The sequence below is a fragment of the Onychostoma macrolepis genome, chromosome 15 (genome assembly GCF_012432095.1).
Source record: "Onychostoma macrolepis isolate SWU-2019 chromosome 15, ASM1243209v1, whole genome shotgun sequence".
In the NCBI taxonomy this organism is placed as follows: domain Eukaryota; kingdom Metazoa; phylum Chordata; class Actinopteri; order Cypriniformes; family Cyprinidae; genus Onychostoma; species Onychostoma macrolepis.
The window spans coordinates 16,086,336-16,230,514 of record NC_081169.1 but is presented as its reverse complement, the minus strand read 5'-3'; the positions used below and the strand labels follow the sequence as shown (position 1 = coordinate 16,230,514).

The window sequence follows — 144,179 nt, the reverse complement described above, 5'->3', positions numbered from 1 at the left end:
GCACGTCGAATGGATTTTTATGGTGTTTTATAATATTCTGGAGCTTGACAGCCCTAGTCTCCATTCAGAATTATTATATGGTAAAACAATATTATTAAAATAATCCTAAAGAAATCCTATAATAATAATAATAATAACAAACTGTTGTTGTTACACAGAAGAAAGCTTTGCAAGTTTATAAAACACACCAGGGCAAGTAAATGAATTTTCATTTTTTTGGAGTGTTAAAAGATTCAGTTAGAGTGAATCCTAAAGTACATTGGATTAAGCTTTATTAACAATGCCAGTTATTGTTCTTATATTCTTTGTATGTGCATTTATCAAAGTACGATATATGAAGTACTTCATATGAAGCATATAAAGACCTTTCTTCCTTAAATCAACAGGAAACAGCAGTGCACAGCCGAGTTCAGACTGTTCTACACTGTCCATGGTCTTAGCCAGGAATCACTGCCAAAATCAATCATTTCCTCTATGGAGAGAGTAGGGGAAGTGCCTTTTCATGGCTGTACCACCATTGGCTGCCACTAGGTGGAGAACCTTCCTGTTTTAATCCTCCATGTACGGACATTCACTTTTACAAGCACAAGAGGGCGCTGTAGCCCTTCTTAAAAGTGGCCTAAAGCCATCGGTGGTCAACACACCCTGTCAAGGGAGGCTGATTGTTTTCATCTCTTTCACTTGTGTACTTTTCACTCCCACTATCATTTTTCAGGTAGTGCAGATAATAGCCTGGGGATTCGGTGTTGTGTCTCGCATACAGAAATGGCCCCGCATGAGGTGGAGGTGGTGATAGTACAGGCTCTGCAGATGGTGCTGGTACAGGCCTGTGGCGGCTCGGGGTGTGGTGCGAGGAGTCTATGCTACAGCACGTCCTGAAGAGGACACAGCGCACCCACACGTGTCGATGTGGATTAAAAGCCCACTATGGCTGCGTGCAGGGCTGTGTGGGAGAACATGATGAGGGGGAGGGAGAAACAGACAGGGGGTGGCAGGCAGACTGAAGCTGAGCTGACACTGCAGTCGGATCTGAGAGAGAAACGGCATTCGGATTGGTCAGGAATGTGAGCTATGAGGCTGTCAGCTGGGGATAATGAGTAGAGTATCCAACACAGAAGAGCCAAGAACAAACGAGAACACTCTCACCTCTGCCCAACACATCACACACTCTGTCAGCAAGCGCAGGACAGTGACATGTCAGCTTGCACTCTGATCCCCGTACGACTCTTAACCCTTGACTCCACAGCCTGTCCAAACCTGAGATTATCTTTGTAATGCTGGACCACAACTACTGAGATTTTTTAAATGTAAAATGATATAGAGTGCTGAAATGCATTTTTATGTATAATCAAGGTCTATATTGCCTATTCCATGTATGATATATTAAATATGACAAAACAAATAACCCACAAAATAAGCACAACTGTTTTCAACATTGATAATAATAAGAAATGTTTATTGCGCACCAAATGAGTATATTAGATTTCTGAAAGATCATGTGACATTGAAGAGTGGAGTAATGGCTGCTGAAAATTCAGCTTTGCCTTCACAGGAATAAATTACATAAATTAGCCTAATATTTTACAATATTACTGTTTTTACTGTAATTTTAATATAGTCTCCAGGAGCATAAAAGAAAAACACCTGAAACTTTAAACAGTAGCAAAAATATAGTAGTTATTAATCTTAATCATTTACATTGAAACACAGGGAGATCATCAGGCCCGTTTCTGATAACACTGAAAACAACCTTGATTAGAATGCAACATTTTGATTCCTGCAATGCAAAAAATGTAGTATTAAAAAAAATAAATAAATAAATAAAAAATCTGACATGTGGAATTTAAATGCTCTGATTACAGTTTATTCATCATTTCCAGAAGAAAGGAAAAATGGTATAAACATTACTGATTAAAACTGATTATTACAGATCACGTAAAACAATAACCAATATTTTGAATTGATATGTCTGGTGTAAAAATTAAGAATAACAAGGGCTCTGACAAAAACTCTCTTTAAATGCTTTTAAATAATTTTATCGGCAAATCTGTTTTCAAAATGTCCGATACTGATAACCATAAAAATTCTTAATATCGGCGCCGATAAATGGCCAGGCCGATAATCAGTCGCCCCTAGCTTAGATTTGTATTAACATAACTGATTCATGTTTTTTAGGCAAAGCATAACACAATGTATGAGTAGCACAAAAAATATCTGAGAAACGTACTAACAAGGTAAATCATTTTCATTATTGAAAAAGTTCACATGTAAAAGATAGACATATTAGTCATATTACTCTTGAGGTTAAGGGCTTGGTTCAAGTCTTTAGGGGCACAAACTTGCTCTGATTTTCTCTGAAGTGCCAATCATTCCACACTGGTCATTCCCAGGGCCCTGGAAAACCAGAGTGAATCCAGACACAAGATCAAAGCCAGGATGGACTCTGGGGCCTATACAAGGTCTCAGTCCACCCAACAAGCTGGCAAGACTGATTAAAACTCACTCACATTTTTATAGCTTTTTATCATTCATAGGTCATGCTTTATGGTAAATGCTTATGGTACATTATTTGCTATACAGCGCAAAAAAAAAAAAAAAAAAAATCCAATAGAGCCCTGATAGATTCACATGGCCAATAATTAATTTAAGGGAAACTTAATTTAAAAAGCTTCAGTACAGAGTGACGTCTACTAGTCATGAGGAGCAATTTTACTGTATAATCTCACATAATGCCCAGTGCAATCATAGTGCCACTTGTAAAAACCACAAAAGCGGTTTATGCTCACCACATACAGCTGCACACAAAATCTCCACCACACCCAGACAAATTCTGTATATCATAATGCAAATCGTCTTCCTGTCTCCAGAAACCGAGATAAATACATTAAATACATAATCACAGGCCAGACTATACACAATCCCCTCGACGCATCAAAAAACACGTCCACATACAAAAACAAATCTTGATCATGGACAAGGCGAGACCCTAAATTAATGACGTGATGGTCAGTCCAGTGGGTGTGACATTGTTTACAGAGCTCAGCAGAGCTTGTCACAGGCCGCTGACATCAACCTGAGTCATCTATGAGCCGATTATAGCCAAAAATATCTCTCTAAAGCAAGATCAGCAGAACCCCTGCGTGGGCACACTGCAGTGATAGGTAACTCAGTGGGCGAAAAAAGGAAGAATAAGAGGGAAAAATTTAGCTAAAAATTATGAATAACGTATGAGAAAGTACCTGCCACAGCATCGGCCCATGAAGAGAGAAGACAGACTGCATGTACAGAAGATGAGAGCATCTGAGAGCACAGTCTAGAGATGGAAAACATACTGAAAGAAGCAATGCCAACATTGGCCTTATTTTCCCCAATCATTACTGCGAGACATACTCGTTACCAAAAGAATCCGAGAGGAAGTGACCTCAAGACCGGGTGACAAGGTCTTCTCTTCAGTGGTTCCAGCAAATGCAAACTGAAATTTGACCGCAGATAGGAGAAAAACAATAGAGCTGGTATTTACAAGGCACAGATATGTTGTCTAATCCTTCTGATCTTATCCTTAGTTGTTGTTTGACAACTGACCAATGTGAACCATTTGTCATCTAAACACAGACATCTTTTCCTGTAAACGTCATTTAAAGATATTGAGTATAAGTATATACTTATATCGCTATGAACAGAGTAGAATGAATAGTTGTACATGACACAGATGCTGTAAAAAGCTACATGACAATTTCCCAGAATACGGTTTCCTGGTACATTAAGCCAACCCCCATGGCACGCAGATGGGAGCACAATATAATTGGTGACCTGATCAGTCACAAGGCTACACAACCATCTTTAACAGCTATGACCTACTGTTTAGAAAATGTGGTTAAAATAAAATAAAATAAAATGTGGTTAATTAAAATAAAATAAAAACATCAGAAACAAAATCATCAAAACAAAACAAAAAAATAAGTCAAACCTCACCAAAATAACAAAAAAACTGAATTTAAAAAAATCAAACAAAACAAAAAACAAACAAAATAAAGTTCCCCCCTGCACCCCTCCTATTAAAGCAGCAAAGCACTCCAAGATTACCTTGGCCTTAACCCAAGCAAACAGTAAATGGAGTGGAAGCTGAGTGTGAGTGACAATGAAGAGGAAAACATGAGCAGCATTATTGTACCGCTCCTCTTGACTTCCTCCTTCTGCCACTCCCTTCTTAAACATGGAAAATGGGCATTCCATGTTTCCAATACGCATCCATGAGAAATTTATAAGGAAACTGTTGGATGAGCACTAACAGGTTAACCACACCTCATTGAGCCAGTCATGTCTTAGCTCTGCTCAAGGGTACTGGCTGGCACATCTGGGTCACTGTTACAGACAGACAGACCCTCCTCCATCACAGGACGTGATTCAACATCTTGGATGCCTTAAGAGATACACACACAAACGGATGAATTGCCATCCATTTATAAAAAACCTGTCATCAGCTGCTAAAAACAGCAGTTAATCATTTCCGTTCATCTGATGTTGCTATCATTTTGGCATGAAACAAGACAGATAAGAGGAAATGATTATATATAGAACAAACTTTAGACGTTAAAATATGTTCCCAAATTCGTAAATCTCACAAAACAAAAAAACTGCATGGATACTTTAAACTGATGAAAAAGTGACAGTAAAGACTTTTTTAACTTTATTTTTAAAAGATTCCTTAAAAAAAAAAAAAAGTAAGGTTACCACAAAAATATTAAGCAGCATAAATATGAAGTGTTAACAACAACAACAACAGCAAACAGCGATTACCGGGGTTCAAGCACTTAAGGTGGTCTTGGCCAACCTGGATGTATTGCTGACAGTTAAACACATCCAAAATGGAGAATAGGCTCACAGACACACAACACACATACACACACTGAAATTAAATGATTAAACTAGTATATTAATACTCTATAAGCATATTTACACACACACACAGACATACATGCACACACATTTTGTCGCAGATATAGATATTTGAAATAAGTGATAGGGGACACAAAACGTATTGCAAGTTTGTTTTTTTTTTTTTTTTTTTTTTTAAAAGAGTTTAAATGTCATTTTCAGGTTTCACTGTAATCATAATCTGGCAAAATTGTAAAAACTGATATGTCTGTATAAACAAGATGGTAAACTTTGACTCAATGAGATTTTAAATTTTATAACAGCAATTTCATAATGTTTAAGCATGAATCCATAAGGAACCCTATGAACAGTACTGTTTCGGAGTTTAATAAGCCCATTAGTGGTCTTCCGCTGCCATCTAGTGGTTATAAATTGCAATTTCTCATTCAATTCTGTATTTTTAACCTTCATAACTAACTATTATAGTGTTATTTTTTTCCCAATCTCTCTTCAATTTTACATGCTTGTTTAGAACGAAATTATGCATAATTTTACACAGTTTTGAGAATTTGTGGGCTTTCTTTTAGTATTAATAGGCCTTTGGGTACACTATGTAAAGAACATATTATAAACTGACCGGTCTATAGTTGTCCAAATGCACGTTCAACATTTTTTAATAATTATTGACCTAGAGAGTCTAGACAATAGCACTGCACTGATTTTATTGATTTTGAGTTAAAAACTTTTTTTTAATCTCAAATACTTAAAGAACAATTTGATTGACAGCAGTGATCCTAGATCACCAAGTTCTTCAGAATGAGAAGATCTATCGTATGATATGAAGATATAGTGTATAGGTGAATATTATGAACATTTTATTGCAATTTGAGGTCATTTACTAGAAATTATGTGTTTTAATTCCATGTTGAAATTCTAGTTTTGAGTTTTCGTTTAGGTTTTATAGGCATTTGGGTACATGTAGCCACACCCCTTTTCTAAATGACCCAGTTATAGCGAACCAAAGGACAAAATTCAACATTGATCTAGGGAGTCCAGAGAATTGTTCTGTTGTGGTTTGATCGAGAAAAACCTAGGACTAGTTGAAGATCTAGTGTTTGTGTGAATATATATACAATTTGAGGTCATTTTCTATAGAAATTGTGTTTTTGAGGCCTTTTTAACTGTTATAGCGCCACCTATGGTTCAATCTCCATTAAACTTTGCATTCTTGATAAGAGTTCTCTGACACATGTTTTCACCAAGTTCCGTAAAGTTTTGAGTTTTCGTTTAGGTTTTATAGGCTTTTGGGTACATTTGGCCACGCCCTTTTGCTAAATGACCCCGTTATTGACCCCGACAAAATTCAACATTTTTTTGATAATTATTGATCTACAGAGTCCAGAGAATATTACTGCAGTGGTTTGATCGAGACTGAGCGAAAAACCTAGGGCTAGCTCGCAAAAGTAGGTTTTTTACATATTTGTGAATAATTAATTAATGATTTGACTTATAGCAATGGTTCTTGAGGCAAAGTTGTGCAAAATCAAGAGATCTATCAAATGATATTGTGTGAATGTGTGAAACACCACGTAATTACACAGCCAATAAATATAGTTAGCGCCAACTAGTGGCCGATTTCTTCCAGAATTCTTACAGACCTTTAGGTTCATGAGTCGAACATGCCCATCGAATTTCGTTCCGATCGACCTCAGTTAACCTTGTCTAATAGATGCTCAAACTTCAGTGGCTGATGGCGGCTATGTTTTTTGAGATATGCGAATGTCTTCATAGACCCTATGGCACATTGGACAAAGACACTGCATACCAATTGTCAAGTTGATCGGAACCAACGGTTATAGCCATTTTCATGTCATCTTATAGCGCAACACCAAGCGGCAGATCTGAACAATTTTTTTTTTGACCAAAGATTGAGCTCGTACATGTGTACCGAGTTTGGTGAAGATATCTCATTCCGTTCAGGAGTTATAACGATTTTAGTAAAAATGGACACTTTCTGAAGGATCATGTGACACTAAAGACTGGAGTAATGATGCTGAAAATTCAGCTTTGCCTTCAGGAATAATGACATTTTAAAATATATTAACTGTTCTAATGTTACTCAAAGGCCTAGGACCTAAATACATTGCAGATATGCTCACTGAATATAAACCTAACAAACCACTCAAATCATCAGGATTGAGTCAGTTAGAAATACCAAGGGTTCACACAAAACAAGGGGAGTCCGCTTTTAGCTATTATGCCGCTCGCAATTGGAACCAGCTTCCAGGAGAGATCAGATGTGCTAAAACATTAGCCACATTTAAATCCAGACTCAAAACTCATCTGTTTAGCTGTGCATTTGTTAAATGAGCACTGTGCTACGTCCGAACTGATTGCACTATGTATAATCATTCTCTATTCTTAACTGTTTTAAATTCTTTTAAAATCAATTTTTTATATAATTTTGTTTATTGTTGTGATTATTATTTTTAATGACTATTTCACATCCTTTTATGGAAAAGCACTTTGAATTACCACAGTGTATGAAATGTGCTATATAAATAAACTTGCCTTGCCTAATGTAATGTTTTTACACTAATTATGATCAAATAAAAGCAATCTTGGCAAGACTTTTAAAGCATAAACAAAATTGCACAGTAGTGTATGACAATGCATCAGATTTTTTGCTTAAAATGTATAAAAGGTAAAGGCAGTTATGTATATTACGCACAAATTTATTCATAGAGGAAACAATTTATTTAAAAAAATATGCCAAATGAAATAACCGACTTTTATATCGTAACTGTAGTTAGTCAAAATAAATTATTAAAATAATATCTGGAAAGTCTTCACTTTTTATCAAGTGTAACAACTATTAGAATCATGTTATATGACATTTTCAATTCTATTCAATTTTATTTGTATAGGCCTAGTGCTTTTTGTTCTAAATAGTTCTAACTAAATATAGTTGTCCTGTGTTATGGGTGCATCAAGGGCAGTGTGACTACAATATAACTAACTTCTAATATAGTTACAATACAACTAATTGTCTGTCTGTCTATGTCTATGATGAGTGCCAGACTCCTTTCCTGTGCACCACATTAAACACAGGCTGTGTGAAGTGTGGACTTGTTGATAAAGAGCAGATCCGTGTAGGGTTGCTTGACAGCAGCCATTAGAGCTGACAAGTATAAGACATTTAGAAACCACCATAAAGGTCAAGAAAACTCAGCCAAAACTCAGCTAGGACAATTCATCTTGACCCATTTTACCATTCCGGTTCAACCAATTTAAACATAACTGAGACGCGTTTAGATTTTTCTAACGTAGAGCATGGTTACCAAACCAGCACCAGAAGCGTTTAGGCCTGCACGACAAGTCTCTTTCTAGCCACAATCAGCATTTGTTTAGCAGCCAGGCTAATTCTGTGCGTCTGTGCTAATCTTCAAGGAATGCAGGGGAAATACGGCTGCATTTACACAACTTAAGGAATTTAGCTGGTCCTTCACCCCGGCGCCGGGTCGAAGGTCAGGAATGATTTTAATGGCCATGAGCGCATCAGGGACCAATCAAAGGTTACGCAAAGAGTGGGTGGGTTCTGCCTGTAATGGGTTCACTCGAGTACCAAACACTGTATCAAACTGACAGCCCATCGCCTGGAAACATATTGAACTTGTGATATTACATAAACGCCACTGAACCAGCGGTTCCCCATGAAGCATGCCAGCACATGTGAATTCCAGTTCAAGAGAGCTTGTTGGACTCAGGAAACGTCCGCTTGGAAAGAGTTCTTCTGTTCTAGGAAAGAATCTTCCCAATGTTTGAATAACAAAGAATAATTGTATCACAGTGTTTATATGGATCATTGTCGAAAGAGCATATCCACTAGTCTGATTGTTTGTGGAGGAGCTTTTGCTCTGAATGTGCCCTCAGATGAATAAAGAGTATTAGAACTGTTTTGGCTCGACTTAAAATGTCAGGCTGCTGAGCTGGCACTGGGTCCAAAATGACAACACTGTTTTTTTTTGAAGCCAGGGACAGTTCCGCTCTGAAGCTAAAACCACACCACAGTGCCCTGTGCCTGGAGCCCATTGCATTCTGGGACAGCTCAGCTACACATAGCTGTGGTTACAGTAATAGAGTGAGACATAGCAGAGATCTACACTTGAGGTCTCCCAGTTACAAACACACATATAAACCTATGATGTTTAATAATAATAATAATAATAATAATAATAAATTATTATTATTATTTATTTTAATTTCTAAATAAATAATTTTATATGCCATTTTATATTTGTATTAATATAGCATATATTATAAATATTTTATATAATAATTATATTATTATAGTCTATATTTAAAAAAATAATAAAGCATTTAAATTTAATTTCAATTTCTAAATAAATAAATGTTATATGCCATTTTATGTATATAAATATAATATGTATTATAAATATTATATTTTATATAATAATTCTTATTATTGTCTATATAATAATAATAATAATAATAATAATAATAATAATATTTCCCAATTCAGATTGAGAATACAATAATTAAGCAACAAGTTTTTCAGTCTATTTGGATCAAGCGTATAAATGGAAATGTAAACTCATTGCATATTATATTATTATTATTATTATTATTATTAGTATACAAATTTCATAAATCCATCATTTAATTTGTTTCTATAGCATCTGGTAAGTCACATTACAGGTTTATTTTCTTAAGGTCTTTTTCTCCATTGTGTTGTGTTTTCTAATCAGAGAGTCTGGCACTTTCAGCTGAATGTTGGTATTTCATGTGTAATATTGTGCTGGAAGCTTGAGAGGAAATTACACAGAATGTGACGGCACACAAACAACCAGTGGCTTACCGAAATGTATGGCTCATCTCAATTTCCCTTAACCCAAGAACAAGCATCCTCTGCACTGATCTGCGAGGACCTTTGGTAAACACACCCATCGAACCTCATTCATACCGAACAAAGCCACAATTACCATCATAATTGCATTTCACCACCACGCGGCCACCAACCGTCTACTTATTTCTGTGAATAGGCTCTGATGAAAAGGATGCCTTTATCAGACGACTGCCACATTATCATGCAGAGAACACAAGACTCTATTAAAGAGAAGAAGCCTTGCGTCATCCCTTTTCCACAGCATCTCCAAGCTCTGTGCTTTAATCCATCAGTAAGATGACACACGGTCTCCATTCTCACTCAATGACAGCCTTTTGTCCACATGTAACCGACTCATATAGCCACCATCTGGCATTCAGGATGGTTTCATGCCAGCGTCTACTTAGTCCAAGACATTGGCACTGAATCTAGGCATAACCGACCACTTCAGGCTTAAGATTTCCTCAAGGAAAAGCTGAAAGGCACCACAAGGCAGTTCTCATCAGTATTTAATCAGCAGCCATCAGAACAGAATTGCAAAAATGTAATGGAGCGTGTTTACATGCACAACTATAATATTTACTTAATAACCCGTGTAAGATCATGTAAACACTTTAAATTGTGTTCTTTTATCGGGTCAAACAACACTTAAAGTTGTCAGTATATTGAACTAGCACAGAATACACAACGCAAAAACATAACAAAAGGACAGAAAATAAAACAAACAGAAAACAAGAAAAAAATAAAATAAAATGCAGAACACAATACCCATAAAACAAAACAAAAACAAATCTTAAATAAAGGTAAGCTATAGCAGTGAAATTAAAGAATGTAAACACTTACAATTGTGTTCTATTATCAGGTCAAACAACAGTTAAAGTTGTCTCTGTATATTAAACTATCAAAGAATACAATAAGTAAAAACATTACAGAAATGAAAAGAAAAACTAATAAAAAAATCAGAAAAAACAAAAACCTTTAACAAAAGGTAAGCTATAGCCGTAAACTGAGATCGCAGTGATCAATGAAATCTAACTTAAAAAACAACACGCTATTTTTGTTCCTAATTGATCGCAGTGGCAGCAGATCGGTCATGGAAGAAATGTTTGCTGCTGTGCAGTGCCGTCAGGCATTAATTGATTGGCCTGGCTCGGTATGCCAACCACTGTGGTAACCGCAATATCCAGCTATTGAGTAAACATCAAATACCAGCACGATCCCTGAACCCTCGATGCAAGCTACTGTTGCCAAACAAACACTAAGAGACTTTATTTGTTTTTCATAAAAGAGAAAATGAATCAGTGTACTCAGTTCCTCCATTTGAAGTTACCCTCAAGTGACCTTTGGGGGCTATTAAGGGTTTTGCTTTGTAATCATTCCAGGTTGCGTTACAGTGGCATGCCTGCGTCATAAACAGGAAGAACACCTGCTGGTTTCTCAATCCTAGATGACAAGCATCCCTGCCAGAACAGGAACTTCCTGCCCAGGCTGAGGTATAACAGTGCCGGTCACAGCATGCTGAACTTCCTACTTGCGCCATTAGCGTAAATGCTCTCAGCTCCCACATTATTGTGAAAATGTAATAAAAACTAATAAATTAAAAAATAATTTAATTTAAATAAGTGGATTGGTGTTACAGGAGTTGTGTCAACTGTGGTTTTAAACTTTAAATTTGAAAAATAAATAAAAAATATTAAGTTTTAGGAGCTCATTTTATTTGATCTCTGCAAGACAGACTTTTCAGGATAGGAGATGGAATAAAAATGAGCTCCCAAAACTTACTGCCAGATTCTGGAAGATAAATTCTTCAAACAGTGGTACAAGAGGATGCGATGCTGGTCCTTTAAGAGTCACTCTCAACTTATCTGTCCATAAAGCCTATACAAAATCAGCCTTCATGTATTTCACAACACTTCAGCAAGTTATTCTTATTAAGCGAGGGTCATTTTTTTGCATTTTTTACCCAAGCAAGGTCTCTGAGAGCCTGACACCTTGTAATTCTGGAGACTCCAGGAAGGTTGCAGTTCTGTAAAATGATGGTGCTGGAGACTAAATGATTCCTGATGGTTTCACACCTAATTCTTCACCTTAATTCTTATTCAGTTAACGTGTCTTTTCCTCTCCACCTGTTTTTTCTGACCCTGCTGACCCAACGAACATTTTGCTGCCCAATGGTCATGCCTTAACTTTGCTAATTCTATTATTGCATTAGTATTGCATCCTTCTCATGGGCGTTTTTTTAACTTTTAGTCTGAGTTCAATCTCTTTTTTGGCTCATTTTATCTGTAAAAGAAAACCTGCCTAATAATTCTGCACACCTGAAATAAGGAGTTTTTAACTTTCAGCCTTCATGGACAATTATATATCACTTAGAAGTGATTAAATACAAAATCAATAGTAGTTAAGATTGATGTGGTTTAAAATTGGTAAAATGTTCTTGGAAAATAAATATGACCAGAATATCAACTTGCCTAATAATTCTGCACGCAGTGCGTGTATTTATTTTAAAATAAAATAAATAACCCATTTTAACCTAAAAAGCTTACATTTGAAACAAATAAAAAATATAGTTTTATATACAATAAGGTATTTAAATATTGTAAAATACTGCATTATTGTTAGCTCTTATCTTTCAAACGGTTAAAAAATAGTTCAGCATGATTTGTTATTCTAATTTTTATATCCAAAAAAAAAAAAATCTAATATTATATAGATAGTATAACAGTGTGTATCTGTCCAAAAAAGGGATTCTTGTTCTGAAAAGGGCTGAAGACTCTTGGTCTAAATGATAATTCAATTTTAAGATTACATCAAAAATGGCACAAACAACTGTCTGAATGCCACACAACAAAAACATCATGAGTAAAGTAAAAGCATTAGCCTGAGCAGGTAACAAACAGCACAAGGACAAATGTTTGCGTTTTGGCAGGCCCTTTCATTACTGTGCCGTGTCATGTATCAGCCGGCGGAGAGCTGCTCTCAGCACACAAAAGCCCTTCATTAAAGATGACCGCCCCATACTCAAAACATGGCCGCAGTGTTGTTGGGCGTCAACAAAGGCTGAAGTGCTCCCACCGGACAGACCATTTAGAAAAAGTGCTTAATTACACACACAATCCTAAAACTCATGTCCCTAATTTCCCTAAGTCCCATTCTTTTCCACCTCGTTCCTCGTAATGCCGCATGTGTGCTCTGACTAGCTCTTTCATTATTCAGTCTGCCTGTAGCAGGTCTCTTTAAATAATTGAAATTGGCAAAGACGAAAGCAGTATGTCAGGGACCGAACGAGATCCTGAAGGACCCTGCAGTGCACCCTGAAACCTCGTAACCCACTTCAACCAGACCACCAAGCCTTGCCCCCGCCCAAAAACGAAGCCACAAGAGCTTCAAATGCACTGCCAGACAACCTCGCCATAATGACACAACCCAGCCCCTGACACTCGTATGGAGCACAGCAGGCAAATGGAGCAGATCTGACACTGGGCGATCAGTGGGGATGTCTGGGTTTGTGCTGGTAACCCAGTCCGCCTTGCGGAGGCTGGCGACTCACATTGTGGGTAATGGCTAGTGTGTGTGAGGGTGGTTTTTCCTGTACCCAGAGTGCACTCATTCACCTCCTCCAAACCTCAGGTCTCATCACTCCAACATAGCATCTTAATTTTTCCAACTGAATTTAAGGAATTCAGGTGTGTGTGTGGTTGTGCGTTTAATACAGTTATTATATAAACTTAAAAAAAAAGAAAAAAAGTATTTTTTATATATGTGTGTGTGTGTGTGTGTGTGTGTGTGTGTGTGTGTGTGTATATATATATATATATATAATTTTACATTTGTAATAGTGCATATATTTATCAAAATGGTCCTTTCTAGAGTTATTTTTAGGCTAACTATCAAGTTTACGGACAATGCATGGTTTCTCTGAGGTAAATAACGTCATATGACATGTTGTTTACAAGCCATTTTATTGATGTTTCTCCATGGTAGAAACACTGATTGAGAGATTACATGAGTCATGATAAAGTTATGTCTATTCATGTTAAAGGGATAGTTCACCCAAAAATGTACATTTCATCATCATCTACTCACCCTCATGTCATTCCAAACCTGTATGAGTTACTTTCTTATGTTGAACATGAAAGAAGATGTAATTTGGTGTTATATCTAGGTTATCCATGTTGTATGCACCAAATAGACACTGAAAAGTCAAAACACACCAGAAACCCTAATTAAATGTCACTGTTTTGGTCACCTATTTCAGTCCTCCAAAACCGTTTTGGCTGACGATTTATTTTTGGTCGAATATAACAACTATAAACCACGATAGTACATAAATCAAAAATGATATTATGTACTAAATACATAAATAAAGAAAAATAAAATATTAAATAGGCTTATCAGAATAAAATACAATTTAATAAATTAATTAAAAAATAAAATAAAATGTGGTTCAGGCATGTCTCACAGTAAACTGGGTGTGTTGGGCCTGTACTGTCATAAACGCTTACTCAGCAGTACCCGTGGTCTGTAAATGCTAAAATTAGGATTTCCCGACTCGCAATCACTCTCACGGTCAATGGAACATCTGGAAGATAATCCAAAATAAAGCTCATTTCCGTATTACACTGCTTTATGCTGGCTTATCTCTGTGGGGAGGGCCTTCCTCGATTACAGATTGTGGCATTTTCCAACTGTGATGATAAAGACCTCCGTTACTGGGGTAGACTGGTGGAGAATGGTGTTCGAGAGATGCCAAGACTCACATCGCTCCCTCCCTCAGCTGGACGCTCTGATAAAAGGCCTTTTTGAGGCCTCTCTGCAGTCCCATGATCAATGGTAAGGGAGTGATGTAGTGAGCAGCATCCATAATAAGCCACTGGAGTCAGCACAGGATATCACTGACACGCAGCGCGTTTAATTTTAACCAACATGGCCAAGCGTATGAGTCTTGGAACAACATCCAGAGAGAAACAATAAACCATGAGCCATCAGGAATCATTGGTATTTCAGTCCAGACCGCAACCACTCTGGACTGCATGGAAAAGAATAAGCCTGGGGCAATGAGCATTCCTTTCCCTACGCTCTCTTCAAATTGCTTCTATTTCCAGGGGGTTATAAATTACAATTTATAGGACAGAGCGTCGGTTAACAATTCGTGAGGCTTTTTACAACAAATTAAGTCATGATTGAACGGGGTTTGATTCGGGTCCTGTGTATAGGATTGCTAAATAAACATTCTGTCATTAATACTCCATTCGTGGCCAAATGAAAATGCATGTATGGCGTGCTGCTGGATAAACCCCACGAGAGTCTTTACAGATATATATTGCTGTGAGAAACCACAGCTTTAGATGCTGAGAACGGTATGATCCGGCTGCCTCAACTAAATCCAGCCTGCAGTAAAAACAGCTGAGCTGATACATGAGAGGCTGTGGGATGTTGAGTGGAAGGAAAAAGAGGGGAATTCTCCTTGTAGAGCCGTACAGAGAGGCCTTTCTCCGGGCTGGGGTCACAGCCAATCACAACCAAGGCCCTGTGCTGAGTGGGCCTGACCATGCAGCACATGCAAAATGTTAATGTGTATAAAGTGGGCTTTCAATGGAGCTCTCTGTTGCTTTTTATCTTGGGCATTACGAGCAGAGAGACCAAGCCGAACGTAGAAGTAGGAAGTTTTATCCACATACACTACCATTTGGGGTCAACAGGATTTTTTTTTTTAAAGATATTCAGCAAGGATGCATTAAACTGATTAAAGGTGACATTTACATTAACATTTACAATTGAATGTTACAAAATACTTTTCTTTTTTTTTAAATAATAGATGTTTTCAGTTCATCATCAAGAGACAATGGAGACTGGAGTAATTCAGCTTTAACGTCACAGGAACATTACTTTTTAAATATATTAAAATATAATTTTTTTTTTAAATTGAAACAAAAACAAAAAAAACAATTAACAGACCCCAAACTTTGAACAGCAGTGTATGATAAGAAATCTGAATTATTCTGACTCAACACACAAAACATTTTAGAATAATGATATCCCAAAAAATGTCTAATCTGTCTGTAAAACGAATAAATGTGGCTTATGGAAAACGTAGTAGATTTTTTACTTGTTTGTTTGGTTGGTTTTTTGCCTGAGAGAGACATTTTGCATTTTCATTAATGAAACTGAAAATTAATTGTCTATTAGCAAAACATATTTCTGAGGACAATTTAAGAAAATTATCTAAATGCTATGAAATTATTATTTTGCATCAAACAAATCCTAATGCACTCCACAACCCTGCAGAAGATAAAAGCGGTAAACCGGTGGATGGATGGAAATCTTAATGCATCATGTTGCTTTTGCTCACTTTCTGTTTTACAGTGTGGAGAATGAGGGTAGACAGCATGGGAGGGGTCTTACTCAGTGGTGCCAACTAATTTTCAGAAAAAGTTGCTAAAGGAAGGTGGATTTGTTGCTAAAAGTTTCTAAATGACGTGATGTCATTGCGCGAAGACGTCATTGCGTAATCACGACGCAAAATTGTCACATCAAAAAATATATTTTATATATGTTAATTTCAATTTGTTTGTAAAATAATATGCATAATTTTAAAACATAAATAACTATTTTAAAAACACTGAATTATTGAACACTTACACAATTATGAATTATTACAATTTAAGTTTTTTTAATAGCCAGTAAACTAGTAATACTACAAGTATCGCAACTCCAATGAGCTCCGAGCCTGGGTCAAACTGATCGTCTCGTCTGCCCCATTCTGCTCAATCCCCTTCCTCTGGAGGCTTCCTGTCTGATTGTGACTATGGTGAGTGAAAAACCAGGTGGTGCGAACATTGAAAGTGCTACTTCACATGCATTAACGAGAAAAAAAAAAAAAAAAAAACAACCTAGGGAGGAAGTGCATTCTTTTAAGTATGCATTTAGAGGAAATTCACTGTAATTTCTGACATGTTACTGGTGTAAAGTAGCTACAGGCTCTAATCAAAAGGGTCCCTACATCCGCCATGGCAGGGCTGTACTGAATCAATGCTGGACTAATATATTCGATTGAAAAAAAAACTTGATGTTATGTAATCTGTAGCTGTTAAAACTAAATTCCACAGAATTGAACATTTCCATTGAGGGGACTCAAGCGTAAAGATGAAATATGCTGTTTTGGCCCCACCTCTTTCAATCTGTCTCTGCTTTCTCCAGAGACTCAGTCGGGAAGTGTCATGTTTGTTCCAAAGCAAATTCCAAAAATACCAAGAATGGAACTTTAGGGAGGAGGAAACATTTCCAAGTCTATCATAGAAACAAGTAATGAATGCAGTTCACGTCACGATCCCCTTAAAGAGACAGCTCACCCAAAAATGAATTCATTGACTCACCCTCATGTCTACTTCCTTCTGTAAAATAAAACAAAATAACACTGGTAAACAAACAAATTTGGACACCATTGAGTCCAATTATATGGCGGGGGGGGTCTCAAAATATCCTTTGCGTTTCACAGGAGGAGAAAAATCAAACAGGTTTGGAAAGACATGATAACAAAATCTATGATAATGACTGTTTTTTTAAAAATCACATCTAATCAGTGTTTTATGTCCATTTCTTACAAATAAACACAAAATATGATGGTAATCAAGGTCTTTAACCCTCTGAACAGACTTTTCCAAAAAAAAGGTATGAGGAAAAACAAGATGTGATTCAAAAATACCCACTACTGAGAAAAGCCATTGTAAAACAATGCTGAAGGACTACTGTAACACATCATCTTACTCACATGGGAAGAATGGCCATTTAAAATCACTTAAAAGCTTATCTCAAATGACGTGACAGGCACAGTACGTAAAAAATGGCTCTTTATCCCAGTTCCTGTGCTAGGACTTCCTGAACACGTTCAATTACTTCCCTCACATCACACTCCTGCCTGGCACACCCAGCATTATGACACATGGCACTCTGCCCTAAAGGTTAGCAGTCAAATTAGAGCAGTATTACTGTTGGGGAGTAACTAACTGTAGAGTGACAAAATACTACATCGCCCTTTTCTGCCACAATGTATTATGCACACAACTTTACAATAGAGCGCCCCGAATGCAAATACACTCCTCTTAAAACATACATAGCTTTGGAATATCTGATGCACTTCTGTAAATCAGTTCATGCAAAAATTCCAGTTAAAAAAAAAAAAAAGATTTGGTTAAATGCTACAGTTTAGCTTCATATTTTGAACCCATTTATGAACCGGTTAATAATTTTATTAATTAAATTGCATTACATATTTTTCAGTTGACACGTTAGGTATCATGAACTAACAATGAATAACAATTGGTTTATAGCACTTATTAATCTAGGTTAATTAATAAATATAATAGTACTATTATTGTTAAAGCATGCTAGTACATGTTTAGAACATGCAACATTGCTTAATAAAAGTTTTTAGTTTATGATACCACATGCATGGTTTTGGAGAGGAGAAAATAAAATGCTGCTGAGGTCCAAAGAAAACATTTAAGAAAATGAAAATGTTTAACTTCAGAGATCAGAAATGTTGAAAAGATTGAGATAAAATGAGAGCCAATCAAATCAGGATAGCTTCCTGAACAGAGCTCATGGTCTTGTGGAGTAAAATAATAAGGTAAGGGCCAAGAGCTACAGCGCCTGTACACTCTGAGAAGGGGTCTCGATCATGCCTCTTAATATCAGCAGAAAATTACAAAACCGTCGGTTATGTCTCTAAAATCTGATATCGTGTGGACACATTCAAAGCCATAAACATGCACCTGTGACTGCATGCTGAATTCTACTTGGAACTACTTGGAAATTGCAGACATTGTCCTTACAGAAAAACCAATTGTGATTAGAAGCAAAAATTTTAATTAGTAGTTTACAAAAGCCTCTCATGGCTTATTGTTTTGGCAGAACTTTCAACACTGAGTGCATCCACAGAGAGGCCAAAGTCCTATGGAACTAGTAATGACAGTGATTGATTTTTTTCCCACAGCACATCCATTATAAAACAGAACCCAGGGCAAATACATGTAGGTCCTGAATGGTTTGTTCTCTTAAAGCAGTATTCATCAAACATAAATGTTTCCCCAAAACACATGCCAAAATCAAACAAAGATGAGCCTTTAAATCTTGTTTAAGTATCTGAATCGAGTTCACACAATAAAAAATAAAAAAAGTCATATTATCCACAGAGTGGTAACCATCATCTTTGGTCAGGGGCCTGTAAGATTTCCAGCTTCTAGGATTTCTGCGGTTGTTTTTTTTTACATATACTTGCATATGAAAAACCTAGCATGGTAAAAGTGCTCCCAAATCTCTCAGAAGCAATGCCAAGGCAACAGAAGTACCAGAACCCACAGGCAGCAAGAGAGAAAGAGATGGAGGTCATAGAGAGAAGAGAGTGGGAGCGTTTCAGCTGAGGAGCAACTTTGAGTTAAAATGGTTACTAAATAACAGAGGGAAAAAGTAGCCAAATTCACTTAATTTATCACAGATGCCTCCATTTAGGCACACACTCCAAATTCAAATAATCCTTCTCTTAAGGTGTCCATTTTTAGCACCTTGAAAGTGATGAAGAGGTGTTTGCCAGGGTTATGAGCACCTTTTAAATGGGACATCGGACGCCCATTTTCAACAAGTTTGTATGATTCATTGCGTCTTCATTAAACGTCTGCAAAATACTTTGGTTAAAATTTCTCAATGGTCATATAAAACAACACCCTTTTACCTTGTCAAAAACAACTCTGTTCCCAGCGAGCCGTTTCAATGCATGTCTCTTTAAATGATAATGAGTATTCGGAGGTACATTACCATCAAAATCAAAACTAATCCACCGTGTCCTCAGCAGCTCTGATATCCGGAGAAAATGAAGACTCCTATGTTTACTTTTACATTTAACTACAAAACACCTTGGGGGTGTTCCAGAAAGCAGGTTATGTGACATACCCAGGTATGTTTAAGGGTAAGTAAGCAGATAAATTCAACTTTCGTTTCCAAAAACAGAGGTAACTTTCAGGGTATGTAAGTAACCATAGCAAGTTGCTCTCTGAAGATAACCTGCTCTGGAGTAGGTTCTGTTTCAGGGTTAGCTTACTTCAGAGCTATCAGCGCATGTGTGCGTGACTTAATCAAACAAACAAAACAATTCTTATTTTCAAGGATTACAGATCAAACATAAAAAAATGATTGCACAACCACCCATTAGGTGGCGATATGCACCAAGTGTGCAAATGGCCTTTGAACAGAAGAAGAAGAAAGAAGCAGTATGGCGCACTTTTTGTTAGCGTCCATTTCCATAGTGACTCGTCGATTCATTGCTCTGTTGAAAATGTCTTGCGTGTTAACCAGGAACATACTCTGGGTTGAATGAAGTTACTCCTGGACTCGTTTTTCGAACCAACATACCTCGAGTAAGCAAGGTTTGGGTTGATCAACTGAGAGTTCAGGGTTTAGCAGATGGTAAGTTAACCCTGCTTTCTGGAACACCCCCCTGCATTACATTTGAGACATTGTTGTCGCTGCTTGAGCTTGGAGAAAATGCCGGACAGCGTAAAACTGGCTGAAGGCGGAAATATGCAAATCAGTCCGTCAGCAGTCGTGGGCAGGGCCTGAACAGTATTTGTAATTATTATATTAGCAGTAATTATTCATTGGTTGTGTCCACACCCTGATAAGACACATTTATATGCAAACATGTAAAGTGAATTTTGAATCTGATGTACCCTTTAAATTCCAATTCAATCTGAAACAAATTTGAATGGAAGCAGCAAACAGGTTTGCAGTACTGCATTTAAAATTTGAATGTAAGGAAAACATAAATTGCAATGAACCGAAATTAAAATAACATTGTCATTGTTAATTAGAAAAGTTTTTCAAGAACAACAGAATGCTCAATAGAACGAATGCTACAGCAAGTGATGGAGCCATCAATAAATAAAATGGTTGAACAATACAGATAGAATGGTAGAACGGCAGAAAATAACAATAGAATAGTGGACTGATGGATAGATGGAATGAACAGTAAAACGATATTCATAATGATAGAACAATATAGAATGATAAGATGGTAGAATGAACGATAGAATGACAAAGGCTGAACAAACAATAGAACAGTAGAACAAATGCTAGATAGAACAAACAATAGAACAGTAGAACAAATGATAAACCGAATGATCGGTAGAACAAACAATCAATAGAGCAGAACAACGAAAGGTAGAGCAGTAGAAGAACATAATGAACGATAGAGCAAAAGAATTAGAGCGCGAACAATAAAACAACATTTGTATGCAGGCAGATAGATTACAGTTAAGTAAATACATTTCTCTTCATGCCATTCCAATTTGGTGGTAGGAATTAAAATTTACTCTCTGAACTGGAAAAAAAAAAAAACAGCACAGGAGTCTACAGCAGCAGAAACTGGATTGTGGACAGTTATGCTCTAAACTACAGCATTCAAAAGTGCCACAATCATTCAACGAAACGTTTTCGTGTAGAAAACAATTATTCACTGACATCTCTTCCACTTAAGTCTACTCTAAGTGGAGAAGAAGAGAAGTACAGCAGTGTGGTGCAGAATGTCCCTGGGGTGCTGTGGGCCAGTCCTGCGGCAGAGACAGGACCATACTGGCTCCATCTATCGAGACAAGAACACTACAGTACAATCCTGATGTGCTAGGCTTTGCAGCCAGTGATTACGAAACCATACCGCAAAACTGACATTTAGGATTATTTATTAATTGTGATGAGAAGTACTGTGATTATCAAAATACAACTTATTTCGACATTGTTAGAAGTGTATGCAGGAAAGACTCTCATGAAAGACTGGTATGCTAATGAAAGCATATTTGCGGTCTTGATGCAGCCTCCATGGAGTAGAGTACTAGTAATGATGGACCTCTGAGGTTTGTTAACTGCAAAGTCATGCTTTCACATTGCCTGTAAAACAGCATGATGGCACATTGAGGCTGGGTGTCAGAGTGTCTGCATCAATCTGTGTGTGTATAAGGGTCTGGGGGCATCTGGTGCACAGCTGGAACTCTTCTGCAGACAGTGTCGTGGAGTGCAACCTAGCTGGAGGTCAGTCACGCCACCCATGATGATACTCTCACATTCACTTCACTGCGGCAGAGTCAGCAAGAGCTTTTAGTGCTGAAGACGCTGAAATAGCTGTACTAATGGCAGACTATCTACCTCAAAGACACTGAAAATGAAAAATGCATTGAGTCTTTACAAGATATCCTCAGCAAATAGCATTTGTAGCATAATGTTGATTACCACAAAAAATTATTTTAACTCCTCCCTTATCTTGAAAAAAAAATGAATGTTACTGTGAGGCACTTGCAATGGAAGTAAACAGGGTTCATTTTTAAAGGACTGAAAAAGCAGAAATATGAAGCTTACAATGTTATTTTGTTAAAGCTATGTATTATGAGTTGTAAAGCAGATTAAATCATTATTTTTAAAGTCGCTTTAAGGTTTGTTCATTTTTCATGGAAACAAAGTTGTGAATATAAAGTTTCACAGAAAAGGTAAGCATGCGATTTTTTTCACACTAAAATTTCACATTTACATACACGCATTATACTCCCTAGATTTGTTGCTAACAGTGGGACAGCCCTAAAAAATGTCAGGCTCCTTAGGAAGTGCACTGACTACTCAACTACGGAGCTGACTAACACACACCCCAAGTGTTGCACCTCGATGTCCAGGGGAAAATAATGTGCTTCCAGGCCTAGTTCTGTCTTGACAGAGACCATCTGACTAGACTGAGAGCTGAAAATAGACAGTTTTTACCTGTTTGTTTCAGCGGGGTCTGTACTGTTCCTATTCTGGCTTCCTCACACTCATCTCAGGACATCCTGGCTATACTGGTCAATGCCTAGAAGAATAGAAGACTTCCTGTATGTTCGCTGTTTTCTTCTAAGGAATGGGGAACAGTGGGAATAACATACCATTCTTCAGCCACTCCAAAGACATTCCTAGTTGCATTCTTCGCCAAACTCAATTACAAAAGAACATCAAAAATATTTCCAACAATCAAAATAGTGTGTGTATTATTAGTAATCAAATTACCAAGCAAAGACAAAGAACAGTCCTTTGGTCTTTTGACTCAAAAACAGCAACACTGAGCCATGAAGATGTAGAAAGTAAAAGGTCAATCAAGAAGTTATGCCCAGCCCAGCTGTGCCTGTTGGATGAGACCGTCGTGAACTCCATCCGCTTGGCTTTTGTTTGCACTGGGACATGATCGTTTTACGGCTCGTCTTTATTTGGATTAATGATAAAGCTGTTGCTATTTGTTTTCTGAGACAATAGGGCCGAGAATGGCTCCCGCTGCTCAGTGAGGCCCACCAATCAGTGCAGCACTCCTCACATCACACAGACAAACACAGATCCTCCACAGACACGTGCTAAAAACACGACTACCCGAGACCACACCACAGAACAAAGGTCCAGCTCTTCACTTCCTGTTTGTCAAATATTCCGTTCCAAACTCACATTTCTAATAGGGATGTGCATTCAAAAATAGTTCAACTTTAGGAAACATGTCTCAAGACACCCATACTTTAGTGCTTTTTTTAAATTTTTCGCAAGTACACGCCCTAATCGCTGCCTAAACATTGATGCCAATGGTAGGGCCCTATGATTTCTGCAATGCAGAAAATGCGGACAGAATCGTGGAATCCAGTCACAAAAAAAGGAATTTACTGTATAACGCAGAATGTCACAGAATTTGCCAAATTTTGGATGAATACTTAAAAACAACAACAAAAAAAGGTTAACTTAAAAACGTACAGGTCTTCACAGCAACCCCGTCAAAATTAAAGTTTGCTTTAACTTGAAGAAACTGTGACTGAAATATATTACTTAATGTAATGATAGTACTAATAAAATTATTTTAAAAACAGAATATTTACCAGAAAAATTATTTAGCAGAATTTATTTAGCAGAAAAATGTAAATACACAACACATTTCTGAAAAAAAAAAGAAAATAATAAATTATGTTTTTATAAAAATCTATTAATTAGATATGCTTTTGATTATTAAAAATTTAATGAAACCATTAAAATGCAATCCAGAACATTTATGGAAAATACAGAATTTTTACAAATAAAACTGAATTTGAAAAAAAAAAAAAAAAAAAACATATCATAGGGCCTTAATGTAATTGTTACACTTTTCATGAATTGCTGTTAAATTGTGTAAGTTTCACAATTTCAATTAACTAGACATACTTTTTGATTAATAAAGTTCAATTTAACCATTAAAACAGAGTCTAGAAAAATTGTAATTAGAAAAAAAAAAAAAAAAAAAAAAAAAAAACTGAAAAATGAATTTAATTTGGGGGAAAAATAAAGCAGATTTCATACAGCCCTACAATGGCCGTCTGACAAACTGGGCTGAATAGGCATTTCGAAAAATGACAACTTAATCTCAAACTTTATGAAATGAAAAGGAGCCTTGCTATTTTAAAGATATTTAACAGTTAATGGAGAATTTTAATGAAAAAGAGATTGCTATCCCTCTATTAAAAGTCCATTCCAAAGGTCCAAATAAAGAGATTGTCTCTCTTCAAAAGATTAAAATGCTTGATTCATTTGGATTTCCTTTTACAATCTCTCTATGAAATTTTGGTGTAATGGACTTTCAACGGAGGGACAGAGATATATTTAAGCATCATTAAAAAAAATCATTTGCGTTTCAAAGATGAACAAAAGTCTTAAGTCTTTGATGAAAATTACAAGTTTTAGTAGAATTTGGAAGTGATAGTCAAGAGAAGAACACTTTCTTCCAAGAGAACATGGTTAAAATAGCCAGATATCACCTGAAAAATCTTATCGCCCAATATATCTGTCTATCACTAACACAATGCGTTTTAATAAACAATCATTGTTGTTGTCACTTCCACATACTAGAGTACATCCCTCCAATCCTTATTTTAAAACAGCTCCACAACAAAAGCAGCTCAAAATGAATGCTCTCAGAGGACATATTAGATGTTCCAGACAATGCCAGTAGCACAGCTTGCCAAAAGACGAGAGAGGGATAGACAGTGGGGCTAGAGTCAGGGTGACTGGCACAGAATACTCCCACTGACCTGAGGCCATGTAATGAACCATAATGACTACAGCGGGGAGGCTGACTAAGAACTATGCAGCAAAGCAAGTCCCTCTTGTTTGTTGGTAAAACCCAAAATAGCACAGCAGACCCACTCTGGTATGAGATGGAGGTGCTCGCCAGCAACCAATTTGCAGAAGCACATGATGAATCGGTTGGTTCTAATTGTTACGAGACGGTCTGTTACCAAATGGGCAAGAATCACTCAAAACTAAGCTAAACAAATCTTGAGTTTCCTGGAAGTGCTGCCACAAATCTGGCCTATCAATGAGAGTTAAGACTATTCCACAGGAAAAACCATTAGGAAGCCCTTCACAAACATGTGGTTCCATAAACAGGCAGGGCTGATGATCACTTTATTTTTCTAAGCCCATTACAGCAGTATAGTACCATTAGCCAGACGTTAGTGCTTGAGTTAAGATTTATCACAGACACAAATGCTGAACCTGAGAAGCAGGTCCATCCTTACTGTAGGCTACACAGCTAAACTTTCAATCATGTAAATGCAGTAATGATGATGACGATGATGATGATGATAAATTCATCCATGCGCTCTGCCTTTGTGCTGGCAGGCACCTGTAGGTCAGTTCAGCCTGCAGACGTACAGCTGCTCTTCACCTGCTCTTGGCCATGACTGACTACAAAAAATCCGGGGTCTGTTTCAACAAGTACAAAAACACTTAGGACTCCTTTTAACACTCTTTATTCCTCAACCCAAATGATCATGTGGCCAACATTTTACAAAAGTAACTGTCAAAGCCAGGGATTCATCATTTTTCTCAACCAAACCACTGACAAATACAAATTTTTCTGTAAATGCAACAGATGTTTTCGATTTAGAGGCGACTTAATTTAACTGTAATTCGTAAGCTGTAAGAATAGCTGTTTGAGCATGTATGTGTTAAAGCGCTCTGACATAAGTCTGCTGTCAAAGAGTTTCTAAGGAGCTGACGCAATTATTCAACACAGTTTAGTTGTATATTAAATACTGAATATACAAGTAAATTAAATTGCAGTGTAGAAAGAAATGTCGCCAAATTGGACAGACGCAAAAACAAAATTTACTTCACACAGTGTTAACAGCATTTTGTGTTGACAACAGAATTGTAGCAATACGGATAAAAGGAGGAAAGCTGTTCCATGTGTAAATAGCAGATCTGTTTACTCTAAAACGGGTTTAATGAGTTTCACATCACAAAATGTCTAATCACCTAGATTATTTACATTACGTACCCTCTAAAATTGAAACACAAACCTTTTAATAAATATGAATTTAGTAATTTAATTATTTAATAATTAGTTTTAGTGGTCGACCGATTATTGCGAAGGCTAATATATCGGCCAATATTTGGCATTTTTCAATAAGCTTTTCTTTTTTGGCCGATAAGCTTTTCTGTTTGACTGATGTGTTTGAGGCGGGACTTTTATTTGGACAGCGCTGAGAAATATATCAGCTTTATATTGGTGACTGGCCATTCCGCTCTCTGAAATATCGGCATTGACGGTCAAAAAGCAATATCGGTCGACCACTAATTAGTTTATTTAAATTTATTTAATAATTTCATGTTATTTTATTAAATCATTATTCAATAAGCTAAATGTTATTTAATAGTTACATTTATTTGCCAATTTAACTGGTCATTGCATTTCTATCACAATCTTGTAAACCAACAGCAATGTTCTCATGAACCCTTAGAGGACTGTGAACCCCCCGAAGAAAAATACAGTAGCTGCAAAGGGACCATTTAAATTAATAATTGTCAGCAAACAGAAAACTGAAGGGAATAATTATTAAACAGCCAACACCTTTCTACCCCACACAAACACATTGAATGATTCAGATGCACTCTGATTCACAGATTCAAAGCTCATTTGTGTGTCACACCTCTATGTTGTGTGCTCTAATGTTTCACAGACAGCAACCAAACCTTTTAACAAATTATCGAGGTCACCTAACTGCATGTTACTCAGCAAAAGAGTATGTTAATTGAATGTACTGTTTTCCAAGCAAGCAAACAACATTGCTAAATGCTGGGAATCCAATGAGTATAGTTATCAAAGAGTCTTACATAATGCCCTCAGCGGTTACTGTAGGAGGAAGCTTTGTGAGTCGTCTCAGCATCAACATGTGCAACTTGCACGACAGCAGCCCAGATTGGTTCCAGCCAAGTAGTGGCACACATGTTAGTTAGTAAAGACACAACCTCCACCCATCCTAGAGAAAATAAAACATTGACGCCAAAGTGCCGTTCTTATCTGTTCTCCAACAAGGAAGCAGCGCATAACACGACAGATAAGTTTCAATGGTTTCCCTCTGTCAAGGAATACCGAAAGAGCTGTGCCGCCCATTCATCACACTCTTCTCACACAAGAAAATGCGCCTGAGCAGCATCAACAGCAAGTGCAATTTATAGTTACATACCAAAACTAAATTGTGACCTGTGTGCTGTTACATGTGAAATTTCCATGGGGAAAATTCTGAATTTACTGCCGCACTGTGTCCAACTATTACACAACAAACTGCAAAGAAAAACACAAACAAAACTGTTTCAAAGCCTGTCATTAAAGTCATCACTTGTGGAAAGCTGGAGGAAGAAAAGATTCTGTTAGACACATCTTGACAGATGTTCATCCTGGAAAGGAATCCGCTTCCTGTTGCACAAGAACATGTTCATCTTAAATTATGTTCTTGTACTCTCGAGAAGAGCCAGTTGGCTCCAAATGTGTAAGAGCTGGGCAGGCTTGTGGGGAGTTGCCTGGAAAGACTGCGATCATGAACGAGAGAAGAGAGAGAAAGTGTGGACTTACGTCAAATGCTTCCCGCCGCAGCCCTTCGGTGTTCCTCAGCCAGCATCGGCTCAGCTCGCTTAGCTCCAGAATGGGCTGAACCTTCAGCCGAACCGTGTCACCTGATTGCCGAATCATCTCCACGATCTCATCCCTGTTCTTGTTCTCCACATTTCTCCCGTTGATCTCCACCAGCCGGTCTCCAGGAACCAAACCAAGAGCCAGGTCCTTGGTACCAGCACCTGGTTCGGCAAAGTGGACCACTCGGCGATATACCCCTCCATCAGTGCCACGGTCCAACATGGTGGTGCGCCGCAAGGAGAACCCAAAATCCCCAGTGTTCCGCCTCTGAAGAACCAGCTCCCGAACTTCAGGCGTCTGCGGTGGCACGACAGCAGGCAAACGGAGATCTGCTGGAAACGTCTTATCCACAATCTCAGGAATCTGCACCTTTTTTCCAGTAGGAGGCTGTTGCTGATGATGTTGAAGACTTGGCTTACGTTGGGGGTCAAAGATCTTGGTTTCTACCTGTGGAGACGGGGCAGCCGAGTTCTGCCCAGAAGGTGTGGAACCTTCGGATGGACTTTCTTCTTTATTCCTCTGAGAAAAGGAGAAACGCTTCATGATGGAACCCATTTGCGAGTTCTGCATGGCGAGAGAGCCGAACCTAGCCGCCCGCTCCTTGACAGAGCTCCGGTGGCCATCTTGGCCGTAATCGGCCTTCAGATCATCGCTGGAACTGGCCGCGCTGAGCTGATCTGCATCCAGGACCATGCTGCTGCGGTTACTAAGGCCATCCGACTCTATGTCGGTCAGGTTGAGCTCAGTGCTGCTGGCGACTTTAATAGGTATCGGGTTTGAGATCTCCAACTTGTTCTTGGAGTCCCGTTTGGAGCTCCGATTGAGGTTGAAGAAACCCCGTCTCATGCTCATTTCATCCAGGCTTCGGAGCTCAGCTGCTGACATCCGTTCCCTCCGGTCTCTCTTGTCTTTTTTCTCCTTCCTGACGCCATCCTTCTCCTTGTCTTTTTTCATCAAGTTGAACATACTGTCCCCAAAAGTAGTCTACGTTCCACTACAGAAGCACCAATGTTTTCACAAGTAAGCGATTTTTCCATACAGAGACAGAGTGGCTTCTGTACATCCAGAGTGGATTAATTATGGCTACCTGGAAAAAGAAAAATAACATAACATCAATAATTGTATCATTTTTCATTTTTCTCTGCACAATTAGACTCTTTTAGATGCCAGTCAAGTCATAATTTCCTACTGAGCTACAAATGCCTTCCAATATGAAATCATTTTGTGAAAAAGTACAGACAAATTATGTAGAAATCATTGACTGGCCTTCACAGAAGAAACAAACTTCTGTATCATAATGTGGCATGACAGCATTTACCAGGGGTGCGTTTGGCAAAAGCCACTTATGGTTGCAAGTTCCATCATTACCATTTGAGTTCAATGGAACTTGTAACCATAGTTAGCCAACAATGCTTTTGGGAAGTGCACCCCAGAACAGCAAAATTGACTGGTTTTAGAGTAATGAAGATACAGTATCATTATTTCACTATAAGGATGTGAATCAAACAGGGTTTAAGGCATTAGGGAGGTGCTATGTAAGCCACGGGGCTCTAACATTCCTATTTTCCCACCAGCGGGAGACTTCATCATCCAAACAAGTTCCATTAACAAGGGGCCAAATTCTTCCCCATAATACAGGAAGGCAAATCAGGCAATTCTTCCCCATAAAAGGCTTTATGCAACGCACGCTTAATGCAACGTGATACTACCTAATACTACCTACTCTACTAGTTCTAGTACTATTCATAATTTGAGTTCACCATTAAAATACAAATGCAAAAAAATACTACTGAACCCTAGCTTGTATAAACAATTAAGGCATCAACATTAATTATGATAATAATGCTACTAACGCTCAGTGCATTAGTTATTCTCATTTTCTTTTTCATCAGCATCAGTCTCTTACAGATTATTAGCTTCATTTTTGTCCCCTGACGTGGGGTTTTGAACATGCTCAGCATGTTTGAACTAGCTTAAAAAAAGATAAAGTCTCCTATAAAAAAGTACTACGGTAAAATTCAACAGCATTTCTTTAAAATACAACACTTCTTATTGACTCGATAGATAGATAGATGGACAGATGGATGATTAGACATCCGTATGATAACTGGTTTTTACATCCCATGATAGATAGATAGATAGATGGATAGATAGATAGATAGATAGATAGATGAAATCCATCATTAGACTGTCTCATGTAAACTTCTCTACTATAGTTTTAGCTGATACAACAATAATTTTGGTAACATTATATTAAATTATACAGTTATGACAATGGCTGAAAGATTGCTGAAAGCTTATTTTAACAGAGGTACAGCAATCGATCGTTGTATTAACTATGTAATTTTGGAGACTGTTGTTACCGTTGTCAATTTCTGTAAGAATGAATTTAATGATACATTGCAATACTGTCTTTTTATAAACAGATGGACTTGCACTTGACCGTTGACATGAAAGGAAAGCGAGGGCGACTATGTTACAATTAAATAAAGAATTATGTTACAATGCCTGCGGTTTGCTTACAATGTATCATTGACGCATTAAAGGCCAGACAGATAAAAGCCAGGCGAGAGTCACTTTGAAGAGAAGCACGTTAGGACAAGAAACCTTCTTATATAAATTTGTCCGGTCAGTCAACCGGAGCAGCGAGAGACTCGTCAATCATCTGCGGCAGGAAAGCCAAACGCTAACGCTCAAGATCAGCCGCTAAGCCTTTAAATTAGCTGGACACGGACTGAGACTGCAAACACAGACCACCAGAGTATACAGATTTTAGCGAGAAACTACCGAACCTAATAAACCCGTAAGGTCGCTAATGAACAGTGAATGTAACAATCCTCCGGCTACAGTTAGCAGGTCAGTTAGCATGAGTAAGTGGCTGATAAGGGTCCTTTCTTCGCCTCTATATCCAGCAGCGGACTGCTGTTGATCCCAGGCTCACATCCCTGACATGAGATTTTACCTCCTGGAAATAACTGGATATTATCTCGTTTACGGAATTTAAACATAAATGTATATATACATAAAAGTCGGCTGCACTCACCGTTGTGAAATATCCAGTTGTTTGGCTGGGAACGGTATTGTTTCTGTTCGCTCTATCCTCTAGATGGGCGCAGCTGAACGTGAGCAGGCGCGCGCTGTTGTAAATATATAGTGATAAAGGCGGTAGGTTGGCCTCATGCTGCTTATTGTTTAGTGAGAAGAAACGGCGACACCTGCTGCCTGCGTTAGGAACTACAGCTGCGGAAGTCGATGCCATAGGAATTGATTGGGATAATAATAGAATAATATCAACAACCCATTGTGTCGTTTTGCTTTTGGTGGTCATCAGCTGTAAAATCATCTCAGAATAGATCTAGGATGTATAAAAAGGTCTCGATTAGATAGGTATGGGTCATGGGTTATTATCATTAACTAAAACTACTATTGCTAATTGAAATAAATCTGAAATTTAATCTGAAGCATTTATGGTAATCAATTGGTAATAAATAAAAAAGCTAAAACTGCAACTGAAATAAAAATAGATGAAACCTAAATAGTCATAAAAAAAAACACCTAATAAAAAGACAAAAGCACAAAATACAAATACACAATAATTAAAACAAAATAAAATGAAAACTAAAATAAAGTAAAAGTTTATTTTCAATATCAGTAAAATCTGTTTCATTTGAAGCACCAAAATTACTAACTGGCAATAAATAACCCTAACTAAATCTTAACTATAACTAAATAAGAATAAATGAAAACTAAATACTGTAGTAATATTAGAAAACTAATAAAAATGGCAAAAGCACGTAACAAAATTACACAATAATTAAATTAAAATTTCAATAAAAACTTAAAATAAAATAAAAATTCATGTGAATAAAATGTTAATTTGTATTAATAAAAAATTAAATATTATATAAATAATACTAAAATAACACAGGTCTTTTAGTAGATCTTGGGGTTATGGTCTTCTTAATTAGATCACTATCTAATGCCCTGACCCTCTGCCAGCTTTTTTTGTTTAGTTTCTAAATGCCATCATATATAGCACTGTATATGCGTTGGTACACAAGTTTGACAACATCTTTATAAAATGACCTTATAATTATAGTGACACATTTGAAAAATAAGTTTGCAATTTGAAGTGATCATTGACATTTAAAATGCTCACAAATCAGCCAAATTATATTTTGTTTTGTACTTGTAATTGCTTTTGGGCTTATTATGTTATTAATCATAATCATGTCATTTTGTGTATTTTATTTATAGTGCATATGGTCTAACACAATTATTCAGGGATGGGGTAATTTGTGATTTTTGCTTAACTGGTTAACCATTTTAACATTTCATATTGTAAAATGTAAGCAATTGTTTTTAAGTAGTTCATTAAAAATAATGAGAAATAATGGTTACAATTATACTAATGAGATATAAGATAGGATCCTGCATGATACTATCAGCGGCACAAATGAATACTTAATCCACATTATATGAGGAGACAGAGCGAAATAACATTCAGACTAATGGCATCCATTCATTTAATTTCACTAGGCTAAAATGCTAATTTCTCGCCTACAAAAGTGTTACATAAAACAAGAACTGAGATTTTAAAGAATTTTCTTATGGTGCTGCAAAATGGATTTTACTAATAGTGGCCATTAGGTGATGCCCACGAGCAAATTTCAAGTCTCTCACAAGGGAAGGAACATCTCTTTGCATCTCTGTTGTATTCTGAAATATATTTGTATCAGTGCAAAATAATAATATTTTGCCATTTTCTATTGAGTTCATATGTTCTCTAAACTGCAGAATGATGTAGGCTACTTAAAACAACCGCAAAAACATGTTAAACAAGAAAGCCTACAATTTATCAGAAAACTGTTTTTGTTGGCTTGCTTTTTGTATACTAAATAGTAGAGAATGTTTTGTATTTTTGGGAAGGGGTTTTCAAACTTTTTTTGTCAGCCGAACAACTTTGACCTAAAATATTTGCTTGAAGTAGCCTAAGATCCCCTGAGATTGTAAGTTAATATTTTAAGGATTTAACAACACATTCAGTGGTCACTGTTTTTCCGAACGAGTACAATATTTTATTATTTAAATTAAGTGTGTCATTTTGATTGTTGAATGTTTTAAAATGATTTATGCATTTTAATTGTACCTTGAAACTCTGTGACTGTTATGGCACCTGGTATGTGAACACACAAAAAAATTGAGAGCATGATTCGAAAAAGTTAAGTGGTCGTAAAAAAAAGTGTCACACTCATGGTCTTCGGTCAAAAATGACCGACCATAGGAAATGAATGGGAAACGTGAAAAAATTAAAAAGTACAGACATTTTTTGTGTACACAATCTACAAATCCCCAACAATGCAGAAAAACATTGCACAGCAATGAAGGGGTGAAACTCTAAAACATCTAGAGTGCAAAATCAACACATCCACTCATACACACGCGCACACACACACACTTGTACACACACACACCCCAATGAACTGGTGTGCCTGTAACACAGCAACTATGTAAAATAAAATCAATAATTCAACTACATTGCAGTTAAAAAGTGGACAACAAGGAATGGGTTATACTCAAAACATCAAGAGTGTAAAACAGATACATCCACTCACACACACACACACACATACACACTCAAATGACTTGGTATGGCTATAACCATATAGCCAAAATGAGTTAGAGTGAAATAAGAGGTTGAAATCAGATCAGACCCTGAAGGATTAGGCTCTGATAAAGCATTCTTCTTCATTTTTGTTACATTTTTATAGTTTTTAATGTTGTGTGTAACAAAATGCTTTGTGTTCAGGGTTGACTAGTAATAATAATGCAAAAATCTATATAATACCCTATATAATAATAATAATAATAATAATAATAAATATGCAAAAAAAAAAAAAAAAAACCTTGACACAAAAGTAGTCTTTGAGAATGCCTAAATATAAATTTATATCGACAACTTAATAAAAAGTAAAAAATTATGTCTAAAAACAACTAGGGAATTCACAAGACTCTCTATAGAGTCCTATACAGGCAACTAGTGGTTACACCATGAAATTACATGTTTTTCTTTCTTTGCTCCGCCAGGAGGCTCTAATCTGCATTCAAAAAATTGGATTTTAAAGGCCTAGTGGGTCCGTGTACGTTGCGTTCATTCGTTTTTTGATTAAATATTGAAAACCAAAACATGAGAAAACGGCATTTTCATTTTTCGTTTTTTCAAAAAAATGAAAAAACAAGAAATCGGCTTGTTTTTCCGTTTTTACATTCAGGGTTAGAAAATGGATAAACAGCTTGAATGTTCGATTTCCACGTGTGGGAGGGAATTAAACGCCCCTTTTCACTGATTGGTCAAGCCAAAAATAAAACGGTGCCGTCATGATGTCGTCTTCAGTAGCCTACTGTGTAACAGATAAGAGTCCTCCGCTGTTAAAGCGTTTATTGCAACTCCTGCATCTCTCTCTCATCAAACAACCAGACTAACAAATGAACGGGGTTTACTTCTGTGTAGTCATAGATTCTCTATGGCAATTATTAGGTGCTTATTGCAGAAATATGTATGTACCTTGGATCTGCAGCCACATTACCCTTTTAGTCTATTTCTTTGGCGCACCGCACATTTTATTTAGCTGTCCAGTTATCAAAATCTGTGTAGCAATGCTGCGTGACGCACTGGACAACACTGGGCGAATGCATTTACTTTATAGTGAAGCGCAGAGCAGTATTGATAGTATATCCAGCAGTCATAACTTTTAATTTAGACAGTACAGTTTCATTAATAATGAGTATAAATTGATTTCATTTTAGACACAAAACAGTCACAAAACACAGGCGTTTCATTCTTGAATGAATCGTTTGAGCGAGTGGTTCAATGACCCATTTGCTTTTTGAACGAATCGGTTGAATTGATGACTCTATGACTCATTCATCAACACAATGACTTGCCGCCACCTACTGGCGATGTAACCTTCATAATTCAAGTATCCAATTGTTTCATTTTGTCACTCATTCCATATTTCTGTAGGCTATTCAAAATGTTTTTGTTTAAAACATTAACCTAATTCCATAATGAAATTGCTGTGTTAATGCATTTATATGACAGTATCGTATAAACTTCTCTATGAAAAATAAATAAATAAATCAAAATAATAATCAAAACGATAAGATACACTAAAATCGATTCACACTAAAATCGATACTGGTCTGCACTTCACTATAATGTAAATGTCACGCAGCTTTGCCACACAGATTTTGAAAACTGGACAGCTAAATAAAATGGGCTGTGAGCCAAAGAAATAGACTAAAAGGGTAACGTGGCTGTAGATCTGAGATACATACATATTTCTGCAATAAGCACCTAATATTTGCCGTATAGAATCTATGCCTGCACAGGAGTAAGCCCTTGTCTAGGCGCTGCCCCAGTATGGTTTGTGTCAAGCCACTTGTTAGTCTGGTTGTTTGATGAGAGGGAGATGAACGCAGGAGTTGCAATAAACACTTTTATTCTGTTGCACAAAACTGAAGACGACATGATGACGGCACCATTTGATCCTTGCTTGACCAATCAGTGGAAAGGGGCTTTTCATTTCCGCCCACACGTGGAAATCGAACATTCAAGCTGTTTATCCATTTTCTACCCCTGAATGTAAGAACGGCAAATCAAGGCAATTTCTTGTTTTTTTTCTTTTTTTTGAAAAAACGAAAAACGAAAATGATGCGGTTTTCTCGTGTTTCTTTTTTCAATTTTAAATCAAAAAACGAATGAACGCAACGTACACGGACCCTAGTGTCTATTTTCATCTGAAATACTGCATAAATTGAAAAATAATTTGAAAAAAAAAAATGTTTGTACTATTTTCAATGGGAAAAATCTATCATAATTATTGCATAAATATTAAATAGTACCATAAAATTCTCTCAAAATACAAAAGAAAAAGAAAAATATTATTGAACAAAAATATATTAGACTGATTTTACTGAAGAAAAAAAAAATTTAATTTCAGGTGTCCGGTCACTTTTGACCGTGAAGGCCATGAGTGTGACTCCCAAATAAGGAATGCAGAAGGGTTAACTAAACATCATGTTCCATGAAGATATTTTGTAAATTTCCTACTGTAAACATATCAAAACTTAATTTTTGATTAGTAATATGCACTGCTAAGAACTTCATTTGAACAACTTTAAAGGCGATTTTCTCAGTATTTTTTTTTTTTTTTTGCACCCTCAAATTCCAGATTTTCAAATAGTTGTATCTCGGCCAAATATTGTCATTGGAAAGCTTATTTATTCAGCTTTCAGATGATGTCTCATAAAAATCAACCCTTATGACTGGTTTTGTGATCCAGGGTCACAATTGTGCCACAAAATTTGATTAAAGAGATTTCCATCGTCCTCCCAGCAGCCCAAGGTTGCCAGGTTTTCACCACAGAACCCGCCCTATTGCTACTCAAACTAGCCCAATGGCGTTTCGAGGGGACCCCGGTAAAAATCACGGCCCGGTGTGTAAAATACACGTTTTTTTGGCGAGGTTCCCCTGGTAAAATTCACATTGCAGGGGCTAAATTATTGGGGTCGCTTCAACCCGCAGTTGCGTCAACAGTGTTAGCCCAGTTCCGCGGGAAAGCCGAGGATTTGGCAACACTCAGCGGCCGTTATTTTGAACTACAACGGGGTTGCCAGGTTTTCACAACAAAACTCTCCCAATTGCTACTCAAAACTAGCCCAATCGCGGTTCGAGGGGTTCCCGCGGCAAAAGCACGGACTTGGCAACACTGAACTATAGTCAAATGCGCGTTCACTGAATGCGAGCCGAGCTCTAGCTCTACGTCATCGCCCAAAGTGTCATAGAGTGGGCGGGGCATCTCGATCGGGGATGAGCTTTAAACATGAGAGCATAACCTTAGGGTTGTGTTCTCTATCATAACAGTCCGTTTCGATCTCTAAAAGCGCTTCCAGCTGCGGGGGTGTATGAGGAGCATCAGAGTAAAGAGTTTTACCTCGATCAGGTAGCGAAGGAGGTGAAAGTAGGAGTGGAAGAGGGGGGGCTGTGGTTGGATTTAGTGAAAGAAAACAATATGGCCGCGGTGGAGCTGGAATGGATCCCTGAGACCCTGTACAACACCGCTATCTCAGCCGTGGTCGACAACTACGGCCGATCGCGACGGGACATCCGCTCTCTGCCTGAAAATATACAGTTTGATGTGTACTACAAGGTAAGAAGGAAAGCAAATGGGTTCAGTGTGGAACAAACGTTAAAAGCATCTGACACTTTTTACTAGCAGCTCGGCTAACAAAAACTGAAGCGACCTCTCAGCGGAGCGTTGGTTAGGAGAGACTCGAGCTACCAGACGATTTAACCGTTCAAGTTTTCTGTTTTGAGAGTCCACTCGTTTTCTGTGTGGCAGTTTGGGTGAAGGCAGGTTGAAGTGGACACTATGTTCCAGTTATCTTAGCATGTAGCTTATCTACTGCTGCATGAGATACAGCTCTCTGGGTCAAGACTAGTTAACTATATAACACAGTGACATCTCACTCTTTACCCTCTTAACCTTATTTATGGGTACGAGCCCAGTGTAATATGTTTATTATAATGTCATATTAGTATTTAAACCATAACCGTGTTTCTAACGACTTCATAAGATAAGACAACTGACATCTGTATATGTGGTTTGAATGGTTTGTCACCAACCAATGTGAAAAGTATTAATAAACACTTCAGTATAATAGACACGTATTTGACAGAATAATAGAGGCATGGTAACACTTAATAAGGTCCCTTTTGTTAACATGAATTAACAATTAAAAATACTTAATTGTATTTAATGATTATTCCAACATTTAGCCTATTAATAAATTATTAAAATCTAGTTGGATCTCTTAATATTATAAATTTAATGCACGGTGAGCTAATATGAACTAAAAGTGAACAGTTGATTTATTTATTTTTTTAAACTAACATTAACAAAGAATAATAAATATTATTTTTAGTTAATGTTAGCTACTGGTTTTACTAATGTCAACTAATGGGAGCTAATTGTTAAGTGCTACTGCATACATTTACGTATAAAACCATCAAATTACTTATTTTATCTCATTAATCTTTATGTGAAATATGTTAAAAACTGTATAAAATAATGCATTTTTCATGTGTTTTGAGGCCACTTAGTGCAACCTGATTTGCCTTTTTAGATTATTTATTTAGGTTTGGAAATATGTGATTAGACCCATCCCACTGTTTCTATTTTTTATACAAAGGCTATCAGAGTTTGTTGTCCACAAATGACTAATGATTGATAAAAATTGTATAAATATTCTGCATGTCTGTATTACCAAAGAGAGGACTGCATTTATTACTGTAGCTCGTCAGTTTAGTTGAAATGACTTGACTTAAATTAAGTTTTACTGAAACCCACAATACCAGAGAAGAATGTTAAATGGCGTAATCGTTCTTTCTTTTGGTAGTTCAGTTCTACTTAGAATAGTGATTCTCAACCAAGGGGAATTTTGAGGGAGTGTAAAGATGGCTTAAAATATTTTGAATAAGACAAACCAAGCATTAAAATCATAAGTTGTTAACTTATTTCACACCCTCAACACACCCTTTATTTGTTTATTTATTTATTTACGAATGAATGAAGAACCAGTGTTCCAACTGTCTTGAAAATACTGGATAAATGAGGTAGGCTTAAGTGATATCATGTACATTAATAAAAACTTATTACTCAATTTTTATGTAACATGCTTTATATTATACTTTTTTATAACTATACTTTTTCTAGTTATGCCAAGTTCTAAAATATTTTCCCAGGTAGAAATTGTAAGCAGTCAAATATTTGTAAAAAATATTATTATCCATAATCCTTTTTCAGTAAACCAAGAAATACTAAAAAAAAAAAAACGTCATGGGGCTTTTGAATATTGTTGTGGACAGTTTGGGAACTTGGAGTCAAAAAGCCTAATTTAGGATAATCATAGATTTTAGCCTCAAATATAACAGTAAGGGTTAAAATACTCTGTTGTGAAGATAATTTAACCATTTAATCTTTGCATTATGTTTTTCACAGCTTTGTACAGTCAGGCTATTTGGTGTCGGATACCAGATGTGCCAGATCACAAACAAAATGTTATTGGCACGTGTATTGATCTTGCACAAACTCTTCCTGATTGTACATTCTGTTTTCATAATGGCTACTTTTCCTGGTTTTCTGGCTCTTTGCACCCCCAAGGGAAGGCTTGAGTTGTCTTTGTGTCACATGTACAATAGGGTCAGCAATCTCACATTTCTTCATGTGTTCCAGCTTTACCAGCAAGGCCGGCTCTGCCAGCTGGGAGGGGAGTTCTGTGAGCTGGAGGTCTTCGCTAAAGTCCTCAGGGCCTCTGACAAAAGGTATTTGAGTCCACACTTACTCTGTCTGTCAAGGTAATATAGCTCAAATCCATATCTTAATGATGTGTTTATGGCCACGCTGAATGAGATTGAATGTGTATTTTGGGCTGATGATTCAAATCTCACATGATGTATGGTGCAGGCCTTTATTGGCATCTTCACAAGACTTGGTTGTAGAGTAATTTATGTGGTGATAGACTTTGTCACTATTCAGAAACTAATTTGATCATGTTTGTACTCATTTTTTTAAATGTTAAATATTGATAGACTGTATCTTGGGCTTGGTAAGATTTTTTTTTTTTTTTTTGAAAGAAGTTGTTAATGCTCACCAAGTCTGCATTTATTAAATCGAAGATACAGTAAAACTTAATATTGGAAAATATTGCAACTTCAAAATAACTGTTTTCTATTTGAATATATTTTAAAATGTAATTTATTCACGTGATGGCGAAACTGAATTTTCAAACAGTCTTCAGTGTCACATGATCCTTCAGAAATCATTCTAATATGCTGATTTGCTGCTCAAGAAACATTTCTTATGATGATCAAAATTGAAAACAGTTGTGCTGCCTAAAAATTTTGTGGAAACAGTGGTACATTTTTGTCAGGATTCTTTTAATGAATAGATAGTTAAAAAGAACAGCATTTATTCGAAATAGATTTAAAACAATGTAAAAGACTTGACTGTCAATTATGATCAATTAATGAAGAAAAATGAATTACTTTAAAATAAAAATCTTACTGACTACAAACGTTTGAACAGTAGTGTATTATATGGAAAGTTTATAGTGTATATGTAAATATGCAAAGTGTATAGCATATTATATCAGCCATCCTTCTTTCTAGATATTAGCTTTGATTTAAAAAAAACTACGTTGGTCCATCAGTAGTAATATAATATTAATTATATAGTATTTGACATTGCGTAAAGTTAAAGAAGCATCCCTATTCTGTCACTTATATATATTTGCATTTCTATATACAACTTATATACAAATGCAAAATATTTTTCATAAGGCTCTATTGATACTTGTGTGAAAGACTAAGTACATATATTCTTTCACAGGCACCTCCTACACCACTGCTTCCAGGCTCTGATGGACCACGGTGTAAAGGTCGCTTCAGTCCTGGCCAACTCTTTCAGTCGCCGATGTTCATACATCGCAGAGTCAGATGCGCATGTGAAAGAGAAAGCTATACAGTTTGGCTTTGTTTTAGGTATGGCTGATGTGGCTCACTTTTCTGCTTTTTCAGCTTGTAATAACAAGCTGTTGCAATAACACTTTGCTTGGATATCAGGTGGCTTTTTATCAGATGCCGGCTGGTATGGAGATGCAGAGAAAGTCTTTCTGTCTTGTCTCCAGCTGTGCACATTACACGATGAGGTTCTTCACTGGTATCGTGCAGTGGAGTGTTGTGTGAGGTGAGTGAATGGTCAGCTCGAGTCTCTTCTAGCTCTAAATGGTCATATTAACAGTGAGTAAATGTTATTAGTATCTTATTCATGTGTTATGCCAGGTTACTTCATGTGCGTAATGGCAACTGCAAATACCACCTGGGAGAAGAAACTTTCAAACTGGCCCAGTCTTACATGGACAAACTAGCCAAACATGGCCATCAGGCTAATAAGGCTGCCCTGTATGGAGAACTGTGTGCCCTACTCTTTGCCAAAAGCCACTATGATGAGGCAAGTACCATTGCAGATATCCCAGAAGTCTGTTTGAAGAATGGCTGCTCTACAGCTTAATGTGTTCCTAATGTGTTTCAGGCTTATAGGTGGTGTATAGAGGCTATGAGGGAGATCACAGTTGGCTTACCTGTGAAAGTAGTAGTTGATGTTCTCAGACAAGCCTCTAAGGTTAGTGATTGTTAGATATTTTATAAATATATGTGAACTTCTTTTCCATTAAATAATGAATATTGATCCCTGCAGGCATGTGTTGTTAAGCGGGAGTTTAGGAAAGCTGAACAACTGATAAAACATGCAGTCTTCTTGGCGCGGTAAGCACTATCAAGCGTATTTCTTTTTTAAGCATGGGTGGTGTTGAAATTTTGTTCTGTTTGGCAGCAATGAAATGCTTATGTATTTCCACATTTTGTTTTCAGGGAACATTTTGGGCACAAGCACCCAAAATACTCAGATACACTACTAGATTATGGATTTTATCTATTAAATGTGGATAATATCTGTCAATCAGTGGCCATTTACCAGGTGAGCCAAGAATTTTAAAAAGTATAAATAAAGGATTTTCTCATTCTTTGAAAGATCATTTGTGATTTACTTGTTATGGATGTGTTTTACCTTCAGACTGCACTAGATATTCGGCAGTCAGTGTTTGGAGGAAAGAATATTCATGTTGCAACTGCACATGAGGACCTGGCGTATTCGTCCTACGTCCATCAGTACAGCTCTGGTAAATTCGACAATGCACTGTGAGTATCTCAATCCCGTCCTGGGTGCATTAGTTACATGTTCAGAGAAAAAAAATATTTTAAATCATTTTGAACCATAATTGCATCTGTGTCAGGTGGCTAAATGGATAGTACAAGTGTTTTATGCACCTAGTTTGTTTGGTGTGTTCCACTCGTCGGGCTTTGGGCGTCGGGGCGTCGCGGATCGTCGGTGAGAGAGAGAACTCTGATTGGATGTTCAGTTTAGCGAACGAGTCCGTGCAGGAGAATTAAAGCGAAAGTGATGAAAACGGGCAAGTAAATGATGTGACATGATCTTGCCCAAGCATTCCAATATGCGAATGTTTTCATAACAACATGAGCTGCTTAAAATAATGAAAGTTATCAACGTAACTGATATTCAAAATGTTAAGCAAGCACTGCTTCGTTTACGTTTCGTATATCTGCATATATCTCGTATATCTTTGTTTCGGTTTCTCCGTTTGAATAACGAATATTTACTATTGATAGCTGCTGATATAGACGGCTAACTCCTCTCATGCAGGTGCAGAACGCGTGTGTTCAGTTTGCAGTCAGCTGAAGTCTGTGCGGTGTGTTCACATGCAGCTTTTTTGTCAGGCGCTGCTGACGCGAGGGGACAACACCGTCAGCTTTCGTCGCCACTAGTTCTTTGAAGTCGGCTTGGTGTGTACCGGGCTTCAATCATAAAGAGCACATCAATTGCAGATGATTGATGGACAGATGACTCTTATGAGCTGGTTCTTTTAAAGAACTGTCAAAAAAAACATTTGAATCATTCTAAATGAATCCTGACAATGAGTAATTAAAGTGTATTTGTTTGTTAGTCAGAGGCAAAATAGCATTGCTGTTTTTATGAAAGAAGACAAACATCCTAATTAGATCACCATGAAAATATGAATAATTGAATTGGTGTTGTGAGTCACTTCTTCAAAAGCAAGCTGCCACATTGCTCTATTCATACAAAGACAAAAACAGTATTTTGGTTGCAACTAATCCCATATGAACTTTTATACCATTTTATTTGTCCCTTGAGTGTTAAGAAGTCCATGACACAGATGACCAGTAGTTGCCCTAAACTTTAACACAATTAAAGTTGTTCTTGTAGAACTGTTTTGTCCTCTGTTTTTTTTTTTTTCATGGAAATGTTTATTGAATAACATGTACCCATTTCATACTTTGAATTTTGCTTTTAGATTCCACGCAGAACGTGCCATAGACATCATAACTCACATTCTCCCTGAAGACCATCTGCTGCTGGCCTCGTCCAAGAGGGTGAAAGGTGAGACTAGCAATTTGAAAAACTTTCATAACTCTCTTCATTCACAGCTGCATTACTGGAATGACAACATTAAGATGGCCCTTGACAGTTAAAAGTAGTATTCTCTTTTCACTCATCATTTAGTTTGTTTAGGTTATGATTTTTAAATTTGTTTAAAAATCATGTTTCGTCAAGCCAATTTATGTTTCTGATCTTCCATCTCAAGCCCTTATTCTGGAGGAGATCGCCATTGATTGCCATAACAAAGAAACGGAGGAACGCCTCCTGCAGGAGGCCCATGATCTGCACCTCTCCTCCCTGCAGTTGGCCAAAAAAGCTTTCGGAGAGTTCAACGTTCAGACGGCAAAACACTACGGGAACCTGGGCCGCCTCTACCAATCCATGCGCAAATTCAAGGTGCTTATTAATTATTCCTTATTTAAACCCGTAGTATAAGTAAATCATCGGAAGTGGATCATTGTGCAAGCTGTGTGCTTTTGTTTTCTGTTGTGTAAGCTAAACTCTACATAGAGTGATTTTGAGGTCGCTCTTGGGCTGACTGACCTTTCCATGGTGTGATTTGTAATGCAGGAGGCAGAGGAGATGCACATCAAGGCCATTCAGATCAAGGAGCAGCTGTTGGGACAGGAGGACTATGAGGTGGCTCTGTCAGTGGGACACTTGGCCTCGCTCTACAACTACGACATGAATCAGTACGATGACGCAGAGCGTCTGTACTTGCGTTCCATCGCTATTGGTGAGGGTTATGTTTGTTGTTAACGCATTTTGGGTGGGAGTGCATGATATCTGTACCATCAGACAGTTACTGACCTTTTTCTTTTTGTAAATTATTAATTAACTTAATGTTGAATAAACACTTTGGACGAAATAGGATATTTAATTGTAATGCTCATTTCCACATGACATTTATCTTTGCTGTCATCTAATACTTAAATAGTTTTTTGAAAACATTAACATTTTAATTTTTTTACATTTTTAATGAATGATTTCGATTAATTTTTTATTTAAATAATGTTTATAATTAAAAACAAAACTGGGAAAAATGAATAAACATGTATGTTGTAGGCATGGGACGATAACCGGTTTCAAGGTATACCGAAAATTCACGGTTTCAAAACCACAAAAATTTTCCGTTATACCATTCCTGCTGTCAACGACGGAAAGTGCAGGACTCTCTCAGTTGTGAGCAGTGAAGAGCGTAACGAGTCACACGACCCCTTCTCCTCCGGTTGGTGCGAGCAACCTGTAGTGTTGTCAAAAGACCCGGTACTTTGGTACCAAGTCGGTACTAAATAAATGAAAACGTCACGGTACCAGGTTTTTTTAAGTACCGGTGGTACCGAGTACCTGGTCAACCTGGTTCTCGACGCGTATGGCCCTATGATGAAAAACACGGACGGAATCTCGGAATCTAGTTATAAAAATGGAATTTACAGTTTAGCACGGAATTTGTCAAAGTTTGGATGAATTAATCAAAAGTAGGTCATTACACTTAAATCAAATCGCGATATGGACTAGTATCTGTAAATATTAATCCGCAAAAGTCGATTCAGATATGAATCCCCCATGTTCTGCGAGTCTCTGTGTGAATGAATTTTTTTTATTTTTTTCACTACACTGAAGCACGCGTGATGCTCGTGGTGATTTCAGCATCTGCCGTCTCAATGAGGACATAAATACGTAAACAACATCTACAGAACTGCTCTGAGAGTCACTTCACGAGCATTTTACCGTTTCATTTGAGTAAAACCAGCCTCATATCGTATAGCTACACACAGAAATTTAAAGGTATTCACGGCAACCCGTCAAAATAAAAGTTTATCTTAAAGACATTGTGCCAGAAATATATTACTATTATTTAGTAGAATGTATGTGATACTATTACTACTGTTGAAAATTTTTTTTTATTTTTAAAGAAATAATCACACAATATTTCTTCCATATTTTAATTTTAATAGTAAATCCCCTTTATTTACCAAAAAAATAAAATGTGTTTAAATTTCATTAATTAAAAGACAAATTAAATTTGGGTGAAACTTGTTGTTTACTGTTTTTCATACTTTTATTACTTGCGGAAAAACTTGAAACACAATTTAAAGGTGCTGTATGTAGGATTGACACCTAGAGGTTGAACTAGGTATTGCAGTCCAAATTAAAAATATTGGAGACAGTTTTTTTTCACCCGGCCCCTCCTCCTCAGACTTGACGCACACGCAGGTTGCCAGATTAACGACACCAACAGGAACGAGCGCACATGACGATGAATACAATTAAATACGCTGTGTTTTCCGCCAGCTGGCAACCCGAGGTGCCGAAATACGATTGGGTAAACTGGCAGTGGGCGGGTTTCACAAACCATAACAAACACAGACATTCCGGGTCGGAATGCACATTTTCAAAGGAGGATAACTGACTGTAGCATTGTTTTTCAGATAAACAAGTATGTTAACTTAAGCATGTTTCTTAAATATCTGCAAACATATTATGGTATTTTTATGCTTTAGTAGAGTCAAAATCCTACATACAGCACCTTTAAATAAGTATAAAGAATGGCATTGATTTTTGTACATTTTATTTTTGTTTGACTTTTATTATTAAAAATAGTGTTTTTTAATTAGCATGTGTTACCGAAATTGGTACCGAGAACCGTGGATTTTCACTGGTATCGGTACCGAATACTGAAATTTTTCTCCCTCTTTCATCCTCGATCAAGACGGAGACCCATTCGCCGGTTGTTTCAATGTTGAAATAAATACTATTTGGCTTGCTACCGAGGCTGATAACATGGCTAATTAACTAGCTAACGTCAACTAGTTTCCTCCCTCATGCTACTTCACAGAGCGGGGAATAGCAGACTAAAGTACTACGTTTCTGCAATTTAGTACAATAATTAAATTTAGCTGGTATCACGTCTATAATTTTAAGCCCTCTGCCATTGTTTACATCTGTTCAAAATCACGTCATTTTAAAAAAACAAACTGCTGGCTCTCAGGTGTCTTTGCCACTGTTTGAGTGTTATACGGAGAGAGACTGTGTGTGTGTGACACACTCGTGCTTTCTCCTTATGTGAATGTGCACACATCTTTGTACCTCGCCGCTCATAACTTGGACTGAAAGATGAATGTGTAGAAAGAGAGCATATCTCCAAAAACCTTGTTGAGCTGCAGGTTTAATGACTGCATTTTTAAATGTTTTTTTACAGAAATTATGTTTTGATTTGTTTTTGATTATTGAGCTGCAGGTTTAGGCTCACTTAAGTGACTGCGCTTAATTTAATTAACAAGAATTCAATTATTTATTTTAATTATTTAGCCTGACATGTTTGCTGTTCTATATGTTTCTTAAAAATACAATTTTAATATTAAAATTTTAAATAAAAAAAAAAACTTTTAAAATTTAAAAGGGTTCATTTTAGTTTAGTGTTTTATTTTTATTCTGTTTAGATAAAATAATAGTGAATTGTAATATCTGCCATTTATCATGAAAATAATTATAAATCTGTATTGGCCACAATTTAAAAATCTTGCATTCCTAATTGTGGGTAATTTATAGTACTGTTAAAAATTATTTTATGCTCACAAAAGCTGCATTTATTTGTTTGCTCAAAGATACAGTAAAAACAGTAATATTGAAAACTTATAATTATTGAGAGAACTTGAAAATGTCTATTTTCTCTGTTTATATATTTTAAAATGTAATTTTTTCATCATAGCATCATTACTCCAGTCTTCAGTGTCACATGATCCTTCAGAAATCAATCTAATATGCAGATTTGATCTGCTCAAGAAACATTTCTAATTATTGTCAGTGTTGTGGTGCTTAATATTTTTGTGTAAACAGTAATATATTTTTACTGACCCCAAACCTTTGAGCAGTAGAATCATATTCTTAATCTAAACATAAACCATATGTCTGTTGTTTCCTTCAGGCAAGAAGCTGTTTGGGGAGGGTTACAGTGGACTGGAATATGACTACAGAGGCCTGATAAAACTGTACAACTCAGTTGGAAACTACGAGAAGGTCTTTGAGTACCACAATATTCTGTCCAACTGGAACCGTTTAAGGGACAGGCAGTTTGCGGTAGCCGATGCGCTGGAGGATGTCAACACGAGCCCCCAGGCCACAGAGCAGGTGGTGCAGTCTTTCCTGCTTTCCCAGAGCCACGGAGCCGGGCGTCCCTGCTTGGGCTAACGGCCGGGAAGCCCACCTGAAACATAGATGTGCACACCCACCCCCATTTCACACCCTCACATCCATTTATTCACAAGTAATCCAGATGGGCGGGGAGTGTGATTATTATCCTGAGTTTCTCAAGGACTGTCAGTACACTTGTACCAGCAACTCCCCAAAACCATTTCCTTAAAATGGGAGAAAAACCATGACATATTTGCGACCATGCTAACACTCATGATGGATAAGCAACCATTCATCGAATTCATTCACTCTCCTTTGAAGAACCCGACCATTGAGTTGAATAAAAAAACAGCGCAGTCTGACAAAGACGGAAAACTTCCACACCCTCTATTCTTTTTTAAATTTTATTTTGTATTTGAAGGAGAGTCGGTCCACACTACAGGAATACTTTGTTTATCACCGCTTTGTCTATGTGTGGAGGAAATTGCTCTGCGCAGCTCCCACAGAACGAGATTCGGCATCGTTCATATAACCGAGTGAAGGAACATCCGTAGACATCCGTGTCCCCATTAACACGAGGATTAGAGCTCGACTTCATATAATGCAAAGCTTTGCATTTGAGGATTACCTGTGTGCTCTCTGGAAAATGAGACCAGCCATGTTACATTATGGACCATTGTGTTTATTTTTGCTTCTTTTTTTATTATTAATTCATGTCACGTGTGAAATTTACGGACCAGTGAGTTTACGATTGCTCTAGATACCTTGTTTTAAGTTCTCTTCTGGTTTTGTATTCCCTTAGTACTGACATAGCTTATTTTAAACTGCCAATAATTTATATGCAAGGTATGCTACAACTTGTAGGTGTAATGTTGCAAACGGATGAGCCAAAATGACTTCTGTTCATAATAATAATATGTGTGCGACCACAGCTAATTGCCATAATATGAACTAAACAGAGTGGGAGGACGAGTTCACAAAGCTGGCTTTCTGTCATAGCGGAGCCTTATTCACGCACACGCGCACACACACACACACACACACACACACACACACACGATATAAGCTGAAGCGGTGATAGTTATAAGACAAGGTTTCCCAGGTCGTTGTTGTTTTCCTTTCAGAGCTCGGCCCCGGGCGGCGTAGATTAACACCCCTGGCCCACTGCCAGCTGACTGGACATAGAGAAAAGGGCTGAGCGCAGCACCTGTCATTGTGAAGAGGCTCCCCTGCTGGGGAACCTGCGGTATAGTGCATAGGGGTGTGAATCCACGCATGATTGTGTAGTAGTGCAATATTTGCGGAACACACCTGTACCACTCCAAAACCAATCAGTCTGACTCATTTCACTGCCGCTCCTCTCTCGATCCATATCCAAAAGCCACACAGACTCATTTCAAGTTTGAATGAGGATCGTTCAGATTAAATTGGTATCCTTTTGTCACACCTTCATAAAGAACTCATTGCTGAAACACAGCCTTGCTGCGGGCTAGTCATGTAGAATGTGCTTTTAGTGTCTCGCTACATTTTAGCTCCTAGCTGGCAGCACCGGGACCCCAGATCGAGCTGAAGTCCCAGCCTTAGTCTTAAAGGACTCTCAGCTGGCTGGGATCTGCTTTGTCTGCTTTTTTTTTTTTTAGCTCGCTTTGAACGAAACCTCCACCTGCAGCTTTTCAAACACCTTTAGCCCCGTAAACAGAACAAGAGATGGCTTAGGACATGTGAGGGACTATATTTCGCACATTTTGACTCCTTAAAAATCCCTTTATTGTTGTGTTTGAGGTTTTATCGTGAAGATTTAGGTGGTCTTAAAAAGGAAAGTCCACCTAAAATGAAAATTCTGTCTTAATTTGCTCACCCTCATGTCATTCCAAACCTGTATGGATTTCTTTCTGCTGTGGGACGTGAAAGAAGATATTTTGAAGAATGTTGATAACCAAACAGTTTCCATTGACTTCCACTGTATGGACAAAATTGCAATGGAAGTCAATGGGAACTGAAAATATCTTCTTTCATGTTTCACAGAAGAACGAAAGTCATACAGCTTTGGAAAAAGATGAGCTTGAGTAAATGATAGAATATTCATTTTTGGGTGGACTATTCTTTTAATACCATATTTGAGGCAGCAAGGTAAGGACAGGAATTTGCCTTGGTTAGAGAGATGGAATATTGTAACAAATAAACTGTGATCTTGCAAATTTTGTAAGTGCATTTCCATTGACTATGTGCTGTAAATTGACTGAATTAGTGGGAGTTCTCATATCAGATGATGAGTTTAGGAATATGAACATCAAATGTGAAAATAATGCACATGGGAAACAAGTAAGCTTGGTGGATGCTGAATGAATTTATAACGTAGCTCCGATTGCTTCCTTCTGAATGTCGATTCAAGGGCTTATTTGTCAACCTCAAGTGGTATTTCATGGTCAGAAAGATGATTGATCACTGTTGATCAAATCCAAAATGCTTCTCCATCTGAATAGGCCACAGTTCCCCAAAAATCAAAGGTGCTTCTGGGTCAAATGTTCTCTATTTTTGCATGTTTAAGTAAATGTATATAGATGTAGATGCATAGCTACAAGTGGTTATTGTCCCAGTGAGCTCCATAGTGACAGAAGAAAAAAAAAAACTATTTTACTGAGCAGTTAATAAATGTCCCATGAAATAAGAGAAAAAAAGAATGAACTTGGCGACTCTGAAGTGTTAAACTGATCACAGAAATTAATAAATAGCATCCTCTGACAATGAAAGCAATCCTGTCACTTCAGCTTTTCTGCCCTCAGAGAGTTGGAGAATGTAATTAAGGGTTGATAGCTGATACAGTGGGTCCTTTTAGATGCTAATTATCTTTATGAAGTCCTCAGACATGCTGCCACGTGTAGAGTGTGATTTAGCCAAAGTGCTGTTTCCGATGGACGATGGCGATCTATGATGTAACAACCTATGAGTGGACGTGATCTCTTATGACTTTCTTTTATTGTCTATATTCATTGGAGACACTCTAGAAGAGTTTTTGATCAAATCCAATGACAAAGAAGAGGAAAAACATGTTATTTAACAATGATACTGACTGTTACCCTGGAAATGTCAGTAACCTGTGCCACAGTGAGCCTCTGCTTGGATTCTCTTCAGTCATTGGCTTTATGTAACTCACCCTCAGTAGAGTCTTCTGTACATTGTACATCTGTAACCACCAAATCATTATTAAACTCATTTGTATCCACTATTGTGAAAATCTGTAACTACTTCTAACACACAAAAAAAAAACAATATAGAGCTGTCTAATAGACTACAACGAGCAATATTGCTTCTTAAGTATTAAAGTTGCTTTATTTTTTGCCTTTACATGATTATTCTCCACCTGTTCCTGAAGTCAGTGTGATATGTTGAGTCCATGAGTTGAATGAATGAATCCACCCTCTTTTAGGTGGATTGATGACTGAACAAAAAATAAAAAATAAAAGACTGTACTCAGCATGTGTACGTCTGGAAGATATTTTCTCACTTTTTCACTATAGTCATCATTACCAGATGTTTCATTTTTTTAAATCTTTCCCAAATTACTGTATCTGTCCTTGAAATATTTTTAATGTCATTCATTATAAACTACTGTTCAGTTTTTATTTTAAGAAAGTAATACTTTTATTCAGCAAGGATGCATTAAATTGATCGAAAGTGACATTTATAATCTTACAAAAGAATTATATTTCAAATGAATATCTTTTATTTGCACAGTTATTGATTATTTTTACATTTATGCATTTACCAGATGCTTACAATGCATTTGTAGGCATATTTTATCAGTTCATGCATTACCTGAGAATCAGACTCATGACCTTGATATTGCTAGTGCCATACATTACTGTTTGAACTGCAGAAACAATAAAGTACCAAACAATAAATACAAAATAAATACATGAAGTGCAATTTTTGCATCAAGAAAATCTAAAAAAAAACAATGTAACTGTTATAGTGCAAAAAGCCCTTTCCTAAAAACTGCATTTAAGGACTCTAGCACACATTATTCCTCTGCTGATTTTGTACTTTTGCCCATTGACAAAGAAATGATCAGTCTATAATTTTAATGGTAGGTTTATTTGAATAACAAAAAAAAACAAAAATCCAGAAAAATGCATTTCAAAAAAGTTATAAATTGATTTGCATTTTTAGGAGTCAAATAAGTATTTGATCCCCTATCGGTCAGCAAGATTTCTGGCTCCCAGGTGTCTTTTATACAGGTAAGGAGCTGAGATTAGGAGTACTCTCTTAAAGGGAGTGCTTCTAATCTCAGCTTGTTACCTGTATAAAAGATAACCTGTCCACAGAAGCAATCAATCAATCAGATTCCAAACTCTCCACCATGGCCAAGACCAAAGAGCTGTCCAAGGATGTCAGGGACAAGATTGTAGACCTGCACAAGGCTGGAATGGGCTATAAGACCATCGCCAAGCAGCTTGGTGAGAAGGTGACAACAGTTGGTGTGATCTCCCTCGGACTGGGGCTCCATGCAAGATCTCACCTCGTGGAGTTTCAATGATCATGAGAACGGTGAGGAATCAGCCCAGAACTACACAGGAGGATCTTGTCAATGATCTCAGGGCAGCTGGGACCATAGTCACTAAGAAAACACTTGGTAACACACTACGCCTTGAAGGACTGAAATCCTGCAGCACCCACAAGGTCCCCCACCTCAAGAAAGCACATGTACAGGCCCATCTGAAGTTTGCTAATGATTCAGAGGAGAACTGGGTGAAAGTGTTGTGGCCAGATGAGACCAAAATCCAGCTCTTTGGCATCAACTCAACTCGCCGTGTTTGGAGGAGGACCCCAAGAACACCATCCCCACCGTCAAACATGGAGGTGGAAACATTATGCTTTGGGGGTGTTTTTCTGCTAAGGGGACAGGACAACTGCACCGCATCAAAGGGACGATGGACGGGGCCATGTACTGTCAGGGCCAGGGCACTCAAAATGGGTCGTGGATGGGTATTCCAGCATGACATTGACCCAAAACACACCACCAAGGCAACAAAGGAGTGGCTCAAGAAGAAGCACATTAAGGTCCTGGAGTGGCCAAGCCAGTCTCCAGACCTTAATCCCATAGAAAATCTGTGGAGGAGCTGAAGGTTTGAGTTGCCAAATGTCAGCCTCGAAATCTTAATGACTTGGAGAGGATCTGCAAAGAGGAGTGGGACAAAATCCCTCCTGAGATGTGTGCAAACCTGGTGGCCAACTACAAGAAACGTCTGACCTCTGTGCTTGCCAACAAGGGTTTTGCCACCAAGTACTAAGTCATGTTTTGCGATGGGGTCAAATACTTATTTGACTCATTAAAATGCAAATCAATTTTTTTTTTAAATGCGTTTTTTTTTTTTTTTTTGTCTCTCACAGTTCAAATAAACCTACCATTAAAATTATAGACTGATCGTTTCTTTGTCAGTGGGCAAACGTACAAAATCAGCAGGGGATCAAATATTTTTTCCCCCACTGTATATATAGCCAGAGTCCTTAAATGCAGTGTTAAGGAAAGGAAGATTTTTTTTTAGGGTTTTCAAGAAAATATAAATAGATCCCTGCAACATTACTCCCTGGTAAACAGTTTTTTCTTTTCCATAAATTACATTCAACAAGCTCAGTAACAGAGATAAAGTGTTTTTTTTAGCAGCTTATTAGACCAGAAGCCTCATAAAATATGAATTTCAATCTGAAACCCTTACTACACCCTAAATGAGCCTTTAGAGATCCCTAGCTCTTCTTTTCTTCCTCTTCATCCAATAAGAATCTCAAATGGGTTACGATGCACCACATCTGCAAAATTACATTAACAGTAGTATTTACACATAAATGCCTTTATTGTGACAGTAAAAGCACACTAATAATGCTGAGTAAATATGCTCCTCACCTCAACTGCAAAGCCCAGTAAGCGTCCTGCTGTCAGCACCAGAATCCCCAGAACCTGTAACCAGTTTGGGGCAAAGAGAGTCTGCGACAGCACCTCGTACTGATAGCCATACAGCCACATGGGTAAAACATGGAGCCCTGCTATTGTCAGAATGCCCAAAGGAGTCTTGAAGCCTGCAACAAGAATAACAGCATTCATCAGGGCTTTTCACAATTAATGGGTCATTCTAAACCCAAGACTAACTTGGGTTAAAAGTGGGGTTTAGAATGACAATGGAGTTAAGTGCAATGTATAAAGACATACATCTGTGCTTTCAAACGTTTTACGGTTTAAAAAGAAAACAATAACTTGTTGCCATACCTTTTGCCATCACTGCCTGCACCCAAACCGGGCTCTCTGTGAACGAGTTCTTCCATTGGGCACCTCTGGCATTGTGGTTGCACACAAATACACACCACTCCACTGAAGACACCAGCCAGCCCCACTTCACAAGCACAGATAGCAAAGTCATTCAAACTAATACAAATATGTTTGGGACAAACATACATACCTCTGCTGTCTGAACATACATCATAAAGCATGTTCCAGAGCATGCCACGTCCTACATTGTCAATGACCACATCCAACCACGCTCCGAACCTGGAGGTCTGCTGCAGCCGACGGGCCACCCAGCCATCCACCCCTGGTGCAAAGATAAAATAATAATAAATCAATAAATGTGGTTACTAACATTCTTTAAATATACTTAAACGAATAAGTGAACAAGTAAAAAGCTTTGCAGTGACATATATTTGCAGTGCACAAGAAGCTCCAGGTTTTCCTCCAGAGTATGAACTGTGATGCATGTTATATGCTACACTTACATATTTTTAGCAGAATATATTATGTAAATAATAAGTAAGGAAGTAAAGTTTTATTATCATGAAGTGAGTAAAAGTAGAACTATAAGGATATAAAAATGCATAAACTTATATAATTTATTACTGTATCATATATCATTATAAATATTATGCCATTTATTTGAAATCATTTTAAGACATTTTGCGGCCCTCTTGTAAGTTTACTGAGGCCCCCTAGTGTTTCCAGCCCTGTTAAGCAGCCTTTGTCCTTTCTGATATTATAGTATATTACTATAGTATAATAATAATACAATAATATCGAATTTAAAAATAAAGATTCCAAAAAGGGGGCTTCCACAGAAGATCTATTTTAGATTCCTCAAAGAACCTTTTAGTGAACAGTTTTAAATTTTTATTTATTTATTTTTTAATTATTATTATTATTATTGTGAAGAACCTTTGACTAATAATAGAATCTTTTGTGCAATGGAAAGCTCCATGGATGTTAAAGGTTCCTCGTGGAACTAAATGCTAATTTAAAAAAAACATTATTTTTAAGAGTGTATGCATTTATAATTTCCCTAGCTTTCATGTAATTACCTACCATCCAATATAATTGATAACATATACAAGGGTACAAAATTCCCTGGGTCACTATACAGAATCCAGGCAATGAGAACAAGAAGAATCCGGATATAACCTATAAAAAAAAAACATTTTACATTACAAATAGCATAATACCATAATTAGAGTGCATTAATATATAGGCTATGTCAGGGGTGGCTAACTCCAGTCCTGGAGAGCCGCAGCTCCAAACATAATTAAAACTCACCTGCATGTAGCTTTCTAGTAACCCTTCAGACGTTGATTAGCTTGTTCAGGGGTGTTTGACTAGGGTTCGCCACCCCTGGGCTATGTCATAAATGCAGCTGGAGTGATCTACTATTTTTGATTCTTTAAAACGAATTCTGCTGCTGCAACAAATATACAGATGACACGTAATAATTTCTCTGACTCACCAATTACATTGGGTACATAGAAAAAGACATGAAATCCCATATCACAGGTGCTCCTCTCTGCTTCTGCAGCCTCCGCCGCGTCTATAGTAACCGTCTTCTGTGTCGGAAACAACACACATCTTAATTAAATGACTTCATATGCGCAGTAGCACCTAATTAAATTGTCATTATGATCATAAACATTTATACCACTGAGTCCACCTCTTCTCCATGTGTGAGATTTATGACAGGGCAGATAAACAGGACTCTCTTCCGGCTTTATGACAAGTTTTATAAGCGCCATTAGTGTTGCACAGACACTAGATGCCATAGGAGGGCGCTAAAAGATTAGAGTCTGAGAGATTGGATGAATTGGTGAGGTTTAATTAAGATTAATGAAAGGTTGGCGCCAAATGCGTATGGGTACAGAAGCGTAAATTTGCATTAATTACTTGTCAGAACTTATTTTGTGTAGATCATACATTCCTGAAACATTAAAGAGGCCAGACCAGTGTTGTTATTGATTGTTGCTGATACCAAAAACTGATACAAGCTGAAATAAATCAAAAGAATATATTAGATTAAAAACTTAGAAATTTTGCCTCGGCAACTAACTGAAATAAATTGAAGCTGAAGTATTAAAATGACTAAAACTCAAATAATTATAAAGTAAGAAATATAAAAACTAATAAAAAATGACAAAAGCGCATAACAAAATTACGAAACCTTATACTTAAATTATAATCAAAACGGAAAAGATTAAATATATTCAACATAAATGCTATAGGCTAATAGTTTAGTCAAAAAAAAAAAAGGATAGTAAATAATACTAGGCCTATAGTATAACGCTAAACGTTACGAAAAGGCATTTCTTAACATCATTTTACTTGCAAAAAGTTTCTAGGTGACATATTTAAGCAATGTTTAAAACATAAAAATAAACTATATGACTCAAAATGTTTTAAAACACTCAACAGGCACATTTGAATTCTATTTCGGTGGGTGATAAAATTAATAGAATTAGCTAAGGGCTCCCCAGAGCAAAAAAAGTGCTGCCTCCACACAGTGCACCATGCCAAAAAAGACATTAAATTGACCACCAGGAAAAAGCTATTGGTCTGTGAAAGTCATCATTTCATTATTAACCATTTTATTCCCATATACACAATGTCCTCGTGAAGTAAAGGAATGGTGTTTTTCCCCTGATGCAACACGGTGCAAATCGGTTAATCTGGCTCCTCACAACGACGCCAGTATCTAAAAATCAAATATCATGCACGGAAATTAAAGTCGCCGGCACGACAGCCACCTCTGGGCGCAAAGGCGTCGGTGCTGCGTTTATTGCGCGAATCTGACGCTAATACGCCCCCTGTGCTCTGATTGGACAAAACTCACGTGATCAAGTATGGAGGCGTCGGCGTTTAGACGCGTCACTCGTTGATAACGCAAAACTCCACCGCTTGACTTGATAGGAACACCATACCGAAAAAAAAAACAAAACAACGGAAAACAAGGCAACAGGCACCGGGCACACTCTGCGCATTTCTGCCATTGCCATGAAATGAGGGCACTATGGGCGCCAAGGAGTCACGGATAGGCTTCCTTTCGTATGACGAGGCCGTTAAAAGAGGTAAGAGGTTTGAGCTTCAGCGATTAACTGCGGTCAGTCAGTTACGCGGCAGCGCTAAGCTAGCGTTAGCAGCGTTAGCCAGCTAGTTAAGCCTACATATTAACTCTTTCTGCGAGCTAACAAGCCTCAACCTGTCATTTCACAGAGCTGTTATGTGAAGTAGCGGGTGTAAGGGGGCTTGGGGGACGAAGGTGGGGCTGTTTTGACTTTGGTCTTTGTGTTATTGGTGTAATGTTGCTGTCAGTGACTGCGTCCCAAAACCTAGTGAGCTGGCTACAGTTTTCTGCATCATATTCGCGTTCATAAGATGCCCCAAATCGCCTGAGAGTGCACATCACACTTGGTTTTGACACACAGCCAGTGTCTAACTAGTAGCCGACTGGAAGTGTAACTAATCTGGGCGGTGCAGGAGCGTCCATACTGACAAACAGATGTCACTAATCTGTCAACATTTCTCAACACCCCATTCGTATTTATCATGTAACCCGTCGCACTTTATCAGTTCACTCTTCCTAAGAAGAGAGTGGAAGTGCTTGTCCTGTCACACTGAAATCTGATTTTGCACTTGCTACTGACCAGTGTATCATTTCTTTGGTTGTTATTATGACGTTTGGTGTTATTTAAGGGTAATTTTCACTTTCAGAGGGAAGTGGATGTTCTTCAAGAATGATTAAGTAATTAAGAAATCATTTAAGCCTTGAGAGAAGTGATGTTTTTAATAAAGGCCTGTTGACAAGTTAATGACAGCTCAATGACAGTGTCCATAACCAAAGATGTAAACAAATATTTAAAGGGATATTTCAGCTAAAAATGAAAATCCTGTCATCATTTACTCACCCTTATTTTATTACAAACTTGACTGACTTTCTTCTGTAAAACATAAAAGAAGATATTTCGAGAAATCAGAGTCGGTGGGAATCAAAATTGTCAACATTCTTCAGAATATCTTCTTTTATGTTACATAGAAGAAAGTCATACAGTTTTTGCATACGTTAGGGTCAGTAAGTGATGTCAGAATTTCCATTTTGTTCATTTAATACTGGCAGGAAGCAAGGATACATTTGAGAGTTTGTTATTGAATTTAATTATTAAAGAGAACCGTTAACTGTCTTTGGTGGTTACCACCATCACATTTCATTTTAGACAATTTTTGAATTTGTTGACACATTAAGCTCCAGCAATGTTTACTGTTTATCAAATTTTCATGGGTGATTTTTAGTCAACAGGCCCAAATTATAAACACAGATTTGCCACGTTGATCATCAGAAAGCTACTTGGTTTTAAAGTTACTTCTGTATGTATCACTATATTATTTACAATAAACCCAATATCAGCCCAAGAAATCTCAAGAATGAGACCCCATGTTTAGATTGCAATATAGCGTGTAAATTCATCACTGACGTGGCATAAACACTGCATTAGACTTGCTTTCTCAATACCAAGGCAGTACGTCTGGTGTCTGTTTAAGATTGTGTAAGTGAGGGTTTATTTTGAGCATCACATTCTTAGGCTGCATGTGCGTTGTTTATGTCAGTATACTCTAGAATTTTTTTGGCAGTCACAATCACATATAGGCGTAACTGCTCCAGTGACCTGACCACAAGTTGGGTTTCAGGTTTCTGCGTATTTATGATCCAATTTAAATTTCTGAAACTAAAATCTGAATGTCAGTGTAGTCTGATGCTACCTGGCCTCGATGCTGCTGTGTTTATGTGTAGTGATCGGGGTGTTGAGAGCAGATACTGGCACCTGAGATCGAGTGCGTCAGCACTGCTTATCTTTCCACACCTTGATGAATAAGCAGAATTTAGCTGTTGCTTTGCATAGGCGTTATTTTCATCTTTGTTTCTCTTACCAGGAAACCACAGGCCAGGATTTACATTCTGGCCAAACCTATTACAGCTACAGAAGAATTTCTTTGCTTTATGCCTCTTGTTGACATAAGTGCTGATATAGTGTTTCACAAGCTAAAAAGGGTGTCTTGTGAGTCACCTGAGAGTGTTGAAATGTTAAAAGATTGTGTGATTATTATCCTACAGCACTGTGTGTGTGTGCCTTGATGTGTGCACGTGTGTGTTGGTGGGGAGAGGGAGTTAGCTGGCCCTGAGCCCGTTAGTAGAGGTAGAATTACTCTAATTGTTCCAGCTGCACACACACTGTGGTGGCACATTTATTTCAGCTTTTTGTGCCATGCTGCCCAACAGCCAATGTTGCTGACATAACCTCATCACAATAACATAGTGTTAAGGAGGAATGGCATTCACGTCAGCATTTTATTGTTTGCTTTATTAATGGCTAGTTCTCGATCGTGTAATAGTTTTCCTTAAATCCATTGTTTATTTTATATTGTAAATGATTTACGTGATTTTAAGGGCTCCAAAAATTATATAAATTATATAAAGTTAATTTATATAGTTCCTACTTTAAGTAGTTCCTACTTTCAAAATGGAGCAACTAATGGGTTTTCTGAATTAGACTGGTTTTGGTGTCTGACCATTTTTATTAGGTTGTTTACATTAGTTCTTCCATTCTAAAAGAGCTTGATGGAACAAAAAATAAAAATTGTCAAGGTCTTGAGATGCTTTGAAAATGTTTGTTCTAGATAAAAATCTAGATAAATTACCTGACGTCAATAATAGTAGGATGATTAGATGACCTGTCCCTACATAGAATTTTTCATTAAATAATGTCTTTAAAAAAACATTGTATTATGTTTGTAATTTGTAGCTGGAAATTTTATAGCCTTAATGTGACAGCTGGAAATTCATAAACACTTTTTCTGGAAAATGATGATGTAGCAACATCTTACATTTTACAACTATCACAAATCATTCTTTCAGTTCAAAAAATATATTACTTCGATGTCTACCCAGCAGAATTTGATCATTTTCAAAACACTGATGATTAAAACATCATATAGGCCTAAACCTGAATATTTAAAAGACATAAAAACACAGACCTATACATGATCAAAAAGACCTCTTGTCTTCATTTGTTAGTACTCCAACTGTGTCATTCTTGAAAAGGTGTGGAGACATCCATAATGCACTCGGGTTTGTTTGATTGTAATGTGAGGGTTTCAGTCCAGTGCTCATCCTCAAAGGTTTTCAGTGGCTTTCCTCCAAGGTTGAACATTCAGTATTGTTCTGTATTATAAAGGAACTTCTAGTGTCTCAGCCCTGTCGTCTGTAGCTCCCAGTCGTACAGTGAGCCCAGGCATTCCCCTGTCAGCTTGACTGAGAGAGGCTCCTCTGAGATTCCAGGCCATCGAATCCATCTGAGATAATTAAGTCTCGTCTTCAGGAATTCATGTTTATTTATGCTGCTTACCTATAAGCGTCAGGTGTCTCATTTGCACTCAGGCCGTCCTTGGAGTCCTCTTGTCTCGAATGTAAGGTTGCCACCACCTACAGACCTACATTGAAGCAGCTTACTGGGAACTCAAAGTAGGTCATGTTTCTGGGTAGTAGCGCACTGAAATTAGTTTTACTGTAGGATACAGTGTATCCTGCAGGCTTCCATCAGTAACTCAGAGCATTATGGATCTAGCTGTCTCTAAGCGCTCTGACTGGACGAGGAAAGGGAAAATCAAAGAGGCTGTGAATGCTTTAGCAGTCTGTTGCTGTGCTATTTCAAAGAGTAGAGCTGTCACTGAATTCCCCAGAGAAAGACGATATTTGCATTTCCTCGTTTCTTTTTCATCACGTTAACATGAATGCCACTGAATGTGTTCCTCCATGTTAGATTGTGTGTTTTTCTTCTTTTTGGATATTATTTTGGAGACGAGTTTAAATAAACACTAATTCAGCCAAGTACATAGTGAAGGTAGTCAGTATTATTGGAGAATAATTTAGTTCAATCAGAGAATATAGGTTACTTTGCCTCACTGTAAGTACTGTTGCTCATAAAAAGGAAAACTTCAACACTGATCACTCTATCAAGTGATCTAATTTTTCCTCCAATCACAGAATTTCCATATTGAGTAATTTATTTTATATGTATTTTTTTATTTAATTTTTTTGTGTTATTTTATTTATGAAATTGAATTTTAAAATGGTCATATAAATTACAGTAATTACTCTGCATGTTTAGTTAACCAATTCCAATGTTTCATCTCCTTCATGCATGTTTTAATTAGCTGCACTGTTATCTCCCAAGAGAACCGTCTCATGGTTTGTAGATATTACTTTGGCACCTTTGGAGAGAGTAATTTGAGAATTGCTATCGCCTTAATAGAATTGCCTTAATTGTCTCTTAATGACCTCAAAAACTGGTCAGGAGTTCTTTGTGCACATGCACAGAAAATATCTGCAGCATTAAGCATTGACAATGTCATCGACTTGTCAGTGGAACATCTGGCGCCATGATTGTGTTTATGAATTTGGGATGTCGTTCGCCTCGTCTGATGCTTTTACAGAACATTATACAGAATAATCACACGCCCTCCAGGTCTATTAGAATGCCTGTAGAGATATATTAGTGCGCATCTGCTGACCTGTCGACTTTAAAACATCTCAGATACATCGGTCTATTCCACAGACATGTCTGTGCATTCTGTATCACATGAAGAGATAGATACCTCAATGGTCAGCCTCACCTTTTGCCCTCAACAGAGTGTCTTTCTCTATAGATTGTGGCCTGGGAGAATGAATGTCATTTGAGGATTAAAGGCTTTCTCTTACTTCGTAAGAAAATCAACCTTCCTTTAGTCTTGAGGAATTTTTATGACCCTCAGAGCGCTAAACTGTTTTCTCAGGCAGTATTTTATGGTTCACCCTGTGTCACGGCCAAGAATATGCAGTGTGTTTCCTGTCATCATATCTTTCCAGCACAAAATACCCTTTTCTTCCTGGTATTATGAAGACTGGGACATGACTATTGAGCATATTTTCTGCTTAGTGGTGGAGTGATATATTGGCAAGACTGATTACTCAGCTGAAATTTCTTTTTGTATTGAGACCAATAACATTACCAAGTCTATGAAAAATGCCAAATAGTTTTATAAAATCCAAACATTCATGTTAATTCACTTTTTTTTTTTAGCCTTCAATTCATTTTAAATGGTCCTGCTGTGTATGTCACAATGCAGGACATGTCAAATAGTATTGGATGACAACTACCTGTATAGGATGTAAACGGTGTTTCTTTCCATTGACTCATTGGAAGAACCAGTTTAAGTTTGGTGTTTTGGAAAAAAAGATCAAATGTGGTGAAGCTTTCTGTGATTTGTTAATATCCTCACTATTTGTCTATAGTGATTTAAAAAAAAAAAAAAAAGTGTCCTCAACATCCTGAGGCAGACAGCTGTATCTCAGAGTGAAAATGCTCTTTTTAATGCCAAGCAATATGTGTAATGTGATTCACCATCATATGCATCTCTCCAGATCCTTGAAACAGCTCAGGGGCTTCATGCAGCTTATTAATGACAGTGAGCTGGCTCAAAGTCTCACTTTTGTGCTGAAATTGTTCTTTAACAAGATTCCATCTCAGTCGTAATAATTTTCAGTATCATTGAAGTCACATCACAATGACATGCCCACATACGCACAGAAAATATCTGCAGTATTAACAGAGGGGGCTTTTTTGGGGTCACAGTCGCTCTGTTTCAGTGATATGCTAACAACTGTTATTACAATGGAGTGGCGTTTGTAGCTTTCTTTTGTTGTGGATGTACTATTTGCTGGATAAATCCAAGCACTCTTAAAGCCATGGTTCACCCAAAAATTTAAATTCTGTCATCATTTACTCGCTTTCATGTTGTTCCAGATCTTTATGAACACAAAAACAAAACATTTTGAAGAGGAATGTTCATAACCGGACAGTTGCTTGTAGCCATTGACTTTCATAGTATCTTTTTTTTTTCCGTCTTCAAAAAAATTCCTTAAAATATCAGCAGAAGAAATTCATGCAGGTTTGGAACAACTTGATGAACCATCCCTGGATGTCTATATTATTAGTGGTATTTCAAATTCAAAGTCTGTTCTGTCAGAAAGCATTCCCATTTGCAGAGAGCATTGTGTTTTGGTCCTCTACTCTTGGCCCTGACCCTGTTATGGATGGGTCAGATAGAACAGTGCTGTGGTTTATGAGCAGGTCTGTGATGTATTGTGCTAGGCAGTACAAGGCTAAGAGTGGCGTGAAACAGCAGTGGTCTCTCCTTTAAGTGTCTAGGTTAAATACAGGCTGCAGAGGCGGTGATGTTTTAAAAGGGATGAGTGTGTGTGTGTGTGAGAGAGAGAGAGAGAGATGAAAGAGCACTGGCTGTAGTCCTTATCTGCCATCATAACTCAACATGCTTTGAGCTAGAGGAGAAATGTGCAAAGATGGCAATGACTTTGAGTTATTAAAAGAAATTTGCTCAGCAGCTACCTTTCTCAGACCTACGGCCTGTTTGCACCAAACATGAATTTTCGGCACGTAAAAACTGCATAACAAATACAGCAAATGAAATGATGAACAGCTTGATGCCAATTCGGAAATATCATACAGTTCAAAGTTGTTTCTTTTGAGGTCAACGAAGAGCTCAAAGGGATTCAAGTTTGAATCTGGCATGCGTCATGTCTCGATTTTTCTCATTTCTCTTTCCTGTTTTTATAAAAATTGGTACTTTTATTTAGCAAGGATGTATTAAATTGATCAAAATGTTATTCAAATGTATTCAGATATATATATTTTTTTAAATGTTAAATTGTAACATTTTGCATATCATACATTTACAGTTTTTACTGTATTTTTGATTAAATAAATGCAGTCATGGTGTGGACAAGAGACTTCTTTCAAAACAATGAAAAAAATCTTACTAGCCTCAAATTTTTGAATGGTAATGTATTCATTTAATAGCCTAATTAAAATGTTTACAAATTGTATTTATTTTATTTTATACAATTCTTTCAGATATTCAGACATCGTTTTTCAGAGAATGAGGGAAAATGAGCATAATTTAATGCCACATGTAAACAAGGCATCAAACCTGGTCTGAACAGGCCTGTAGACAATAGCTGATATAAAACGTCTCATTTGAAGTAATTTTTATTGATAAAAATCTCATATACTATACAGTTTTTTTTGACAACTTCCTACTGTGTTCACAGTTACCGATGTGGAGCTCAAACGTCTGCGAGATGCCTTCAAGAGGACCAGTGGCCTGTCTGTCTATATGACCCAGCAATGCTTCTACAGGGAAGTGCTGGGTGATGGAGTTCCTCCAAAGGTTGCAGAGGTTAGTCAAGCTTTGATAAAACATAAACATCATCAGAACACCTCACAGCATCATGATCTCTCTCCAGCCACCCAGTGCTTGTTTCAGTGCTGTTTCTTCATACTTTAACAGTTCTGTGAACGATTGGTCTGTTCCCCTGGTTTATTTTCTGGCAGACTACAAGTACTACATATTCATGGATGAATTTAGATTACATTTTGTGCTCAGACTTCATCCTTTAATGTACAGAGACTAAAAAAGACAAAAAAATGACACATGATTGTAGGCCTGGGCGATATGAGCAAAAATTCATATCTCTGTATTTTTTGGCTGATTTGCGGTATACAGTATATATCTTGGTATTTTCTACGCTTTTGTATTTGGATTAAACAAATAAAGTGAATGTAGCCATAGGCATATATTATGTTCAAAACGGGTTAAAATCACATTACATTCTAACATTGTAACATGGCAATCTAAAAACAAAAATAATGCTTTTAAAGCAGAAGTTAAATTTACTAAACTAAAAATGAAAATAATAATAAAAAAAGCACAGACTAATTGAGTAAAAAGGCTGTTTTGATTACCTCATTACAGTCACTTTACAGTTAGTGCTATCATACAAATACACTTACTTGTAGGTTTAAAATTCTACATATGTCACATTTATTGTCCAACTACAAATATTTAAGCAAAATGTATATTTTAGTCAGAATTATTGCACTCCTATTTCATTGAGCACCGTCTGTTTGGCGCACATGCGTGTGGCGGCGCTCGTTCAATGACGTTTGTGAAGTTCAGCGGAGAATCTCAAAGCAGAAGGTTCATGCACTTCTGACAGCAGAATGGAAATATTTCCATGGCTTTAACATTTACAGATGGAGAATATACCTGTGAAATGTAAGTTATGCATTAAGGAAAACAGCACATCTCAAACACATTAAACATCGCGAGTAGCATCTCTGTCAGCGGCACACGCAGCCTTTCTGTCAGAGCTGTTTTAATCTGCAACTAAACTATAGGCTTCTATATCTTACAAGTTTTTTTTAAAGGCCTTCATATGAAGTTTGTCACATATTTAAACAAATTGTATTATGCACTTTCTCCGCAGCAGCTCAGTCTGTGTCCTCCGCTCTTTTTTCAGATGCGCTTGTTTCAAACTACTGTATATTGATATTAATATACAGTAGTATATTTAGTATTGCCTCATATCGTATCGCTTATAAAGAATATATCGATATAACATACAAACTCGATATACCGCCCAGCCCTACATGATGGTCACAAAAGCTTACATAAACTTTTACAGCATGCAGTTCTCCACTGTTGATTTGGTGATCTTTCCATGGCCGCTGTTTGACTAAGCTATTTCGCTGTTTGTGTGCAGTTCAGTTTTGCTTTGCTGATGCTTCAAATACCCACAGTCATGTGGTTACCAATTGTAACCCAGAGAAACACAAACTGAAAGGTGGGCCTTTATGGTAAAACATGCTCACACATTATCGTCTGACATTTAAAGACTTCCCCATGACCTGACCGCTGTAACCGTGAGTTCATGTGGCCCTCTCTACCTGCCTCCTGTAACTTTACAGGCTGTTCTCTGCAAGATGAATCATTCAGAGATCCCCCTCTATTTCAGCAGAAATACCACCCCGTCTGGTCTATACTTTTACTTGTTGTCATAGGAACTAGTATTTGCAGGCCAGCCTGGTTAGTTATTTTCAGCTTGTTTCTTTGTGGCTCTTGGCCAGTTTTATTGTGAATAATGTTTCGGATCAATACTCTAAAAGCGCTTTATGAGGGGGGCATATCTCTTTGACGTTTTAGTTTTCAATTAAACGAAGTCCTTAAAACCCATTGAGGCCTTTAACAGGACTTGACTCTACAGTCATGAATCTTTCGTCAGGTATTGTTATGAACTTTCAGTCGTGGCTGCAATCCAATGAAATTCTTTCAGCAGAATAAAGCTGCCACTCATCCAAGAAAACAGAAAAAGAGAGAGATGTAGTTATGGGGTTATTTTTAGCTCTTTTCTCACAACCTTGTACTGTGACTAATCCGGGTTCTTGCCAAGCACCTTGCAATGCTTTTATCAGGTGAGTGCTGCACACATTCACATCATGTCACTTAGCACTCTGTGCTGATTTCCAGACCATTTGTTGGATCAAAGTTGACATTTTCCTCACATTTTCATCCTACACCTAGAGCTGAATCATTTCTGAAATTCTTCTTTTTAAAAAAAAAAAAAAAATGGAGATCCTGATTGTCCCACATTCAGTGCAGTCTACCTAAAGAAATCAATATTTCATCAAATTATTTTTTAAATCTATTTGAATGAATTAATGACTCACTCATAAATACTTCATTGTTTCATTACAAGATCAATCAGCATAAACTTTTTTTTATCTAGTTTATAATATAATTAAAAAAACTTTGCTACTTGTACTATGTTAAACTAACTGAGTCTTATAGCACTTGCGTATCATTGCTCTTTTGTTGATTTTGATTGCCTCCATTGTCCTCATTTGTAAGTCACTTTGGATAAAAGCATCTGCTAAATGACTAAATGTACTCTACTGTAGATGTCACTGTTAATATCCAAACGATACAATTGTATCTCAATACTTTTGTGATAATTAAAGCTAGATATACTAAACAGGGCAAATTAGCATGAGACCACAAGCCCATCTAAAATTCTGTGGATGACAAAGCACAAATTAAAGAACATAAAGACACAGCCAGATCATAGCAATAATGACCAACGCAATCTACCAAGAGCAGCTCAAATTAGCATTAGGGTTGCAAACAAGCAGAGGCAATAATAATCAGGCACAGGTAATCTACTAACAACACAGGCACAAGGTGGGTTAAGACATGCTTTTTTGGGGCGTTAAATAATGGTGTAAATTCCTGTGATTTGACTACAACAAACCTTGCATGATTCATCTAAATGCTCTCCGATAAATTTTGCGTCTGAAAGGGAGACTTCAGTTCCATATACACTAAGATCAGCCGATTTGAATATCTAAAAACATTAATGTTCTGGTGTGATCATAGTTGTCAGACAGTTAATAGAATAGAAGAATCGTTGTCATTTATAGGTGTGGGTGATATACTGGTAGACATGATTTACCAGTAGAAATTTGTCAACCGGTAGAGATTTTGGACTATCGTCTCTATCGTGGTTACATTCACACATGATGTTGCTGTGCTACGTAGTCACACAAACGTATCTTTTAAACTTAGCCTATACATGCGCGCTGTCTGAGAGACAGTTTCTGAGCGCTGTCAGAGAGGTGCACATGTGAAGACTGTGCTCATAGTTCGCTGGAGTATTGAACGCAATTATTTTTGCTGCTTTATAGGCCTTGAAAGGTTAAATACACACACTTGTATGTGTCAGAATGCCCGTCTTTGCAAGTATCATGTGTCTTCAGCGGCTCAGATGTCTCATGTTCATTATTACATCCAACAACAAAACACCTCAATCGCTTAAGAGCCATTCTTGTCTACAACCATTCTGGCTTCGAAACAATGGTGGACTGATGACAGCTCACTCAGTGCGGAGCTGTGATTAAAATAAAGCAATAAGCCCCAAGAAGCCGTGGTTTACAGTGAATTTATAACAGCTAAGGAGTGTTGTTAGGCACGACGTGAAGCAGCTTCACGGGGCTTATTGCTTTCATAAAACGGTTATTCCATATATGTAGTAAGGTTTCATAAAATAAAACGGAGCAAATAAAGAGTAATGATATTAATAAAAACATTATTCTTCTGCCAAACAATGTAGTTCCTCTGAAACTGTTGTGGTTCCAACAAAGTGGTTGCTGAGCAACACACAAATGTAAACAAAGGAGTATGTTTGTAGAGTAATTTACAACAGCTTCGAACTTGGCTCAATCAGAATCAAGGACTGGAACTATCCGTTTTATAACCAAAGACTGACGCCACTGTCAATCAACAATCGTGGGAGGGACCTGTGCAGAACTACATCATTCTGCCAAGAATCTGAGATCGGCTTGATATGAGAAAGGGGTTTGGATTAGGGCTGCACGATATATCGTTTCAGCATTGATATCACGATGTGCATATCCACGATAGTCACAGCGAAAGGATGTGCGAAAATTATAAAAAAATTTTTAGTATACTGATCGTTATATTTATACTGATCGTTTTCACGACAGCTGTTGCGCCGCACTGTCTACACTGGACGCGACAAAGCAACCATTGGAAATCCTTTGAACTTTGTGTCAGTACATCAGAAAAAGAATGAGGGATTTACTCGCTGGGATTTGCCTTGTCGCTCCGCTTCCAGCGTAGATGGCATCATTGATTATAATGGATTCTATTGTATTTTGTCACACCACGCCGCTCACGTCCGGTGTAGACACGGTGAGAGCCACGTAGATGCACGTGAACACTGAATTCCGTTCACTTCTGCGTCTATTTGTGCCTGAAATTACACATACACGTGAAATTGTCAAAATGCATGTCTCTGCAAGTATCCTTGTAGACACAGTTGCTTATGGCTTAGGTGAAGGTAAACAATAGTATAGTATTAGTATAAATAATAGTAAATAATAAGGAGAGTATATAGGCTCATTTATGTTTCATGTATGTTAATCAAACAACCAAACACATAGAGAAAAATCACTTTTGTAGCAATTGAATCGCCATTGGCTAGTAAATTTTTTTTAGTTTACTCACCAGACTGATAATACTAGGCCTATATATAGCCTACTGTATATGTTTGTAAAATGGTACAGCTTTTTAAATATCTGAAAGTACACTCTTAACATCAGTCAGTCAAGCATTATAATATGGCATCATGATAATCAAGTATTATTTCATGATAGAACTTTTGGTAATTAGAATTAACACTTAGTAACCATGTATGAATGCATAGACATTTTAACTGAATTTAGGACTGGTGGTGGTGCTTTTTTTGGTCATTCAGTGTTTCTGTAAAAAAAAAAAAAAAAAGTGTGGGGAAAAACTAACAATAATACTGATAAGAAGATAATAATAATAATTCGAATTCTGCTAATAAGAACAGTATAAAACGCACTAAGGATTAATGAGCTGCTAGATTCATGAATATTAATCAGGTTGTGTGCGTGCACTTGAACTAATTCGCTGAAATCAAAACAGGGACGATGGCTCTGGATAATAGGTGAGCACCAGCCAATGAGATTGCCGTTTGCGCATTAGTTCCGCCCACTACCGGAGAACCCGGCAATTCTTAATAGCTGAAAAAATCCAAAGGAACTCTGTTATTTTGACAGGAAAATACAACAAAGAATATCGTTTACATGTAGCGTGTCAATTCTGCATGTATGTAAAACTCTCTCTTGCTCTCTCTGCTCTCACCAAAGCGACGGCGAGTCGTGCGCCGTTACACTAGAGCTTACGGTACGCCAAACACAGGTGCGCTGCGCATCCATTGAGATGAACTGAAAAATAGCACAGATCACTTGATGGAGAGTGAAGCTCTGAAGCACTCAGTCATAGTCATAGTGATCCACGAGCTAAAATATATCTGTGCTAAACTTATACTTAGCCTCCAACTCACACACTGGCGAGTAAAATCTGAGAATTTATTAGCCATTGGCTAATATTAGACATCATTTAGTCGCCCAGAGTGAAGATTAGTCGCATATGTGAGTGATTTACTTGCATTGAAGAGGGTTGATTTTATTAGATTTAATTTATACAGTGAAGACTATGCAGTGTTATTTTACATTTAATTATTCAACCAGTTAGGGGTGGGCGATATGGCAAAAATATCATATCACGATTGTTTTTAGAAATATTACGATTTCACGATTTTAGCACGATTATTTGTCATGTTGTTTTTACTATTTTGTCTGAGCAGTGCGGCCTAAATAATTTCCCTATTATATAGACAAAGCCTTTCAAGATAACAAAATATAAAAAAGAATGGTGGATATTTAGGCCAAAGTGGGCGAAGATTGTCATTATATTTATGTTATTAAAAATAAGAACAAAGATACACATAATATACAAATAAAACAAACAGTGCTTTATTTTCAGGTACAATAGGTGTATTTAGCAGGAACATTCAAGAAATTGAATGAACAAATACAAAAATAAAACACTTTATAAATTGATTCCTATTAAAGCAACTATATTATTTTTTCTCTTTGCATTTTGTTTTAACATTAAATAATAAAAATTCTGTCATCTGTCTGTCAATTCTGGCATAGTGTTTTATTTTTATACCACTCAAAATTAGTTTTAAACTTGAATGAGTTTCTTTCTTCTGCTGAAAATAAATGCTAATTTGAAGAACGTGGAAAACCAAACAGTTGCTGGTCCACAGTGACTTCCAAAGTATTATTTTCCTTCTATCAAATTCAATATGGACCAGCAACTTGGGTTTGTGGGTTTGGTCACCCACATTCTTCAAAATATCTTCTTTTGTGTTCAGCACAAGAAAGAAATTAACACAGGTTTGGGACAACATGTGAGTTGAGTGATGACAGAAATGTAATTTTAGGGTGAACTATCTCTTTAATTACAGTCGGCAGCATGTTTAGTACTGTCCCTTTAAGAGCTGCACGCATCTAATATACAGACAGGCATCCGTTTTTCTCAACTGTTTAGTTTCATTTTAGACATAACCAACTGAGTCTATATGTAAACCTTGTGTGTTTTGACAGTATTATCGCAAAAGATAACTTATGCCGAGTTCACACTGCACGATTTTCAAAGTCATCGGATCACCATTGTTTTCACACTGCACAACTATCTGGGGTAGCATTCAGTCGCTGCTGTGTTCACATTGCATGATGAATCGGCTACAGGAGGTTACACACTGCATGACTTTACAACAGGAAGAATCGCTGACAGCTCTGTCTGCTCCACAAACTACAGCCAAACGCACACGAGAAGTGATAAGGTAATAACGCAAGATCACGCTGATATTATGGTCTATAAGTCCTCCCCGAACATACAATAATTAACAAAGATGACTTGTTAACAAACATACTTCTGCTGGGAAATTTTTATATACACAAATCTAAGTAGCCTACTTGAAAGTGAAACCAACGTGTTGTGCATTTTATAATGAGTTTATTTCTTATAGTCTATAAAAGCCCTCAAAGTGATGAAAAAGAAAAAATTTAGTAAATCTCTTGTCCTTTTATAGAAGAATATTATTTACAGAAAAAACCCTAGCCCCTTCTTCATCTTCATGTAGCCTACCTGTTTTGTATATTCTAATGCAAAAATGTAGGCACGTTGTTTGTAAATGGCTGGCTTTGGGACTCGAGACCGGCGAGTGGCGCAGGTGTCGCTCATTATCATTAACTCCACCGGCCTCGCTCCGTTCCCACGGCTCTCGGCCCTGCCCCACTCGCCACATAATCATACAATGTCTTCAATGTTATTATCAATATTAAATCCCCTTTATTTTTATGTAGGGAAAAAACGGAAAGCAGATCGTGGAGACATTTTTATCATCCACAATCAAAAATCGTCATATCGCTAGGCCTGTCGCGATAGTCGATATATCGACTTATTGCACGATATATGGAAATGAGCGCGATCATTTTTGGTGCCGCGATATATTGCGACTGATCATTTTTTTATAATTAAAAATAATGATTATATTAATTTTTTTGCATAAAAATGTATATCACCAACATTTTAGTCGATCGCGCTGCCTCTGTCATCTCGTCTGCTCTCTGTGGCGGAGGCGGGGCTTAGGCAGCGTCTCCCCCACACACACGCACACAGAGCGGACAGCGACAGGTGAAGAGAAGGCATGAACCCACTGCGTCAGAGCATGTGAGCGGAGCTGAGCGGTAAGAATTTCCGCTCCCCGCTCACGTGGGTGTTCGCTCCCCCCGCTCCACCGCTCAAAGTCGCACCAGACCGCTCCGCTCAATTCCGCTCCCCGCTCACCTACAATTTCATCCCGCTCTGGTGAAATCGCTCCACGCTCGCTCAAATTTAAAATTCCTCTGCATGCCTAAAACCTGCCGTTTTCAACCGAAGCCTTACGCCTGGGAAACACTGCCTGCGTGGCGGACGTGGAACGGGTTTATTGCGTGACTCCTGCGGAAAAAATCCGCTTCACTTCTATTCTGTCGCGGGGCCGCGGTTGCGGTGTGGTTGGACCGCACCTGATATGCGCGTAGTCCGCAGGCAGTGTGGATGCTCTAATCTGTTAACATAGGCGCGGAAAGGAAAATCAACACGCAGCAAACCCGCTCCGCATCAGTCAAAATAGAACATATTTATTTCAAACAAACACGATTAAAATACGAATCCTCACATACTGAAATCGTATCACTACATTCCCGTTCATATTCAACATCATTATCATCTAGTTTTTTGACAGCAATTGCGCAACTGTATGTCGGTTTGCTTTTGGAAATGTTTCACGAACTCCATCTCTCCTTCACAACGAACGATTTTTGAAGTGTAGGCTGACAGTTTTGTTAATTGTTGAAGGCCAGGTGAATTCTGGGTGGATCTGTGCATGCCCTAGACTCGTGGTGTGAGCGGTATCGGAGCGAGACAGAGCGATCGCTCCAGCCTTTGGATAAAAACCCGCTCCGCGCTCCGACTATATTTCGCACGCTCCGCTCCGCTCACATGCTCTGCACTGCGTTATAAAGTGTTTCGTGACAACTACAGCCAGTTAGAAAGAACAAGTCCCAATGGACTTGGTTTCAAAGCCGCAGTCTTCAGCTCCGGTGTGGGAACATTTTGGCTTTAAGCCGAATGAGAGAGGAGAGCCAATTAACGTGAATGAGCCGGTATTTGTTTTATTTATTTAGCATTTTTTTCACATTCCGGTTCCAATGTCTAAATATTCTTAAGAATAAAATGTTCTTTGTTCTTTGAAAGAGTGTACTTGCATTATTATGCTATTATATTGTCATACTGTAATTATATAATCGGTGAAATAAAATTGTCTTAAAATGACAATAATATAGTTTATCGCAATTAATTTTGGTGCAATATATCGCACAACAAAAAGTAGTTATCGTGACAGCCCTACATATCGCACACCCCTACAACCAGTATACCTGAATACTGTTAGACTTACCGGAAAAATATAAAGCACTGTTTATTTATTTTATATCTTTGTTCTATTATATTTATCTATGTTTGTAATTTGTTTATTTTTCTATGCTGATTTACTCACCTACAAAATCACCCCAATCATTTATTTATTTATTTTTCCCCAAATAGAGCTTTTCAAGTCATCTGGTGTTTTTTTTTTTTTTTTTTTTTTCATATCACAATATATATTGCAGAAATACAAAATATCACAATGTGAGTTTTTTCCAATATCGTGCAGCCCTAGTTTGGATTTATCGACATTTAAAAGAAAACACTGGGTGGATTTTTATCATTATAGTGTGTTTGTGTGTACACACTGCCAAGACACGGTTTTGTTCAAACAACATGTAAAAGTGAATTTTGCATCCGACGACCCCTTTAAGTGAAAGAAAACACATGTGCAACACAGTATATTGAATCTGGGCAGCTCTTAAAGTGACAGCAGTCTAATATTCCTGCTGTCTGTCATTTTATGTTAGTCAAGCAACACGAGAAAAAATCTCTCACTGCTCTTGACTAAATCACTTTAACTTTAATAAGAAGAAAAATACATTTCATTTACACAGTGAAGAATATGCAGTGTTTTTATACATTTGATTACTTTATTCAATGTATGTAGCATTTATTTATTTGTTCTACTGTAGTTTTTTTTGTCTTATTGCTTGTAATTAGTTTCTTCTTATTATTTATTCACTGACTACTTGTCTTCAGTGAGCTTGAGGTTTTTATTTTCAATGTCATAAAGCCCTTATTTAAAGCTGCAGTCTGTAACTTTTGGCACTCTAGCGGTTAATAAACAGAACCACGTGCATCTTGTGGAAAAACATTGTAGCCGGAGCTACTTCACTCTGTCTTTTGTCTATGACGAATCACGCAGGTACCGGGTTACTCCGCAGCGGTACCTACCTGAACCAGTCTAAAATAGTCAGAATATAAACACATATTATAGGTGCACCGTTGTGATTCAGGACAAGCCTAAAACATGGTTTGGAAAATAGATTCATGGTGTACTCGCTTATTATACAAATTTTGAACACAAGAAGTTACGGACTGCAGCTTTAAAGCAAAAATAACTATATTTTGATATATATATCTTTACAGTGAAATAAAATACTCATATCGTGACATAGGATTTTGGTCATTATGCCCAGATCATGGTGTTTGAATCAATGTCGCAATCTTTCACCAGTTAGTTGTGCAACTGTAACTCCACCCTGTCTAACTATGCTTCAGAATCAATATTATTCACTTAACCTACATGCACCCACATGTGTATGAATGGCAGATAGTCAGTGTCTGCGTCCTGTGGGTGATTAATCTATAGGCTGCAGGTGACATCTCATGATGCATCCATTATTGGGAGGCACAGGCAGAAGGAACCCCGGGCACCCAGCTGCTCATTTCATCGCTGTGATAAGTGGGTCGGTTCCCCTGAACTCAGCTCACAGCCAGCCAGCCTACACCTCACACTGATCTTTAGCACCCAGCCTCATTAAATCCCTTGCTGCATCGCACACTTCCCCCCTTTATTCCTCCAACTTCCTGTCTGTGTTCGTGTCAGCTTCAGGAATGCTCTAGTTGATCATTACCTCTACCTTCAGTCGCTCAGTGTTTGTATTACATCAAAGGGCAATATTACATGCTATGGAAGCATGCTACATTATTCATTATGAAAGCAGCTTTCAATAAGAATGGCTTCTGTGTTTGTGTATATTATGTATTTGTACAATGTAGTTCCACAAACAAATTAAATGAAACAAAGCCGTTCTGTTACAGAAATGTTAAATTTGTACAGAGAATATGACATGCTGTCAGAGCAGAATACATACCACCTTCAAAATCACAGTGATGCAGTGACTTACGTGTGTGAACAGCCCATAAGAAGTGAATGTCTGTACACATACCAATATCCACCCAGCAAAAGGACTTGAAGCTAAAGCAATTAAAACAATCAACTAAATGCCGTATGTTAAGCTGGAGGCTTTGTGTATTGATTTCAACATAATGGTAAACTGCGCATTCCAGTCGAGTGCCGACAGCTCCTCCAAGCCTGAGCCTGAGCGCTGACATCCTCTCTGCCCTCTGGCCAAGACTTCAGCCAGCTTTACTCAGACGAATCCACACAAAACTGAGGCTAGAGCTGTAGAGATGGATGACAACACAGTGTTCATTAACCAGACCTTAACTTCATTCAGACTTGCCAGCAGGGTCCAAAATTAACACTCGCCAGGTGCCAACTATAGAAATAGATTTGGATGAGAGTAACTGGTCAGGAAATTTACTATACATTTAGCTAGGAAACTAATGGTCTGAGATATATATATATATATATATATATATATATATATATATATATATATATATATATATATATATATATATATATATATATATATATATATATATATATATAATTTTTTTTTTTTACTTTTATTTGATAAATATTTATTTACTTTTACTTTTAATTTTTTAATTGTTTTGGTGAGTGCAAAACAGAATAACTGGTCAGTTGGCCAATAAATTTACTATCATGACTAGAAAACCAACATTTTATTTAAATATTTTTTTTTTATTTACTGGTTTATTTACTTAAGTTATTTATTATTTAGTAAATTTGCTATCATTTAGCTAAAAGGTCACAGAAAAAGTTTTCTTTTTAGTTTGTATTTTGTATTGGTGTTTTATTTTATAGTTATGGTTGTGCTTAAGTAAATGCATGTTTGATAATTTTATTTATTTTTATTTACTTGTTTGTTTCCACAAAAATGTGTGTAAATGTTTCATTGTTAGAAGTTCCTTTGCAAGTAGCTAAGGGGGAAAAAAAGTGAATTTTGGACTCTGCTCACCAGTGAAGCTGCTGGACTTGGTCATGTACAGTTTGACACAAGATTGATACCACAGGGAACGTACCTGTCAGTGTGTGGAAATCCCAGCTTTGACAGGGAATTGCGGGGGACATTACAATGTTCTTGTGTTTTTTCCCTAGTAAATGTTTGTCTTGTATGCCGCAGAGCACTAGACTGTGCATTAGGAATCTGGGGGCGTGAAAATTTTTGTTACATGTGGCGTTAAGGGTAAGACATGGTGTCATACCAGGCATAAAAGTGAATTATGTCTGCGTGAGATGCCTCTGTGGAATAGAAATGATCAAAAACAGGAAGAAAAGTATTTTACTGGTAAGCCTCCTGCTGGGCCACATTTTGCAGGGATATTTTTTTTATACTGAAACACATTAAATGTAGCCCTGCAGTGCGGGTAGAGAGAATGTAATGTTTCCTCTGTATTAAACTAAACATTGTAAGCTGATTTATGGGGAGATATGTATCTAGGGAGCGTTGTCATTAAAAGTGATGTTTCTTTGAATCTCAGCGGAAATCAAAAGTGTGAGATAACAGCTAACACCATGCTGTCTGTCTTAAGCAGTGAATGCCAGTAGATTTAGTAATAGTGTACTGATGGGAAGCAATTAACTTTCTTTGTTGTGTAACTGTGGTGAAATTCAAAAGATGCACGTTTTGTTTGCATTGCTTTGTCCTGTAAATACCTGCTTGATGAATACTATTTTTAAATTTAATACTTTTATCATCATTATTTATAAACTCAACTGGAGTTTGTTATTGTTATCTGTGTAGATCTCATTCTATCACATTTGCATAATCATTATGTGCAATTCAGTGTACTTCTGCATCATTTCGTGTGTTCTTTAGAAAGGGGTATTCATACTGACAATGGATAAATCATTAATCTGAGCTCTTGGTTTTTAGAATCCTACTTGACTGCATCAAGTAGTGGAGAACTATCTTCACTCCCATTGGTTGTTGCTGCATCACTGCTCATTTTGAATAAAGTTGAGTTCAGTGGCAAAATCTAGCTCAGTGCCAGTGATCGCTGTGACTCACATAGCTGCAAAACTCTTATTGAAGAGTGTGAACATACCTGAAGACAACTTTTTTTTGAACAGTTAAATGCGGAGTTATGTGCATTTTAACAGGCCATGTTTAATGTGCATCCTTTCTCATCTGTTGTAGGTGATCTACAGCTCTTTTGGTGGCACATCTAAAGGGCTGCACTTCAACTACCTGATCGTCGGGCTGGTTCTATTAACAAGAGGACGCGATGAAGAGAAAGCCAAATGTAGGTTTACAGAGAGACACATGGCTGTCCACTCCCATATTCTACCTATTATACTCTATACATTGATCTTGCACATTATTTCAATGTTTTTTATCGTAATTAAATGTTCTAAATCTTTGTTTTATAAATTCTGTACATGATGCATTACAGATTAATTACTCTGTGTAGTAGCTTTATTGTCAGTATTTAAAGGGGTGGTTTACTGCTTTTTTTCTTTGCTTGATTGTGTTTATGGGGTGCAATATAACGTCTTCATGTTATTTTAACGCCTTATTTTTCATATATTTCACCTTTATTGTAAGCTGCTTTCTCGTCATTTGAACGACCGGTTGGTTGCAGATACTCTTCATGCACCAACAGCAACATTACACACTATTTAAAATGAAAAAAGTGAAATCGCAGTAAACCACCCCTTTAAAGCATCACTTTTAAATAGCCTTATTTAGCCTTCCAAATGTATGTGTATATTTTGTTTGTTTTGCATGTCACAAGAGGCGCTTGTTTCGACTAATTCCATTTCAAACAGCAATCTTAACAAGCACACCTCAGGCTCAGCATATTGAATTATCCAAATGTTTTTTTAGCTTTGTGTTTCTTTAGTCAAACTGGTAGCTGCATGCACACTCCACTTCACAGTCTATTCCCCATAGATGTACTGTCTACTCTGATGTGTCGCACTGTGTCCCTGACAGCTGTGATTGATCTGAGGGTGCAAGACACATTGCCTGGTAGACTCTGATAAGGTGTGTGTGTGTTAACCAGCATGTCCTCTGTATCCACAGACATCTTCAGCTTGTTCGCTAGTGACTCGGGGACCTATGTGGTCCGGGAGGATGTGGAGAACATGCTGCGTTCAGTGGATGGGGAGGTCCCGCCCTCTCTTAGGAAGTGCTTCACAGAGGTCAGTGCAGGAAAACTAACCCATGCTATTTACCTCAGTCTTACCAGTCTCGTGACTTCTCTGACAAACCAAACGCCATACAGCCACATAGGTTTTTAGTTTTTTCAAATTACTAACAGGAAATTAATCTGCCTTTATTCAACAATAACCAGAAAGGTTAAATTTATATGGTTTTAGGACATTTACACCATATATTAAGTACATTTTATATATATATATATATATATATATATATATATATATATATATATATATATATATATATATATAAAATGTACTTAATATATGTACATATATATAAAATGTATAATAAATATATATATACACACATATAGAACCAAGTGTTTAAGGTGTTTTTATGTTGTTAAAATAAATGCGTTTGCAACATGTCACAATCCGATATTTCACAAATTAAGTTACATCAATTAGTCTGCTTGGATTAAAACATGGTAAAAGTTCAAACGACAGCGCAGGGTGAGCTTACTAGAGCAAACGCATTCACTCGCTGATAAGTCTCGCTCACGAAACCACCAGCAAAGAACACAAATGACTGTGATTTAAACTAGTTTAAAGCCTGATGAAACAGTACTGACAAAGAAACACTGCGCAACGATACAGTCAAAAGACCTTTCAATCTACAAATCACCATCATTTACCATAGATTTACTGTAGTAACACTAAATGTGCCATGGTATTGTGGCAGATACGTGGGATATTCATATGGAATTTTATTATTTTTTATTATTAATTTAGACATATTAAAGGAGTAATGGAACTTAATTACAGTATTTTTTGTGATTTAAGCTGTAGCATTTGTGCATTTACACTAAATGTATTTAGACTACAGTTTTATATTTTTACCATGGTATTGAGGTGCCGTATGTGTGGTTTTAACTCTTTAACTGGTTATCATGGTCTAAATGTATGCTACTATGGAAGACCAGTGGTTAATGTTAATAAAACGCAAACAGTCAGAATAATTAAGTTTCTCCATACAATAATGAGGTTGTTAACAATTTTTACAGATGTTACTGTTTTAATAATGAACATAAATTTACACCTGCATCTACTACTACTGTCAACTCAAGCTACTGTCAAATGTGCATTTCAAAAATGTAATCTTGTTAATATTGCAGCCTGCACTGCAAACAGTTCTGAATATACACATTATCCAAGTCAGGTAACACAAACCTGTTTCATGATTTGAAACAATATCACTCATTAGAACTTGCAGGAACTAATTAATATATTTATTTTGTTAAGGAAAAATAACTGGAAAAGTGTAAAGAATTCAAAAACATGAAGCGTTTGTCATGTTCTGACCATAAAGAGTAGTTTAAAACCACAATTAACAGTCTGGTTTCTACAACTTTCACTTATTTCAAAATTTTTCATGATAATTATCGATATCGACTGATATGAAAAGTTTTATTGTGACTATTTTTTTTTTCTGGCCATATCGCCCAGCCCTAGACTGGACCCATTTTGGTATTTGCTGGCTGATAAATGGATTACATGCCTTTTTAATCCAATCTGTCTGACCTGTGACACTTACTTCATTGATTGCCAAAATCTATATATATACAGTACCTTTTGAACCGTTTGCCCTATTTCAGCTGCCACTGTGTTATAGCCCTGCTCTAATAATAAGCTTAAAAGGTTGACAGTGCAAATGTTGCAGCCAATAAGGTCACATAATTCGCTTTGACATACTTTCCCTTCTATTTCTCGATTAGCTCTTCTTTAAGTTGCACTCTCTTCTCAGCCTTCATGCTTCCTGCTGCAGCATCACTTTCTTGATTTAGGGAAAAGCCACCCAGTGCAGCACTTTTGTTGGTTATCCCTTAGCAGCAGCTCTAAAACTCTCTCTTATCTCTTTACTCAACCCACTCACACAAATGTATCTGCATACAACAGAGTTCAGTTCATATTAATAATGAGAAAGCTTCCCCTTCACTGCACAAGGGGAAACAACTAACATGAAGTCCAACTTCCCCAATTCTGCACTCTTAAAGTTGGTCATGAGTTAATTAGAGAATTGTACTCTGGTGTTTATTTACAGCGTTTCTGTCTGTTTCTGTCCAGGGAGAGAAGGTGAATTATGAGAAGTTTAAGAGCTGGCTTCTGCAGAATAAAGATGCTTTCACGTTCTCCCGCTGGCTGCTGTCTAGTGGCGTTTGCGTCACGTTGACCGACGACAGCGACACACCCACTTTCTATCAAACCCTGGCAGGTGTCACACACTGTAAGTGTCACTATTTTCTATGAGTATTATCTGAATGCCCTCTCAGTACTCTACTCTCTGAATACTTCCTCTCAATACGCTCTCAAAACTCTCTGCCTGTATTCTTTGAATACTCTCTCACTCTGGTTTCAGAAGTATTTTTCTCCATTCATTTTGCTCATGGTTATTAAAATGCTTTTCAAAAGAATTCTAGGCCTTGAACTAAAGCAGCCAACTCTGAGTTTTGAAAAGCTTGAGAAAAAGAGGGTACAATCATATACTCGTATACTTATTTTATTATAATTGTAGTTCAGTCCCTTAATTAAAAGATTGTACAATTTTTAAACTTACTGTTGAAAAGTTTGGGGTTGTTAAAATGTTGATAGAAATCTCTTATAATCACCAAGGCTGTATTTATTTGATCAAAAATACAGTAAAAACAGTTATATTGTGAAATATTATTACAGGTTAAAATACACACGTGGTTAGAATTGTTGGTACCCAAGATAAATATGATCAAACAAGGCTGTGAAAATAAATCTGCATTGTTAAACCTTTTGATCTTTTATTTAAAAAAAATGTAACCTTTCATTGGAGAATAAGAATTTAAAATGGGGGGAAATATCATTATGAAATAAATGTTTTTCTCTAATACACATTGGACAGAATTAACAGCACCCTTTTATTCAATACTTTTTGAAACCTCCATTTGCCAGTTTAACAGCTCTAAATGTTCTCCTATAAACACCTGACAATAGATCATCCAGAATCACTCCAGAACCTTTAGATTCCCAGCTCCATGTTGGTGCTTCTTCTCTTCAGTTCACCCCACTCATTTTCTACAGGGTTCAGGTCAGAGGACTGGAATGGCCAGCAGAAGCTTGGTTTTGTGCTCAGTGACCCATTTTGTGTTGTTTTTGAGGTTTGTGTTTGGATTATTGTACGGTTGGAAGATCCAAACATGGCCCATTATAAGATTTCTAACAGAGTCAGTCACTTATTGATTTTTTTTATCTGTTGTTATTTGATAGAATTAAAGATGCCATGTGTCTAAACAAGATGTCCAGGACCTCCAGCAGAAATATAGGCCCACGACATCAAAAATACAGCAGTATATTTCATTGTACACACAGGGCATTGTTCACCAAACCCATCTTGAGTGTTTGCTGCTAAAAAAAATCATTTTTTAGTTTCATCTGACCATAGAAGCCAGTCCCATTTGAAGTTCCAGTCGGGTATTGTTTTTGGATGAGAGCATTTTCTTTTCTTGATTTTTTTTTTTTTTTTTTTTTTTCTTCTGACCCTGAGAATCAACTATTTTCTGCAATTCTCCAGCTGTGGTCCTTGGAGAGTCTTTATCTACTCAAACTCTCCTTCTCACCGTGCATTAGGACGATATAGACACACGTCCTCTTCCAGGCAGTTCGTAACATTTTATGTTGATTGGAAATTCTTAATTATTGCCCTGATGGTGGAAATGGGAATTTTCACTGCTGTAGCTCTTTTCTTAAAGCCACTTCACTAATTTGTGAAGCTCAGTTATCTTTTGCTGCACATCAGAAATATATTCTTTGGTTTTTCTCATTGTGATGGATGATTAAAGGAATCTGGCCTTTGTTTTCCCTCCTGTTTATAGTGCTGTGAAACAGGAAGCCATGGCTGGATAATGTTCATAATCACCCTGGTGTGTTCAAAATTGTAAATATGAATGGGAATATACTTCAGAGATATTTTACTCAAAACTATTTTTAAGGGTACCAATAATTGTGTCCAATGTGTATTTGAAAAACATTTATTTCATAATGAGATTTTCCCCCATTTTCAATTGTTTTAGTTCAATGAAAGGTTTGATTTTCGTGAAATTTATTTTGTTAATTTTATTTTAGATTTTCGTGAAGGATTAATAATGCGGGTTTATTTTCACAGCCTTCTTTGATCATATTTACCAAGGGTACCAACAATTCTGACCACGTGTGTAACTCTACTTTAATGTTTTAAAATGTAACTTATTCATGTGATGGCTGACTTTTCAAAAGCTGTATATTTCTCAAGTTTCCAGTCTGTATTGCAAAACATTAATATATATATACACACAGATAAGTTTGATAGTGTAAGTAGACTCAATTAACTCACCTATTCCTGTTTTTATGGTAACAGCAACTTCTCTGATTGGTGGATAAAGGAAGATCTCTTCAGTATTATGGGAAGTGTAGTACTTCAATAAGGCAACTGTTGAAAATCACACTAATTTATGGCTTTTGGGGAAGCATATACCATCAGTCTCAGAGCTCATGATGAGTCTGCCCTGAAAGATTTGTACATTATCATAAGAAATCGATTTCTCTTTGTAGAAAAGAATATGCTCTCAATGCTCTCTGGACTGGCTGAAATGACTAATAATGTACAAAAGACACTGCGTGTCGCTGAAGCTGGCAGTAATCTGCTCTTTGATAGTCCATGCTGTAGAAATTTAGGCAGGTTGCAAGTCTCGTTTTGTCCACCTCCCTCTCCTCCCCGACACACAGGAGACATCAGCAAATCAGCCGGCCTGCCCTCCACCGGGAGAGAGGCATCTGTGTGAGATAATGGCGAGTGACAGGCAACACTTCCCACTCAGTGAACACACACACAGCATTTGCACACACTCGGCCCTGCTGCAGCTGTCACTGCCACCCAGCTATTAAAACCAGACTGACACAGTGAAGGAAATGGCTGCATTCACTCAGAGACCCCAAGTCCGTACAGTGACAGAATCTGAGCACTAGCTCTTCTCATAGAGACAATGATTTATTTAGGAGCTGAAGATCTCTCACCCGCTCAGTCACTCAGTGCTTTTGCTGTCATGAAATCGTAATGTGGGAAGCCTGTAATGTTTTCAGTTATAAGTGTGCTGCATGGCCCAATTGACCCACATTCACAAGTGATAGCCATGATTTCATTTTAGATTGGTGGTTTTTATAATAATAATTATAATACAATATTATTATTATTATTTATTCATTTATTTATATTTTATTTATTTATTTCCTTGTGAAAAAATACTAAAATATATTTAAAATACATTTTATTTTGTATTGTTTGTATACTACAAATACTTTCAGTATTTATGTGTTTAATAAAACTACCCTGCAATTGTACTTTTGGTTTACTAAACGGGTATACTTAAAGTCTGCTAAATTGGAGCAACTAATTTTGTGCTTAATGCACTTTAATGGTGCGGATGTAGTGCTGAAGTAAACTAAAGATATACTGAAGTCTATTTAATTGTGCTAAAGTGACCTTAAAGTACACTTTAAATATATTGCATTTAAAGACTGATATTATACAGAGATCATACAATCCTTATTAACAGAGATATTAAAACACATTTTAAGCATAACATTGAGAATTGTGCATTGTGCAATAAAGAAATAGTCTAAATAAAGTTTGATTATAATTTTAATATCTGTTTTGAAGTGATATGTAATTAAATATCTTAATAGATTCAAAGTATACTTGGTATGAAATAAATGTATTTTAAAGTAATTATGGCATAGGGTCTTTTTTATTATTAGGGTTTTTAATGACTATTTAGGGTTATTTAAACCAAAATGAATTTTACAAATTATGTCTAATCTGTCTATTGTTCTTTCTGTCATTCTAGCTGGCTTTCTATTTAGCTTTCTACCTGGCTATCTATTGTTCTGGTTATCGTTCTATTTATCCTTTCCATTTTTAAGACTCTCCCCATTTATTATTTTTTGCATTAAATTGATCAAGGACTGAGGTAGCTTTGTTTGACTGTGCAAAAATCTGGATAAACGTGTGTTAGACTGTGCATTGTAAATATATCTTTTTTTTAAGGGTGTTTGGATATTTTTACTGGGAATGAGAAAAATTGATTTGACTGAGAAACTGATTCAGTTTGTTCAGATGTTAGAATTGATAATTCTATGCAGGTAGGCAGCTCAGTAGGCTTTGACACAACCATTAATACAGGGCAGGAGCAAACCAATATCGACAAGCCTGTTCTGTTTGTGATTTAAAGCAGTTGCCTATAGGTTGCTTCAAACAGCATACACAGCAGTTGTTTGCCTTTGTCATTAATCAATTGACTGTATACAGCAAGGTTATTTTCGTAAACGGAAACTAAGACTAAAACTATTGGTCAAAAAACATTTTCGTAAACTGAAATAAAATTAAAATTTCTAAATAAATGAAAAACTAAACGAAACTAACAACAGTAACGGAAAAACTAACGAAAATAAAATAATAATTAGCAAAAATAAATAATCGTGTTCGTGATTTAATAAGCTGGGCAATGAAATGGGAAATAACTATAATAATAATGCACACCTTACAGCGCACGAACGTTTAAAAGCATGCTTGACGTGCGAGAACAACATGAAAGTGAGTTGACAGACACAGAATTAAAAGTTTTGGATGAGCTGACTTTAGTGAAGAGTCATTCTGTCACGCTTTGCGATTATTATGGTAACGTCCGCCTCGACTGTATAAAACGCATCCAAAATGAGAGAAAGCGATAGCCGCGCTGTGTTTTCACCGCTGGCCGTGTTGTGTAAAAGGGGCTTTAGAACTGGGATTGATTGCGTTGCTCATCTGAAGCGCGTGCGCGCTGGAGCGGCTAGTCAAAGTAAAGTGCAAACACCATTTAAATCACCATATTGCATTTATTTTTGAGTAGTATGAGGTTTCAAAGCATTTAAGATTGTTTCTTCTTATTGTGTACGTTCATAGAGGGAGATGGGACATACAGTAGTGTGCACCGGTGGCTCATATGCGCAAAAAATCCAACAAATTAATGCATTGAAAACACAGATGGACAAAAATAAAGTTTACAGAGTTTCAATGACAATTGCAAAGAACATGCCTGCGTCCCAATGTGCACACTGTCCATGCTAAAGACTATCTGATATTAGTCATTTTTAATACTATTTGGAGGGCCATTGATCTGCAGAATTTAGCTCAAACCCTGATAAAACCTCAACTGCCTGATGCTGTCTAGTAACTTTGAAAACCTTGATTAGCTTGTTGTTTGTAAACTGTTGGCATATTAAACAAGATTACATCTTTAATATGAATGAATATGAACATGAATATGAATTAATAAATTGTATACATATAAATTGCATATTTTTGGTTTTTGTTGAATTGTAAAGAATTATTTTATTTTCATTATTAAGAGGTTTGCACAAGAGTTAACTGTAAACTGCAAACATTCAAATTTGCTAAAATTATATGTCTCGTTTGGTCTACACTGGAAGAGTCCATTAACTCTGTTAAACTATAATTACTAAAACTAAAATATATAAAAACTAAATAGGAATGTGTTCACAAAATAAAAACTAAACTAAAACTAACAAAACCATTAATGAAACTAACTAAAACTAAACTGAAATTATAGGAAATTAAACTCAAAACTATAATATCCTTGGTATACAGTCATTATTAGAAGGTCAATTTATGCGCCTTTCTGTGTATTAGTAAGACCCTGATTGATTCTGTCTATAGCATATTTCTCCTTTACAGAATGAATGCACAAGGCTGGGCTTCATTCTTTTTGCTGTGTCACCGAGACAACATACTTTTATCCTCAGATACAAGATGGAAAGTTAAAAACACAAAAGCAAATGATTATGCAAATGGCTCAGTAAAGTTAGAATTAGAAGTTTGCTTTGTCAATCAAGGACAGCTTTGGCTCTCCATCTCTAGCCAATCAGAGAAGCTACCTGGGCAACCCACGGTAATCTGCGGCCCGCTCCAGATTATCCTCTTAGCTCAGTGAGAGGGCTGTGTGTGTGCTGTTGGTGTGAAGTAGTCATGATCTGTGTGATCTGTGTGAGTTTATGGGTCCATGCGCCTTCCAGAATATGCCTCACACCAGGCCAAGTGCGAACAGGCAAGAGGCCTATCAGAAAGAAGAAAGTGAAGGCTGGGTGACAGTAATCTGTGAGAAAGAAAGGGAGTTGGATTGCATATGGAAATGGAGAGTAACTGTATTTTGCCAACATAACGTTTGCTATGGTACACGCCATATCTAACATCCCGAGCCGTGACATGTGCTGTGGAATATGGTATGGTTCTTCTGTTGCAACTCTGATAGAGTCGCTCCTTTAGGTGAGTACTGGCATTTGGAGGTGTGTAGTTGACAAATAATATGTTTATGTAGCTGTATGGTAGCTATATATAAATATAATTGTTTTACTGTAAACATACGCCTTCATGGTTTTATTTTTTGGATTTTTAACGGTTTTGAAATAAGTCTTTTGTTCTCACCTAGGCTGCATTCATCATCAAAAATACAGTACAACGGTAATATTGTAAAATATTATTCGAATTTAAAATATCTATTTTCTGTTTTATAATAAATTTTAAAATGTCATTTATTCCTGTGGTGACTGCTGAATTTCCAGTAGCCATTACTCCATTCTTCAATGTCACATGAGCAATGATCCTTCAGAAATCTTTCTGATGATGAGAAATCATATGCTGATTTGGTGCACAAGTAATATTTATTTTATTATTAATGTTGAAAATAGTTGTGCTGCTTACTATTTTTGTGGAAACTATAAATAATATATATATTTTTTTTATCAATAGAAAGTTTAAAAGAACAACATTTATTTGAAATAGAAATTATAGACATTATCAAACATTATGTTTTTCTGTCACTTTTAATCAATTGAATGTGTCCATGCTGGGAAGAAAAAAAATATATTTAAAAAATATCTTACTGGCCCCAAACATAGGCACACACTTATGTATTTACTTATGTGCTTATTTTTCACTAATATTTTTTAATCATCGTTTAAGCACAGCTCACTGACAAATTAATTTTAAAAGTATAAATATTCTGTTTAGTGTTTCAATATGTGGGCATAACTAAATAAGGGCTCTATCATTGCTCTAATTTGTTTTTCTTTCAGTGTAGAGTGAAATGTCATTTCCACTGCCATTTAAATGACAAACACTTTTCAAATATTTGATCAAAGATGGAATCTGTTCCCAAGAGAGATAGCTAATATTTGTGATATTAAATACAAAAGTGTACCCTTGTGTCTCAGTCTAGACCTGTAATTTCTCCTCTGTCATGGTCTGTCTGCGTTCTGTGCCTTCTTACAGGACAGCAAGAAAAGTAATGGAAATGTAGCGCAAGTAATGGCTGGAATGGGTTTTGACAGCTTGAGAGGCCCGACAGTGTCACGCTAGCCAGAGAAACAATGCCTGTCCTCCTGCCATAATGCATTGCACGACCAGAGGATATCACAGGCTATGGCTAGCTTGAAATTAACTGCACATGGTGCCTCATATTAAGATGTACCTCAACGATCGAGGCTCTAAACATTCAGGATAAATGATGGCTCTTTGCTTATCCATACGGCACATAATAAGTGTTATAGATTAGCATTCGCTGTCCAATGCACATCAGTGAATAACACTCGAGCAGTTATTCAGTTCCCAACAGCTATTCAAAACTAATTATTGTTCTTAGTAATAATAATAACGTTGCTCTGAATAATGATAATTATTTGTCACTGCATTAATTACGGGGTGTACTGTAATGACTCTTCATTCCAGAGGGAGATTTGTTGTTAAATGTTGTTTGGCTGTATGCTAAATGAATCTTAGATGGGAAGTTTGCATTAGGACTAGAGTTTCTTTTGAAACCAGTTGTGAAATGACACTGAATCATTGATAGTGATTTATAGTGAGTGGGTTCATACCCCTATAGATCCCCTGTGTTTCTGCTCTTTCAGTTTTCATCCCCCAGACAGTAAACCTGCTCTCCCAGAGCACTATGGGAAATAATGACTATTGACCCAATCCAATCATACTCCCAATTGTCCATCAAACCACAGAGGTTTAACTGTGCTGCTGGAGTCTGCGATAACGGAGGAGTTTCAGTGCAATACAGAGGCTGTTCATTTAGAAGCCTTTTATTCCTGTCCCAAGAAACCCCAGGACATTCTCTCATGGATCGGTTTGCTTATTTATTTATTTATGGAGTGCATTTTCTGAGATGTATTGTGTTTTGAATAATAGACAGGGGAGGAGGCTGAAATGAACATCAGGCTAAACAAAAGATCAGATTTGTATTCCTGTGTTTTGACACTTGCCTTATGTGTGACGGTCAGTGTGGGAGGGGCAAGACCAATCCTATTAGCCTAAGCTAGAGATTATGGCCAAGCAAGAAGGGCTGACCTAGGTGCTCTTAACCCCAACAAACTAAAAGGACTATATATGGCGTTTATGGAGGGAGTAACTTGAGTCATGCTTTCACCTAGTAGCTGTTATGTAATCAATCATCATAAATGTTAATCATCTAATAAGTGTCTATTTTAAGAATATTTCATCCAAACAATGAACATTCAGTCAATTAGAAACTTGTTATCTGTAAGTAGTGAATATTAACATAGTTCTTGCCATATAACAAACTCAAGAAAGGACAAACTAGTGCCATAAAACTGGAGTTTAGACGATTTATGTGATAATATATTTCAGGTCTTTTGAAACCATATAATAGCTATGTATGAGGAAATTGTCAGTTGTAAATACAGAATATTTTATATAGTATTATAGTATTTATTCATATTTTGAAATGGCTTTAATTGTTTTAGTTTTTATGTGCATTTTTTGTTTTAATACTTTTTATATTTTTAAACATTTCTATTTAGCTTTATTTTTATTTTTAGCAATAATTAATGCTCAAGCTTCAGGGTATTTTATTTCAGTTAGTTGCCAAAATTCAGCATTCTCTAATATTTGACATTCAAAAAATATAAAAACTTTATTTGATTTTTAAAAAGAAATATTTTCAGGTGTAGTAAGCATAAGGGTGAATAAATAATGACTATTTTTGTAAACTGTCTGTTTAGTGGCATTATTACACAGATATATTGGGACTGATATTCAATTACACAAGGAGCATATGCTCCACTGATGCTTGACACTGCACACTAAAAGAAATGATTTCACAGAAAATCTTATTTTGTGTGTGTGTGTGTGTTTACTTTCTTGCAGTAGAAGAATCCGACATTATTGACTTGGAAAAACGCTACTGGCTGCTGAAAGCCCAGTCAAGGACAGGCCGCTTTGATTTGGAAACCTTTGTCCCTCTGGTCTCGCCCCCCATTCACGCATCACTTAGTGAAGGTAAGGCATAATTCATTACAGCAATTTTTAAAGATTCTCAAATGGACTGAGACACACAAACACTCACACATACATCCACCTGCGCCTCACATGCTTTAAAAACATTTGCAGTAGCCAGGAAAGTCACGGTTCATCTTATTTTGGTAGAAGTGGGTCTTTGCTTTTGAAATTTATTGGTTCATTTGTGATAAAAGATCTCCTAAGAATCCAATTACACTTTCTGGCTAATCTGAACCACTGACATTTTCTCCCATTTTCCAGGCTTGTTTCATGCCTTTGATGAGAATCGGGACAATCATATTGACTTTAAGGAGATATCTTGCGGGCTCTCAGCGTGCTGTCGGGGTCCTGTAGCGGAGAGGCAAAAGTGTAAGCTTTTAATTTTCTATCATCCTCTCTTAGTTGTTCATCTTATTCCATAGCAGATGCAGGATTTTTGTGGGTGTTTTTTCAAACATTTTTAGAATAAAATCCTTTGGCTTGTTGAGGCTTTTTTCATGCCTAGCACATTATGTATTCCAAATGCACACAGTTAAATAATATTCCACAATTTTTTGCGCAAATTAAAAAACGTATTTTTTTGATGAATATGTCAAAGTTCCTCATCTTATTTTCCTCCTCCTTGTATTGCAGTTTGTTTTAAAGTGTTCGATGTAGATCGGGATGGAGTTCTGTCCAGGGATGAGATCCATGAGATGGTGGTGGCGCTGCTGGAGGTGTGGAAGGATAACCGTACAGACACCCTCCCTGTAAGTGCAGAGCAGCTGATTGTCTAACCGAACTAACCTTTTTACATCCACAGAAACAGCAATAACAACATGGTACAGTTGAAATACCCTGGTTATCCTTTTGTTACTAAATAAATTACTTCCATAGTATTACTATTCATTATTTTGTCTGTGTACACTTAGGTGACTAATGCAAATGAGATGCATTAGTCATGTTGTTACATGTATGCACTAATGTGGGATTATACATTAAATGAAACTCCAATCATTATTGATTTGTGCATCCTGAGCTGTCAATGTGTTTCTTACATCTAATGGAGTTGTTTCATGTCAGTTATAGATTTCACGATGCTCTTTCATGATTTATGCTTCTGTATGTTTCAGGAGTTTGATTCCAGCGTGTCAGACATTGTAGAGGACATTTTGAAAATGCATGACACAACAAAAGTAATTATTCTTTCATTTTCATATTGCATATAGCATATCATGATATAAAAAATGCATTAGTTAAAACCAATTCTGATTAAACTTCAAATTTCAAAACCACAGCAAAAACTAATATGATAACACACCCCCTTTTAATTAAAATCTAAAATTTAATAGAAATTGAATGTAAATATTAGCCAATAAAATTAAAACATTGGCATGTAAATTAAATTTACATTTTAGTCATTTAGTAGACGCTTTTATCCAAAGCGACTTACAAATGAGGACAATGGAAGCGATCAAAATCAACAAAAGAGCAATATGCAAGTGCATATTTATTATTATATAATAAATAAGAAGAAAACGGATAGAATAGAAAAATAATAGAGCAAGCTAGTGTAAGAGGCCTTTGGATTAGAATTTCTCAGTTAAATAAACATTTCTTAAGGTTTTTTCTTGGATCCAATATTTGTTAAGGACATTATTATGAATGTATGTCATTTGTGGCCTAACCTTTATCTTGTGTTTTATTCACAGCAAGGGCACTTAACCCTGGAGGACTATCAAATATGGAGTGTGAAAAGTGCCCTCGCCAATGAGTTCCTCAACTTGCTGTTTCAGGTATGATCCTGTTGTTTGCAGTATTTTTGGAGAAAGTAACAAAAACAAGTGTCTAAATGCTTCTATAATCTGTAAACACTAGTGAATCCAATAAAGTATATATGTCATTGTCTTGGGTCTGGCCTGAAATTGCTTGTTAATCTGTTCGTCATCAGGTGTGTCATATCGTCCTGGGCCTGCGTCCTGCTACCCCTGAAGAGGAAGGCCAGATCATTAGGTGAGAGTAGGACACAGCATTACTCAGCCTATCACTGTCTGTAACTCCGCTTCATTTCAAAAGCGTCCCTACAGAGCACTTTCTCAATGTTTTAAAACAAGCCTTATGAGGGCCGTATTGTATTTCACTCTCCCATAAGCCTCATGATTAGGCTTTGTCTGTATATAAGCATCCATCATACCTCCTCTAACAGTGTTTTAGACCAGACAGAGATCGAGAACACAATTTCATTTTCAATTAGATTTTCCAGCAGAACTGACGGTGCTCAAAACGATACTATAAATACTGTTTCACATCAGTGTGTCTGTTGTATTGCTTTAGCTATACTGCAAGTTTAGCATTGATGTCTTGTTGTTTTGTTGGGTTATTTTGGTGCTTGTGTATAAGTATGATAGTTCTTTGACTGACTGACTGTTATCCACACTGATTTTGTGTGACGGCACAGGGGTTGGCTGGAGAGGGAGAGCAGACATGGGCTACAACCCAGTCAGAACTGGTTCCTGATCTCCATGCAATGGTGGCAGCAATGGAAAGACTATGTCAGATATGTGAGTCAGCAATATGCCTATTCAGCCTATACATAACAACGAAAAGGGGTCATATGATTTATTACGTTCCTTTTCAATTGTTTTGAAATAAGATTGTTGTAAATTTACTGTGCGACTAACTATATTGTGACCAATTTTCAAACCTTGTAATTATAAGTGGACAACAGAAAATACTAAACTGATTTAAAAATCAAGCTGGATCTTGTTTCTGTCAGGCATCAACTGGCCAAAAAGTAGCGTGATGTTTTAGTTTTGTGTTGCCCAGTTTTTTTTATTGATAATACTGACCATATGGTGGATTCTTGATTTTTGATATACAACCTATTGTGTTAAACAGGATAATAAGTCGATTGTCATGGAGCAGCCATCAATGCAGGGCAGTGGGATGAGAAGTTCTCAGTCAACAACACCTATAGACCCTGTCCTGAACAGAATTGGAATAGTGGTCCGTTCCCCTAGTTCCCCAGAAGAAAAATTCCCTGATAACATCTCCAGCTCATCGGAGGCTTCAGAGAGCACTGGTAATAGTAAGTACAAACTCAGTTGCTAGAGTTAAAGTCTTAGTTCACCTAAAAATGAAAATTAATTAATGCCATTAATTAATTACTCACCCTCAAGTCGTTCCAAACCCATTAGACCTTCGTTTATCTTTGGAACACAAATTAAGATTTTGGTGATATTCTTGTGAACATGTGCCGAAGAGAAGAAATTGTTGAATCAAGTCTTTATTTTTGTTTTCTTTGCACACAAAAAGTATTTACATAGCTTCGTACAGTTAAGGTTGAAACACTGATGTCACATGGACTATTTTAACGATGTCCTTACTACCTTTCTGGGTCTTGAATGTAGTACAGTACTAGGGGTCGACCGATTATCGGCCTGGCACCGATATTAAGCATTTTTATGATTATCGGTATCGGTCATTTTCAAAACCGATGTGCCGATATAATTATCTAATTTTGAAACGCGCTATTTGGCTCTGATGCAGCCTGTCAGAACTCACCACTCTGTGGCCTCGAGCAGTCTCCGCCCACCGCGCATCTGATTTGTTGGGAGTCACGAGTCAGACCAATCAATGTGGAAGACTAAGGCACTCTCACTGAAAGCGCTTGCTACAGTTTCAGTGATCATCACGCATCAGTTGTCTCTCAAAGGCAGCAGCAGACGTTGCTCAAGTTGCAATGAATCACAATCCACTACACTGAAGTTGCAAAACACCTCAATATTATTTATTTATGGTTTCCGCGATGGGGAAAACACAGACGGAATCGCGGAATCCAGTCATATAAAGGGAATTTACTGTATAACGCGGAGTCACAGAGTTCGTCAAAGTTTGGATGAATTAATCAAAAGTAGGTCAGTTCACTTAAATCGATTAGCGCTATGGACTAGTATCTGTAAATATTAAGCTGCAAAAAGACTTATTTAAATATGAATTCTGTATGTTCTGCGTGTCTCTGTATATGTGAATAGCACAGACACACACACACACACACTGAAGTGCGCGACGCTCGCTGTGTTTTCAGCATCTGCCGTCTCACTAAATGAGGACATAAATACATGACCAACATCCCCAGAACTGCTCTGAGAGTTGCTTCATGAGCATTTGACCGTTTCATTTGAGTAAAACGATGGTCATATCACATACATAGGCTATACAGAAACTTAAGAGGTCCTCATGGCAACCCATCAAAATAAAAGTTTGGTTTATCTACTACTACTACTACTACAACAACAACTTTTGTTTAAAAGAATAATCACACAATACGCTATTTATTCCATGTTTTAATTTTAATGGTAAACCCATTTGTTTGCCAAAAAATTGAGTTTAACTCTCATTTGAATAAAAGATAACTGAAATTAATGTTTTATGGCTTCATTTGCACTGCACTGTAAATTAAAACTAATCGAAATTACTGTCACATAGGCCAAGATTATGACGACATAAATTGTGACATTTCAATAGGCTATTGAACCAAGTGTGCCTATAACAGGCTATTAGTGTTATAGTTTAATTAAAATAGTTGCAGTCTTCTTCACAACTTCTACAATGGAGCTATGAAGACAATTAAATTATTTACACTTTTATATTATAATTATGAGAGGTTATGCTATTCCACATACATTTCTAACATGTAAATTATTGAAGCCAAATACTTACATTTCCCCAAGCTGTTTAGCTGTAGTACAGTATTCATAGGCTTAATCATGAAGCGTGCAGTGGCCCCACTTTTAACACTCTCTTTATATTACCCTTATTGTAGATGGATGCATGGAGGATGACAAGAGTAAGAAGTGCAATCAATACCAGGGAAGGCAGTTTTTGTCAGAGCCCTTGTTATTCTTAATTTTGACATTAATTTTCATTTTTACATTAGACATAATATATCGGTTAAAAATATTGATTATCGGTCCGCTTGGTCTGTAATAATCGGTATCGGCATCGGCCCTGAAAAACACATATCGGTCGACCCCTATACAGTACAGTTGCCTTTCTGTCTATGCAGGGTTTGTCTATGCTTTGTTATAGAACATATGTTTTGTGTTTATATATAAATATTGTGTCTACATCCCCTTTCTTTTGTAAATAGTTTTTGCTATAATTGGAAGATAATTTAAAGAGAGATATTGATTTGTTTTTGTCATGAAGAGCTTTTTGAGCAGTTTTTTTCCCCCTGAATCGGGAATATAAGTTGGAAATGCTGTAAAAGTTACAAATGTCATAAACAGATGTTGTGAATTGTATCTCTTTCCAATAAAAAAAAATTTAAAAAGATCTTATGGGTTTGGAACGGCATTAGGGTGAGTAATTAATGACAGAATTTAGATTTAGAATTTAGTTATTTTTTAAAGAAATGAATACTTCTATTTAGCAAGGCCACATTAAATTGTGACAGTAAAGACATTTATAGTGTTACAAAAGATTTCTATTTCAAATAAATGCTGTTCTTTTAAACTGAAGAATCCTGCAAAAATGGTTTCCACAAAAAAGTATGAAGTAACACAATTGTTTATAACACTGATAATAATAAGAACCGTTTCTTGAGCATCAAATCAGCATATTAGAATGATTTCTGATGGATCATGTGACACTGAAGTAATTGGCTGCTGAAAATTCAACTTTGCCATCACAGGAATGAATTACACTTTAAAATACATTACAATAGAAAACAGTTATTTTAAATTCTAGTAATATTTAAGTTTTACCTGCATTTGATCAAATAAATACAGCCTTAGCATTAAAGACGTCTTTCAAAAGTAAAATTCCAACAATTTCAGCTGTGGTGTTCGAAACAAAGAATAGTAGCCTTATGGGTAGTGCTCCGGTCCAGTAAAATGCAATAAAGTCTCAGATACAGTGTTTAGCCTCCATTACAAAATGTGTTTTCACTTCCCCAGGCCTGACCCCACATGCCACTTCCTCTGCCACAGACGTCTGCTTTGCTCGGCAGCACAACATCTCTGATAACAACAACCAGTGTTTCTCCAGCGCCAATGGCCATTTGCCCAACAGCATGGCTGTGCAGAGACCTGGTGCCATAGACAACCAGCCTCTGGTGACCACCGAGCCCGTGAAGGTGAGTGTACATGTGTCCAGAACACCCACCGAAACCAGGAAGCCACCGATAATCCTCTTGTCCATCAAAATGACTGCTAAAGTGCATTCGATAGACCTGCAGGGAAAATAGCACCTTCAAGCTGTTTTTCTTCTATTCTAATTATAGCTTTAGAGAGCTCAAAACGACACTAAAGTGCCATTTTTGAATTTTAAATTACCTAGAACAAATTAATCCTGTGACATTTGTGTTCTAGAAAATGAATGCTTTTATGTGAAGCTAAAAGCATTTTTAAATAATACTACTTGCTTCTGTAATGCCTTGTCACAAACACATTTGCAGACTTGTATTAATGTAGCATCCCATATTATCAGGCTTTCTTTACGCTACACAATGCATAGCAGTATTTAAGTCAAAATGAGACCTCTTCATCCATCCTCCCACTCTCAGTGTCATCGGAGAAGAGCGGGGTGAAAGGCACTAACATCACCTGTGATTTATTCACTGGAGGTCGACTATTCGCTACAAGTTGCCATTGCAAATTGCTGTCAATATGAAGTGTGTGAATCTGTTTTGTCCAGGCACCCACACTGACCATGGAGGGAGGCCGGCTAAAGAAATCCCAACAGCTGGTGTCTAGTCGGGACTTTGAGACAGTGCCAGAGCCAGTATGGAGGGCACTTTACCACTGGTATGGTGCCAACCTCAGCCTGCCCCGACCGGTATGTATGCTATCTCCCATCAGAGGTGCCACCATGGCCATTTAATTCACTTCAGTGAATGTCATTTGCTTTGACACACAAGATTCCTGATGACGTGACATGAAGTGTCACATGAACTGTGTCAGATGTTGCTAAACCTGTTTCCTGAATATAGATTTTGTTTTTCTATTTTGACTTAACACTCTATTGGACAGTGTTGCCTCTCATTATCAGACTCATTTTCTTCACTTTGCAAGCACATGATTCATATAGCCTTAAAATGGTTAATAATGATGGGATGTCTTCAAATAAACAATAAATAGGTTACATTCTGGAGGTGATTTAAATTATTTTGCTGACATGACGCATCATGTGAAGGATAAACTGAGAAATAATTTTTAATTATGGATTCTTCCCCCATAAAAAGTATGATTCATATTTCTTAGTGAGTAAACATCATTGTAAAACATTAGGGGTCATTACAATTATTTGTATAATATGAAAAATAGCTGAAATGTTTTTTTTTAAATAATATTTTAATATTTTGACTTAATAAAATTTAATTACAAATCAATTAATTTAAACATGTCGCATGTCGTTTATTTAATAATTTTGGAAGCATGTTTAGTTTTTATTTATGTATGATATTAAAACATAATTATATATAATATTAAAATATGTTTCATGCAAGAGTAATAAATCAAACTTTTTGTCATAATGTATGCAGTAGAGGTTTAAAATAATTTTAAATGCGGAATGACCATGAAAAGTGCTTTAAGATTTCAAATAATGGTCATGTGAATCTGGCCTGTGAACTTTTCACTCAAATTAGCTTCTCTCTTAAGCAAGCGCACCACTATAGTCAAGCCCAGTGCATTTCTCCATTGTGCTTATGCTGTCTCTTCTTCCTTCAGGTCATCATGTCTACAGTAACAGCTCAAGCCGAGCTGGAGCTCTTTCCCCGCTACCTTCTGTTCCTGCGCCAGCAACCAGCCACACGCAGCCCTCAGTCTAACATCTGGGTCAATATGGGTATGAGCAGCCTGCGAATGTTCCCTCCACATATGCCCAGAGGTAACGTAAGCCTGCAGCAAGAGAGAGGCTACCTCCACTGCCTTGACCACCTCCTCTAATCTTCTAAAACACCCAGCTCGGTCTCAGCAAAATGATCTGTCTGGATAACTAAAGAGCCAAATTCTGATGCCATCACCTAGAGTCATCATCTGAGTTAAAAAAACTGTAATGACAGCTAAATATAAATTAATGTTGAATACATACAAAAATATATCCAAATATTTAAGTTTGTAAACATAAAAACGCATATAAGTGATTGTGAAACATAAAATGTAGTGCTGGCCTAATAGTGGGCTTCCTTATTGTTAAGGCTGTCATGGCTTTGCCAGGCTCAGAAGACTGTTTGGTGTGGGTAAAGATGAGCGCTCTCTGATTTCCTATAATTGTTTGCTTTGCAATCATACCAACCTTTTTTTTTTTTTTTTTTTTTTGGTCTCCTATGAAATCAGTAATTGCTGTATAAATCTTAAATGTATTTTTATTTGATTTGTTTTTTTGTTTTTTTTACAAGACTGGAATAATTTAAAAAATATGACATGATTTTTATTTAAATCACCCAGACTAATGAATTGATGAATGTTCCCTTTGAAAATGACTTTTGCCCTTTCTTGCTGCTACCTTACAACTAATCCTCAGTCTGTCAATCAGGTATTGGGGTTGTGTGTGTGTGTGTGTTGTATATTGATCTGTGTGCTCCTTGTGACTGGTTGATTTAATAGCATGCTTATTAGAATCTATGGATTGGCTGAAACTTTACATTTTTCATTATTGCATTAAAATGAATCCATAAAAGTGTTAATTTAGACTAATTTAGTACAGTAGGTTAAATTAAGTTTACATTCTCAATGACTTAAAGTTATTTTTTGAATATATAACAACATAGTAGGCTGGAAATGCTCTAAAGAGTTGTATTTGAAACAATATTAAATATTTTATTGCATGTGACAAAGAGAATGCTAAAGGCTGCTTCATTCCCAACTCAGGAAACGTTCCTTCTCCGAATGCCCCTCTGAAGCGAGTGCTGGCATACACAGGCTGTTTCAGCAGGATGGGCACCATTAAAGACATTCATGAGTACCTGTCCCAGAGGTTACGCATCAAGGAAGAGGACATGCGCCTCTGGCTCTACAACAGTGAGGTGGGGACCTTCTTAACAGATACTGAATAAAAGAACATCAAACTCTGATCAAAGACATTCATATGCAAATCTGTCCTCATTATAAAGTTACCGATGTCACCTCACAGCTGTTAGAATGAACGCTTCAAAATGAAAATTCCTGTGTTCACATATTTCCAATTAGTCAAGAATATTTGAGTGGAGCATATCAAAAATAGCCACTGGTGGTATTGGGGAAGGAGAATTCTGATTATAGAGAGTGTTTGATTTGACAAAGATCTGTGCAGGATGAATATTTTGATTCATTTTCCTGGAAGAGAAAGACTGCGAATTTGAAATGTGAAAGCATTCAAATTTTTTTGTTAATCATTAAGGGTAATGCATACAGTGTTGTGAAAAAGTTTTTGCCCCCTTCCTGTTTTTTTTTTATTTTATTTTTTATATATATATTTTTCACAGTTGAATGATTGACACCATCAAACAAATTTTAATATTACACAAAGATAACCTGAGTAAATACAAAATGCAGTTTTGAAATAATGATTTCATTTATTAAGGGAAAAAAGCTGTCCAAACCTGCCTGGCTCTACGTGAAAAAGCAGTTGCCCCCTAAAACTAATAACTGCAATCAAGTGTTTGCGATAACTAGCAATGAGTCTTTCACATCACTGTGGAGGAATTTTGGCCCACTCTTCTTTGCAGAATTGTTTTAATTCAGCCACATTGGAGGTTTTTCGAGAATGAATGGACTGTTTAAGGTCATGCCACAGCATCTCAATCGGATTTAAGCCTAGACTTTGACTTGGCCACTCCAAAACCTTAATTTTGTTTTTCTTGAGCCATTCAGAGGTGGACTTGCTGGTGTGTTTGGGATCATTGTCCTGCTGCATAACCCAAGTGCGCTTCAGGTCACAAACTGACAGCCGGACATTCTCCTTCAGGATTTTCTGATAGAGTGCAGAATTCATGGTTCCATCAATTATGGCAAGTCATTCAGGTCCTGAAGCTGCAAAGCAGCCTCAGACCATCACACTACCACCACCATGTTTGACTGTTGGTATGACGTTCTATTTGTGAAATCCTGCATTGGTTTTACGCCAGATGTAACGGGACACACACCTTCCAAAAAGTTCAACTTTTGTCGCATCGGTCCACAGAATATTTGCCCAAAAGTCTTGGGGATAATCAAGATATTTTTTGGCAAATGTGAGACGAGCCTTTGTGTTCTGTTTGGTCAGCAATGGCTTTTGCCTTGGAACTCTCCCATGGATGCTGTTTTTGCCCAGTCTCTTTCTTATTATTGAATCATGAACACTGACCTTAATTGAGGCAAGTGAGGCCTGCAGTTCTTTAGATGTTGTTCTGGGTTCTTTTATGACCTCTTGGATGAGTCGTCTATGTGCTCTTGGAGTAATTTTGGTAGGCCGGCCACTCCTGGGAAGGTTCACCACTGTTACAAGTTTTCTCCATTTGTGGATAATAGCTCTGACCATGGTTCGCTGGAGTCCCAAAGCCTTAGAAATGGCTTTATAACCCTTTCCAGACTGATACATGTCAACTATTTTGTTTCTCATCTGTTCTTGAATTTCTTAAGATCGCGGAATGATGTATTGCTCTTTAAACATGCTTCACTTTGTCAGACAGGTTCTATTTAAGTGATTTCTTGATTCAACAGGTCTGGCAGTCATCAGGCCTGGGTTTGGCTAGTGAAATTTAACTCGGCTTTCTAAAATAATGTGGTTAATCACAGTTCTTTCATGATTTAACAAGAGGGGGCAATTAATTTTTCATGTAGGGCCAGGTAGGTTTGGACAGCTTTTTTTCTCTTAATAAATGAAATTATTTAAAAACTGCATATTGTATTTACTTGCATTATCTTTGTGTAATATTAAAATTAGTTTGATCTGAAGCTTTTAAATGTGAAAAATATGCAAAAAATTAAAAAAAAAAAAAGTTAAAAAAAGGAAGGGGGCAAAAACTTTTCACACCACTGTACATTACCATTCAATTTTTTAAAAACGTTTTTTAAAAGAAGTACAATACAAAAATAAAATAAAAACAATTTTGTGAAATGTTTTTACGATTTAAAGTTATTGTTTTTTATTTTAATATATTTTAAAATGTTATTTAAAACTACAAGCCACAAAACTCCAATTAATTAATTCTTTAATAATTATTCTTTATTTATATTGTTTCTAATAATTCTTTAATGATAGGTCTTTAATAATTTATGATACATCCATTACATTGTATACTAATCTTGTTTTATAATGTCTTTTTATCAGAATTACCTCACTCTCCTAGACGATGAAGATCACACATTAGAAAGTTTGAAAATTCCAGACGAACAGCACTTAGTCATTGAGGGTATGTCTGTGACATTTATCTGTCTTAAAGTTTTATCTCAATTCACATTTGCTGACCTGTGTGGATTAAATTGCGAAGCATGCATGGCTGTACTGATGGAAAAGGAAAAATTATTAAGATATCTTTCCCTCTCTCTAGTTCGAAACAAAGATATGAGCTGGCCAGAGGAAATGTCTTTCATTGCAAACAGCAGCAAAATCGACAGACACAAAGGTAATGTCAGAGGTCTTGGAAAATGTTGGAAAAATCTATGAAAACTGGAGGCTGGCCAAGCTATCTACAAATGTCAGAATGTTTATCTGAGTTTGACCTTGCCTAGATGGCACTATAATACAATTCTTTAGACTGGTTACTTGTATCAAAGCACATATCAAGTAGATTATTAACACAGGAATGAAAGCAGCAAGAATCAAAGAAGTAATTACATAAAGCAAAAAAAAAGTCATATCAAGACCGACATCAGCTGTGACATTTTAAAGACTCACAATGTTGCTATCGAACTCTATGAAATACTGAGTAATTGAACTTCATGGAGATAGTACTCAAGTGGCTGAGCCAGAGGAGTATAAATTTAATCAAACCTTCAGTCTCAAATAATTGTGTGTAAATTTTGCTATTTCTCTTACAGTTCCTACAGAGAAAGGTGCCACAGGTTTGAGTAACCTAGGTAACACATGCTTCATGAACTCCAGTATTCAGTGTGTAAGCAATACCAAGCCCCTCACTGAGTACTTTATCTCAGGGCGACACCTTTATGAGCTTAACAGGTACGGAGATATTTTTTAAAACTCAAACCACTTATAACTGCTAAGTTAATGTGCAGTCACATTTACCATTGCTTTTTAAAATTTTGCTTGTGAAATCCAGTCATTTCAACTGGAATCCACAAGAGTTTTGTGCAAGGTTAAGTTCCCCATGCAGATTTTGCTCACGTTCGAGTTGGTCACACCATGTTGTGACTTCTGTGATATTTGCCATACCTCTTGACCAATGAGCTGTCTTGCCTTGACAGAACCAATCCAATAGGAATGCGTGGTCACATGGCCAAATGCTATGGTGATTTGGTACAGGAACTCTGGAGCGGCACCCAGAAGAACATTGCACCTCTGAAACTCAGGGTGAGTTGATAACATCTCTATTATTATGAGCATCAAACCCAAATGTTTCCATTAAAATTCTTATGCCATTTTTTAAAAACATTTTTGTAGTGGACAATAGCAAAGTATGCACCAAGATTCAACGGCTTCCAGCAGCAAGACTCCCAGGAGCTTTTGGCCTTCCTGTTGGATGGGCTTCACGAGGACTTGAATCGTGTGCATGAGAAGCCTTACGTGGAGCTCAAGGACAGCGATGGTCGGCCAGATCATGAAGTGGCCACAGAGGTCAGTGTCAGACTAGTGTTTTTCAGCCCCGTTTTTCTGTGTAAATTAATGATGCAGATGCACGGTTTTGTTTACACACATACAGAAGCGTGTGTTATGCTTGCGATGTTTTCAGCCTCTGCAGCATCAAGCAACATAATCTCTAGAACTGCTCTGAGAGTCTCTTCATGAGTATTTTACTGTTTCTTTTGAGTAAAACTGTTGTCATATACAAACAGAAACTTAGTCTTCACAGCAACCCGTCAAAATAAAAGTTTGGTTTAATTTGAAGAAACGTTGACAGAAATATCATGTAATGTAATTATAGTACTACTACTGCTAATAAGGTTATTATTAAAATATTAATTTTAAATGAATATTTACCAGAAAAAATAAAGCAGAAAAATGTAAATACACGAAGTATTTCTTGATTTTTTATAATAATAAAATCAATTCATTAGATTATTCTTTTGATTATTAATATTTTATGAAGCGATTTAAAATGGAATCCAGAAAATTAATAGAAAACAGAATTTGGTAAAAGAAAAAACAATAATAATAATAAAATGGAATTTGAGAAAAAATAAAACACATTTCATAGGGTCTTAAAATGTAATTTTTGTTAAACTTTTAAAAAATTGCTGTTTAATATTGTAAGTTTCATGATTTCAATTAATTAGACATGGTTTTTGATAAATAAAAAATGGAATCCATAAAAATGAACACTGAAAAAAATAAAAGAATTTGGAAAAAAATAAAACGGAATTTGGGGAAAAATAAAACTGATTTCATAGGGCTCTAATGAACCTAAATGGGTACACTGATGACATGCTAATGGGAAGCCGTTTCACCCTAACGACATCTGTGTGTTTCTCATCACAGGCCTGGGAAAACCATTTGCGGAGAAATCGTTCTATCGTGGTCGACCTCTTCCATGGGCAGCTCAGGTCCCAGGTGAAGTGCAAGACCTGTGGCCATATCAGTGCCCGCTTCGACCCCTTTAACTTCCTGTCGCTGCCACTTCCCATGGACAGCTCTATGCACTTAGAAATCACAGGTGAAGCCAAGCAGAGAGAAAACATAAACACTTTAAAATCCATCAGCAGGTACGCCAGTCTCACATAAAAGCTTTTTTGACTTGCAGTTATCAAACTTGACGGCTCCACTCCGGTGCGGTACGGGCTGCGTCTCAACATGGATGAGAAGTACATGGGCCTGAAGAAACAGCTGAGCGAGCTGTGCAGCCTGAAACCTGAGCAGATTCTACTGGCTGAGGTTCACACATCCAACATCAAGGTCAGCTCAACTCACCACAAGATGACTGTTGTTGATACAATCCATGTGGCCTGGCTTTTAAAACAAATATGCTTGCTTTGGTCTAGAACTTTCCTCAAGACAACCAGAAGGTGCGACACACTGTGAATGGCTTTCTCTGTGCATTTGAGATCCCTGTGCCTGGCTCGCCCACCTCAGTCACGTCTCCAGTGATAACGGGTAACAATGATTGATTACTTCTTTCCTTTTTCCTTAAAGGAATAGTTGACTAAAAAATGAAAATTTGCTGAAAATTTACTCACCCAAAGGGCACCCAGATTAGGTGAGTTTGTTTCTTTGAGGTTTGGAGAAATGTGACTTAGTGTTACATCACTTACTCACCAATGGATCCTCTGCAGTAAATGGGTGCCGTCAGAATTAGTCCAAACAGCTGATAAACACATTACAATAATCCACGCGACTCCAGTCCATCAATTAATGTCTTCTGAATTTAAAAGCTGCATGTTTATAAGAAACACATCCATCATTTAGGCGTTTTAACTCTAAAATGTCACTTCTGGCCATTCTGTTAATATTATGGATAGACGACTTGTATTTTAGTTAGAAACAACAGTTTAAAGTTATGAAAAAAAATATGAATAATAGATTTGTTTATTACAAATGTGCAGCTTTTCACTTTACGATGTTAATTGATGGACTGGAGTTGTGTGGATTATTGTGATGTTTTTTCAACTGTTTGGACTCTTATTCTGACGGCACCCATTCATTGGTGAGCAAGTGATGTAATGATTTCTCCAAATCTGTTCTGATGAAGAAACAAACTCATCTACATCTTGGATCGCCTGAGGTTGTCTAAATATTAAGCAAATTTTCATTTTTGGGTCAAATATTTCTTTAGAAGAGAAGCTTTCGCTTTACCATAGACACTCTGATTTGTCATTGACCCATAAATGTCTCTTTTAGAAAAACCACCTGTGGCTAATGGGACAGCAGGGAACAACCACATTGGAAAGTCTGGCCTGATTCCTAATGGCATGCCCAGCACAGTGGTCCCCTGCACCCCAGAGAAGCCCCTCGCCAATGGGATTCCTAATGGCCATGCCGTGCTGGTGCAAGACAGCCCCTTCATTGGCTACATCATTGCCATGCACAGGAAGATGGTGAGGATTTACTGATGTATTCACTGTTAGACTTCACATGATGGTCGTAAGCATCCTAAGTGCAAGGTCTGTCCCCTCAGATGCGGACAGAGCTGTACTTCCTGTCCTCTCAGAAGAACAGGCCCAGTCTGTTCGGCATGCCACTGATTGTGCCATGCACAGTTCACACGAGTAAGAAGGACCTGTATGATGCCGTGTGGATCCAGGTGTCTCGACTTGCCAGCCCTCTGCCCCCACAGGAAGCCAGCAACCATGCTCAAGACTGGTCAGTGGCATCTGCAGCTCACAAGGATTATGTTGATGGTTGATGATTGATTTAGATATTTGCTAAAACAGGATTGAATTACACTACCGTTCAAAATTTAAGGTCTGCAAAATTGTTAAAAGAAGTCTTTTATGCTCACCAAGGCTGCATTTATTTGATTAAAAAAAACTGTAATATTGTTTCATATTATTAAAATGTAAAATAACTCTTTACTATTTTAAATATATTTTTGTAATTTTTAATTTATCCCTGTGTCAAAGCTGAATTTTCAGCAGCCAATTCTCTATTCCATCTTTAGTGTCACATGATCCTTAAGAATTCATTCTGATATGCAGATTTGGTGCTCAAGAAATATGTTTTACTATTATTGTTGAAACAGTTGTGCAATAGAAATAGAAAGAACAGCATTAAACTGAAAAGAAATATTGTAATTTTTGATCAATTTAAAGTGTCTGGGCTGAATAAAAGTATTAAATTCTTAAAAAAAATGTGCATCTTACTGACCCCAGACTTTAGCAAGGTAGTGTATATTTTGATAATAAGAAAGATGTACTAAATGTATGAGCTGTTAGTTTTTAATGCAGTCATTTCCGGATCCCATTTCCCTTCACAATTATTTCCTGTCTCTTCTCTCTATTGTCTCTGTTAGTAGAAAGTAGTAAAAACTCTCTAAAACATCAGGTGACAAATGTACTGATAATTTATTAAAACATCTGGTATCACTAATGAAATTGCTTCTATTTTACATTATTGTAATTTAATACAAATCATTACAAATTATAATATTATCATAATAATTGAAAATTTCACAATTCCTTAGTTTTCTTAGCTTGTTTAAAAAAAGTCAGGAAATAGTCCAGAATCTTAAAAATTTCTTATTCATTTTACTTCGTAACTTATGTCCAAAATTTTGAAGTTGAAGTAAACTTGTTAACACTATCTCTTCCAGTGATGACAGTCTGGGCTACCAGTACCCCTTCACTCTGCGAGTGGTGCAGAAAGATGGTAATTCCTGTGCCTGGTGTCCCTGGTATAGGTAAGGCTTTAAATTCAGCGGTTGTGCAGGCACATACAGTATCTCACACCACAGCGTGGGTTGTCGTGACTGACAAGGGTTGTCGGTGACTTTGCCAGGTTCTGCAGAGGCTGCACAGTGGACTGTAATGAAGACAGAGCATCTTTGGGGAATGCTTACATTGCTGTAGACTGGGACCCCACCGCTCTGCACCTTCGTTACCAGACCTCTCAAGAAAGGGTGAGTGCTATAAGGATGTTTAAAGATTTTAAAGGCCATAAAACCAGTCTACTGAGATTTCAGTCAGTTCAAGGTTTGTCCCTGTGTGAAGGGTGACGTTTTTATGTTACTGGATTCAATCTGATGCCGCACCGCAGGACTTAATATATCCCTTAAACCCAATGATTACTCTGCCAGTACTGTCATTCCCTGTGAAGAGATTCACTTCTATCTCATATCACAGCTGAGAAATCCATTAAAAGCATATTGTATGATTAATTATTTTCTGGATCTGCTACCTATTTTACCTCGAGCAAAAGCTGCTGATAAGCCTTGGACTGCTAATTATGATCTGTCATTGCTACTTGCAAAAGACACTTTCTGAAGGCAAAAGCTCCTGCAAAGTCATAGTAAATTAGTTGTTTAAAATTTCAAGATAACAGAGTGAAATCCATGGTTTTTGCACTAGATTTTATGGTACATTTGAAATTATAACTCTCAGTTTTATAACTTACAAAAATCTGCAAATACAAATGTTTAATTGTACATTTTAAAAAATGCTTTTAAATGTAATTACAAATTAATTCCTGGTTGCATGATTATTAAAATCTTATAAATAATTTATTTTCGTAGTTCAGACCTCTGAGTAGTTATTTCATTCTGTTGTGTATCAGGTAGTTAATTGCTAATGTTTATGTGGGCAGATAGTGGAAGAGCATCCCAGTGTAGAGCAGAGTCGGCGCACTCAGGCAGAGCCTATCAGTCTGGACAGCTGTTTGAAAGCCTTTACCAGTGAAGAAGAGCTGGGAGAAGATGAGCTCTATTACTGCTCCAAGTGTAAAACCCACCGCCTGGCCACCAAGAAGCTGGACCTCTGGAGGCTGCCTCCCGTACTGGTCAGAAACACACATTATTTCTGTTTCCTCTTTTTCTGTAGGAATAAATGTACCGCATGTCTCTTGAAAAAGCAAACCTCAGTTTTTGAAATGTTTGTTTAAACGAGAATGTTTGACCAGCAAGAAAGATCTATATATTAAATAATCTGAACTTTTTTTAATAAAATAATTTTAAAACATATATATGCATGTATGTATGTATGTACACTGAACAAAATTATGAACGCAACACTTTTGTTTTTGCCCCCATTTTTCATGAGCTGAACTCAAAGATCTAAGACTTTCTATGTACATAAAAGTACACTATTTCTCTCAAATATTGTTCACAAATCTGACCACCATTTGCCTCACACAGTGACCACCATTTGCCTCACACAGTGCAACACATCTCCTTCACATAGAGTTGATCAGGTTGTTGATTGTGGCCTGTGGAATGTTGGTCCACTCCTCTTCAATGGCTGTCCGAAGTTGCTGGATATTGGCAGGAACTGGAACACGCTGTCATATACGCCGATCCAGAGCATCCCAAACATGCTCAATGGGTGACATGTCCGGTGAGTATGCTGGCCATGCAAGAACTGGGATGTTTTCAGCTTCCAGGAATTGTATATAGATCCTTGCAACATGCCACCATGGGCCACTCGATCCACAACATTGACATCAGCAAACCGCCACCCAGATGACGCCATGTCTGCCATCTGCCCTGTACAGTGAAAACCGGGATTCATCCGTGAAGAGAACACCTCTCCAAAGTGCCAGACGCCATCGAATGTGAGCATTTGCCCACTCAAATGCAACAGACGAACTACAGTCAGGACGAGACCCCGATGAGGATGTGCTTCCCTGAAACGGTTTCTGACAGTGTGTGCAGAAATTCTTTGGTTATGCAAACCGATTGTTGCAGCAGCCGTCCGGGTGGCTGGTCTCAGACGATCTTGGAGGTGAAGATGCTGGATGTGGAGGTCCTGGGCTGATGTGGTTACACGTGGTCTGCGGTTGTGAGGCCGGTTGGATGTACTGCCAAATTCTCTGAAACGCCTTTGGAGACGGCTTATGGTAGAGAAATTAACATTCAATTCACAGGCAACAGCTCTGGTGGACATTCCTGCAGTCAGCATGCCAATGGCACGCTCCCTCAAAACTTGCGACATCTGTGGCATTGTGCTGTGTGATAAAACTACACATTTTAGAGTGGCCTTTTATTGTGGCCAGCCTAAGGCACACCTGTGCAATAATCATGCTGTCTAATCAGCATCTTGATATGCCACACCTGTGAGGTGGATGGAGTATCTCGCCAAAGGAGAAGTGCTCACTAACACAGATTTAGACAGATTTGTGAACAATATTTGAGTGAAATAGGCCTTTTATGTACATAAAAAAAGTCTTAGATCTTTGAGTTCAGCTCATGAAAAATGGGGGCAAAAACAAAAGTGTTGTGTTTATCATTTTATATATATATATATATATATATATATATATATATATATATATATATATATATATATATACATACATACATACATACACACACACACACACACACACACACACACACACACACACACACACACACACACACACACACACACACATACACATATATATGTATATGTATGTGTCTATATATGTCTGTCTATATATATATATTAGGGCTGTCAAAATGGCTGAAAAACTAAAATTATATTAATTATATTTGAATTTAAAAGGCATAATTTCAGTTAGGGGGAAAAAAGCTTTGGCTTCTCTCCTGAGGCCACAAGAGGGCGCATCGAGCAAAATATTACTGATCCACGGTTCTTCAAAGCATAAAATAACACGACTATCTTTGAATAATGTTTAAAATAATGTTTAACCTTTTATAATTAAGTTGCTTAAACAATTAGAAACAAAACAGCATCATGTATACAAGTTTAATACAAAGCATGGAAAACCCATCACAAAGAGTAACGTTACTTTTTTTTTTATTTTAAAAACATGAGATGCAGTGGAATGGGGAGAGACCCGTCCCGCCATAAAGTTTTGAGACATGTTTTTTCAAAGTTGAACTTACAATAATTTTAAATGGCTTTCTAAATATCCGACTCTCTTTTGCAAGACGCGAGTGCAACGGTGATAGATGTCCCTCTAGAAAATGCGATAAATATGCGTTCTGTGTGAAGGGCTTGGTTCCAGTTTTGACATAAACAACATAATCTCCGCATTGACGTATCCAGTGGGTTCAACTGGATAGGCTAAAAAAAAAAAGCATTAAAATGCAATGATACCTACCTACATCTTCATCGCATCTTGTGCGCCAGATAAGGATGCCAGACACATCCCAAAAATTCGAATGCAACGTTTTGCATTCGAATGTGTATTTTTATTTTAAATTCGACGAATATTTGAAATTCGATTTTTTTTTTTTTTTTTTTTTTTTTTTTTTTTTTTTTATATATATATATATATATATATATATATATATATATATATATATATATATATATATATATATATATATATATATAAACGTTGCATATATACACACACACACACACACACGCTCATTTTTGTGAAAAGTGGGGACATTCCATAGGCGTAATGGTTTTTATACTGTACTTACTGTTTGTGCTATTGCCCTACACCAATCCTACACCTAAACCTACCCCTTACAGGAGACTATGCATTTCAACTTTCCCCCAAAAAACCTCACTCTGTATGATTTATAAGCGTTTTGAAAAGTGGGGACATGGGTCAATATCTTGAAAAGTCACCTTCACCTTGTAATACCTATGTCATACCTTTGTCATTATACAAATCTATGTCCTGACTTTTCACAAACACGCGCGCACACACACACATATATGTGTGTGTGTGTGTGTGTGTGTGTGCGTGTGTGTGTGCGTGTGTGTGTATGTATGTACAGGTGCTGGTCATATAATTAGAATATCATCAAAAAGTTGATTTATTTCACTAATTCCATTCAAACTTCCATTCAACTTGTATATTATATTCATTCATTACACACAGACTGATATATTTCAAATGTTTATTTCTTTTAATTTTGATGATTAGAGCTTACAGCTCATGAAAGTCAAAAATCAGTATCTCAAAATATTAGAATATTACTTAAGACCAATACAAAGAAAGGATTTTTAGAAATCTTGGCCAACTGAAAAGTATGAAAATGAAAAGTATGAGCATGTACAGCACTCAATACTTAGTTGGGGCTCCTTTTGCCTGAATTACTGCAGCAATGCGGCGTGGCATGGAGTCGATCAGTCTGTGGCACTGCTCAGGTGTTATGAGAGCCCAGGTTGCTCTGATAGTGGCCTTCAGCTCATCTGCATTGTTGGGTCTGGTGTCTCTCATCTTCCTCTTGACAATACCCCACAGATTCTCTATGGGGTTCAGGTCAGGCGAGTTTGCTGGCCAATCAAGCACAGTAACACTATGGTCATTGAACCAGCTTTTGGTACCTTTGGCAGTGTGGGCAGGTGCCAAGTTCTGCTGGAAAATGAAATCAGCATCTCCATAAAGCTTGTCAACAGAAGGAAGCATGAAGTGCTCTAAAATTTCCTGGTAGATGGCTGCGTTGACTGTGGACTTCAGAAAACACAGTGGACCAACACCAGCAGATGACATGGCAGCCCAAATCATCACTGACTGTGGAAACTTCACACTGGACTTCAAGCAACATGGACTCTGTGCCTCTCCACTCTTCCTTCAGACTCTGGGACCTTGATTTCCAAATGAAATGCAAAATTTACTTTCATCTGAAAAGAGGACTTTGGACCACTGAGCAACAGTCCAGTTCTTTTTCTCCACAGCCCAGGTAAGATGCTTCTGACGTTGTCTCTGGTTCAGAAGTGGCTTGGTAGCCCTTTTCCTGAAGACGTCTGAGCGTGGTGACTCTTGATGCACTGACTCCAGCTTCAGTTCTCTCCTTGTGAAGCTCTCACAAGTGTTTGAATCGGCTTTGCTTGACTGTATTCTCAAGCTTGTGGTCATCCCTGTTGCTTGTGCACCTTTTCCTACCCAAATTCTTCCTTCCAGTCAACTTTGCATTTAATATGCTTTGATACAGCACTCTGTAAACAGCCACACCTTTCAGTAATGACCTTCTGTGACTTACCCTCTTTGTGGAGGGCGTCAATGTTCGTCTTCTGGATCATTGCCAAGTCAGCAGTCTTCTCCATTATTGTGGTTTCAAAGAACAAGAGATACCCAGAATTTATACTGTAGGGATGGTCATTTATTCAAACTCAAATGTAAATATTCTAATATTTTGAGATACTGATTTTTGACTTTCATGAGCTGTAAGCTCTAATCATCAAAATTAAAAGAAACAAACATTTGAAATATATCAGTCTGTGTGTAATGAATGAATATAATATACAAGTTTCACTTTTTGAATGGAATTAGTGAAATAAATCAACTTTTTGATGATATTCTAATTATATGACCAGCACCTGTATATGTGAAGAGTTAATTTGCAAAACCAGAGAACTCTTTTAGTTCAGAGAACTGCAGTTGGGTTGTTTGAAGTAATAATATCTCAAACAAATCTCCTCAGATGACAATGTAGATGCCTGACAGACGTTGTTGTTGTGATCATTGACTGTATGGTTGTGATTACACGCAATACAGGAAGCTTTTCCCTCACCATTGTAGCGTGCTGCTTTTGCAAGGTTCCGTGAAAAAGTTTCAGCTTTGATTTTCCTTTTATGCCCTGAAGAAGAAATCACAGGTTCATCAAGTTCGTTGAAATTATCCATCCTCGATCACTTTTAGTCGGTTTTTACGAAATTCCTCTCAGCTAGCACGTCTTTTCAAAGTGACTGGCAGCCCTGTCACCTAACCTGAATACAGCGTGCTGATTTGTTAAAATGGATTTATCCGCTTCTGTTCACAAACAACAAGGGTGCTTGTCGGCTTGTCACTTGAAAGTGAACAATACCGGCTTTTTGACAAAACGTGTTAGGCTTCAGATCGCACTATATGTGGAGAATAATGCACGGCGCAGTTTTTTTTTTTAAGTGGCATATATTGGTTTTTGCAAATTAACTCTTCAATATTTGTTTAGGTAATTTGAGCAAAATTGAACATGCATTGCATACAATTTTTTTATTTCTTTAATTGCAGTGGTTTGTGCTTTAATCATGAAAGGCCACATCACAATTTTAGAGTGTTTTTATTTTTTTTTAAAAACGTGAATTATTATACACCATTGCAAGTTGCTTTTTGTTACATTTGGCTGAAATATTTTTTTCAATGTACTTTTTCAGATTGTTCATTTGAAACGCTTCCAGTTTGTCAATGGTCGCTGGATTAAGTCTCAAAAAATTGTGAAGTTTCCACGTGAGAGCTTTGACCCCAGTGCGTTCCTGGCCCCACGGGAGGTGTCTCAAAGCATGGGCAGCCTGCAGAGCCTGCAGAGCGAATGCCTGGTAGAGGAGCTCCAGAGGCTAGAGAGAGGAGACTCCTCCGTGTCTTCCATCTCCACTACTACTGTGGCCAGTCCTCCCACCTCTGGCAGAGGTCTGTCTCTCTCTCTTCTCTTTGTGCAGACCTTTTGAATCAACATGAGATTCTCTAATCGTTGCATTGTTGTTTCAGGAACCCCATGCTCCATCAGGAGAGTGGGCAGCCCACTGAGCAAAAACAGCAGCCCCAGGAATACAGGGCGAAAACAGGGGCGCCTCCGTCTTCCCCAGCTGGGCAGTCGACATCGACTCTGCAACAGCAAAGAAAACCTGGAAGCCTGTAGCAGCAGCAAGAGAGCGAGACTGAGCCAGAGCAGGGCACAGTGACGGACGGGGAGAATCAGATGCCATCTGATGCAAACACACAAGACACCTGGTCACTGGACACCTCAAGCAATGACTGCGATGTGATCATGATGAATGGATTGGGACAAGACAGCAGTCAGAGTAATGGACACTCAGAGGTCAGCGCAGACCTGGACACCCCTCACCAAAGAAATGACATCTGCCTGGAGCCCCTGTACAATTTATATGCAATCTCAGTAAGTGATTCTTGTCTACATGACTTGTTGTGTAGTGATTGCTTTTGTAAGCAGCTTCTCTAACAATGTGATTGTTTTTCTTTCAGTGCCATTCAGGAATAATGGGAGGGGGGCACTATGTGACTTATGCCAAAAACCCCAATGAAAAGTGGTACTGTTACAATGACAGCAGCTGCAAGGTAAGATCTTGAATCTCGTTATTTTTTGACATCTCAGTTTCCATTATTTTGCATTCTTATTGCACATACAGTGTACAGCATAAATGAGTACACCCCCTCTAAAACTTAACAAATTCAGCAATTACTCTTTACTTGGATGTCATGTTAGGGTTCTTTGGAGATATAATGTTCCAACAAGCCTGCTTGATCAATTACCAAAGAAGAATGTCAAAATTATTCAGCAAAATAAGATTTTATTATCAAAGTGATAAAATGTTGTGTTGCAAAAATGAGTACACCCTCCTGAAAATTACTAAATAAAAAAATAAATTTAAAAAAGTGTATAATTTAAGGCTATTTTTGATCAACAGGTAAGTATATTGAACCAAAACTTTTAAAGACAAGTAATTTCCTGACAATTAAATGTGTTATATAGGCCACTGAATCATACTCAGACTTAATGCTGGGAGCCGTGGAACCACTTGGCAGAGAACTGCCAGGTGACTTATTTCTTAGCATAAAAGAGGACAACGTTACAAGAGGAATACCAAATTATTGTTTTAAGTGTGAAAATATAGCAGAATTGTAGCACCGACATTCAAAAACAATGGACTTGTGACAAGGCTCCTGAAATAATCAGGTCTTCACTTTTAAGTTTTCATTTAGTGATGAGTGAATTTTTGCTAGAAAAAGAGCTGGAGAAATAACATGCAAGTGTCTCAGAGCCAGCAAAAGCTATGAAAAGAGTGACACTTTATCTCACAGAGTATGACCCAGCCTGCAGAAGTGACATGAACAGTTGTTGTCACCACTAGAATTACCTACTGTAGTCAAAGCAAAATAAACTCATTTAACCTCTTCCAAGGCCCATATTTACAAAATAGAGACTTCTGGGAATCCATACTCTGGTCTCAAGAGACCAAGTCAATCATTTCGGATCCAAAAGCATCCAAAATGTTCTGGTGTTGCTAGAGGAGGAGTACAGTGAGAAGTGCTTGGTACCCACAGTGACGCTCAGTGGTAGTAAAGCTCTTATATAGGGATGAATGAGTGCTGAAGGTGTGAGGGAGTTGCGCTTCATCAATGCTGTCATGAATTCACACACTACTGTGTGATGTAATACAAAAACTTGCTACCCTCCCCTCATTCCCTGCATTATTGGGCATTTTTTCAGCATGAAAATGAAGATATTCATTCTCCCAAGGTGAAAATCCTTCAGTGGACATGTATTTCAATCAATCTTAGCACTCTTGAGCAGCTGTGGGGGATTCTGTAGAGACGAGCTGAGCAAAACTCCCCATTAAAGACCAGAGCATTTAAGGAGGTCATCCTCCAGAAGTTAAAAAGGACAGATGTGAAAATTTGTCATGAACTTGTACAACTTGTGCCAAGAAGGGTCAGAGCAGTATACTTAAAGTTCTGGAGGACATACATGCTGAATTAAATCTAGGGTGTACTCATTTCTGCAATCCGTCATTTAAACAAAATTGGCTAATTTATTCATCTTACAGAAAATATTGGCATATATTTTGTTGTTTTTATTAAGTATATGTTTAATACATTTCAATTTTACCATCTTTCCATGAAATATATAAGTGATAATTAAGAAAATACATCTTTTATATTTATTCAGAGGGGGTGTATTCATTTATGCTGTGCACTGTATATAAAATGTATATCTGCACAGATAGAAAATGCACAGTAGAGATATCAGAGCTATCAGTACTTCACTGTCAAGTCAATACTAAAATAAACAAATTGGGCACTAGAACCTTTCTACACTATCTGTCGTAGCAATTACCATCTGAATATGGAAAGCTCAACATTAAATTTAATTAAATTTAAATAAATGTTATTGTAATGTTATTTAAAATTTTAAATAAATACAATTAAAATACAGTTACAGTTTGTTTAATACAAGTACAGTGGTATCAACACTGGATTTACATTCCTGAAATTTCCCTGGTGTTCATTACTGAAAAATTTAATTAAATTAAAATGTAAAAATAAAATAAATATTGTGTTCAATGTAAGAACTGTGATATCAGTAAATTTCCCTTACATTGGTGTTGAACATTGGGAGAAAAAAGAATAAAATAAAATAAAAATAGTGTGTTTAATACAAGTACTGTGGTATTAACAGTGGAAATTATATTCCTGATATTTCTCTTGCATTGGTGTTGAATATTGAGAGAAGAAATTTAAAATAATGTGTAATCTGGAAATTGTATTATTGAAATTTCCGGTTACACTTCATGCTAAGGTGTCCTTGTTACAGTGTATTTATACATGTAAATACTGAGTAATATTAATTAACTGCATGTACTTACTATATGGTTAGGTTTTGGATTAGGGTTCGGTTTAAAATTCAATTAAAAAAATAAAATTGAATTTTTAAAATAAGAATTAGTGTATCAACTTAATTAGTGTATTCATATTTCTGAAATTTCCTTTGCATTGGTGTTGACTGCTGAAAGTACAGAAAAATGAAATAAAATAAATTTAGCATTGAAAAATATAAATGTGACCCTGGACCACAAAACCAGTCTTGTCAATTTTTCGAAATTGAGATTTAAAAATTGGTGTTGCTAGATTCCAAATCTGGAATCTGAGGGTGCAAAAAAAAATCAAAATACTGAGAAAATCACCTTAAAAGTTGTCCAAATTAAGTTCTTAGCAATGCATTTTACTAATCAAAAATTAAGTTTTGATATATTTACAGTAAGAAATTTACTAAATATCTTCATGGAACATGATCTTTACTTAATATCCTAATGATTTTTGGCATAAAAGAAAACTTGATAATTTTGACCCATACAATGTATTTTTGGCTATTGCTACAAATATACCCCAGCGATTTAAGACTGGTTTTGTGGTCCAGGGTCACAAATAATAAGATAAAAATACTGTGTTTATTAAGTACTGTGGTATTAACATTGGAATTTATATTCCTGAAATTTCTCTTGCATCAGTGTTGACTACTGCAAGTCTGGTTTCGTGACAACACTATAGAAGTATTGCGCAACGCTTCAAACAAACTGTTTCTTTTCGTCTCTTCAGGAAGTTCACTCGGACGAGATTGACACAGATTCAGCGTACATCCTGTTCTACGAGCAACAGGGAGTGGACTATTCACAGTTTCTGCCAAAAACAGAGGGCAAAAAGATGGCAGACACCACTAGCATGGACGAAGACTTTGAATCTGACTACAAGAAGTACTGTGTGCTGCAGTGATGCCCTGCTCTTCCACATCAAAGACACTAGGGGGGTCTGTCAGTACGCCAGTGCAATGAGAACTGAAACGCAGCGCTGCCCCAGAGGACCATCATTCGTGAAAGCACAAAATATCAGTTAGCCGACAGGCACAACACCACCGCTGACTGCGCTTTCAGAATAGAGGTACCTGACACTTCAGATACACGAGGGAGAGGGAGAGAACTGTAGCGATCATGTGATTGTTGCCAAGCAAACAAATAACTCTTAGCCAATCCCTTGAAATCACCATTATCAGACAGACAAAACTGCTCTTTCACATGCCAGCCCTCACAGGTCAATCCAAAAATCACGTAACAAGAGCTTATGCTTCTGTATTGATGATAATATTCTGAATGCTAATTGGCAAATTGTTTCAATTAGCAAATTGATGGTGAAGATGGTATAAATTATAGAGGTTTCTCTAAAGCTTTTGTTGGCTTAGTTTTCTCATAATTGACTTTTTTTTCTTTTCTTTTTTTCTTCAGTAAGTTCCATACACTACCTCACATCTTTTGCAGTTGGCCAACTGTTCATAGAAAATCAGTGACAGTATTATATCATTTGAGGCCAGTTAAAATGACTTCTACTTTATATCCAAAATTCGCTTTTCAAAAAAAGTTGCTTATCTTATTTTAAAAAAAATGTTTCTACTAATTAATAAAATATCCTCCCACTCCTCCGCTGCCAAATTATGCACATACAAATTTTGTTGATTTTAGTTTTAAATCTTATTTAAGATGGTTACTTTCAGGCTTCGTTTCTCTTTAGAAGAGTAAATGTATCTCTTTTTTTTCCTTTTTAATTTTTTTTATACATTTATTTTTATCAATGATTTTTTTTAATGCAGTAGTTCACTTTGCCTAAACGCATTCGCTTACAGCTTTAGTCTCAGCAGTCTGATCAAACCACGTCCTCTCAACAAATGCACAGCTTTTTACACGTTTTCCTGTTAGCACTGTATTTTTTGCTTCGCAAAATACTGTTGACCGCAGAGACTAAAAACGGCAATCAGATACATATCTAAACAATGTTTTCTCACCATGTCCAAGCCAAAGTTTTCAACTGGTCATGTACATAAAGTGCGGGAAGCATTGCATACTGTTAGACAAGAGTATAAGAGGTCTGTTGTGTGAACAGTATTAGCACAGAGGAATATTTCACAACCTTCGCTTTTAGAGAACAGCATTCTCACTAAACTGCTGAACGTTCTGAACGTTCGTCTGTGTCGGAGGGGGTTCCAGGTTATTAGTAGCATTTCTTCAGTGACTCTTGATAAGAGAGCCCACCTTAATTACCACTGTGAAAAGATGTATGAAATATTGAACGGCTCTTATTTTTCAGCAACTCATCAACTGAATGAGCTCCTCCTGTGAGCAGGCGATAAACCCTTGGAAATCGCCGGGAATCATTCGCAAACATCCATTTTGCTGCTGTACTTTTCAGATTTCCATGTCATGGATATTCAGACTAAATGTTTGCCATCAAAGAAAGGTTTATCCCTGTCGAAAAAAGAAATGTTTGTGAAATAAACACAGCTGTATTACTGTAAGGCAATTGTTAATCATCATAACGAGTAATATGATATATGGACTGTAAACATTTTTTAGGCATTTTAATGTTAAAATCAAAATAGATATCCAAAATCAAAATATAATATCACTATTCTCCAATTAAAATTGGCTCTTTGCGCAATTACAATTACAGTAACAAGTGTTTTTGAAACCACAAACATGTTTTAAACATTCACTGATTTTTTGATTTTTTTTTTTCCCCCAGTTTTTTTTATTTATTTTTTTTTTTATACAGGGATAATTTATTAAAATGGCAAATATATATCTTTTCAAGTAGTGCAATCAACTACTGATGTGTGTCTTTGTCCATGTTGTTAGTCCTAATTTTGTTAAATTAATTTTGATGAACTGCTAGAGATGTATTAATTTAATGAACTTTATTTTGTAAAGTGTTGTTTAAAGAATAAAATTGACATTGCACTGACTAATGTACATAAATGTTTTGTAAATACGCCAATGAAAATGATGTATTTGAAAATGAACTGTACAAATGTACTTGTAGTTGTATATGGAGTGATACTGTTGATCTGTAACAATTATTCAAGAAACAAATTAAATGCAGCCAAATGCACTTTCTTCTCATCTGTGTTTATTTGCTGGCGAATGATGCGAGGTGTTTCCTTCAACAGCAATAAGGAAACCACACACCTCCCCTTAGGGTTCTATAGAGTCCACTGCCATCAGTCAGACCTACTTCCTTGAATTCAAGCCGCATTTGACATTTAAACTAACCTTCTGTAGGACCCTTCCACTTCCCTGACACAATATTTTCCAGCAAGAGTATTTCCCTTGAATGAAATATACAAATTAAGCTACTGAGAATCGCCTCAAGACCGTTTTGCACACATTTCACACTTTATATATTTGGAGACTGGTATACTGTAGTCAGGAAGTGCGTCGACTTGCATGCTGTGCTACTTATAGAATTCTTCTCTAAACCACAGGCATTGAAGAACTGTGGCTTATTGTTCTGAAGAGCACCTTAGCCTCAGTGGTCTTCATGCATGCTTGCACAGTATTGTCTCATGCAGAAGTAGGTTAGACAATGGTATGCACTGCATGATGAGTTCAGCCTGGGGACCTGTTATTTAATCGTCTTTTCTACAAGGTGTCGAATCAACTTTAACACATTTGCTTTTCAGGTTTCGCATTTAAACAATTAAGGAGACGTCGCCTGATTGACAATTAAGGTATATGGCGTATGGTATTTAAAAAATGCTATTTGAATTTGTCTTTTAATAACATTTGTCTTGTCTTTTTCTCTTTCAGTTCTGATTAAACATTTCGCTCAGATTTTTAAACAACATGTGATGCTATTGGTGTCATAATGGCACATGACCAGTCCTTTACAGAACTTGATTCCAGACACATCGTTTTAATATGTGTCTACACCGTTACCGTTTTCTTCATGGTTGTACTTGGATGCCTTTGCCTAAACAAGTATATTTTAACATTTATCATTTATATATTTAACGAAAAACTTTTTTTTTAAATCATTTAAACAAATCTTTAGATTAAACTCAAAGTTTTTAATCTAATAACAATTCTTATATATTATACATGCATATATTTTATATAGTTTCTGTTTCTCTCCTCAGGTATCGGTCAATGAAGAAGGCCATACGGGAGCTGAGGAAGAAGAGGCCGTCTGTCCCCCAGGTTCCTTCCCAAGATTCTCCCCCTCCATCTTCCAATGTCCTGAATATTCCTGAACTGCCCGACCGTATTCCAGGGAGCCCATTACAGAGACGACAAACTAAATTGAGCTGCAGATTTCCCTGGAAGCCTCCACTACAGGTTTACTACATATTTATTTCTTAAAAAAAATAAAAATTTACTCAATGAATTAAACAGTTGTTGATGAATTTTATGAATGTATATAAAAGATAGACTTACTTAAACAATGTAACATGAAATGATCTTCAGGTTCCTCGGTTCACAAAGGCAGACCTAAACCTTATTCAGCTCATAAAGGCAGGTCGAGAAGGAGTCTTCTACAAAGCAAGGATAATGAGGGGCACATGTAGAGGCCATTTACTGGTCACTTGCAAAATTGGAAAAGAAGGTAGAAAACTACACGCAAAAGCATTTCTGTTAATTAAATACATAATGATCCAGCAGTTGTTCAGATCTGCTGTTGTTTGCAGGTATCACCTCAAAGCAGGTGGAAAATGAGGTGTCCGTTATGAGAAAGCTGGCGTATCATAAAAATGTGATGCAGCTGCTGGACTGGAATACAGCGGACGGTAGGATGTGCTGTTTTTCTTCAGTATTATATGACTCTAATAACCTTAAATGGATACTTGCAGCTAGACAGTAAAATATAACTCACTGACACAGTGTTGTGATAGACGCCAGCACGTTGCTAAAGTTTTCTGAATGTTTTACCATGTTGCATTGTGGCTGCTTGGGTGTTTAGGATGGTTGTCTACTGGTCCAAATCAAAAGAGCTCACCCCGAGTCTCTGTGATAATCTCATTCCAAAATATGGCCCCCTACGACATGGGGACAAAAATATATTTTTCATGGACACAGATCCTAAAAATTAAGAATTAATTTGTGGTCACGATTTACTAAAACATAGGGAACAAATTCTTAATTTGTGACCACTATTTACTAAAATACGGGAAGGAGTTCTTAATTTGTAACCACTATTTATTAAAATGAGGTAACAAATTCTTAATTTGTTACCACTATTTATTTACTCAACTTTTATTTATAAAGCACTTTCTGCACAGAGATAATTAAAACTCTAAAAAATAACATACAACTTACAAGCCAACACAGCATGACACCAGTATAAATCGTACAATGAAATCACTCAACAGACCCACTCAAACGCCAAAAGCCTGACGAAATAAGTCTTTAAGTTAATTTTAAAAATGTCCATAGTTGACGAAGACTTGATGAATAGCAGCAAGGCATTACAGAATGTGGGAGCTGCAACTGAAAAGGAGCTATCTCCATTGCGCTTTAAACGAGACCGTGGAACAGTTAAGAGCAAGGCCTGAGAAGAGTCCTTTATATACTCAGGAGCCTGATTGTACAGTGGTTTGTACACCAACATTAACACCTTGTATTGGATTCTATAATTTACAGGAAACCAATGAAGAGAAATCAACACGGGTGTTAAATGATACCATTTTCTGGAATTAGTTAAAAGTATTACTGCAGTTTGAACACTCAAGATAAGTAACCAGAGAATCACTTAGACCTAAATATAAACCATTGCAATAATCCAATCTTGTGGAAATGAAAGCATGGATAACAGTTTCCAGATCCTTAGTTGAAAGGATAGGTTTCAGTTTAGAAAACTTCCTCAACTGAAAAAAAGATGCTTTCACAACACTGTTTACTTGACAATCAAAGTGCGTATTTGAATCAAAAACCATGCTTGTTGTTTGACAATAGACCATAACTCTCAAACAGTTCTTTCTCAGGGAATCGATTCCCAAATATAATAAGCTTGATCTTATCCTCATTCAATTTAATTAAGAGGAGGGAACGAATTCTTAAGTTGTAACTACTGTTTATTAAAATAGGAAATTAATTCTTAATTTGTATCCACTATTTATTAAAACGAGGGAACGAATTCTTAAGTTGTAGCCACTGTTTATTAAAATGAGGAAATGAATTCTTAACTTGTAATGACTGTTTATTAAAACGAGGGAACAAATTTTTAATTTGTTAGCACTATTTACTAAAACGAGGGAACAAATTCTTAAGTTGTAACCACTGTTTACTAAAACGGGGGTGGTGTTTATCATCTTCCAAGTGAAAATTGTAAGCCTGATCAATTATAAAAGCAACATTTTTCTCTTCAACAAGCCACGATTTGTGACATCATTAACAAATGTCACTAAATAGTTGTTTCCATCATGTGACCAAAACAGTGTCTGTTTCCTCAGAGCCATATATGCTGATCATGGAGTTCATGAGCTACGGAACCCTGCGCAGTTTTGTTCAGAAAAACAAAGATGAGCTAATTGCCGACCCTGAACTGCAGAGCCAGTTCACCATCGCGTCCTACCACATCGCCCTGGCCATGGAGCACTTACGCTCCAAAATGGTATCACCATCTGCCACAAACATAAAACAGCTGTTGTGTTAAACAAACAGAGAGTCATATTTACACTATAAACATGAATGGTAAATGGAAAGAATGATTTTGAATGTTTTCTGTATCATTCAGGTGGTGCATTGTGACCTTGCCTTAAGGAACATTCTGGTGAGCCGATTCCCATGGGAGGTGAAGGTAGCAGAGTTTGGCCTGGCCAGAGACTTGACCCGTATGAGGAGCAGACGCAGCAGCAGGAAAAAACAACACAAGGTGAACTAATTGCACCTGTCCGTCCCACGTCCTCATTGCTCATCTCACTGATATGAATGTGATCTCATAGGAGCGTGTGCCGCTGCGCTGGTATCCTCCAGAGTACTTCAGGAACAACTACTACAGCTTTAAGGGAGATGTCTGGGCATTTGGTATCGTGCTGTGGGAAATGCAGACATTCGGTGAGAAAAATCTGTGATGTTTGGTTGACTTGTTAAATATTTTTAAAGAATAAATAACAAATATTGAATTTTATATTTCACAGGCACCTTGCCATATCCAAGTCTGAACACATCTGAGCAAGTGGTGTATAGTATCTGTGCTGGATGTAAAAACACTGTGCCCAACACCTGCCGTCCGGAAATGTTAGTAGACAATTTAACTCTGTTTTGTTCAAGTGCCATCCATTAAAATGTTACATAACTTTTCTCAAATTATATATATATATATATATATATATATATATATATACACACACAGTGGGGCAAAAAAGTATTTAGTCAGCCACCAATTGTGCAACAGGGTTCCCACACCTTGGTTAACTTCTAATTCAAGGACCTTTCAAGGACTTTCAGGTCCAATACCCTCAAATTCAAGGACTTAATGTGGGGACACATTTCAAGTGAGAGCAAAGGTTACATCACGTCAGCTTGTAAGATACATTGTTACAGTTTGCATGTGTCAAACACAACTATGCAAAAAAGCAATTTTTTTGTTTTTGCATTTATTTTTGGGCATATGACAGAAATCTGATATTTGTCGTATTTCTGTTTTGCATAAAATTGAATAATATTTGGTACATACTATACTGTATTCTAAAATAATCTGATTTTAACTTTTGCATGGATTTTATTGAAAAGAGCTTAGGCTCATGTAACCAGAAGTTTTAAGATATATGAATATGCTTTTAAGTTTTTCTTGCCTCATGGCTTTACACGATCTTAACAAGCAAAGCAATTCAACATTACATCCTTTGGATCTCTGGCAAGCCATTCTTTGTAATCTTCTTTGGTGAGCCAAATATCTTGAAACTTGCATCATGTTTCAGCGGTTTCAGCCTATTTTTGCAATGTTTCACGGTGTGTCTGTGAAACGTTGAGGTACCATCTTAGTAGTTTCGTGTGCGTGTGAACGTCATGGCAACAAACAACACAAAGTACCTCACATGGGAAACACTTAACGTAACGCATTAATGTGCAACGCAAATCAAGCAAGCTAGTAGTTTAGTTTAGTTTATTTTCTTATATAGCACATTTCTACTGCCTTCAGAGCAGCCCAAAGTGCTGTACAATGCATTACAGAAAAACCAAACACATAACAATGACAAACACAACATCTTAAAAAAGAAAACATACATTACATCTCTCCTAAGTCAGATTCAAACACCATAAAATAGAAATGCTTCTTCAAACCCGTTTTAAAAGCGAACACTGAGGGGGCATCCCGAATGTCTAGAGGTAGATTATTCCATAGCCAAGGACCGGCAATCGAAAAGGCCCGATCCCCTTTTTCAAGGAATTTTCAAGGACCTGTATCTATGTTTGTTTATTTTCAAAAACTTTCCAGGGCCTTGAAAATTTTTTATCAGATTCACAAACTTTCAAGGATTTCAAGGACCCGTGGGAACCCTGGTGCAAGTTCTCCCACTTAATGATGATTTAATAGATGAGAGAGGCCTGTAATTTTCATCATAGGTATACCTCAACTATGAGAGACAAAATGAGAAGAAAAAAATCCAGAAAATCACATTGTAGGATTTCTAAAGAATTTATTTGCAAATTATGGTGGAAAATAAGTATTTGGTCAATAACAAAATTTCATCTCAATACTTTGTTATATACCCTTTGTTGGCAATGATGGAGGTCAAACGTTTTCTGTAAGTCTTCACACACTGTTGCTGGTATTTTGGCCCATTCCTCCATGCAGATCTCCTCTAGAGCAGTAATGTTTTGGGGCTGTCGCTGGGCAACACGGACTTTCAACTCCCTCCAAAGATTTTCAATGGGGTTGGGATCTGGAGACTGGCTAGGCCACTCCAGGACCTTGAAATGCTTTCACGAAGCCACTCCTTCGCTGTTCGGGCGGTGTGTTTGGGATCATTGTCATGCTGAAAGACCCAGCCACGTTTCATCTTCAATGCCCTTGCTGATGGAAGGAGGTTTTCACTCAAAATCTCACGATACATGGCTCCATTCATTCTTTCGTTTACACGGATCAGTCGTCCTGGTCCCTTTGCAGAAAAACAGCCCCAAAGCATGATGTTTCCACCCCCATGCTTCACAGTAGGTATGGTGTTCTTTGGATGCAACTCAGCATTCTTTCTCCTCCAAACACGACAAGTTGAGTTTTTACCAAAAAGTTCTATTTTGGTTTCATCTGACCATATGACATTCTCCCAATCCTCTTCTGGATCATCCAAATGCTCTCTAGCAAACTTCAGACGGGCCGGACATGTACTGGCTTAAGCAGGGGGACACGTCTGGCACTGCAGGATTTGAGGCCTTTGTTACTTTGGTCCCAGCTCTCTGCAGGTCATTCACTAGATCCCCCTGTGTGGTTCTGGGATTTTTGCTCACAGTTCTTGTGATCATTCACTTGTGAAAATTAAATTAATCTGCATTGTTAATTCACTTTCATTGAATAATAAGAATTTAAAATGGGGGGAAATATCATTATGAAATAAATGTTTTTCTCAAATACATGTTGGACACAATTATTGGTACCCCTAGAAATTCTTATGAGTAAAATATCTCTGAAGTATATTCCCATTCATATTCACAATTTTGAGCACACCTGGGTGATTATGAACATGAAATTATCCAGCCATGGCTTCCTGTTTCACAGAAATATAAATAGGAGGGAAAACAAAGCCCAAATTCCCTTAATCATCCATCACAATGAGAAAAACCAAAGAATATATTACTGATGTGCAGCAAAAGATAATTGAGCTTCACAAATTAGTGAAGTGGCTTTAAGAAAAGAGCTACAGCAGTGATAATTCCCATTTCCACCATCAGGGCAATAATTAAGAATTTCCAATCAACATAAAATGTTATGAAACTGCCTGGAAGAGGACGTGTGTCTATATCATCCTAATGCACGGTGAGAAGGAGAGTTTTAGTGGCTAAAGACTCTACAAGGACCACAGCTTGAGAATTGCAAAAGTACCCCATGTGTACAATGAAATATACAATAATATGTATTTTTGATGTTGTGGGCCTATATTTCTGCTGGAGGTCCTGGACATCTTGTTTAGACACATGGCATCTTTAATTCTATCAAATAACAACAGATCAAAAAATCAATAAGTGACCGACTCTGTTAGAAATCTTATAATGGGCCATGTTTGGATCTTCCAACCGTACAATAATCCAAACACAAACCTCAAAAACAGCACAAAAATGGGTCACTGAGCACAAAACCAAGCTTCTGCTGGCCATTCCAGTCCTCTGACCTGAACCCTATAGAAAATGAGTGGGTGAACTGAAGAGAAGCACCACCAACATGGAGCTGGGAATCTAAAGGGTCTGAAGTGATTCTGGATGAAGGAATGGTCTCTGATCTCTTGGCATGTGTTCTCTAACCTCATCAGGCATTATAGGAGAAAATTTAGAGCTGTTAAACTGGCAAATGGAGGTTTCAAAGAGTATTGAATAAAAGGGTGCCGTTAATTCTGTCCAATATGTATTAGAGAAAAACATTTATTTCATAATGATTTTTCCCCCCATTTAAAATTCTTATTATCCAATGAAAGGTTAGATTTTTGTGAATTTTTTAAATGAAAGATCAAAAGGATTAACAATGCAGCTTAATTTTCACAGCTTTCTTTGATCATATTTATCAAGGGTGCCGATATTTTTGGCCATGACTGTATATACAGGTGCATCTCAATAAATTAGAATGTCGTGGAAAAGTTCATTTATTTCAGTATTTCAACTCAAATTGTGAAACTCACGTATTAAATAAATTCAATGCACACAGACTGAAGTAGTTTAAGTCTTTGATTCTTTTAATTGTGATGATTTTGGCTCACATTTAACAAAAACCCACCAATTTACTATCTCAACAAATTATAATACTTCATAAGACCAATAAAAAAAACATTTTTAGTGAATTGTTGGCCACTCCTCTTTACAGATCCTCTCTAAATCATTAAGGTTTCTTGGCTGTCTCTTGGAAACTCGAAGTTTCAGCTCCATCCACAGATTTTCTATGGGATTAAGGTCTGGAGACTGGCTAGACCACTCCAGGACCTTAATGTGCTGCTTCTTGAGCCACACCTTTGTTGCCTTGGTGGTATGTTTCGGGTCACTGTCATGCTGGAAGACCCATCCATGAGCCATCTTTAGTGTTCTGGCTGAGGTTCTCATCCAAGATTTTACAGTACATGGCCACATTCATTTGCCCCCCAATGTGGTAAAGTTGTCCTGTACCCTTAGCAAAAAAACAGCCCCAAAGCATGATGTTTCCACCTCCGTGCTTGACTGTAGGGATGATGTTCTTGGGGTCATAGGCAGAATTTCTCTTCCTCCAAACACGACGAGTCGAGTTGATGCCAAAGAGCTCAATTTAGGTCTCATCTGACCACAGGACTTTCTCCCAAGCCTTCTCTGAATCATTTAGATATTCATTGGCAAACTTCAGACAGGTCTGTACATGTGACGTCTTGAGCAGAGGGACTTTGCGGGCGCTGCAGGATTTCAGTCCATTGCGGCGTAGTGTGTTACCAATGTTTTGCTTGGTGACTGTGGTCCCAGCTGCCTTGAGATCATTAACATGCTCCTCCCGTGTAGTTCGGGGCTGATCCCTCACCTTTCTCATGATCATCCTTACCCCATGAGGCAAGATCTTGCATGGAGCTCCAGGCCGAGGGCGATTGATGGTTGTTTTGTATTTCTTCCATTTCCAAATAATCACATCAACAGTTGTCTCCTTCTCACCAAGCTTCTTGCTGATGGTCTTGTAGCCCTTTCCAGCCTTTTGCAGGTCTTCAATCTTGTCCCTGATGTCCTTTGACAGCTCTTTGGTCTCGGCCATGGTAGTGGAGAGGCTGGAATGGAAGATACAGATTCTATGGACAGGAGTCTCTTATACACACAGCGAGCTGAAATTAGGAGCATCTTCTTAAAGTGACAGGACTAATCTGTGTTCCACATGTGCACATAACCGATCTGTGGAAGCCAAAATTCCTGCTGGTTTGTAGGGGATCAAATACCTATTTGATTTACTAAAATGTAAATCTTTTTTTAACATTTGTATGCTTTTCTGGATTTTTTTTTATATCCTGTCTCTATCAGTTAAAATAAACCTACCATAAAAATGATAAACCCTTCTTTTTTTTTTTTTTTAAGTGGGCAAACTTACAAAATCAGCAGGGAATCAAATAATTATTTTCCCCACTGTGTGTGTATAATATAAATAAATATATTTATATAAATATAAATATAAATATATTTGATACATTTCTTATTTTATATATATATATATATATATATATAAAATAAGAAATGTATCAAATATTTACTAGAAAGTTTATAAAAAAATAATCTTTATTTTTGTTATTGCTCTGCTAGTATTTTAAATATGGTGCTTTTTTGTTTTCAATAGTTAATTTCTTTTTTTTAAATGTAGAGAACAGATCACGCAAGACTGCTGGATGGATCCATACACAAACAGACCTTCATTTACAGACATTGTCAAGATCCTGGAGAGTGTCGTGGAGAGTGATGGGGTGAGTCATATTCGTCCTTGATCTACTTTTTAAGCTTTACCTTTGTCCCATAGATAAGTGATAAAACATTACTAATACATTGCAGGATTATGTGGACGTTGACAACCAAAGGATCATGAATGCAGAGGAAAAGTGAATTTAAAAAAAATATATAACTAGTTGTTTTTCAATTTCTATGAGAATTATGTAGCAATGTTTTATGTTTGTTCTCATGTAACACCTAACTGTGTGCAGGCATACTTTTTGAACAAGGATTTAATTTTACTTATGCTTCGTTTGTTAGCAGGAAGACATTTCACAACTCTAATGACCAACTGACAGTATTCTTGACATGTTTCCAATGATTATTTTGAAAATAACATAATCTAAAAAAAAGTCAGTGTTTGTTGTGATTAACATGCTTTTATTAACACCAAATAATTTAACAATAAAATAGTTTATCAGTTTTCATAATTGTTATAAAAACAAGTATTATTTTTAGTATTGTTTCAATAATAATATATGTAATAATAAAAATACATTTTATTAATCAACATGTAATCATGTTTACTTAACAGTCATTGTTTGATGAATGTACCACTGTAAATCCATAATAATTTAATGTGGGATAATGTTTAAGTGTAAGTGTCTTTCATTTATTTATTTGTTTATTTTATTTTAATGACACTGGTAGCTAATGCCTAGTTATCCATTTATATTTAAAAAAAAACTTTAGTTGCTATGGTAATTTTAGGAAGGCTTGTGCTTACGCTCAATGAGCCAATGTGCAATCAGGAATCCGCCCACTTCAGGAATCAACCGAGCCGATGGACCAATGGAATGACAAAGATTAGATGTGACCGAGTTGAAGGACAAATCAGAGACAGAGGAGTAACACGCTATTCTACACTGACCACCGACGCCGTCTACTACTACTGCTGGAACACTGTCGGCGGAGCAACTTGCCAACACTTACCAACATGTTTCTTCGCGCTTTAGAAATTATATTTTTCTTTTACTTTTTGTCCCACATTCCAATTACTCTCATTATTGATCTTCAGCCTTTGCTTCCTGACCATCTGTATCCTTCCAAGGTAAGTTTGCACCTTGTGCTGCACGCTCACTAATGCAACCATATAATATCTAGGTTATATATAATGGTAAATAAATACGAGTACTTGCTTTACAGCTGAAAGGACTATTGCAGTGGTATGCTGCTGAATTCAAGGATCCAATGATGATGGACCCTCCTGTGTGGTTCAAATCTTTTGTTTTCTGCGAGGCTCTCATTCAGCTGCCCTTTTTCCCAATTGCAGCATACGCCTTCATGAAGGGTCAGTTGGGTTTGACTAAAACTCGATGTGTGTTAATAATTTGTAAAATCAGTTTTAAATAGCACAACAGTGACATCTAGTGGTGAATCACTTGTGTCAGTGGATACCAGTTACTAAGTTCACATTATTCCTGCTAATGTATTTGTCTATTTAATAGGTGGATGCAAATGGATCAGGACTCCAGCCATCATTTATTCTGTTCATGTGGCCACCACTCTAATCCCCATTTTAAGTCACGTCCTTTTTAATGACTTTCCTCTGGCACCACATCCGGGACCCCAAACTCTTCAGGAACGTCTGACCCTGGTGTCCATTTATGCTCCGTACCTCATCATCCCTGTCATGATACTGTTCACCATGCTCTTCAGCTCAACATATAACTCAACCTCTCCGAGAGGAAATGCTTCCTCAAAGTCCAAGAAACAAAGATAGATACAGTTCATCCCTTCTATGTATTCATTATAGTTGTTGTTGGTAATTAAATGTGATTAAATATTTTAATATGTGCGAGGATATTTGATCATTGTATATAGCTTTTACTCTATTTCAAATTTAAGTAAATTGACCTTATGGTGATTGTTTACTGATGACAACACGTGTAAATGCAAAATATATTTTTATTCAAATGTTCTTCAAAATGGTATGAAGTTTGTCAAATATTGAGATTACGCACTTGATGATCCAAATGGTAAATGTAAACAAACAATAAGTGAATTATGTTTTCCATAACTTACGGAAAATATTTTGGTTGTGGTCCCATGAGCATATGCGAAAATAAAACCGGACGAGTTCAAGTCACAAACAGCAAGTTAAAATACAAATCATACAGAAAATAAACATTTTACCTGATGATGTCTCATGATGGAATTATTTACAGTAACATGCAAATACTGTATTTTCCTGCTGTAAAAAAGATCCGATTTACAAACGAATTTCCATATAAATAGTATAAATAACTTGTATATAAATAGTATTCATCTGAGATTATGATCTGTGGTTGGAAAGATTACAAGTGTGTGCCTCCTTGAACTGGCCATGCAAAAGCACTCAATGTTAACACTAGAGTTAGAGGTTGAGGCTGAAACAGACGTCTGTTGTCACCTATTAACTGGTCAATACAGTTAACCTAGTTAGGGACCCTGCACATATTAGGAAGTCACTCTAAATCAAGATGCATAGCATCACTGTTCTTGTCCAACAGAAAGAGGAAACACAGCATTCTTATTTCTGCAGTATAAACTGATCGATGAATTCATTCTGCTCTGCTTCGACTTTTTGAAGAGCTTCATATTCTATTCGATATCTGCAAAACAAACAATATTATAGTCAAGAATTAAAGAACTACATCAAAAAATCTAATTTGATGTAAACTTAGTCACACTTCATTAGCTCACCAATGTATGCTCTGCAGTGAATGGGTGCCGTCAGAATAATAGTTCAAACAGCCGATAAAAACACAGATCAAGCACCGTTTACAAGTGAAAACAGTCTCTAAACAAATATGTCAAAGGATTACTTGTGAATTATTGTGACATTTTTAATCAGTTGTTTGAACTCATTCTGACGGCACCCATTCACTGCAAAGTATCCATTGGTGAGCAAGTGATGTAATGCTAATTTTCTCCAAAATCTGTTCTGATGAAGAAACAAACTCATCTACATCTTGGATGGCCTGTGGGTTAGTACATTGTCAGCAAATTTTCATTTTTTGGATGAACTTTTCCTTTAAGAGTGCAATATTTGCAGTCTGATTACAGGCCTAATAAGACTGGTTACCTTTCCAACTGCATTTTCTTTTCTGCAATCAGAGCCTGAAGCTGTTGCTGCTGAGCCTCCCGTTGCTTTTCAACTGATTTCAGCAGATTTCTTGCACCTATAGCCTGTAGAATAATAATAGAAGTAATATGAATGAACATAACACACATATGCACCACTATTCATTTAAAATGCAAGAACATACCTTCATTTTTTCATTTTCAGCTTCCTTTGCTAGCTCATCCACAAGTTCAATAAGTCCACCTACAATTTTCTGAAACTGACCGATCTCTGTTTTTTGGGGGGGAAAAATCCATAAAAAATTATTGATCTGTACTGTGAATGAAGCAAAGAATGCTGTTCAATCTGCATGAGGGATAAACTTCACAATAAGAAAAAAAAAAAGAAATGAAAAACTCACTGTCAACAAATTCCTCACATTCCTCTTTGAGCTCAATGGTTTTCTGACTCACATCAGGCTCGAGTACTCGCAGTTTATTGAGTTCATCAAAATGAAGACCAGCCTCTGCCAACGGGTCTTTAGCCATGACCAGAGGACTAAACCTGCCTTTGAGACTCGATAATAGCTAAAAATCACAGAAATATATAAACATGTATTTTAAAAGAAAGAACACGTGCATCATTTAATTTCATTCAAACTGTCAACCCAGTAGTGGCGAAAATCAAATACAAGATTGACTGTCCAGCACACAGTGCCCATATGTCACTAGATCACAATAAGCTAGCTTACCGATTAGCTAGTTAGCTGGTTAATTAGAACTACATATAACTAACACTCCGTTACATTACATAAACCACGTAAAGTTTGTTTAAATAACGTTAAATATATTAGGTAAAAAAATGCTACAGCTCACAAATATTGCTTTGTTGCTGGCATGGTCTGGTTGCTATTGAGATAGATAAACAAAAACAGATCAACTGGGAACTTCAAAAGCTTGGTAAACATTGTTGAAAATAAAAATACATTCCACATAATTATCCCCTGAAATTATTACACCAAACGAGACATTTAAATAAAGTAAAACAGACCAATGACTGCTTCAAACCTACCTGACTTTTGTTTGATTATGTGGCACTTCTGCTGGACTGACTGACCGCCTCTGACTGTCTCGGCTGCCAGGTGACGGCCGGTCCACCTCATGATGAGAGAGAGAGGGGTGTACAGGCGCATTATAAATATTTATTTTTGACATTTTACATTTTTGAAAATCTAAGAAAGCATTATTATATATGTGAAAAATCTAACTACCTATTTATAATTTTAATTATGAGAGATTACAGTATGAACTGTGTTTATGCCTATCTTTTAACTCCGTACACCCCCCTCCTAATATTGTAAAGGCCCGAACTCTTCCTGCAGATCCTCATCTGACCACAGCGGCGCGTGCGAGGGACCGGATGAGATACTAAACTCTGTTAAAAACACCAGAAGAAGAGAAAGCAGGCCCACTTAAGGGCGCCAAACTCTAAAAAATATGTAAATCTTTATATTTCATATCTATGCTTGTTAGGTTTAACGTATACAAAACATATGCTGTTTATGTTTAATGTTCTCTTTTAACCACCTGATTGAGAGTTTGACCATCTCTGTGGGTAAGTTAACCGGTTCAACTTACTGTCATTATAAATGATCATTTGTAAACAGCTAACTTAGTTGCAGCTTGTTAGCAGCGCAGTAGTTGTCTTTAACCTGTCGAGCCTGACATGAAGTAATAATCAGAATAATATATTTTTAAATGGAACGGTTGCTTTATATGGCCAAGATGAAATTCTGATATACTGTAATGTAAATCAATATAGGCTACTATTTAATAATACTTTAAATGCATAGAAATTTCAGCTGTCAGTCTGTATCTCCCAATAATTTGTCTTAGTAAAATAATATAATATTTAGAAGATTAGAATTATTATCAAAGCTAATAGTAGGGATGCAACATGTAATGCAATGCAATGCAATATAATGATATAATGATGATTGAGAGCTTAACAAATAAATGTTCCTCAAAAGCCTGATGTATCATATTTGATACTTTTCCCCAAAAAAAGAATAAATATTCATCTTGAAATATTACAATATAAAAGTTTTTCTTACATTTACTTTATTTATTTAATTTATTTTAATTAATAATTTTATTTAATTAATTTTAATTCATTATTCTATCATCTATAGCACAACTGTACATCCAATTGTTTATTTTTAAATTTTTGTCTATTTAAATTTACATATGTGTCTCTTTTTATTCTCATCTTATTTTTATTGTCTGTGTGTTGTTGTCTCTGTGTACTGGAGGCTTATGCCATTAAAACAAATTCCTTGTATGCGCATGCGTATTTGGCAATAAAGCTCTTTCTGATTCTGATTTTTATTTTGTCTTTTATTTATTTTATCATCTTTTTTTATTATTGTATTTTTTTTTTTTGCTTTTATATTAAAAGGCCTCTTAAATATTTAAAACGTATGAATGATAAATCAGACAAAAGACAGCACCTGTACAGCAAGTTTTTTTCTGCAGAGTTTTGATCATGTTGATCATTTAGAGGCTATTGAAATTCATGCATCAAATATGAGACTGTTGGATTTATAGGTGTAAATGTCATTTCAGATGCTGACAACGCAGAACCATGCCTCTGTCCACTCAGTCCCAAGCAGACATTGACCAGTACATTCTGATAGCCAGTTTGGATAACGCAAGGAATCTGTCCAACATCCTGAAAGCCATCTCTTCCAGGGACCATGCCATCTTCAATGCAACACAGAATGGGTTAAAAGTCACTGTTGAGGACTCCAAATGCCTTCAAGCCAATGCATTCATTCAGGTTAGTGTTGGAGGACACTGTCTTACAGGTTGGGTTGACAGAAGTTGGGTTAATCAATTTGTGTGTTTGATTCCTCAGGCTGACATCTTTCAAGAATACATAATCAAAGAAGATACAGTTGGATTTCAGGTTAACTTGACCGTTCTTCTGGATTGCCTTACTATCTTTGGGGGAAGCACAGTCCCAGGTGTGTATCACGATGATGATCCAGTCATTTTTTTTTGGAAAATGAATAAAAAAACAAAACAAGTTCCCGTCTTTTATTTTACCCTTAAGGTGTGTGCACCGCCTTGAGAATGTGCTACAATGGCTATGGATATCCACTGACCTTGTTCCTGGAGGAAGGTGGTGTGGTCACCGTATGCAAGATTAATACACAGGAACCGGAAGAGCCCATAGACTTTGACTTTTGCAGCACAAATGTAACCAACAAGGTGATTCTACAGTCAGACAGTCTTAAAGAGGCTTTCTCTGAGCTTGACATGACCAGTGAGGTTCTGCAGATTACCATGTCACCAAGCCATCCTTACTTCAGGTACAGTAACAGTGCACACAACAGATGAACATGCTTGTTCTTCAGTTTGCCTGCACTACAGTTCAAAAGTTTGGGGTCGGTTATCTAATGTTTTTTTTAAAGAAGTTTCTTATGTTCACCAAGACTGCATTTATTTGACCAAAAATACAGTCAAAACATTGATATTGTGAAATATTATTACAATTTCAAATAACGGTTTACTATTTTGATGTAGGCTATATTTTATATATAATTTATTACTCTGAGTCCCAGCAGTCATTAACTCATTACTCCAGTCTTCAGTGTCACATGATCCTTCAGAAATCATTCTAATATGCTGATTTGCTCCTCAAGAAACATTTCTTATTATTATCAATGTTGAAAACAGTTGTGCTGCTCAATAATTATTTCAGGATTCTTTGATGAAAACAGCATTTATTTGAAATAGAAATCTTTTGTAGCATTAGTGTCTTGACTGTCACTTTTGATTGGTTTGATGCATCCTTTCTGAATTATAGTATTACTTTTAAGAAGAAAAGTTTTACTGACCCCAAACTTTGAACAGTAGTACTGCATATATAATTGAATCAAGGAGTTGTAACTAATAGATAAATATTTTCAACTCCATTTATGTGATTATTAATTTTGCCTATTGCTGACAGTGAAAAGGAAATTGTGGTAATGTCAAGTCAAATTTAATGGCAAAAAAATTCATATATTTCCTTTGGACCCTAGATTATCCACATTTGGGAATTCTGGAAACGCACATTATGATTATCCCAAAGACTCAGACATGATGGAGCTCTTCCAGTGTACTAAAATCCAGACCAACAGGTAGGAGGAACTTACATCTTAGACTGCATTACCCATCATTCATAGCTCTGTATATGTAAATTCAGACTTATAACAACAGCCTTATGAACTGCTTATAGTTGTACTTCTGAGGCATTCACTTGTAAGTTTTAAAAGAACAATAAAGAGTCACTGAGGTTTATTTTCTCTTGTTTATTCTCAAAGGTATAAGATGTCCCTGTTGAAACCCTCTACAAAGGCCTTGGCTCTGTCCTGTAAAGTCTCAGTGAGAACCGACAGTCGAGGCTTCCTCTCTCTACAGTATCTTGTGAGGAATGATGACGGTCAGATATGTTTTGTGGAATATTATTGCTGCCCGGATGAAGAAGTAGAAGAAGAATAGACTGGAAAGGACAATTAAGTTTTTGGTTTTTTTTACATTTAGTGTGCACTGACCAGTTGGTTCCTTAATCTAATTCTGATTTATATGAATATTTCATAAACCACAAATATTTCTATACTTTATTAGAAGTTTATAATAGTTAGAAATGGGCGGGGGAAAAAACTTCTGGTTTTGTATTGAATGAGACATTACTCTGTGTGTTCAGCAGGGGGCGCCAGAGAAATACTAATTAGGCAGTTGCATATAATATTAGGAGGCCGATATTATATGTTTCATTGATATAAAAGATAGACACGTCTTAGTCTAAGCCTATATATGTGTGTGTATATGTATACTGTTTTATTGAATATACGATTAGAAGCTGAATTTAAAAATGTATATAAATTAGTAATGTTCCCAAACAAATTTGTAGCATGACATATGTCTGTAATAGTCGGTTTATAAATAGACTCGTAATATTTACAGTGTTCTGAATTAAAAGAACACAGCCGACCAGTTGAAGCTATTGTCTGAAACATGTAAATGTTTAATGCGTGTTCATTTTATGAATGCGTTGCAAGGCAAACATGTAGTTAAGCAAAGCGGCTTGATGTTGATGCTGGTTGACGCACGCACTCCTAAAAGAAAGTCCCAGAACAGCGCGCGATGCTAGAACTGCCGCCTCGCGACCAATCGCTTCTCCACTCGCAGCTGTCGAGGCAACACTGTTTCCGGGCAGAGGAACATTACAGGAGCAAAACAAGCGCACTTCTGTCACTCTCACATCTCAGCGGGTTACTGCACCCATGATGTATGTGCCACATGCAAGCTGCTTATAGAAGCTGCAGCAAACAACCAAAGTTGTTATTAAATATATTTTGAACAAATTGTAGAGAGCTTGTATAACTGAGAATGAAGACAATTGTTTGAAACCTTACAATGGGGCTAAAAGGCTCAGTTAAAAAACTTGTTTCATTTTATTATATTAATACAGCAATATAGCTTTTGTGAAAATGGTTAAAAATAAAATATAATGCTGGCAGGTCTCTGCAGTCTCTTAATGTGCATATTATTCTGCTCATAGTCAATGAACGGTGTACATCTTTGGAGCTACGTTATTGAAAATATCATTTTATTCAGCAAGTATGCATTAAATCGATTAAAAGCGACAGTAAAGATATTTATATTGTTTCAAAAGACTTTTATTTAAAATAAATGCTAAAAAATTAAGCTTTGCTTTATATGATTTAAAATATATTAAAATAGAGAACTAAAAATTTCTAAACTGAAAGACAGAAAATTTAAAATTGTAAATGGGGGGGGTTTCAAGCTTTGAAAAAAATTGATTGGTAGTATAGGCTACAATGTTACAATTATTGTTATATATTTTGGAGCAGCCAGTGTAAGTTAATTTTTCACATCCTATGCAACAAAACCATTCTTTTCTGCTTTACAGAAAACAATTTCTTGCAGTTTAGGCATTCTGCAATTTTCCATCTGTAAACCTAACACTGTTTTGGTGACTCCTTTAGATGTAACTCAACATATAGCCATTATTGTCCAAATAACTGGCAACAAAAATTAGTACACCCTAAGTGAACATGTCAAAACTGTGTCCAAAGTGTCAATATTTTGTAGGGGCATCATTGTTATCTAGCACCGCCTTAATCCTCCTGGGCTTGGAATTCACCAGAGCTGCGCAGGTTGTTGCTGGCATCCTCTTCCACTCCTCCATAATGACATCATGGAGCTGCTGGATGTTAGACACATGGTGCTTCTCCACTTTCCGCTTGAGGATGCCCCACAGATGTTCAATAGGGTTCAGGTCTGGAGACATACTTGGCTACTCCATCACCTTCACCTTCAGCTTCATCAGCAAGGCAGTTGTCATCTTGGCGGTGTGTTTGGGGTCGTTATTATGTTGTAAAACTGCCGGGCATTATGTTCTGCTTCAGAATGTCTCAGTACATGTTGGAATCCATGTTTCCCTCAATGAACCTCAGCTCCCCAGCACCAGCAGCACTCATGCAGCCCCAGACCATGATGCTACCACCACCATGTTTGACTGTAGGCAAGATACAATTTTCTTGGTACTCCTCACTGGGGCGTCACCACACATGCTGGACACAATCTGAGCCAAACAAGTTTATCTTAGTCTCATCAGACCACAGGACATGGTTCCAGTAATTCATGCTCTTGGACAGGTTGTCTTCAGCAAACTGTTTGCAGGCTTTTTTGTGACCCAGCTTCAGAAGAGGCTTCCTTCTGAGATGACGGCCATGCAAACTGACTTGTTGCAGTGTGTGGCGTATGCTCTGAGCACTGACGAGCTGACCTTCCACTTCTGCAGCCTCTAAAGCAATGCTGGCAGCACTCACACGTCTGTTTTTTGAAGCCAGCTTCTGCACCTGAAGCACAGCACGAGGACCTAACTTCTTTGATCGACCCTTGCGAGTCCTGTTCCAGTTGGAACCCGTCTTAGAAAACCTCTGTATGCCATTGGCCACTGTACTGTAACTCAGTTTCAGGGTGTTACCGAACATCTTTGTGGAGAGCAACAATTCTAATTCTCAAATCCTCAGAGAGTTCTTTGCCATGAGGAGCCATGTTGAACATCCAGTGGTCAGTATGAGAGAATTGTACTCAAAGCACCAAATTTTAACTGCTGTAATACAAGATACACAAATTTGTATAGTCCTGTCAAGCAGACAAAAACATGAACATAATGAATAGGACATGTGGCCATGCATGATTAAATGAGGTATAGCTGTTATCACTTAGGGTGTACTCCCTTTTGTTGCCAGCTTTTTTGACAATAATGGTTGTATGTTGAGTTATTTTCAGAGGACAGTAAATCTTTACTGCTATACAAGTTGCACTTTGACTACTCTAAAATATATAAGTTTCATTTCTATAGTATTGTTCCTTGAGAAGATATACTAAAATGATTGCTGAAATGTGAGGGGTGTACTCACTTTTGTGAGATACTGTACATGATGGCAGTTATTGAAAGGTCTCTTAAAGGGATAGGTCACCCAAAAATAAAAATTCTGTCATTAATTACTCATCCTCATGTCGTTCCAAACCTGTAAGACCTTCGTTCATCTTCGGAACACAAATTAAGATATTTTTGATGAAATCTCAGAGCTTTCTGACCCTCCATAGACAGCAACTCAACTACCACGTTCAAGACCCAGATAGGTAGTAAGGACATCATTAAAATAGTCCATGTGACATCAGGGGTTCAACCTTGTGTGCATTCCTCTTGCAAACTGTTGCTTGCAAACAAGGCTCATCACATACAAGTTCTACATCAGAACTCCGGCTCCTGTGTCAGCAACACCACATGCATGTGTCGCGATCCTGAATTCACGTTGACTGACATAGAAGAGAATTAATTGTTTAATAAAAACATTATTTTTGTTTTCTTTGCACACAAAAAGTATTCTCGTAGTTTCATAAAATTAAGGTTGAACCACTGATGTCACATGGACTATTTTAACGATGTCCTTTCTGGGTCTTGAACGTGGTAGTTACGTTGCTGTCTATGGAGGGTCAGAAAGCTCTCAGATTTAATCAAAAATAAATTAATTTGTGTTCTGAAGATGAACGAAGGTCAGGTTTGGAACGACATGAGGGTGAGTAATTAATGACAGAATTTTCGTTTTTGGGTGAACTAACCCTTTAATTGTCTTCTAAAAATCTCAAATGATTTCTGAGATTTTCATTCAGTAGATATAAACTATAAAAGTAAATATCCCTCTCAAAATCACCCAATTTATGCACACAAACAGACAGCATCCAACAACAACATTCAGCGTAACCAAGTAAACACTGTCCACAGAGCAAGACCAGTGTATCATTTGATAAGGGTGAGTTACTAGATCCAGCCAGAGCTACATCACTCACAGCAGGTGACGTCAGAGGGATGGCATCACTTTCTGCACTTTAAACACAAGCTTGCTCGACGACGAAGTGGGCGATCCTCAGCCCGTTCCTCAGATAAACAAGCTAGCGCTGACCCGCTGTCTGATGTCTTGGCCTAGCAGTGAATCAAGTGGTGTCAGGTTCTAGGTTTTGTAAACACAAACTCAGCAATGACCTAACTGTTGTGACACTCCAACAATTAGCAACAAGAGAGCCCATGGGAGATGAAGAGAAGGTGCATGGCTTTCAGCACGGCCTCACGAGGGACAGTGAGTCATATTGTCTGTTACATTAAGTGACGGAGGTTATATAAATTACAAGAAGAAATGCGGGCAGCTGTGTGCACTGCGCAACCTTTCTGCTGCTAATGAAGCTGAATGGTTTTAAATGCTTTTAACGGTCAAAAGACGAGTAATTTTAAAGAAGTCTCATGATCGATCACCAAGGCTGCATTTATTTAATGAAAAATACAGTAAAAACAATAACATTGTGAAATAGTATTACCATTTTAAACAACTGTTTTCCATCTGTATATATATTTTAAAATGTATTTTATTCATCTATTTCACATGATCCTTTAGAAGCCCTAAAAATACAATTATAATAAAATTATTATCAATTAATATAAATAGTGGTTCTTATTTTCAATAGTGAAAACGGTTTTTGTGGCTTAAAACCACAAAGTATACTGTATATACATATATCTCTCTTTTATAATTTTTACTGTCACTGCATCACTGTTGATCAATTTAAAAGATAAAATGATAAAGTAAAAGTATTATTTTATTTTATCTATCTTACCCCAATCTTTTGACAAATGCACAATTGGCAAGCATAAGAAACTTATTTAATTATTAACATAATTATTACAAACTTTTGACCGGTTGTGTAAGTCAAAACTGATTAGACTCTGTTAGTAGATAAAAGCTTGATTTTATCAACGTCTAATATGTGATGTCTGACTTTCCACAAAACGAATGACCGTGAAATTGATATGCCAACAAACGCGCCGTACCAACTCCTGCCTAGTCAGCAGAAAGGAACCTGCAGTGGGAAACTCCACGGTGCACAAACATGATTTGAGTATTACATTCCTTCACTTTGTGTTAAAAATACCCTACATCAACAAACCATTGTTTAGGGATTGTGGGTGTCACATGGGGTCATGGTAGCAACAGCTGGCCTTAACAGCCCTCCACAATCCACCCCCAAACCCATTAATACCGCTCTCCCTCTGCCTCGGCTTGCAACCATGTGTGAAATGATCCTTGGTGATGGAGATGAGGTAATGCCTTCAGCAGCTCTGACATCACTACAGCCTTTCCCATCCAGAGCAATTGACCATCACTTTCACAATGAGCTTTTTGTCTTACACTACCTTTCTTCAAGGAGAAAGCGATGAATGTCACACCTGTGAGTATTAGATGTTGAAATTGCCATTTTATCCACTAACAGGTGATCATTAGATGTATAATTACCCCAAAAAGTCTAAAATCATGTAAGTTTCATTAACACACACACACACACATACATAGCCATCGAGAAGAAAGAAAACCTTACTGAACTGGTTTGTATTGAAATGTATGCTTTTAAACATTTTATTTAAAGTGCTCAATTAAATATGACACATCAGTAATCGTAACAGAGACCAATTCTCACTATTAACTAGTTGGGGATGGCATATTATACTCTTTATTAATAGTAATAAAGCACATATTCTGCATCCCTAATCTTACCCAATACCTAAACTTAACAACTGCCTTATACTAACTATTAATAAGCAGCAAATAGTTTATTGAGGCAAAAGTCATAGTTAATGATTTGTTAATAGCGAGAATTGGGTCTTAAAATAAAGTGTGCCACACTATAATCAGCACTAATAACAACAGCTTAATGTGCTTACAAGTGAAACATTCTCACTGTGGTAAACAAAACATGGTGTCCTCTGTTAGTTCCTTTTATTTTTTACTATCCTTTATGTAAACACTCATAAATGTGACTGAAACTGGGTTTCAATTGAATGTGTTCTCACTTCTGTTTCTTTATTAAGAATATTTATGTAAAAACACGAACAATAAACTTATGTGAACATTTTTGCTTGATTTGTAATCATTGTTACAGCTGACTTGGATCCTTATGACTTTCATGTAATCAGTTACAAAGTATTTTCAGTCATGACTAAAATGATAACCAGAAAGGATATGCATAATATTTTTCCTGCTCTTTCCCCTTGACATGAAAATGAACCCTTCTGCCGCAATCATGGAACTCGATGCACAAAATAACAACACTATGTCTACAATCGACAAGCACATTTCAAACGGGATCAAATGTAACCCCAGTCTTGTTGTTTGTCAGCCTTCTGGACCTGCAGATCATTTTCTGGGATCTGTCACTCAGCACTCTTCCGTTACCTCCAAGGGTGCCATCTGCAGCCCTGCGCCACTAAGAGACTGTTTATCAGGCAATTAAGGTGACAACAATGAAAACTAATATGTGAAATATATGTTCCCCAGGACAGGTTTATCAGATATCATGAACACAGTGGAGAACGAAGGAAGGAGGAGGAGGAGGTGAAGTAAAGGATGATGTCACCGGGACACACACGTGGATGTTGTGTTTTGGTAACGGATGAAGCCGTTGCAGTCACAAAGAAACATGCGCATGGATCCCTTCACTCACAAAAGGCAATCTTTATCTCTAGTCTACGTGGTGAACTTTGGTAGATGAATGTATTGGTTGCACCTGACACTGGAGCAAAGGGAAAAGTTATTTATTTACAGTAGAGATACTGCCTTTTGTGTTATTGTGCTAAAATGTCACCACAGATGAGATGGGAACAAACATGTTACTTGTTTGACCATTGAGCTTTCTATCAGTTGTTCATGTTTATGTCACTGTTTATGTACTGTATGTACTAGCCTGACCTCAGGGTAAAAAAAACAGAAGTAAAAACGCTATACCATGCATAATCCTACTAGTAATAATAATAATATTTTTTAAATACACACACACTCTCTCACACGCACACTATTCGTAATTATATAATAATAATAATGCTATTATAATATTAATAATAATAATTGTAATTATTAATATAATGTTATTATTTTGCTGTAGTCTATTTTTATATTAAAAATACATTTTAAGGCAATTAAATTATTTTATATTTATGTATTAATTTAAATTTTATATCTAAAATGTAATAATATAATATTATGTAATAAATGTAATTATTAATTTTAATATTAATAGATTAATAAATTATATTAATTATATTATTAATATAAATATTATTTTGCAGTTTTTGCAATTGTTTTTTTTATATATAAAAATATAATATATAATACATTTATAATATATAGGACCACTAGATTATATATATTCAGGTGTATCTCAAAAATTGGAATATCATGAAAAAGTTATTTTTAAAAAAATTTTGTAACTTATTTCAAAAAGTGAAACTTTCATATATTCAAGATTCATTATATGTAAAGTAAAACAATATTTTTTTGTTTTAATTTTGATGATTGGCTTACAGCTCATGAAAGTCAAAAATCCAGTATCTCAAAATATTAGAATATTTCCTAAGATCAATCAAAAAAGGATTTGCAAAACAGAAAAGTTCAAGTTCTTTAAAGTATGTTCATTTATGCACTCAAAACTTGGTCGGGGCTCTTTTAGCACAAACTCCAGCATCAGTGAGGTGTGGCATGGAAGCGGTCAGCTTGTGGCACTGCTGAGGCACTATTGAGCCTTCAGCTCGTCTGTATTGTTAGAACGACTGTTTCTCATCTTTCTCTTGAAATTATCTCATAGATTCCATATGGGGTTCAGGTCAGGCACGTTGGCTGGCCAATCAAGCACATTAATATCATGCTCAGCAATGGGCAGATGCTGAAGTCCTACTGGAAAAGGAAATCAGCATCTCCATAAAGCTTGTCAACAGATGGAAGCATAAAGTGCTCCAAAATCTCCTGGTAGACAGCTGCACTGACTTTGGACTTGATAAAACACAATGGACCAACACCAGCAGACGTCACGGCACCCCAAATCATCTCTGACTTCAGAACCTTCACACTGGACTTCAAGCAGCTTGGATTCTGTGCCTCTACAGTCTTCCTCCAGACTCCAGTCCTTGATTTCCAAATGAAATGCAAAATATTGGTATACAATAATAATGTTAGCAACACTCTAGCAACTGTCCAAACCAACCTAGCAACCACCCTGAGCACCCTAGCAACCACATAGCAAAACCTTAGCAACCACCCCAGGTACCCTAGCAACCGCATAGCAAAACCCTAGCAACCGACCTGGGTACCTTAGCAACCGCATAGCTACACCCTAGCAACCACCCTGAGTACCCTAGCAACTGCATAGCAACCACCCCGGGTACCATAGCAACCGCATAGCAACACCATATCAACCACCCAGAGTGCCCTAGCAACCGTATAGCAACACCCTAGCAACCACCCCAGGTACCTTAGCAACCGCATAGCAACACCCTAGCAACCACTCTGAGGTCCTTAGCATCTATCTATCTATCTATCTATCTCTGACAGACTGTATTGCCTTAAGCTTATAAAACTACTTTAAACTTAAAACTAAATTTCAGACTGAAAACCATCAAACTTAAAACTTTTTAAAACTTTTAACTTTTTTAACTTTTCTTACTTTCTGGCCCAGCTTTCTCAAGCCAACTTAAAGTTTGTCTAGACAAACTTTTTTTTACCTAGTTATATAATAATATTGTTATATTCATATTTAAAATAAAACAAAAATAAATTTTGAAGACTACTAAATTATTTTATTTATATTAATTTTATGTGACCACAATGGAAGCTCACAATAAACAGTATCAACGTTTCTAAATTAATAAATTTCATAGCAACACCCCTATGCATTTAACACTGAGACGACACGACATATGCCATGATCCCAGAGCAGTCTGCGTGGGGCTGTATGCCCAGACATGTACCTGC

General features: G+C 36.9%; 8 protein-coding genes across 14 annotated transcripts; 5 read left to right on the top strand and 3 right to left on the bottom strand.

Annotated features, from left to right (window-relative positions):
* Positions 1 to 25,068: 25,068 nt before the first annotated feature.
* LOC131520888 (unconventional myosin-XVIIIa-like) lies at positions 25,069 to 30,970 on the bottom strand. Its single transcript, XM_058745409.1, has 3 exons — positions 30,814 to 30,970; positions 27,711 to 28,857; positions 25,069 to 27,554 (listed from the first exon to the last, which is right to left on the bottom strand). The coding sequence occupies exons 2-3, from the start codon at positions 28,734 to 28,736 to the stop codon at positions 27,531 to 27,533; spliced, it is 1,050 nt and encodes a 349-aa protein (XP_058601392.1). The 5' UTR covers positions 28,737 to 28,857; positions 30,814 to 30,970; the 3' UTR covers positions 25,069 to 27,530.
* A 5,636-nt stretch (positions 30,971 to 36,606) lies between these two features.
* On the top strand, positions 36,607 to 50,479 carry appbp2 (amyloid beta precursor protein (cytoplasmic tail) binding protein 2). The gene is made up of 13 exons (XM_058744935.1): positions 36,607 to 36,982; positions 39,068 to 39,156; positions 40,223 to 40,374; positions 40,456 to 40,579; positions 40,675 to 40,843; positions 40,925 to 41,014; positions 41,090 to 41,157; positions 41,263 to 41,368; positions 41,465 to 41,589; positions 42,783 to 42,868; positions 43,074 to 43,264; positions 43,439 to 43,604; positions 46,797 to 50,479. The coding sequence occupies exons 1-13, from the start codon at positions 36,845 to 36,847 to the stop codon at positions 47,057 to 47,059; spliced, it is 1,767 nt and encodes a 588-aa protein (XP_058600918.1). The 5' UTR covers positions 36,607 to 36,844; the 3' UTR covers positions 47,060 to 50,479.
* A 2,193-nt stretch (positions 50,480 to 52,672) lies between these two features.
* Positions 52,673 to 59,952, bottom strand: si:ch1073-145m9.1 (uncharacterized). Of its 6 annotated transcripts, XM_058799793.1 has the most exons (8): positions 54,952 to 55,481; positions 54,763 to 54,859; positions 54,576 to 54,655; positions 54,348 to 54,443; positions 53,474 to 53,586; positions 53,265 to 53,388; positions 52,905 to 53,077; positions 52,673 to 52,810 (listed from the first exon to the last, which is right to left on the bottom strand). In XM_058799793.1, exons 4-8 carry the CDS (start codon positions 54,367 to 54,369, stop codon positions 52,748 to 52,750), a joined length of 495 nt encoding a protein of 164 aa, XP_058655776.1. In that variant the 5' UTR covers positions 54,370 to 54,443; positions 54,576 to 54,655; positions 54,763 to 54,859; positions 54,952 to 55,481; the 3' UTR covers positions 52,673 to 52,747. The 6 variants fall into 6 exon arrangements, with proteins under 6 accessions (XP_058655776.1, XP_058655772.1, XP_058655773.1 ...); XM_058799789.1 differs by lacking the exons at positions 54,576 to 54,655; positions 54,952 to 55,481 and adding an exon at positions 59,331 to 59,952; XM_058799790.1 differs by lacking the exons at positions 54,576 to 54,655; positions 54,952 to 55,481 and adding an exon at positions 59,351 to 59,952.
* usp32 (ubiquitin specific peptidase 32) lies at positions 56,161 to 118,186 on the top strand. Its single transcript, XM_058799786.1, is given in 35 exon segments — positions 56,161 to 56,371; positions 63,463 to 63,590; positions 76,697 to 76,802; positions 77,585 to 77,703; positions 79,789 to 79,948; positions 88,949 to 89,080; positions 89,342 to 89,449; positions 89,714 to 89,829; positions 90,193 to 90,255; positions 90,772 to 90,855; positions 91,011 to 91,072; positions 91,518 to 91,620; positions 91,958 to 92,147; positions 95,020 to 95,198; positions 95,759 to 95,899; positions 96,793 to 96,910; positions 97,936 to 98,090; positions 100,355 to 100,436; positions 100,575 to 100,649; positions 101,065 to 101,203; positions 101,449 to 101,554; positions 101,645 to 101,818; positions 102,680 to 102,854; positions 102,942 to 103,093; positions 103,180 to 103,291; positions 104,036 to 104,232; positions 104,313 to 104,497; positions 105,447 to 105,533; positions 105,632 to 105,752; positions 106,436 to 106,627; positions 111,892 to 112,144; positions 112,223 to 112,375; positions 112,378 to 112,631; positions 112,718 to 112,810; positions 115,850 to 118,186. Coding segments are annotated over 35 exon segments (4,746 nt in total). The 5' UTR covers positions 56,161 to 56,313; the 3' UTR covers positions 116,024 to 118,186.
* A 404-nt stretch (positions 118,187 to 118,590) lies between these two features.
* Positions 118,591 to 127,901, top strand: si:ch211-167j9.5 (fibroblast growth factor receptor homolog 1). Its single transcript, XM_058745575.1, has 11 exons — positions 118,591 to 118,805; positions 118,885 to 119,055; positions 119,214 to 119,412; positions 119,542 to 119,680; positions 119,763 to 119,861; positions 121,524 to 121,684; positions 121,808 to 121,945; positions 122,016 to 122,127; positions 122,211 to 122,310; positions 127,577 to 127,676; positions 127,762 to 127,901. The coding sequence occupies exons 2-11, from the start codon at positions 118,943 to 118,945 to the stop codon at positions 127,810 to 127,812; spliced, it is 1,212 nt and encodes a 403-aa protein (XP_058601558.1). The 5' UTR covers positions 118,591 to 118,805; positions 118,885 to 118,942; the 3' UTR covers positions 127,813 to 127,901.
* A 589-nt stretch (positions 127,902 to 128,490) lies between these two features.
* On the top strand, positions 128,491 to 129,838 carry tmem97 (transmembrane protein 97). Its single transcript, XM_058745576.1, has 3 exons — positions 128,491 to 128,749; positions 128,845 to 128,989; positions 129,147 to 129,838. The coding sequence occupies exons 1-3, from the start codon at positions 128,636 to 128,638 to the stop codon at positions 129,419 to 129,421; spliced, it is 534 nt and encodes a 177-aa protein (XP_058601559.1). The 5' UTR covers positions 128,491 to 128,635; the 3' UTR covers positions 129,422 to 129,838.
* On the bottom strand, positions 129,589 to 131,899 carry ift20 (intraflagellar transport 20 homolog (Chlamydomonas)). Of its 2 annotated transcripts, XM_058745577.1 has the most exons (6): positions 131,816 to 131,876; positions 131,620 to 131,652; positions 131,166 to 131,331; positions 130,950 to 131,035; positions 130,766 to 130,869; positions 129,589 to 130,292 (listed from the first exon to the last, which is right to left on the bottom strand). In XM_058745577.1, the coding sequence occupies exons 3-6, from the start codon at positions 131,290 to 131,292 to the stop codon at positions 130,211 to 130,213; spliced, it is 399 nt and encodes a 132-aa protein (XP_058601560.1). In that variant the 5' UTR covers positions 131,293 to 131,331; positions 131,620 to 131,652; positions 131,816 to 131,876; the 3' UTR covers positions 129,589 to 130,210. The 2 variants fall into 2 exon arrangements, with proteins under 2 accessions (XP_058601560.1, XP_058601561.1); XM_058745578.1 differs by lacking the exon at positions 131,620 to 131,652 and having other exon boundaries at positions 131,816 to 131,899.
* Positions 131,900 to 132,158: 259 nt separating this feature from the next.
* rad1 (RAD1 homolog (S. pombe)) lies at positions 132,159 to 136,316 on the top strand. The gene is made up of 6 exons (XM_058745533.1): positions 132,159 to 132,358; positions 133,369 to 133,582; positions 133,661 to 133,769; positions 133,859 to 134,117; positions 134,832 to 134,930; positions 135,114 to 136,316. Exons 2-6 carry the CDS (start codon positions 133,388 to 133,390, stop codon positions 135,289 to 135,291), a joined length of 840 nt encoding a protein of 279 aa, XP_058601516.1. The 5' UTR covers positions 132,159 to 132,358; positions 133,369 to 133,387; the 3' UTR covers positions 135,292 to 136,316.
* The last annotated feature ends 7,863 nt before the right edge of the window (positions 136,317 to 144,179 follow it).

What these genes read in the sequence shown, in the direction of transcription:
- LOC131520888 (XM_058745409.1), bottom strand. Translation starts at nt 28,736, where the DNA reads ATGTTCAACTTGATGAAAAAAGACAAGGAGAAGGATGGCGTCAGGAAG. An exon ending in TGCGGCGGGAAGCATTTGAC is followed by an intron (nt 27,555 to 27,710) that starts GTAAGTCCACAC and finishes CTTGTGCAACAG; the next exon opens with GAAGCGGATTCCTTTCCAGG.
- appbp2 (XM_058744935.1), top strand. Translation starts at nt 36,845, where the DNA reads ATGGCCGCGGTGGAGCTGGAATGGATCCCTGAGACCCTGTACAACACC. An exon ending in GGTAAATTCGACAATGCACT is followed by an intron (nt 41,590 to 42,782) that starts GTGAGTATCTCA and finishes TTTTGCTTTTAG; the next exon opens with ATTCCACGCAGAACGTGCCA. An exon ending in CTTGCGTTCCATCGCTATTG is followed by an intron (nt 43,605 to 46,796) that starts GTGAGGGTTATG and finishes TGTTTCCTTCAG; the next exon opens with GCAAGAAGCTGTTTGGGGAG.
- si:ch1073-145m9.1 (XM_058799789.1), bottom strand. Translation starts at nt 54,802, where the DNA reads ATGGGATTTCATGTCTTTTTCTATGTACCCAATGTAATTG. An exon ending in TCTGGAACATGCTTTATGAT is followed by an intron (nt 53,389 to 53,473) that starts GTATGTTCAGAC and finishes GTGCTTGTGAAG; the next exon opens with TGGGGCTGGCTGGTGTCTTC. An exon ending in TACTGGGCTTTGCAGTTGAG is followed by an intron (nt 52,811 to 52,904) that starts GTGAGGAGCATA and finishes GTAATTTTGCAG; the next exon opens with ATGTGGTGCATCGTAACCCA.
- si:ch211-167j9.5 (XM_058745575.1), top strand. Translation starts at nt 118,943, where the DNA reads ATGGCACATGACCAGTCCTTTACAGAACTTGATTCCAGACACATCGTT. An exon ending in CCTGGAAGCCTCCACTACAG is followed by an intron (nt 119,413 to 119,541) that starts GTTTACTACATA and finishes AATGATCTTCAG; the next exon opens with GTTCCTCGGTTCACAAAGGC. An exon ending in AGCACTTACGCTCCAAAATG is followed by an intron (nt 121,685 to 121,807) that starts GTATCACCATCT and finishes TGTATCATTCAG; the next exon opens with GTGGTGCATTGTGACCTTGC.
- tmem97 (XM_058745576.1), top strand. Translation starts at nt 128,636, where the DNA reads ATGTTTCTTCGCGCTTTAGAAATTATATTTTTCTTTTACTTTTTGTCC. An exon ending in ACCATCTGTATCCTTCCAAG is followed by an intron (nt 128,750 to 128,844) that starts GTAAGTTTGCAC and finishes CTTGCTTTACAG; the next exon opens with CTGAAAGGACTATTGCAGTG. An exon ending in AGCATACGCCTTCATGAAGG is followed by an intron (nt 128,990 to 129,146) that starts GTCAGTTGGGTT and finishes TCTATTTAATAG; the next exon opens with GTGGATGCAAATGGATCAGG.
- ift20 (XM_058745578.1), bottom strand. Translation starts at nt 131,292, where the DNA reads ATGGCTAAAGACCCGTTGGCAGAGGCTGGTCTTCATTTTGATGAACTC. An exon ending in CTGAAAATGAAAAAATGAAG is followed by an intron (nt 130,870 to 130,949) that starts GTATGTTCTTGC and finishes ATTATTCTACAG; the next exon opens with GCTATAGGTGCAAGAAATCT. An exon ending in AAGAAAATGCAGTTGGAAAG is followed by an intron (nt 130,293 to 130,765) that starts GTAACCAGTCTT and finishes TTTGTTTTGCAG; the next exon opens with ATATCGAATAGAATATGAAG.
- rad1 (XM_058745533.1), top strand. Translation starts at nt 133,388, where the DNA reads ATGCCTCTGTCCACTCAGTCCCAAGCAGACATTGACCAGTACATTCTG. An exon ending in TGGGGGAAGCACAGTCCCAG is followed by an intron (nt 133,770 to 133,858) that starts GTGTGTATCACG and finishes TTTACCCTTAAG; the next exon opens with GTGTGTGCACCGCCTTGAGA. An exon ending in CCAAGCCATCCTTACTTCAG is followed by an intron (nt 134,118 to 134,831) that starts GTACAGTAACAG and finishes TTTGGACCCTAG; the next exon opens with ATTATCCACATTTGGGAATT.